Raw genomic sequence first — 118,945 nt, 5'->3', positions numbered from 1 at the left:
GCTATTGCAGCATTTACAAATGTTGTGGTTGCAGAAAAGAAAAAAATATGTTTTTTTTTAGTCTTTAGTTTTTCTTCTTCAGTTTATATACCTGTACTGAGATGCTTCACTTTGAGCAGAGCTAGTTCTCCAAACTGAGAATGTGTTGAATTACATCTCATATCTGGCTTGCAGGACCCGTGTTCAGCTGTCTGCTGAGGCTCCCACTCAGTGCTTTACTACTTCTGAGATTATAATCCGGGTTTAACCTGCAAATTGACCCCCGTAAGAAGTTCTCCCGATGGAAAAGAAAGGAATGACGTGTATTAAGGTGGTGTTTCTTTACCGAAAAATGTGTCAAATAACCTGCTAACTCGTAGCGCGTCTTTGTCAGGAGTGGCCGCTTCAATCGTTCAATTCCACGTCGATAAAAATAATGTCCCCGTGGAGTGATTATTTTAACCCCTCTGTCACAGAAGTAGAGCATTGGTCCAATGGGACAGTTGTGCATGTGCTGTATTTCTACCGTCCTCGCTATTCACTCCTCCTCACCCCCCGGGGCAGATGGGAAACGTCAGTGGCTTTTGATACGTAGCAGATGATGCCACTGCTCCACATGGGAGATTTGAAATGTAAACACAGAGTGATAGAATGATCATCTGCCGGTCACTTCTGCAGTTCACCGATGACTAGAAGTCACTGTGTGCCGTGGTGGTTTGACATGCAGCTTATTGAATTCAGTTGGTCTGCACAGAAGACCCTTTGTTCATGGAAGTATCTGATACAATTTGGAAAATCTCACTGCATTAGTTTCCAAGTTATGATGTCCCATTGTCTATTTTGATAATCAATTAATCGTTTAGTCATTTTCCAAGCAAAAAAACCCTTTGTTTGGTCATTTGATAATTTGCTGTTTTATCTTTGTGTGATAGTAAATCAATAATTTGTTTTTTGTTAGGCTGTCTATCAGAAAAATATGTTATTTGAAGACATCAACTTGGGCTTTAGGAAGCTGTAACAGGCATTGTTTTTACAATTTTTTATAGAACAAACACTCTGGTGTAATCAAGAAACGAATCAACGGATTGGTTCCTCTCAAAATCAAGTTTTATGTTAATCAGTTCAAGGTATCCTCATACAACAGTTCGTATCATATCTTACAAAAAGACATTTAAAATTGTTTGTGCGTTTTGTCCAGCAACATGTGACGCATGTGTCAATTTCCTGCTCCAGTCTTTTCAAAATAAACTCTCGTCTTCACAGGAAACAACTTGGCTAGGCTTAGGCAACAAAACTACTTAGTTAGGTTTAGGAAAAGATCAACTTGTCAGGTTGAGGCAATACAACTACTTAGGTTGAGGAAAAGATTGTCTTGTTAGTTTTAGGCAACAAAACTAAAATTGACTTGGTTAGATTTAGGCAACAAAACTTCTCAGTTAGGTTTAGGAAAAGATTGACTTGGTTAAGTTTAGTCAACAAAACTACTCAGTTAGGTTTAGGAAACGATTGACTTGTTAGTTTTAGGCAACAAAACTACTTAGGTTTAGAAAAAGATTGACTTGTTAGGTTTAGTTTTTATAGGTTAAGTTTTAGGTTTTTATACACTAAAGAAAACATACTTATTCATATTATATTCAATTCCTGCTAATAGATCCCCCTAAATCCTACACACTGGCCCTTTAAATGTTGAATTTTTCATACCATCTAAATGCAGCGCTGTATTGTACAGCAGCTGAATTGGGAAACCTACTGTACAGTGCACATCTTCCCTCACCAGCCTGTAATCTCCGGCGGCCATCCGTGCCATCCTACTCCTAACGCAGCGCCATTTGGACGGATACAAGTTGAACCAGTGACCTCGTGCATTAGACTGCAGCCATGCCACAATCCCAACGGAATGAGGCACTAAGTAGAGTGTAAAAAAAGCCTTTCTTGTTTTTCATTTCAGTTTCGCTGCCCCCCACACCGGATCATGCAAACATGTGCATGTACAATTTTACGTAACATGTACAGAGACACAAAAAATGTCCACATTGTACATTTAATAACTTATTACGACGATGACAACATCCCGCCGTAGATAATCTTAATATGCACTTCCTCCCGTTTTAATTTGGAGAAGAAGATGAGTGTGTCATAACTCTACAGCGACTTCAGCCTATATCTGCAAGCTCCACACTGTCTCATTGAAGTAATGGCGATGAGCGATCACACTGCACCTTCCCACTGCTTTGACAGACTGTCTCCTCCAGCTGAAATCTTGTCACCCACTGCCTCATTTCCTCCTCTTTTCTTTTCACGAGCTTCTATTCATCTCCCCCCTCTCTTTGCTTTTTTTCTCCCTCTCCCTCTAAAGCCTTGACTGTATTCTCCTTAGCAACAGCGAGAGAGAGAGAGAGAGGACTCATGCAGGGTATTAACACTTGCATGCGCACATCCGGGAGCTAACATCTGCACAGCGTGAGGCGTCGAAGAAGTCAAAAAGAGAAAGGGGTGGGGAGGTGGGGGGAAGGAAACACTTTTAATTTGTAGGAATACGAATGAAATGAAATGAGGTTTGGGGCTGTTATGTAATGCATGTTTGGCTCCCCTTTTTGACAGCTGTTTGGTGGATTTTCCTTTTATCCGCGCTCGCTCCCAAAAGCAGGACGGTATTAGGAAGAAGAAGTTTTTAAAATAAGGCCAGTAATCCAGAAGGTGCCTTCATGTACAGCACGCACACACATAAAGTAAGAGAAAGGTAGCTTTCTCATTATGCTGGTAATTATCACTTAGCAGGCTTACCCCTCACAAAAAGCCACCCTATTGCTAGCAAGCTGGCAGGGGATAATTACCAGGGTCTGATGTGGCTCCGAGGCCAATCTGAAGCTAGTGAAGTAAAACCGAGAGCTCCAATCCTTGTTTCTCTTTGTCAATCTGTCTCCCTCCATCTGTCAGTCCCCTTCTCCTCTTCCCTACTTTCTCCCTCATCTTCCTCCTTCTTCTCCCCCACCCCCCGCCTCCATCCAACTGAGATTGTACAGCATGTGGCATGTCTGGAAATCACTGGCTTTCCCCTACTCCTTCATGGAGGTATAATCCTTTTATTTCTGTCTATAAATACATTTCTGCTGAGCTTTTAGAGGCTTTCTGCAGCCTCTTTCTCCTCCCCCCCCCAACCCCCTTCTGACAGCAAGTGCAGCACTAAGCCCTGTGTGTGTATGGCTTAAGAAATGTACTGTATGTGTGTTTTCAAGATGAGCGGAGCTGAGAAAAAAGGGACCCGAGAAAAGGAGGTGTGTTTTTCTATTAAAAGGAAAGCTAAATATGTGCTGTCAGTCCCTGGGTTGTTAGTCACCAATTTTCCATCCCACCATCGCCACTCGTGCCCCCTCCTTTCGGTCTTCTACCCAATCACCTGCTTCCATTTCCCCAAGTGGGGTGAAGCTGTGAGTGTTTATCCGATATCAGACGCCGAAATGTGAATAGATGAATGTTTGACGACTGGGATGCATGCTTTGAATATCAATTGCGAATTACTTTGAAGATGTCAAAGCCACCGGTGAATTTGCTCTCCTTGTACCACAGCTGCACTTACTCCTCTGGAGAAGCACATCTTTTAAAATATGAAAATAAGTAGAAACATTCATCCATTCTCTGTAAACTGTAGGATCTTGGACCTACACTTCCTTTTTGATTCATCACTTAATCGTTTCGTCTAAAAAAAAATTGTGAAAAATGCCTGTCACAAGTTCGCAAAGCCCAAAGAGATGTCCTCAAATCGCTTATTCTGTCTCACCAAATGGTCCAAAAGATATGTTATTTCAACTTCATATCCCGCCAAAGCGCGTAACAGACCCGCCTGTCCACCATTATGTTACCCACTTGCTAGCTTGCTAAATGGTTAGTCTCTGTGGCTTCTAGATGCCGACAATAACGTTAAAATTGCCTTTTGCTTAGCAGTGGTGTTCTCACAACTTCCCATGATGTAAATACGAGCTCACTAGTTTCATTTGAAGGCACTAATAGACCATAAAGCAGGGTATGCTTTAGGGCGTGGCTACCTTGTGATTGACAGGTCGCTACCACGGCGTTGTCCGGTCTGGGAGTTGTCCGTGTTTTTGTCTCAAAACTTTAACCCTTTCACAGAGTGTTTTCAGTTCATGAAAGTGAATTGTAACATTTTGGTCGCCTAAAAATGTCTTATTCAGTGTTCGGCTGTACTTAGCTCCACCCTCTAGCGTCATATCTGGTTCCAAAAACCAAGATGGCGAAAGCCAAAGTGTCGAACTTGAGGCTTCGAAACGGCAGTCCACAAACCAATGGGTGATGTCACGGTGACTGGGTCCGCTTCTTATATACAGTCTATGGTAATAATCCAATCAAAAATAAAACGTAATATTATATACTGTAGGTTCTATAGATTCTGGTGCACTCTCTCGATGCTCTGTAATTATTCCTTATTCTATACCCGTCACACACAACACCAGCCATTCTCCCCATTAACCCCCCAGGAACCGGAGCTACTTCTGCATCGCTCTCTCACCACACAGACCCACAACCACGGACTTATATAAAGCCATTAACTGGCATTGTGCTATTTTTAGTGGGCAGGTACAGTGTGTTTTCAGCATGAGGAGATTGTTACGGCTCGAGAGCAGAAGCTGAGGGGAGCCGAGCTGCAGAATGTACCAGATGGAGGCAAAATAATAGTGGTCACAAAGTTAACACGGATGTGTAAACGTGATGATTAAATGCATCAAAAACCAAAGCTTGCATTAGTCATGATGTTGTTCAATTTATACTTGGATGATGTTGACTTTGAGGGACAGATTATACATACTGTATGTAAGAGGACCTGCAGTATAGGTTAAGCTCTTAAAATGGAGGTCGCCAAGCTTTGGAACCAAAAGCACATTCAATAATACAATACATCCATGATAAGAATAATCTTGTCATCATTATGGCTCTGTTCTGACTGGGTCTTATATGGCGCTTCTTCTAATCACATTAGAGCCTAAAGTTCATTAGATCCTACAGCCCATCAGTCTGTAAAGCAGCAGTTTGAATGACCAGAACCCTTATAGCTTAACAGCTCGGTCCACTTAATGTACTGTACAATAAGAACAGCTCTGAGCAGATGTTCAGGTCGTACAGTAGCACACACTCAGCACCGACGCACATCTGGCTACCCGGGCCAAACGCAGACCGGTAGCATGAGTGTCCTCAGAGGAGGCGGAGGAGGAGGAGGACAGCGTAGATGAGATGGAAACAACAACTGGGTGGGTGTAAAATTGAAGGGTCGAGAGCAGAAGAGGACAGAAGAGGAGATGAAAAAGAGAGAAGAGCATGAGTCCGCCCAGGCTAAAAAAGTGGAAAACTGTAAGGTGGATAAAAAAAGCCCCTGCAGTGGCATATGTTATGTAAGAAAAGAGGAAGAAAAAAGCACAAGAGATGGATAGTTGTAGACAAAGAAATCCCCCAACCTCCCTTTTTTCTTGAAAAAGAAAAAAACAAAACTCCCACGAATGACGCATCCTCCCTCTGGACCAATCAGTAATGAATCCAGTACGTCACCTTATTTTGACATGTAATTATTGCGTCCCCCACTGGGCTAGTTAGCACTTTTGTGGTACCCATTTATCTTTTAGGCCAGTTTCCCCAAGACAACGTTTTAATTTCATCATTATGTAGAGACTGAAATATTGTTTTCTCATGTATCTCATAATCTCTTTATTGTCCCGTTGATGTTGCATAAGAGTCTAGTTTTACATTCATCACGGAGGAATTACTCTTAGCAATTAAAAACTTCATTATGATTGACTAAAGTAATGTTGGACCGATTAGTCAACTGGCTGGCTTTCACAAACTTAAAGTGTCAGTAAAATTTGATTTCTCCTCCCTATGGGTGCAAGGAAATGTCAACTATAATGATACTGTTGCTATTTTGCATATTTTTCCACTTGAAAACCATATTTCCAGCATCTAAGCTGACATCTGATGGCCGACACTGCTCAGGGACGCGCTGTCAACTTCCTTAGTGCGTTACCGACCGGAGCATGTAATAACTGTATAGACTGTGAATGATACAAGACATTTTCCCCTTTTTTAACAAGCCCACAAAGTCACCTATTAGCCATGTAAGCCATCACACTGTTAAGTGGAAGCTAGTTAGCCTAGCTCGCTAGTACTGACTTGACATTACTTTTTGGGTGCCATGCCGTAGTTCCAACCTAATGAATCTCACTCCTCATCCCTAAACCTAACCAACCAACCAACCCATCCAACGATGGCATTCGAGGCAAAGACATGGAGGAGACAGGAAGGTCCGATGATGTCCTTCTGCACAATAATTTGCCATGGGCTTCTGTTTGTTGCATATAGAGTGTGTATTTTCGGAACAATGGGCTTTCGGAACAATGGGCAGTCTTCGCTTTTTGTTAATTTTTTATAAAAATTGGCTAAGTGCCATTGTCAAGCTCCAACACACTCACTTTTGTTAAAGGAGGGGGTATAGCTAGCCCCATTTGTGACCTCAGCACTTTGTATGTTACTCCGTAATTTGGTCACGTATACCGCAAAAACTTCAGTGGGGCAGTATTGTATCTCGACAATACCGTGACTTTGTTATGTACTGTATAGTTTAAAGATATAGTCACGACAAAACAGAGATATTTTAAGAGAACACTATTTTGTAGGGGTGTAGGAAAAAAATGATACAACACAGTATCGTGATATTTTGCGTGGCAATATAGAATTGATACACGGATATCAAGTATCAATTATTTATTATATAAACTATTAACGGCTTAACAATCCGACGGCCGCTATTCTGTCTTTCAGAGGTTGTAGCGGGCTCAGTCTTTAAACTTGAGTTAAGATACTGGTACCATTTGAAACTAGAAAACTCAAGAACGCTCCAAATTTACAATAAACCTCTGACCTCAAGATATGTGAATGAAAACTCTGAGATGAACAGCGTGAAAACTTTATCTCATTAGATATAACAGATATCAAACTGCATCATTTGCAGTTGAAAATAGGTAATAAATTGGAATACATCTTATTATAATACTCAACATATTGCAAAAATGTCTAAAATCGCAATAAGATCATATCATGACTTAAACCTGCAGTAGGCGGAATGTTTTTGACATCATTGGGCAAAAATCCCTTAATAACCTTTCAGCATATTGTAATTCAAGTCTCCTGAGAGAGAAAACTAGACTTCTGCACCTCCTCATGGCTCTGTTTTCAGGCTTTAAAAAAAAATCGTTGTTGTGATTTTAACCATCCCTGACAATTGCGAGCATCTCTCTAGGACCTTATATAACTCATTTAATATTTATTAGGTTTATTCCATGAAGACTTGGCTTTGAGATCAGAGAGGGGGGAGGGCTGGGAGAGGTTCCAGCTATAGGAACTGATAAAGAAATGTGACAGAAGTGTGAGGAAAGCGGCTCGGAGAGGTGTATTCCCCGAAGGAAAACCACGCTGTAAATGAAGTGCATCGCATTGTGTGAGAAGAGGAAAGAGAGAGGGGGGGGGGTGCATGTGTTTCTTGCCTCTGTATATGTGTGTACAGTACGTGCGCGCGCCTCCATCTGGACTCCATTTATGCCAGCCGAGTCTTTTCTGAATAGACCGTGTATGTTCCAATCTTCCTCACTGAGCCAGTTTTTTTTTTTCTTGCTACAATGCATGTCTCTTTCTCTCTATCTTGCCTCCCTCTTCCTCCATATGTGTCTTTCTCTCTCTCTATCACCTTCAGCAGCTCCCCAGGGCAGGCTGTTAAATGCTGCAATCTGTCTCTGTCTCCCGTCCTCACCCTCCCTCCCTCCCCTTCCTCCCTTTCTCTTCCTCTCAGCCTTTCTCCGAGGCTCGCCGCTCATGAATCACGGCGCTAACTACTACATGTAAAAGAGGGAAATCCCTGACTAAAAGCAGAGGGTGGAGGGGGTGGGGGGTGATAAGGACATATCTCAAGGGGGGGTTAAAGCTCGTCATTTGCGATTAAGAGGGAAAGAAGAAGAAAGGATGGGACAAAGGATGGATGGATGATAGGGGGGATTATTATATGAGGATATTGGGGTCGCGGGTCAGTTTTTAACTCCGTTTCAGCCACTTCAGAAAGCCATTTTCTGACACCATTAGCAGCAGAAAACGTCTTCGCGCGGAGAAAAGTGCTGAATTAGGAGCAAATAAGGTTGCACATTAATACAGTTACTTTCTTACGGGAAGCGCCGCCGCACAGTAACATTAATCTTCTGTCGATCACGGAGCGGCTTCGCTGGAGCAAAAGGGGGTTAAGTGCCCTTCAAAACTAATGGTGGTGGGAGGGGGGGAAGCGTTTCTGACAACGCTATTTTCAAGTAGGATTTCCCAGCAGGTCCAAGTCACAGACTGGCTATACCTTCCCTGTGACTGCAGGGAGGGTATAGTCCCAGGCTGTATTCCAAACTGCATACTATACTAGTAGTACGTACTGATTTGGCCAAAATGTAGCATTTAGTATGCAGTAATACCCGGATGTCGTACTGATTTGGAAAAAATCTCCAGTATGCATCAGACCAGTCTACGTCGCCTACTGTGTCCCACAATGCAAAGCACTGGAATGGTACAGGCTACGGTCCCAACAACAGCAGCCAAAAACGGCTCGTTTTTTATTTTTTTTGTAGCTATTTCATCACTAAATTCAAAACATTTTGAGGCGAGAAATCAACTCAGTAGAGTTTGAATATTGCCAGTTTGATGATCTTAGATAGCAAATTGAACATTTGCTCCAATGTTTTAGGAGTTTAGCCCCTGTCTTGTAGACAAGGGGCTTTTATTTCCTTGTTATACTCTCGCGACAACGTAGTCGGGGGTATATAGTGCTCCACGTGTCCGTCCTCGTTTCCGTAGCAGAACTTGGAAACTATTTAACTTAGGAACTTCAAATTTGGTGTGATGGTTTACAGTGTGGTCTTGTTGTGCCTTTTGGGGGTTAGAAGTCCAGGGTGCCCAAAGTTTTTGAAATTTTGGCCAAATCTGTGATTTTTTCTACTACAATTTCATTTCCAGAGTAGAACTCAGAAACTATTTAACTCAGGAACTTCAAATTTGGTATGATGGTTAACAGTATGTTGTAGTTGTGCCTTTTCATGGTTGGAAGTCCAGTATGCCCAACATTTTTTAAATTCTGGCCAAAACAAATAATTTTTTCGACTTCAATTTCGTTTCCGGAGTAGAACTCACAAAGTATTTCACTTAGGAACTTCAAATTTGGTATGATGGTTGACAGTGTGGTCTAGTTGTGCCTTTAGGGGGTTAGAAGTCCAGGGTGCCCACCATTTTTGATAATAACAAGCTAGATTGTGCTCAATAGATTAATGCCATTAGTTCCAAAAGGGCAAAACCTTTGGCCCTACTTTAGTAGGGGGTCAAGCAGTGAGCGGTGGCATGTGAGCCATGCTCACTTTTGCCTTGTTGACGGATAGTTTGTTTAAATATCACAACACAAATGTCCATTATAAATTAACGGGAATCTGTGTTTATCTGCAATTTTGGAGTTGAGAAGCTCGCTCGCCAGCCGACCAGTGACGCTCACAGAGCAGCAAAGTGGTGAGGGAAGAACTGCCTCTGACGGGGCAGAGAGATACCTGCTGAGACCACGTGACACTTTTTAACATTAGTCTAATATCTGTAAGGTTATCAGTCCACTGTTTTGTTGCTGTAACTGAAAAAGCATAGTAAGTTTAATTTTTATATTTCCCGTCTCCCCTCGTTGATGATCCAGTTTGTCTTCACCGTGATACATTTTTTAAGACGTGGTGGACCTAAACCAGTCAGTATCTTATAAAGAGTACAAACATTGGTCATAAATAAAAAAAAGTTGTATTTTTCAATAATATTGCAATAGTGGTACGAGTTCGCTTTTTTGTCCAGTGCTTTAAGAGCTTGTTTAAAGGCTAAAGCCTTGTCTAGCATACTGCAAAATACATAGCTTTTTACTGCTTCATACTGCATACAACTCAGGAACGCAGTATGTAATATGTACTGTATACTGTATACTGCATACTGCATTCGTCAGTAGTAAGCAGTCACAGACTGACTACCTTCCCTGCAGTCACATTGCGGGTTTCTTTAAACCCACAGGGGTTGTGTTTGGGTTTTAAAAAGGGAAGTGAAGCGACTGGCACCCTGAGTTGACCCCTAAGAGTAGGTGTGAAGACATGAAGGATGGGAAGGACAGTGAGGGAGGTGATAATGGAAGCAGACAGATCAATGTCATTTTGAGATCAACAGTTAACAAAAGCTGAATATTGAATCTCTGCTCCGATCACATGTCGACGTGTCCTTGAGCAAGACACTTAACCCCAAATTGCTCCCGGCATAGGCATAGCCATCGGTGTGTGAATGAGTGTTTAGATTAGGTCCTGATGGGCAAAGTTGGCACCTTGCATGCCATTTGAATGGGTGAATGCTGACATGTAATATAAAGCGCTTTGAGTGGTCGGAAGACTAGAAAAGCGTTATATAAATGCAAGTCCATTTACCATGTGAGCCTACAATTCTCGCGTGATCTCGAGACATCGCGAGAATCCAGCTGCCATGCAAGGTAATACAGATTCTACATTCATATGCAGATATCTGTTTAAAGAGATTATTTTAGGTCCAACTGACACAGTTTGACCATTGTACACCATGTACTCTCTCTCTCTCACTAGCACCATCCCCAATCCCCAATTGCCCCCCGGGGATCAATAAACGATTTCTGATTCATGGTTAAGGCTACACTTAAAAGGTCACTAAAGGTCAATTCATCTACATGTTTAAAAGTCAGTGAATATGGTAACTTCTCGTCTGCGTCAACTAAGAAGACAATGACTCAAACGGTTCAGTCCAGATATTTAGTGTCCCAAAGAGGAAATTCTTTTTGCAGCAAGGAGAGGATAAAACATAAAAAAGTAAAACACAATATATTGCAGGTATTAAAAGTGCTGGTGCAGTACCTGCAATACAAAGTACAATAAAAGTAAATACAAACTGCACCAAAAAGAGTAGGGAGGGATGCATTACTGCTGAATTGAAACACTATTTTAGTATAATATCTGAGTGCAAAAGTAACAAAAGAGTTCAGATTAAGTCAAGGTCAGTCTCAATTTGTGTGTTTTCCTCTACACTTTCAATGTCTCTTACTATTTCTTTCGTCTTGTTATCACCTTTCACTTTCTTAGTTGAAGTGTTTCTAAATTACCATCTCGCTGTCTCTTCCTGGTCTCTCTTTTCGCTCATCCAATCCCATCCCACTGCAGCTGCATGCCTGCATACCCGTTTATTCGCCAGTCATTAACACGTAATGGTGTTTGCCAGCCACCAACTGCACACATGCAGATATATCCAGTATACTGCATGAAAATTAAGCTCCTCACACTAAAAGAAAAAAGACTCCGGGAGGGAATTAGAGGGGAGGAAAAGGTGACGATGATAAAATTTGATTCTGACAGTCCCGAGGTTTAAGCTTTCATTCTGAGCCACAAAAATCATGGTTTTAACAATTTGAAGTCCCAGTTTCTCTTCAAAAGAGCTTTATTGACACCGTTTGTCAGCTGCTGCCAAAAACTAGACACAGAAAGGAAAAAAGGCACAAAAGAACTGGCTTAAATTAATTTAAAAAAGGTTCATTGTCAAACAATTCAGGGAGTCTTTGTACTCTGAATGTGAACAAATTGTCATCCGTCTGTTTTTGTGTACGTCTTTTTTACTCCAACACCTTCACCTATGATTCCTCCTCATGTTTGTCAAGGCCAAACTCTCTCTCTCTCTCTGTTTATCAGCTTCACTGTTGAGAGAGGATCCTTTCGGAGTAAAAAGCCTGTTTTAATGCCTCCCTGTCCGTGTGATGTGTGCTAATGCTGAACGTAAAGCCTCCCTCTTTCTCTCTGCAGTGCTGCAGACACACTCACTCATATCTCTGCAGTCTCTTTCTACCTCACCGTGTCTCACCGGCTTTTTTTTGTTTTATCCCCTTGTTCTCGCCGCCTCTCTTTCTGTTGCACCTTTGCTGCTCATTTTCTTGTTTGTAGTCTGGTGCCTTGATGTCTCAGTATGACTGCAGTGCTGCAGTAAGATGCTCTCCCTCGAACAGGGCCGAATCATTTGAGGAAAGAGGTCAAACTGCAATTTCTTCTATAAAATGTTTCCTTGGGCATATCAGCAGCTTTGGTTTTTAGGCTAATTTACTTTCCTTTAGTTCTAGCTGTCTCGTAGCTGACAAGCTTTTCGACAGTCTGGGCTGACTCTGCAGTGAAATGGCGTTGTGTGAATACTATTTCTCCTCAGTGGCAGCGAACACTGCACCCGGAGTTTATCTAGACACTTTATGACTGACTGCAGTCACTTAACCGCAATAAACAGCATGGACTTTAACTGTGGCTGCAGTGTTGGCTCTCATCACACACACTGGGGGAGGCTCACTCCCATAACAAATTCGCTAGGCCACTGCTTCCCAGCCTGGTGGTCCTGACCCCCACTAGGGGCCGCCAATTTTAAAAATATACATACAGTTGGCCTATATTTCAGCATTTCATTAATTTCAGTTTGGATTATTATTTTAAATTAGGGCTGTCGCAGTTAACGCGATAACGCAAATTCGTTTTGACGCCACTAATTTCTTTAACGCATTAATGCAACTTTACTCATTTTTTAAGCCAGCTTGAAGATACTAGCATCATATGAAACTATAAAACCTAAGGAATCTATTGGTACCAATCATGTTATGTTAGCTTGTCGAGAAAGAGACTAAAATAATGCTCCAAACTTACAATACATTTTGGCGAGGAAAAACTGTCATGGTCATTTACAAAGGGGTCCCTTGACCTCTGACCTCAAGATATGTGAATGAAAATGGGTTCTATGGGTACCCACGAGTCTCTCCTATACAGACATGCCCACTTTATGATAATCACATGCAGTTTGGGGCAAGTCATAGTCAAGTCAGCACACTGACACACTGACAGCTGTTGTTGCCTGTTGGGCTTGAGTTTGCCATGTTATGATTTGAGCATATTTTTTATGCTAAATGCAGTACCTGTGAGGGTTTCTGGACAATATTTGACATTATTTTGTGTTGTTAATGGATTTCCAATAATAAATATACACAAACATTTACATAAAGCATATTTGCCCACTCACATGTTGATAGGAGTTTTAAATACTTGACAGATCTCCCTTTTAGGTACATTTTCAACAGATAAAAAATGTCTGATTAATTTGTGATTACTCACGATTACTATGGAAAATCGTGCGATTAATAGTGATTAAATATTTTAATCAATTGACATCCCTATTTAAATTATAAACTTAAAAATTATAACGTATGCAACCAACCAAAGAGCTAATAGAATAATGGCCAAGCATCAGCGAGAAGAAAACGAAAAAAAAGGAGCCTATTAAAGGAACAGTGCGTAGGATCTGGTGGTATCTAGTGGAAGAGGTTGCAGATTACAACTTCTCCCATGTGCCAAGCGTGTAACTACGGTGGCCGACGCAAAAATGTGAATAACTCTGTCTAGAGCCAGTTGTTGTAAGAGTAGAGTGTGTGTGTTCCTGGGAAGTGAGTGGTGAAGCAAGAGAGAGAGAGAGAGAGAGTGGCGGCGACGGCAGCGAGTAACGCTGCAGACTCCTGGCCAAGCAGGAAAAGATAACAGTGTTTGGTTTGTTCGTTCTGGGCTACTGTAGAAACACGGTGGTGCAACATGGCGGACTCAATGAAGAGGACCCGCTCCCTATGTAGATATAAACAGCTCATTCTAAGCTAACGAAAACACAACAATTCTTATTATCGGGTGATTATACACCAATGAAAACATACTTTATATTCCTAATATCCCTAATTGTTAAAAACCGGTCCCTTAAGTATGTATGATTGATAGAGAATTGTATCAAAAGTTCCTAAAATAACAGGTAAACTCATCTCTGATGCAATATTTACAAGAAATGATCTGCTATAAATGCTAAATGCTGATCCCACTGTTCTAATTGAAATCGCAATATATCGCGACATATTGAATCGTAAACCCTGTATCATGATAAGTATCGTATCACCAGATTATTGCGAATACACAGCACCAACCTGCCTGAATGCACACAATCATACAATCCTTGACTGAACCGAGGCGAACATTAACAGCATCTCATAGTCTGGTGCGGCGGTCACATATTCACACAGCTGACAGACGCAGCAGCATCAGGCGTCAATCAACATGCCGAGTAACGTTAAAAGAAATGACACTTTAACATAGCCTGGCACGGCGGCCACATAAACCACATGCACGCACACACAGCTGACAGACACAGCAGCATCAGCATTAAATTCAGTTGTACACCCAACAAAAACTATACCCAATAAACAATGATTTAAAAATAGTAAATTAGCTTACTTTTGATGATCACAGCAGCAGACGACGGGGCTTGGTGTCGAACACTGAAATGGAGAGCAGAGACAAAGAGTTCAGTCTGTATGATGACCTGATGCCAGGTTTCTATCCGACAGCTGACAGTGATAATAGTCTTACAACAGAAGGCCTACGTGATCTTAACCTACATTAAAAGCAGGCTTCTGTTCCTCTGTGCAATGCGCCGGAGTTTCGGTTTAACAAGTGACCGTGTTATCTGGTGCCTTTCAACCATATGCATCTGTGTGCTTGGTGTAACTTATATAGATGGTCGGCGTAGATAATAAACACATATATAAGCCTCGCCCATTTGCGTCTACATTCATTTTCTGACGTTTTGAATTGTGTCCAAATCAGTTTTTTCGCTGCTTCTCCTACAATTTTGAGCAATCGGCAACAAATTTGGTTGAGAACATGTCCGGACCAAGCCGGAAAAAAAGTTATTTTTTGGGATTTTTGATGTTCCATACATGTTTTGCTATAGTTATTCATCACTTGTATTATCTTATAATACACCCATGGGCTGTATAATGTAAGCCTGTACCGTGGTGGATGCATTAACGTCTCTGTTCCCAAACAACCGGCTATCGGCCAGTAGCTAGTAGTGCTAGTTGCATGACATAAACAGAATTTAATGGAGTTGTATGGTATTTACTAAAAATCTGTGTGCTGGATTTTTCTAACTTCCATTTATGTCCACCGCTCACTTTATGCTCCTCTGGGAAGCGGCTGGGCAAAAAAGTGAAATAAATAAATAAGTAAGTAAGTAAATACTATGCATATTTATAATATTTTTTTATTTTTCAACACAGGCCATTTTGGTAGGGACATTAAAATTATGACAATATAATATACATAATTTTGTTTTACTTTTGTATGGCACTTTTGTAGGTGGACGTTTAACTGGCATCATTATGGTAGTCCACTCGATTACAGTCCAAAATGGCAGAGGCGTAGGTTTGCTGCTGGGTGCTGGCATTGTAATGGAACATATAATTGACTTTCACTTCTTAGCAATGTACGTTCTTTGACCGCGGTCCTCAACAACGCTGCAAGCAGCACTTCTAGGGGCCAAGCAATCGGTCTGTTACGGAACGGGCACTCGCTCTTTGAAATTGTAGTTTGGATACGGAAAGTTGTTCAGACATTGTTTTCTTTCCAACGTAACACCCTGTCTCTACCTCTTCCTCCTTGGCTGTCATTTGAATTTCGTCTCTCTGTCCTTTGCCTCGCCCTCGCTCTCTCTTTCTCCTACCAGACACATACTGTATACACTCGCAGTCACTGAACATTAGTTTTCTTGCCATGTCTGGCTTTGAACGTGGGCCCCCCGGATTGGCTGTTGACCCGACGGGTTTCTTTTGCACGTGTGCACACACACACACACACACACACACACATAAATCACACACATCATGCTCACACACTGTATGAGCGCAGAGAAAACTCCCACGCAAAATCAGTACACGCATGATGCGCTCATGCATGCTTGGCGACATCACACACACACTTACATAGACTCTTGCTGAGTTATTGGCAGGGCTGGAATGACAGGCCTCTCTTCGCCAACTCATTCACGCTCCGTTGGAGATTATGTTATGCATGGGCCATTTGCTACGTGGATCATAAAGTGCAATAAGGACAGAGTTAAGCAGGGGGGGACACACATACACACCCTTAAACTCACACACACGCATAGATATGCATGCAGACACATTTATTCTCTCCGTCTGACACGATATTGCGTAATCACAGAATCTGTCTAAATCTCTCCCCTCCTCTCAGTCGCTATCTGTCAGATTCCTCTCTCTCTCTCTCTCCTGTATCACTGACTCACATGTCCGCCAGAGTAACACTAATAGTATGGTGGCAGAAAGGCAAGTAGAGCTTAAAGGACAGAGGGAGAAAGTTAAAATGCAAAGAGAAGCAAGAGGAACGGGGAGCCGTTAGAAGTGTGACAGCTAATGGATGTCTGAGGAAAAAATAACATTTTTAACAAGGCGAACGAGTGAAGTGTAGGAGACAAAGTTTTCAAGTAAAAAAAAAAAAAAAAAGGACAGCTTAGAGGAGAGTTATCATTTTCTACTCGAAAAAAAAATTCATAAGCAATGGGAAGTTATTCCTTGTTGCACCTCGTGATGTAAAAGCAACACATATAGTGAGGTGACAATCGGTGTTTCTCAAAGTCAAGGATGCTTGACAGTAGGATTACAATTTTTAGTAGGAGTGTTACAATACATACCCTGTTACGAATTTCCCAGTAAAATAACAGTAAAGAACTGGCAGCAGGGTTTGCCTTTATGTTACTGTAAAATTAACATTATTATACTGTCGCTGAAATGTACAGCTTTGTACTGTTAATGAAAAATACAGTTTGAACTGTTTTTTTTTATTAATTTCACAGTATTTTACTGTTTAAAGATACATTATGTAGCTGTTTTTCCACCTTTCTTTTACATTATCTTACTGATTTGTTTTAATGCACTATTTATTTTTTACATACATTTTAATAAACATTATTTTTTGCCTAGATGAATAGACTTAGCAGGTTACAGACATAGGAATAGTCACACTAAATACAATTAAAGGCACTTGTTAGGAATAAGGCTATGTTGCCACTTTTCCCAAAATGTCTGTCTATAGCTGGCTACAAGCACAGAATGCAAACCATAACAACATGTGAGTGAAGACCAATAAAGCTAATTCACTGATTTTACAATCATATACAATGTACAAGCCTCACATGAGCAGATCAGGTCCCAGAATTAAAAAAAGTACTGCATGAAACTGTTACTGATGATGCTTCAGACAGTTGATCAGCAGTAAAGGGCTGTTTTTTAAGAATGCATTATAGTTCAGTTAAAAAACGGCCTATGAGCTCCTTTAATTTAACAGGGTTTATTTTGTATTAACAGTAAAGCACTGTTTTTAGCAATAACAGGTTAATACTAATGAAATCCTGCTGTAAATTAACAGCAATTGTTTACAGTGTACAGTGGGGTTTATCAAAGCTTTTTCTCTGAAATTATAGCTTCTATGAACAAGGTTGATGAGACTGAACCGAAAACAGTAGGATTTTATCGAGACAGAAAAACAAAAAAAAGAGATACAGAGATGAAAGATCACAGAGCCGTTAGCCACAGCTCTCCGCTGCCTTGTTCTGTTTTTCCTCCGACTGTAAGCTCGTGGCAAATTTGGCACACGGCAAAGATGTAGGAGAACCTGGCGTACGCTCACACTCATTCAGCTACCGCTCATTCAGCTCTCTCTCTGCACACTGAATGTGTCATTTTCAGTCCATCACAGTCATTCGAACGGTTCCAAGAAGACACCATACAGTCTTCTGCTTCTCATCTGCAGTCTGCCAGGAAGAATTTCTGAGCAAAAAAAAATAGTCTATTTCGGGCTGTACTGTTTGGCAGCAACAGAACGGAGTACAGATTTATCCACAGTGTGTGTGTGTGTGTGTGTGTGTGTGTGTGTGTGGGATGTGTGCAATGTTTATTAATACAATCATGGACCATTCAGTTATAACTGAAAATGTTAATTTGGCAATCAGGAATTGGCTTTATTGTGCAATAGATATGCATATGTTGTATCACACAACATGCTTTTTGTATGTGTTGCCTGTGACTCCCGAAGTGTGTGGAACAGAAGTCGACGCAGTAATGTGACAGTATGATGTATACGGTTACAGTATGCGTTGCTCAAAGTGTTGTTCTTCCTTCTCTTACAGCTGGCATCCACTAACTCTGCTAAATGCAGCCAGACGACTGCAGCTGACAACAAAGGTATGTCTGAGTTTTGTTTACCCTCTTTATAATGATGTCCAACTTCCTTTGGTGAGAATCGTTGCTCTTCTGCAAACACAATTTTTCAGCCAGATTGAAGCAAAAAAGCAGAATTTGCACATTATGATGTGAATTATATACATGTAGGAAGGTAGCTTTTGGTTGCTTAAAGCACTGATGGATGTAGGAAGATGTCATTTGATCCTTTGGTGTCTTTGGAAAACAATGACTTTGTTTACATGCACAACATATTCATTTTTTTGCTTTTTTTAATATAGAATAAATAAAAACATAAATGCTACAATACATTTTATAATTTATAAAAAAATATATAAATTTATATAATAATTAAAATAATATAAATAATTTATATAAAAGTTATAATTTATAAAAAAAATATAAATGTAATTTGTTAAAAATTAATACAAAATTAATATATAAATAAATAAAAGGGAAAATTAAACAAGAGTAAGTAAATAAGGGAATTAATGCGAAGATTAGTAAATTAAAAAGCAAATTAAAAGAGAAATATCAATTTATGTCACATTGTATCAATGAAATTAATGTCTACATTTATTTTTTATGTTATTTTTCGCTGCATTTAATGACATATTTATTTATCGAGTCATTTATTTATTTATTTATTCATTTATTTCTGTAGGTTCCATCCTTCATATCAGACGACCCTTTTAACAGCTTTATTCGTTAGGAGCTGAGCAAAGACAGTAACGACTTTCCTTGGAAGAGTTCCCATTGTGGTTCTGAGAGTCTTAAGGCTTATTTGTACTCATTTATTCTCTCAAACTCACATTACGCCTGCAGTTGAGTCATTGGTATAAGCAAAGAATAAAGTTTGTAGGAAAGCCCCAAGTAGTTTTTTTAAATTACTGGTTTTATAACCACTTTCATTAAATAATGCAAAAAGGAGATAAAGGAGGCTACGTCTAGCTTTTGATGGTTAGTACATTACACACAAAATCAAAGCTATAGATAGTTCCATGTGTTGTCAGTCACTGGAGATATAGTATAAACTTGTCAGGGGACTCAGAAACATCACCAACTCTTCCTCAACCTTTCTTCTCCTGTTTATCTCCGTCTTTCTCTTTCCTCTCCCTCTCTGAGCCTCATCAACACTAGAAACTTGACATTCTGTTTTATGGAGGTCAGACCTCTGATTTTCCATGAGCTAAGCAACCAAGACAAGGCAGGCCTTTTTGGCAGGAATCACCAGTGTGTCAGCCAGGAAAAGTTGGCCGCAGCTTAACTTTTTGTGCAACGTTGCTCATCAATAACCAATTCCAGCACTGCAGAATTTATCATCTATCAATGCACCATCAGTAAGAGGGATGAGGTTGCTTGTCATCTCTCTCTCTCTCTCTCTCTTCCTTTGGGGCTTCTTTTTTATAATATTGTTCTGTGTTTTGTGAAAGATTTCATGCAGCAACATCAAAAGTCTTTCCTTTTGTGTCTCAGTGCTTTTTCTCTCTATAACCCAGACTACATCATCTTTCCCTCATCTGTCTCATCTCTACCTTCCATCTCGTCACCTCTAAAAGGAAGATGCCATAATCTGCAAACGTAGCTGACAAGTTATATGCATCTTATTTTAAAAAAAGGAATATTTATGGTTTAAACAAATTTTATAAAGCAATGGATTGAGTGACGTAGGTATTAACTAGGGCTGTCAAAGTTAATGTGATAATAACGTGTCGATGCAAATTCATTTTAACGCCACTAATTTCTTTAACGCATTAACACCGTTGATCTTTGTTGAGGTTGTAGCGGGCTCAGTTTTAAAGCTAGAGTGAAGATACTGGTATCATATGAAACTAGAAACCTTAAGGAATCCATTGGTACGCGGAATAGGTTAAATAATGCTCCAAACTTGAGCTACATTTTTGGTGAGGAAAAATTGTCATGGCCATTTTCAAAGGGGTCCCTTGACCTCTGACCTCCAGATATGTGAATGAAAATGGGTTCTATGGGTACCCACGAGTCTCCACTTTACAGACATGCCTACTTTATGATAATCACATGCAGTTTGGGGCAAGTCATAGTCAAGTCAGCACACTGACACACTGACAGCTGTTGTTGCCTGTTGGGCTGCAGTTTGCCATGTTATGATTTGAGCATATTTCTTATGCTAAATGCAGTACCTGTGAGGGTTTCTGGACAATATTTGTCATTATTTTGTGTTGTTAATTGATTTCCAATAATAAATATATACATACATTTGCATAAAGCAAGCATATTTGCCCACTCCGGTGTTGATAACAGTATTATAGACTTGACAAATCTCCATTTAAGGTACATTTTGAACAGATAAAAAATATGCTATCAATTTGGAATTAATCATGCAACCCAGTCACAAGAATAAAATGTTGGCATTGTATGTTTCTGCAAACCACGGATACGTTATATCTTGACTTTTCTGAACCAAAAATATGTTCAACGTTATAGTGTTTTGACCGCCCGTGTCACTTTTGGCTTTTCGACAGTGGTTTAGGCAATAAAACTGCCTGGTTAGGTTTAGTAAAAGATCATGGTTTGGGTCAGAGCTGCCCTCTCTTAGTTGATTAGTCGACTAATCAGTCGTTTTGGTCTTAGTCGACTAAGATTTCCTTAATCGACTAGTTGTTTTTTTCATGCTGAATGACTTATTTCTAAGAAACTTATGAGCACATCTCTGGTAAACACAAGATTTAAAGTGGTGCTTTTGTGTGATTCTTTGTGGAGAAACTCAGTTTTACAGATATAGTATGTTGATTAAATCAACTAATCAATTAGTCAACAAAATTGTTAGTTTCTCTGGTCGAGGACAGCCCTAGTCAGGGTTAAAATAAGTAAGTTACTTTTGGATTCACATGGGACACCAACACCAGTCTCCTCGGTGAAAGTCCTGTGTTTGGGAGAAAATACATTCCCTCGAAACATAATTGACAATGCTTTGTTTATATAAAAGTGTTATTTTGTATAGAAAATTCAGATCTAGATTATCTATTATATATATACTATTCATGTTACTATTCATGTTACAACTTAATACATGAACTAAGTGCAGTTATGTGAGTACCTTGGAAGAGAAGTTTGAATACCGACTGAATTTTATTCTTAAAACTAATCAATTAATAGTCCATACTGTAACTTTTTCTACGTTTGCATAGCAGGGCTGTTTTATTCCATTACTTCTTGTTGATAACCAATCCAGTCCCTTTATAATCCTGATCCTCCTTACTTGTTAATCATTCTCTATCATGAAGCATTTACCATTTAAATAACATGTTGCAATATGAGTTTAATTTCAGTCAAATTGCCAAGTCTTCCAGCACTCCGAACATGGTGGCTGCTGACTCAGTCTGTTAGTTGACTGAACATTTTTTTTTATTTTTTTTTTTATGAAGAATGAGCTGTTCCTCAAAACTGAAAAATAATAGTGACATCTTTGGTTTAAGAGATCCTTCTGCATGACTGGACTCATTGACAGGATGTGCTGTTTGTTCATCCACACGACTCTTTTTCATGAGTCAGATAAGACCGACGCTTCTTAAAGCACCATCAAACACTGACTTGTTAATGTCAGTTAGGTACATTTATAGTCTCTAGCTTTTATCGCCTCTATTTTTCTCTGTCTTTGTTGTCATTTTTACTTCTCAAATTGGAGATGGGATGTTGAGCAGGTCCAAACTACCTCTTGTGCTATAACAGGCACTTTATTTTTGCATCTAAAGCCCTTTATACACTGGGTGGGTGCGACGAATAAACAACACAAAAATGTAAAAATACTCACTCGCCTGCGAATATTATATGTCTTGGGCTTTTATTGTGAAAGGTAAGAACGAAGGGAGCGGATCTGGTATGCTCCGCCTTTGTCATGGTTGAAAGTAGGGATGTCACAATACCAGAAATTTTGTAGTCGATACCAATATCAGTGAAATTCCACGACCTATAAACAACTGGATTTATTAAAGTTTCTCACCAAAAACTACATTGTAGATTACATTTGAACACATCATGATAACGTTACAATTTACCTTCACTCAGTCTCACTCGCCTCAATGCATCATAATGTAACCTCCCACTAATGTTAGCTGTAAGCTCCGTGCAGGACTGTGCTGCCCACCAGCTGCTAACAGTTAACGTTAACTAGCGCTCATTTGTTGTCCGCCATGCAGCATTATCGGGGAAAAAATAGGGTGTATCCCCTGGACACGTCGATAGTGAGTTTACTGCGTCCCAAACACATTTTCTATCGTCCCCGGAACGACGGGACACAGTTCAGTTAGTCTCGAGCCCTTGCGGTATTTGCGGTACTTTAGAAAAGTTAGTACCGTCACGTTTTCAGAATTTTGGTACCGAATAATTGGTTATCGTGACATCCTTAGTTGAAAAGAGTAATAAAGTTTGCAGTCTTGGTTCGGACTACGGAGCCTATGTGTTTTTGTCTTTTAATCCTTATAATAAATATAGCCGCAATTTGACCCGTTCCGCACAAAGAGATTGGTTGATGCCTTTATTCGTGGTGCGAAAGCTCAGGAAAACCAACATTGCTCCGTCGCCTTTTTGACACGTAGTATTCACATTTTGTGTGAAAGTATTCATGATGGCAAAAATATATTGAAGTGCAAATTAATCGCACAAAAAAAGCGCCAAAGGTGTGTAAAAGCCTTTAAAGTCGTTAGACACCAGGGGCGTAAAACGCGAAAATGTGAAATACTTGCCTGCAAATATTATATGTCAAGGGCTTTTATTGCGAAAGATAAGAACGGAAGGAGCGGATCTGGTATGCGTTGCCTTTGTCAAGGTTGAAAAGAGTGGTTGTTTCAACTCAACGCGTTCTGCACAACGTGATTGGTTGATGCCTTTATTCACGGTGCGAAAGCTCAGAAAAAAAAGTATGGTGTGTAAAGGCCTTTATTCTGAAATCACTCCCTGAACTTGCCATATAGCATTTATTTTTCCATACCTGGAACAATCCTAAGTTTAGTAAAGAAGAAAATTGATTGCAATACTGCTGATAAGTTGAAATATTGATCGATTCACTGACACTTCCTGTTGACTCCTCTGCTGTGTATTAACCTCCGCCCTCTGCCCCTCCAGAGAAGGCATCAGCAGTGAAGCCTCAGGAACAGGAGGAGGAGGAAGTCGACATCGACCTGGAAGCGCCGGAGACGGAGAAGGCAGCGCTCGCCATCCAGAACCAGTTCAGACGTTTCCAGAAGAAAAAGAAGTAGAGTGACGAAATGAAATGAGAAAAAAAGAAAAGAAAAAAGAACAAAAAAAAACTTTCCGCAGATGTACAGAAATACAGTAAATGATTTGAGATGAGTTGTTTGGGGGTTTGGGGGGCGACGGAGCAGGGATTTTAATTGTTCAGGATTTATTGTCATATTATGCAAAGTGTCATGAAACGCCTTTTTGCATGAGAGATCGACTGATATCAAGGATCGGGAAGTTGGAAACGGGGGGAAAGATGAGAAAAAGAGGTGGAATTTATAATCTAGCATGATGAAAATACTGTAACCTCCCATCACCAAATTAACCTTTTCAAATGTCCCTACATATCACCCGTGTGTCCCTCGATGCTCCCGAACATGCGACCCCTGTCCCTCGTCCTCGCTAGTCCTGCAGATGCAACACAAGCCCAGCACACAAGACGACAGAAGCTGTGCTTAAAAAACACACTTATCTCTGCCGACTGACAGAACAAGCACACGTCCTTCAACGTCGATGAAACAGGAACGCACAACAACAAAGAAAAAAAAAAAAACAGAAGCACACTCTCTAGTTTCTTTCCTTTGCGCCTCCTTCGCCATCACATGCTTTCTTTCATTCTCCGTCTCTCTCTGCAAGGATGAAAATAACACCGAGTGACTGTCTCGGGTGTAAAATCACCTCTGTATCGCCTCCCGTGTAGGCCACATATTGGATTGCCTCTGCCAGTCTGATCTCATAGGTGACGGAGGTGGTGGTCATGGAAACTGGTTGCCAACTCGCACAGTCAGAGGCAATTTGCTGCAGGCGAGATCAATATGTGATGGAAAGTAGGCACGCGGCGCGCTCACACGAGTCGTTAGCGCCTCTCTCACGCGTTACGGCCAATGATTCGACACATTAGTGATCATCAAGTGTTTATGTGTCTCCATCTTCCAACGGCACCCTCAGTGATACCTGATGCTGTTTGATATCAACGAGTGGCCTGCTGGAAAGCCATTCAAATATTCATACCTACTCATTTTAAAGCAACTATTCGAGTTAATGAAGTATGTGTTATTAGATCTGAAGAGGTTTCAGTGGCGGCACACTGCCTCTGTCACCGATAGTCCAAGGACAGGAAGTAACAATAAATAATTCCCACTGTTTGTTTTAATTTGATTAAACTAACAATGGGGTTTTGGCACAGGAGGGAGACGTCTGGCAATGCGAGATGATGTTTTTCTCTCACACATCTCGGTTGTAAATTGACTTTTCTCTGTGCCAGACAGAGTTGGACTAAAAGCAGGCTTCTCAGTTCTGGCCATGTGAGGGTTTATGTTAGCTCCTTCAGCTGTAGCTAGCTAGCTAAATAAGATAAGGTTAGCTCCATGAGCCAGTCCTGGTTGATTTTTGCCAAAGGGGGTTACTCTCCCCCACAGAAACACTGCTCCTGAACTGTCTGAAACGCCTCGCTTGAAGTCCCGCCTTTTCTTACGTGACGTGGTGATGTCACCGAGTAACACATTTGCATAATACCCTCAAATGCCCTCAAACAAAGCTAGCTAGAGCGGAGCTGGAGCGGAGACTGAAGAGTTTGGTTCGGTTGACCAATCACAACAGAGTGGGCCAGCTTACCAATCAGAGGGGCTTTCGGGAGGGGGCGGGACAGGAGCTCAAACAGAGCATTTCAGACAGAGGGTGAAAAGAGATGCTGCAGCACAGCCGGTATGAGGAAAAATAAAGTGTTTTTTGAACATTAAATCATGTAAACATGTTCTAGTAAAAACCCCAAAGACAAGTATGCACCTAAAAACGAGCATAATAGGTCCTCTTTAACTCTTCACATTGCTCAGTTGTCACTGACTTGACATGACATAATGTGAGAATTGAGCTATCTCCATAACAACTGAGCAAACTGAGACTGAGATACTGTTTAAAGCTTTGGAAAAAGCTAGTCAGGGGATCTTGAGTAAAGCTTTTTCTGGGATAGAGTAAACGGTTTGGTCCGTCCCCTCTCAAAAAAAAAAAAAATGAGACAGACTCTAAACATAACACAAGTGACGAATAGATAACAAAATAGAAACAGTGTGCATTGTTAACATGCCACAGCTTATGACCCCCGTATGTTTCTACTATCTTTACACAACCAAGAATAGTTTTGACCAACCAAGAATAGTTTTGACCTCTAGCAGGCCAGAAAACCAGGCCACAAGATATTTGCTTGTCTATACAACCGGCATCATATTGCTTCTCCGCCGAACGCTACACTTACGACATCTAAACGGGTGTCTGTCTCTCAACCATGCTCCGTGTTGGGTTACTCTGGGTAACTAAAACCTCCGCATCCTTAAATAAACACTTGATAATGATTGGGAGCAGATGCCAGCAGCGAACCTGAGCCCTGTCACCTTTAGATCATACGGGACAGAAAGACAGAGAGACATTGCAGCTGTCGGACCGAGACGGAAAGAAAGACACTGAATGAGGCTGCAGCGGTAAATATGAAGCACACTGTATAAATGAATGATTCCTGACAACACACACACACACATACACTCCTGCTTCATCCACGCCTCCTCCCCTCTCCCCCCCATCGATGTATGTAGCACACTGAACTGCTTCTGAAAAAGCCAGACTCTATCGCTTTAATAATACTCTCACTAATTACTAGAATTATTATTGGAATGTAACCTCTTTTCTATTTCGAGGACAGGAAGCGGTTGCAAAAGAAAAAGAAAAAAACGTCGCTCTTCTCTGTCACAGTCCGGCCGCTTCCTCCTTCCCTCGCAGTTGCTGATGACATCACCTGAGTTTGATATCAAACCCCTTTTTCTCCCCTAACCGGATTTGACATGGTTTTCAAATAATCACTTAGTAACACGGATTTAGGTGGATTTGACAGGGCAGGCATTTTTCCGATAAAACACCTCATGTAAAAAGCATTGCGTGTATATAAATGTTTAAATCTGTGTGGGCCTGTCCAGCGTTGATACATTTGTGCTCGAGCTGATCGGATTAACAAGTTAGAAAACAGCTCATATAAGCTTACTGGACACCGCTGAGATTTGACCTGCCTGCACCTGCCTCCTTTCTTTCCAGCTGTTCAACATCTCTCACACTGTACGCTTAGGCAGTGTTTGCAGACAGGCGTATAACACTCATTCTGAATTTTAAAGGCCCTACATGAACACACTATTTTCAGCCAAAGTTTGAAGTGGTCACAGGGACCGTAGAAGGCTGCTTTTTCCTTAGCTATCTTGCGTACTTGTACTCCAAAACCAGCTTTGGAAAATAAGGAAAACTGTGTAGAGCAAAGGGCAAAAAAACGCAGTTAAGCTCGTTAATCAACCTGCGTAGTTTATTTTAGTTTTCACAAATTGTGAATCAATCAATGCAAAAACAATTCAGAGTGAAAAAGCAATAACATTGTGAGACAATTAGATTTAGGAAAATCTCATTTAAAGACCCCTTCAAAATAAAAGGACTTTACTTTGAAGTTTTTCAGGGACTTTAAGGGCATTTTCATATTAAGTGCGATTGATTCTTACCGTGCCCGAGTACGATTACCCCCCTTTTCCACTCCCCCCCGCCGCTCAGCTTTCACATTAGTAACGTTGTTCCGTACCCGAGTATCGCGATTATGATTTATTGTGATTTTTGTTAATTTTGTTTAACACTAGACCATGGGAAAACGTTGATTCATACACTTCTAAGGACTTTTAATTTGAAAAATACATTAAAAATGTTTGATTGAATGTCCTGAAGTCAAATATATCATTAATTGTCAGGTATTACTTATTTAATTTTTTCCCAGCAACCCAAAAAATCAAAGACATTTCCCTCACAAATAAGTGGTATTTTATTTTTTACTTCATAAGGGACATGTAATGTTTTATACTACTGGTGAATACAATCCAATCAAATCCAATCTTATTTCCATATATGTATTTGTTAACACCTTATTTTAGTCACATGTATCCTTACGCTAACTTCGCCAAGTCCGTCGTTAGCTTTCCCGCTAGCTCCATTCTCTTTATACGTCCATGGCCTCTCCATGAGCTCACATTACTCAGACTGCAACAATAAAAGCGGTAGCTTCCTTCTACCTCCGCATAGATTCAAATGAAGCAAATATATCGATTCTGGCGTTAAAAAAATCTATTTAAAAATCGCGATACATAGGTGAATCGATTTTTTTTTTTCCCACCCCTAGTATCGGGAAGGAAAAAATGGTATCGGAACATCTCTATTAGAGAGCAGTTGATGTGAGGATCAAATTAAGACCAAGTCAGACTGTAATGCTATTAATCCGGTTTATTTGAAACTATGTGTGGAAAAAAATCCACATTTAACAATAACAACGTGTAACACCTTTGATAATAAATGTACCGCGTGGAAAGATTCTGTCATCGCAGGATTTGTTCAGGAGCCACATCCATGTAATTGAAAACAGAGCCTCTGTCTGGAGGCCGTAAATAGCTACCTGTCACAATCTAAAGAAGCTTAATGTTGCTTGGCAACAGACATAACTTTAGGAAGTAACGGCAAGCTGGTCATTTCAATGTGAAATAAGACTTGTGATAAGCCTCGCGGATTCGAGGCTGTGAGATCATTGGTAGCGGTTTAGATAAAAGGTGACCCTGAAAAGGTATGCGGACATGTTTCCATATGGCATCGGACGTTTTCCTCTTTTACTTGTAGGATTATTGTGAGCTAAATGTCGTAGCTTTAAATATCACTTTTGTTAAAGGGGAGAAAGGAGTTTGATACAAATTCAGCATACAATGGAAAGCTGATAAAGCCATCAAAGTTCCCTATGGTCAGTTTGCATGCAAACTAAAAATATCTTTTTACTACTATCAAGCAGGGATATCACTTTTTTTCTTTGCCAATACCTTTTACCCGATCCAATAACCTACCCCTTAACTGTTAATAAGCCATTTGTGTGGATGCACTTTGCTAACATAGTTGTTATCACGATGACAGATGCTGCTAGCTCAGATTAGATTTGTCAAGGCATCATGTATTTTTTCCAATATCTGACTCAGAGTTTAGCTAATTTTAAACTTTTAGCTCCCTTATACTGCACCCTTTTACAGCATATAACTTTATTTCTTTATTTCTTTGTCAATGCTGTGTTTTCTCTTTGCTTTATTAGCCTGACCTCATTTTACTTCCCCCCCCCTAAAGGCAAGCAAACGATGGGTTCGGCGAGCACAGCATGGTCGCCGTGAAATGAGAGGAGAGGAATAAAAACTCATGAATGGAGCGTATAGTTTGTCCAAGATGGCTTAACTAAAGTCCCCACATCCTCCTTAAAAAACCCTCTTGACGTCAGAGCTTGGCGAACAGCAGCCAGGGCTTTTTGTACGTACCATTTATACACTTCAGCGTCTGTACAGTGTCTCCCCAAATCCACGCTTGCCGACTTAATATCCTCCCCTGCTTGTATGTGTTTATCTACATCCACTTCTTATTATGCTTGACGAAGAATATACTTGATAGGGAAAAGTAATTGGTGCGGTATGCCAACGGCGGATATTTGGGCGCAGCTTTACAGCCTAGAAATGACATTAAAGCCATACTTTAGAGAACAAAAAACATGTATATTTAGATAATCCGTTCTTGTGCATCCCTTCTGTTACGTTGTCTGTAGTGCCGCGAAGCAACAGTCGAGCAACCCAGGAGAATAAACGTAGTGCATCCCAATGAAATGACCATGCTACAAAAAGAAGTAGGATTTTAGTTTGTGTTGGAGATGATTGTACGTTCACCAGTGTGGCGTTGCGGCGTGCCCTTCACAGCGTGGCCAATCAGTGGCCGCCGTCCTTTCAGGGAGGCATCTGCCAATCAGGAAGCTCTACAGGGCCCCATCCCACAACCCACCAGATCTCCTTATTGCCTCTTCTACCACGACGATTGATGCTTTTATTTATTGCTGGTTATATTAAATTATGTTTCTATAATTCATGTGGATACCTGCGTTGTTGTTGTTGTTGTGAACTCCTTCCGACTTGTTTTTGTTGTGTTCCTGATGTGTGAAGGCATGTGAAATCCATATTTGTATGTTTTAGGCTATAAATTCCCTCTGTGTATTTTGACATTTCAATCTATGATGTGTTGTTGGACTTTCAGAAAATGGTGGCTAAAGGTGAGAACGCACAAGAACACTCCCTGTACTGTGTTTTCTGCACTAAATAAAATTTGCTGCATATTGCTTTGAAATCTATACACTTTGCTTTTGTCAATTTTGTCATTTACTTGCATTAAACATCAAAAACAGACAGTAATAATGAAGGGCTCTTCTTCTCTTTGTCCATTTCAACTCTAGCTAGATTAAAAAAAAATCAACCTGATCTCATGGAAAAGTGTATAAATAGCACAAAATTACAAGGACAATGCATTGTAGCCTTTTCCCGTGTCATTTTATATCTCTTTTGCATGTGATTTTTACGCCACGCAACAAAACTACGGTAATGGCTGCAATTAGGTTTAGGCAACAAAACTACTTAGTTAGTTTAAGGCAACAAAACCACTTAGTTAGTTTAAGGCAACAAAACCACTTAGTTAGGTTAAGGCAACAAAACCACTTAGTTAGGTTAAGGCAACAAAACCACTCAGTTAGTTTTAGGCAACAGAACCACTTAGGTTTAGGCAACAGAACCACTTAGGTTTAGGCAACAGAACCACTCACTTAGGTTTAGGCAACAAAACTACTCACTTAGATCTAGGCAACAAAACTACTTAGTTAGTTTAAGGCAACAAAACCACTCAGTTAGGTTTAGGCAACAAAACTGCGGTAATGGCTTCAGTTAGGTTTAGGTAACAAAACTGGTAATGGCTTCAGTTAAGTTTAGGCAACAAAAAAAAACGCTTATTTAGGTTTAGGCAACAAAACCTCTTAGTTAAGTTTGGGCAACAAAACCCTTTAGTTAAATTTAAGCAACAAAACCTCTTAGGTTTAGGCAAAAAAACACTTAGTTAGATTTAGGATAAACATCATGGTTGGGCTTAAAAATAAGTACGTAAACTAAGTAAAATATATACGGAAACAACGTAACATAAGTACGGAGAACATGTCATAAACATTACTAAAAAACGTATAAAACACTAAAACACTAATATATAAAGGAAATTTTATTTTTATTAATCACATATGTTCCATTTTTGCAGCTGTATTACATGTGTTGAATGTAGAGCTCCTAAAGTAAACCCTTCTGACCCGGACCCTTCAGGGGACGCCAGTATTGCTTTGAGGGTCCCTTCAGGAGCTGGTTTCAATCTCGTCCCCTCTGGGTGCTGTTCCAGTTCAAACAGGCTCGTGGATGACACTACAGAACATGGCTTCTTCATTACACTGCTGGAATTTAGGAATTTGGAGCACTCAAGGGTAAATAGGACGCGTCGTCTTTGCATATCCCCTTGACACACATGAATGCGTGTACATGTGTGTCATACCACGGGGGTCAGAGAGGTCTGGCATGCGTCAGTGGTTCGGGCCACAAATAGATTTGTGTGTGAGAAAAATGAATGAATGACACATGTCGAGATAAACATGATACTTTTTCAAATATGAAGGAATTAAATTTAAAAAAAATCATTGATGGTCATATAAAAATGAAGGATCATCTTCTTGTGGTTTCTTACAAACATTCCTACAACATTACTAACCATAAAAACACAATAAAACTGAGTATTTCTTATACACTTCCATCCGGACACACCCTTTGGACAGTGCCAGCTGCTCCGGTGATCAGAGTGATCACTGTTCAATGTCCACAAGTGTTACTGTGCTGGAATTTGGTTTTATTGAATAATTATTACCAGTATTAGCAGTGACAACCTGGATTCACCTTATTACAGTCATTACAATGGAATAACATTAGATTTATAGTAAAAAAATATATTAATTCCACACTACACTGCTGTCCTAATTCCAAGTTTTTGTAAAGAAAACAATCAAACATAAAAAATAAGAGCAAAACCGAGTAAGTAGGTACATCAGTCTGTTCAGTGAGCCTTCTGAAAGTCAATTCAGTCTGCTCTGATTGGCTTACGAGAAAAACATGGCGCACCTTTGCAAAGGTAGTTCTGAACCGCCCGATGGACGACTCTTTTGGTTCTGTATTTTTTTAATACCAGCCCCCAAGCTATATAGTTTAGAGAATATTATAGATCCGAGATGAAACTGACAGAAGAGTGCGACTCAGACAAAAGGCGCAATTACAAATCCGCTACTTCAGCACCACGGACAGCGCCATGGATTTATCAATACACAGCACAGTTAGGCTGCTGATATTTGAGAGCCGTGGTCGGGACCAGAGATTCTAACTTGCATCCAATATATAATTTCCCTCTCTTGAAAAAACACTTCCTTTTGAGGATAATTTTTCAGTCTTGAAAATCAATTCCCCTTTTCGTCAATTTCCCAGTAAAAGATCGATACATTTTCGCCGGAAGCAATGCTGTGAAGACATAGGAGGTCAGAGGTCATCCTGCTTTTGTTCCTGGAGCTAAAAAGATCATTTTACAAATAAATAAATAAATAAATAAATAGACACTGAATATTTTCTTAAAGCCTGTATTTATGGTTGGATATGTTGCTCAGATGGGTAATAATGAAAAGAAAACAGTTTTTCCAATAGCTTTTGGCTGCCCTCAGCATGAACTCCTCTATGATCTTCATCATCTCATCTTAAAAAACAAAAGAAAAAATCCTGCAGCTATACAAAGAATCATTGTTCCGAAGTCTGTAATTTTAAGGATGGGGATTTCACATGTTTATTGAACCACATGAGCTTTAGCCTCAAAACGTCTCATGTGATCACATGACGATAAGACATGCTGCGTGCCTTTTTGTCCTCCGTGGCTTTTCAGTGTCTTTTTTATTAAGACAAATGTGGGGAATATTTCAAGACGAGGAGAGACGAGATCAGATGAGACGGCATCAGATTAGATCAGATCACATCTGGAGGGAGAAGGGGTTAATGTCAGCGCCGTGCTCAGGCTGTTTAAGCTGTTTAAAGCAGAATTCGGTTTGCAGAAAATCCCACATTGGCCCCGAATGCACACGCTTTCATGTCTCAATTACATTCAGGAGACACATATGAGTCATCCGGGCAACAAAAGCCATGTGATGCATGAAACAGTATTACCTGATAGGATGGGATACAGATATTACAGTGAAAGAATTCCCTGGAGGAAGATTCACTACCCCCATCCCATCAAACACACACACACAACATGCAGCAACAGGCAGGAGCTGGTACATGTGAATGAAGCACATGCGGTCACACATTTCTTTTTTGAATGACGAGGAAGAAAATAAAGATTATTCGGCTAAATATAAAATTCTTTCTGAAGCAGCGTTAAATTGCTGCTCTGTTAGGATGCTTTTGGCTTCCTCAGCAACGATTTGTTTCACATTCATGCAGCTGAATAGATTGACACATGCAGTAACAGTCTTTAGAGACTGTTGATGTGTATGGGTAAAATCCTCTCCTGCACAAGAGGCGATGAATCTCCACATTTAAAGGAGCAGTGTTTGGAATGAAAATAAGAAGCTACAGTGTTATTTATTACTTTTTTCTGGAGCGGTGTGATGACTAACACCAGAGTCAACAGAAGCAGGAGTCTTGTAGATGATTCAACGGTAGGTGCTGTTGAATTATAGGTGAGCTTCACACTTTCATTACTCTGCTTCCGACCTCCAAGGGCGTACACACAACTGAACTCTCAGCAGTGCAGCCTGCACATTTTTGTTGCATTTTTAACTTTTGTGCAGAGAAGATAACTTTAAGAGATTGTTCACCATAACCGGCTACCTAATAACATGGCACAATAACATCTTTTGACATCAATTCACATGCAGAACAGGTTTTTACTATATGACAGTATGTATTGTTTAACGAAATACAGGCAAATATACTTTATTTAATATCTATACGTTGCCTTTTAGTCGATGGTTTATTATTTGTGGCGTTCCATCGTACTTTTTCTAGTAGGAGGTTGGACATTTTTTCGAGTTCTGAAACGCAGCATTAAGCACAGCAACGCTTTGAGCTAAATGCTAGATGACCCCAAATGCACACGTGTGTGACAAAGATAAATACTACTACTACTACTACTACTACTACTACTACTACTACTACTACTAAGACTACTAGTACTACTACTATTATTAGCTATGAAGCTGAAAGTGCAACTTGGGTATATATGGGAGGTCTAACTGAACTGAATTCATGAACTTATGCATTCACTCATGAGCTGAATGAGCGAATCAATCGGCGTGAGCCAATGAAGCACTTGGTAGTTAATGGTATTGGTGCTGATTGATGTAATTCACATGTTATGTCACTGTTGATTGATCACTCATGCAGCCTGCACCAATACTCTTACATAAGCATGCAGCGGGGTCAGTAGGGTTAGTTACAGGAAGAGTTCAGAAAACACCTTTCAAGTTGCAGCCATGTGCGCATGCTCTGCTTTAGTGCCCTTGAGCAAGACGCTCACTATCAGCTCCTGATCCCTATCCCAACTGGGATTAATATACAGTCTCACAGCGTTAATATTAGGGTTGGGAAAAAAAATTTATTCACCTACTGTATGTATCGCAATTTTTTTCCGATTTTGAAATCAATTTTTTAATGCCAGAATCAATATATTTGCTTCATTTGAGTCTATGTGGAGGTAGAAGGAAGTTACCGCTTTTATTGTTATAGTCTGAGTAACGTGACGTCATATCCGTTCTGTAACCGTCACTCAAAACAAACAGTAGCCGGCCGGCCGGTCATAGCTAGCAGAAACCGGCAGATATGACGGAGCAGAAAACGTTGGAGGGTCGGCGCGGATACAACCTGCACCCTCACAAGGCATTACACGTTATCGTATTGCGGTAACGTGCGGTCAAGCCAGCCGTCACTCGCATCTCCGTGGTCGAATCGGCCGACGCTACAACTGTAGAGCACCCATATACTGACATTTATGTTTAATACATTTAAACGGCCCCGATGGAGCTGACCATGGATGTATAAAAAGAACGGAGCTGACGGGAGAGCTAGAGATGGACTTGGCGAAGTGAGCGGAAGTATACACAAATTACTACGTCCGTTTTTCAAAATAAGATGTTAACAAATACATATATGGAAATACGATTGATTAGATTGGAAAACATGACATGTCCCTTCTGAATTTGAAAGAAAATACCACTAATTTGTGAGGGAGATGTCTTTATTCTTTGATTTTTAGGTTGCTGGAAAAAAATATAAAATAAATAATGCCTGACAATGACTGATATATTTGACTTCAGGACATCTCTCACTACATACATGCTGAAAATCAAACATTTTGTACTGGATTCATTTAGAGATTTTCCAAATTAAAAGTCCCCAGAAGTGTATGATTCAACCTTTTCCCATGGTCGAAAAAAATTAACCCAACAAATCGCAATATTTGTAGAATCGCAATACTTGTAGAATCGCAATACATATCGAATCGGCACCCAAGTATCACGATAGTATCGAATCGGGAGTTGGGTGTATCGTCCCAGCCCTAGTTAATTTAAGTGCCAATGCAACACAATTGCCTGTTAACCTCATTGACAAATGCCACATGATCAGATCCAGGAGGCTGTGGGTTTTTGTCCTCCGGTTGCCGGGGGCACCGCGAGGTTATCGGTAACATAGAGAGTGTGACACTATCCGCACTCACTATCAATAATGCTCGCTAGCGCTACCATATCCCCCGAAGGAGGTGAGAGCACCGATACCCTCTCTGAGAAACCAGAGAGCGTACATCGGGAGAGGAAGGCGGAGGATGACACAGAAGAGTGAGCTGGAGGGGTGGTTGGGGAGGTGGAGGGGGGGGGACGCAACATGCTGAGATGTGAGAAAACTATATGGAGAGCTTAGAGGGGAAGCTGCAGAAGAGAGAAGTGGGTATACATTTTCTTAAGAAAAGGGCTTCTATCAGTTCTTGAAATTATACCATGAAAGAAAGAGATGGAGTTTAGAGTGTGAAAAAAGAAAGACAGGAAATACAGTGCAGTGTAGCTTGCCAGCAGCAGAGACTCTGCCTAGTGCTGGATTGCAGCGAAGGAGAGAAAAACCAGGAAGCGATGGAGAGAATAAGAGAAGGGGTATAGCTTCTATTTATAAGCCCTGAAAGAGAAGCTTTGGATTGGGTTATGGAAAATAAAACAGAAAGAACAAAGAAAAAGAAAACGAGTGAGAAAAAGATGGAAAAAAAGAGCTGGAGAGAGGAACAGAAAGGGGGGAGGAAGAGGAAGAGGGAGGGGGGAGGAGGAATACATTTACCTTGACTGACACTGCGACAGGGAGAGAAAGCAGAATCCCCCCACTCCAAGAAATTGAAGCTCCACAACATCATGCGACACAATCTCTGCAGTGGGGTTTTTGCTGTATAGGGCTACACTGAATATCACAGCATGCACACACAGATGCATGCCCACGTGTTAATGCAAGGTTGTTGTTGCATTTGTGCAGGTATAAGATGGACAGTTCCAACACAGATTTAATAAAAAATAGTAATAAAAACTTCTTTTTTTAGGGGGCAAGTTGTCAGAAAACAAATTTTAAGCGGCTACATGATTTCAACTATTAGCTGATGAAAAAAAGAGAAAGACAAACTGAGGAAAATGAAGACATGTAAGACAATCAATACTATACAACAGATGAATAGAGATGCAGTGACATTTGCAGGAAGTGAGGAGGATCAATAGCATCTCAAAGACCCGGACATACAGAACCCTCCACCCCCTCTTTAATGTCTCATTGAATGAGGATGATCAATGCTGTCAATACGCTGCGGCTGCAGAGAAATCAATCTTTGTGAGGGCTCGGCGGGTGGCGCGTTTGAGGGTCATAATTCAAAGTTGTGGACTGGAAATAGAAGGAAATGACATGGCAGTCTTCACCCCAACATTGATTTACTTTTGGAGAATTTTTAGCATGTTCTGTTTCTGAGCTCGCACGTTGCCACGGACGACAGCATCAGCTACGGTATAGGGTAAAAATGCAACATGAATGTAAAGTGGTAGAAGCTGGTGTTCCCTCACTGCCAGCCCAACGTCGCCCACCAGTGGGGGAAATAAAGGATTGCAGCTTCTATTAACACATTTAACTGCTATGTGCATTACACTGAAAACGTATAAGAGTACATTTAAAGGGGAATAAAATAACATTTTATATTATCATTCAGTGTGCAGGCTATTTAGAACACCTTTAGAAAATGTTGAATAAAACAATGCTGCATGGCTCCGACTATTGGGTGGATTGATATTAAAATTTTATGCAGACATTCATGTCCCGCTTAGGATGAATTGTAATAACTTTGGTTATGCTATTGGCTTAAACTACAAATGGTTTAGTCCTGTGATAGTTTGGTGACCTGTCCCGTTTTGGATCTGTGTTTTTGACCATAAAATGACTTGCTTGTTTAGTAATATTGTCTTCTCAATATATTTAAAACCCCACCAAATGTTGACAAACGTTGACCAAATTTCATCTACCAGCCCAACACTATTTTCCCCCATCCTGTTTAGCCCAACTGAGAGGAAACCAATCCAATCTGGCAACAATTTTATGTGTTATTATTATTTAATTGTTGTATTTTATCAGATACAAACAACATGATATCGGCATTATATATTGACCATCGGCCGCCCTGCTCTCTAAACATCGGTATCAGCCATTGGAAAACTCATATTGGACGACCACTACATAGAATACTGTTTAAACAGTTAGTATACCGCAACATACTTAAACTGCTTTATACTAAAACTGCTAAAAAAAATTATAAATATGGCAGTATGTTCTTTATACTATGACTAAAATGAGGTTTAAAAAAATCGCAACTTTGCTTACAGTACCGCGATATATTTAATCGTAATCCCTGTATCATGTCATGCATTGCCAGATTCTTGCCAATACACAGCCCATTATTATGTCTGTTTTGAGCGTATTTAATTTGGGATTTCGGACACGCCGTTAGTCTCATTTCCCATTAAAAAAAATGTTTACGTGTTTTTTTTTTACCCAAATCAAGGGTCTAAGAAAGATGTCATATCTTGTCCATTATGTAAATCCCTCTGAGACAAATTTGTACGAATAACACTAACACGGCTTCACGCAGAGCAGCTTTTGAGGTTACGTCATTCTAAAACAGACGAGGAAGTGACATACAGTCTCAAGCACTGGTTAACCTCAGCGACTGTAGAGTACAAACTCTCCCAACGAAACTATTTCGAAGCCTCAAGAGGAGGTAGAAGATGTGCGATTAAGAAAACACACCAATCACAGATCAAGTTTAAGCGGTTACACCCAGTGGTCCAAACAGGAAAACAGATTGTAGCTGATACCTGACATACTTGAGCTGACAGCCAAGAGACGAGCAGGTATGTCTGATATCTCATAATGTGTATAGTGAGCAAGAAGGGGACTTTACATTTACATTATCTATAGAAAGGCTTTACATACATTAAAAATATATGGCTATTGTGTTGAATTTGTCGGACGTTCTTGCATAGGATAATTCAGACACTATACTGTATGTTAGGCTTTGGTAGAATACTGCAGGTTACATTTTTATTGCTCTGTATAAAAAACAAAACGTCAGACTCAAAACTTGGTTAATGACAATTTTAGGCTCAAACTGCATAGCATGTTTGTGATGAGATTGATTTAAAACCTAAAAATGACTGAATTAATAGCTTTTATATGGATAACCTGTACTGTAACACACTCTTTTGTTCCTTCCCCAAAGATATTTCCTCCTACTGAGCTGTTCCTCGTGCTTTTATGTATACCCTAAGTGTGGATAAGTCTATTTTTAACCATTCACATTCCATTAAACCTGTTGAAGACATTTATTTCCGCCAACTAAAGTGATTGCGTGGGACTTTCTCTGGTAGCGCCATAATGTATAGAATTTGCGAGTTTGATTTAATAGAAAAGTCTCAGTCTGCTTTACACTAAAGACTGAAGAGAGCAGAAGCTTTTAACTAGGGATGCACTGATACTGACTTACTCTGATAGCCGGATCGGGTATCGGTGACAATGGGGCCGATCTATTCAATTCAATTCTATGTTTATGTACTAAATACATTATATACTGGAATTTTAATTCCTGTTCAAGTTTTGACCAATTTGTTGCTGCATTTAAAAGGTTTATATTGAATTGTAATTCCTGTTAATTTTGAAGATTTTTTACCAAGTTGTTGGTGTACGATTTATTATTTTAATAATAAATAACGATTCACTAAATTTATATCTATGTATTTATTTGTTACATTTTGTTTTACAAAGTTAGGAAAAGTGATGCTTAAGTCAAAATTGATGTTGCACATAAAAAAAATAAAAAAATGATCCCAGTCACTTCCACACAGTGAGGCATACAGCTTATTAATTTATCACTGGTATCCGATCAGTACTTGGTATCGGCCGATACCCAAAGCCCAGGTATTGCTATCGTTATCGGAACTGAAAAAGTTGCATCGGTGCATTCCTAACCTGAACATACAATGAGTTATATTCACAGAGCCTTCCCTCTCTGCTAAACAGACTCGTCCTGCTTTAGAAAAGTAACGCAGTTAAACCAACCAAAGAGCTTATAGAACAATTTTCAAGCGAAGAAAATTATAATTTTGTCAAAAAAGAAGCCTATTAAGTATTTATGATTGTTAAAAAAACAAAAAAAACATAATACAGACAGAGAATTGTAGTAAACGTCCCTAAAAATAACAGGAATATTCATCTCTGCTGATGATTCACAGGAAATAATCTGCTCAAAAATCATCCAACTCAATCGTTTTACACAAACTTCCTGCAGTTATTGCATTCACAATTTGGGTTAATTGTACAGCTTATCAGTTGTTCTGTACCTTTATTGTCATGCATTGAATATAATGTGAAAAATCCATAAAATATGTCACTTAGTCAGGGGTCGTCAGTTTACTCGATTTTCCCTTAAGGAAAAAGTTTGGGAACCACTGCTATAAAGAGCCTACTGGCCTTCAAAAGTACAATAATTCAGTTCATGTTTTTTTCTGTTCGATTTTAAGAGTCAGGTTCACTTTAGTTTCAGACATGGCATACACCATGGACGACAGCCGCTTCCATTGCTCCGTGTGTCTGGATCTTTACACCGACCCAGTCTCCACTCCGTGTGGACACAACTTCTGCCAGCTCTGCATTGAGAGGTACTGGGACAGCACCGAAGAGTCCCGCTGTCCCCTGTGCAAGGAGATGTTTCACATGAGACCCGAGCTGAAGATCAACATCGCCTTCAAAGAGGTCGTCGACCACTTTAAAATCACAAGCGAAGGCCCGGTCACGGGCGGAGAAGCCCGCGAGGCCAAAGCCGGTGAAGTGGCGTGTGATGCGTGCACAGGAGTGAAACTAAAGGCCGTGAAGTCCTGCCTGGTGTGCGTGGGGTCTTACTGCGAGAGTCACCTGGAGCCTCACAAGACAGCAGCCGCCCTGAGCACACATAAACTGATTGAACCAGTGAGGAACCTGGAGGACAGGATATGCAAGAAGCACAAGAAGATCCTGGAGCTGTTCTGTAAGAAGGACGATACGTTCATATGTCAGATATGTGCCGAGACCGACCACAGCCGGCACCGAGTTGTGATGGCGGAGGCCGCGTCACAGCACAAAATGGTAAAAAGTTGTGTTCGTATTTTGATAATCTGAGTTTAATTTGGTTACTATTGTTTTACAAAACACCTTTTTGTGCAGAAAAATCTTACAGGTCATACAGAAATATTATTGTTAAATGCAGATCTACTGCCTAAAAATAGACAGAAGTGGAAAGAGTATTAAAAGTACTCAAGGAAAAGTTACATTTCGCGGTGTGTTTTCAGTTCATGAAAGTAAATATTAACATTTTGGTCACATAAAAATGTTTTATTCAGCGTTCGGTTGCTCCACCCTTTCATGTCACTGCTTGTTGCAAAAAAACAAGATGGCCAAAATACCAAAATCAAGGCTTCAAAACCGTAGTCATCAAACCAATGAGTGACATCATGGTAACGACGTCCACTTCTTATATACAGTCTATGGATACTATTGTTAAATTCAAAATAAATTCCATGTCAGCGTATACACTAGTGGAACATCATCAAGCCACCAGCCCTAATGTCCAATAAACAGTAAACTCCTTTACTATAGACAGCACTTAACAGCCTGTGCATACAACTGATTATCAATTATAAATACACAACCACGTTCTTCGCTGAATCCTAGAATTACCCAGAAAGAGACAACACTCAGACAAATAAAGGTGCTCAATTGTGCCGTGTGGAGGCAATCTCTCAATCATAGATATGCTCTGAAATTGGACCTCACAATTGGATTCCACCTACAGTATGTCCTGTTGTTCATTAAGCAACCTGTTACATTAATCATGCAATAGCCTATTTACTACTGTATATTTGCACACTGCACTATTGTAATATTGTTAAGAATTTACAGAAACGCCCTGACCTATATAGACATCTTGTTTTTATTAGCTGCATTTCTATTTCTGTATGTACAATGAGAGCAAAATAACCAGAGTCAAACTCCTGGTTTGTGTTCTCAATAAAGCTGATTCTGATTCTGATCTAACAAGACTAATATTAACAGCATGGCATAGCCTGGCACGGCAGCCACATATTCTCAAACACACAGCAAAAATGGCACTTTAACATAAGTCACAACGGTCCAAAATCATAAATTAGCTTACTGTTTGATGATAAGACGATGGGACTTGGTGTTGAACACTAAAATGGAGAGCAGAGGCAAAGAGTTCAGTCTGTATGATGCCCTGATGCCAGGTTTTATCTGACTGAAAGTTAAAAAGGAGTCAGAGTCTTTTAACAGTACAGCTTGTTACGGTAGGATGATGATAAATACATGTGCTTTTTCCAGATAGAAGTGTTTCCACTACAGCTAATGTTTTCATTTCCCTCCCAGATTCAGATTAAGAGGAGAGGGAGAGAAGTGGAGCTGATGATTCAAGATCGGCAAAAGAGGATTGAAGAAATCAACCACTCAAGGAGTCAAACCAAGGTGAGTTCAAACCCAACACAAGACACTGGTGGATGGTGTTTCACTTTTTTTTACCACATGGTACATGGACAATGTGACAGCTGGACTAAGTTTATATATTGTATCAAGTGCAAATTAATAATGCATCCAAAATTCCTTTCTAAAATGCTATTTAGTACACTAAAACAGTATGTGGGATTTTTTAGCATGTCCAAAACCTTAGTATGAAACGATAGTAAGCAAATTGCATACTATTTCCGGTGAAATTTTGCAGTATGCAACTCTGGACACTATGGCTGCATACATATCCAACAATGCAATGGACATTCGCAAAATTCTTAAAAAACATTGACGGACAGCTCTGTAACATCAATAAGGCTTCAATTTAACGCTAAGTATAATATTTTACTTTGCTAGGCGTAATATATATTTTAAATTAATTCAGACATTGACTCTTACAAACCGTTGTTTTGGTCATATGAGGTTGGCACAGGTTACCATGGTTATCTCCAACCGGCAAGGAGGCTCTCAGGAAGTGAAGACATAAATTGCTACTAAGTGCATACTAAAGAAATACATACTACTGTTTATTTACACAAAAGTATGTTGAGCGATAGTACAGACGAAGCCATAGCTTGTCCAGTATATGACCATACATGTCCGTTGTTGATATACAAGTTACACAGCTTTAATTATGATATGTTTTGACCTTTAGGTGAATGCACAGAAAGAAATGGAGGCGAGTGTTCAGGTGTTCACGTCTGTGATGCAGTCGATCAAGGAGACCCACACGGGGCTCATGGAAAAGATAGAGGCGAGACACGATGCTGAACAGAAGAGGCTCGAAGAGCTCATCAAAGAGCTGAGGCAAGAAATCGACGAACTGGAGAGGAAAAGTGATGAGCTACAGCAGCTCTCACGCATTGAAGACCATATCACGCTCGTGGAGGTCAGTGTGGGAATTATCTTCTATAATAATCTTGTCTTTTATGTGAATGTATCAATGGATCAACAACAATACAACAATTTTCCGTTTTTCCGTTCAACAGGCATTCAATCAAACCTACCCACTACCATCGACTCAGAACTGGCCACGCATTCCCGTTAATGGAGTGGATTTCTTGGGTTATATACGGACATCTTTGATTAATGCAAGAGAGTTCATCGACCTTGAGATTAGACAACAGTCAGCTGCTGGTAAGTTTGAAGCAAAGACATATTAGAAATAAGAGCTCTTCATCAGGCATTGTTCAACAACCATCAGATCAAACCGTTGTATAACACATCACATCATTCAGGTGGTTGTGATGTGCATGATTGAGAGTCAATCTACAGACTCTACTCTGTTTTTATAGAGTTTAATATGAATATGTTTTGCTCGTTTCTCTCAAGAGATAACATCTGTTGTTGTATCTTTCTTTTTTATTGTTTGTGTTGATTTTCCTGTCGTAGGTACCAATACAAATTCTGGCCCATTACTATAGGTAACTTATTTAGATTTAAGCAACAAAACTACAACTTCATTAGGTTTAGGCAACAAAATTACAACTTCTTTAGGTTTAGGCAACAAAACTACAACTTCGTTGGGTTTACGCAGCAAAACTACAACTTTGCTAGTTTTAGTCAACAAAACTACAACTTCATTAGGTTTAGGCAACAAAACTACAACTTTGTTGTTTTAGGCAACAAAACTATAACTTCTTTAGGTTTAGGCAACAACACCACTTAGTTAAGTTTAGGGAAAAACATGTCATAATTACTACGGTCACTAGAGGTCGCTGTCGTGTTCTTTTATAGCTTCTTTCAGTGATCGCCCATGTGAATAGATAATAAAACCTATTAGTGGGTGTAGCCGCCCCCTACTGACCCACATTTATGGTGCTTGTAGTGACTGATAACGCTTATTTAATAGCGTGACAACAGACTAATCGAATGTAATACAGATCACAACCACCTGAGTGGTGAATGTGTGATCTTTGGTCTGACTTTTGCCTTCAGTTAGTTTTTTGATCCAGCACCTGTAGACGCTTTTCAACATTAGAAATTAATAAAAATGTGATCCCACCATTTGTTCAATATTTCAGAATTTGTGTCACTGACCGTCTGATGAGTGGAAGGTTGTTTGATGAAAACTCACATTTAAAAAAAATTGAATGATAAACTATGCTGTCACCAAGGATGATTTGAACACTGAAGGTGATTTGATGAATTGAGCGGTCATGTATCATTGAACACATCAAAAGCATAATTTATCACATTGCTAATTGTGGTCTGTCTTCCCTGCAGAGCTTAAGAAAGTGCAGAAATGTGCAGGTTTGTCACACTTAACTTTTAAACTGGATGTTTTTTATTCATATTTAACTTCAAAAGCAGTATATCTGAATGTAACATGTCATTATAACATTGTCTATCCTAACAGAGGACATCACCATTGACCCTGACACCGCAGGGCCCTGGCTTATTGTCTCTGAAGATGGGAAAGAAGTCAAGCAGTCTCCAAAGAAGCAGAAAGTTCCAGCAAGCCCAGCGAGGTTCACAGAAAACACTTTTGCCGTTGCGACACAAGGTCTAACCTCAGGCAGACACTACTGGGAGGTCGGGGTGAAGGGGAAATCCAACTGGACGCTGGGAGTAGCTTTTGGCACATTGACGAGGAGAGGAAACGTGACTTCCTCTCCGGAGAACGGCTTGTGGACTGTAGGTCACAGGGACGGGCAGTATCTTGTGTACACGCAAAATCCAATCCCTTTAAAGTTGTCCCCCCTTCCCCAGAGAGTGGGGGTGTTTGTGGATTACGAAGAGAGCCAGGTATCGTTCTTCGATGTGGGGGCCGAGGCTCACATCTTCACCTTCACTAAGTGCAACTTCACAGACAGGGTTTACCCCGTATTTGATCCGTGTGTGGCAATAGAAAAGAAGGAGGTAGCTCCTCTGAAAATTATGATGGTAGAGATCACAAAATGAAAAAGTGATCTAGATTTATCATCCTGAGCAACAGTCTCACGACAGTTGGTGAAATAGTCACGAAATTCAATCTATTTGATTTGTGTACAAATTTCCCTTTTTTTTGTGACGTTCAACATAACTTTCAACAATTTATTTTTTGTGCGTTTTCCTACGAATGTCCAGCAACATGTGATGCACGTATCAATTAGAACTTCAGTCTTTTGAAAATAAAACTATTTAGGTTTAGGAAAAGATCGACTTGGTTAGGCTTAGGCAACAAAACTACTTAGTTAGGTTTAGGAAAAGGATGTGGTTTGTGTTAAAATAACACCGGAAGTGGCGCTATTAAGTACGGAAGTTACATGACAAATAAATCAACGTTGACTTTTGGTTTCACACAGGGTACAAACACCGGTCTCCTGGACAAAAGTCTAGCGTTTTTTGTTTTTTAAACTACTTAGTTAGGTTTAGAAAAAGATCGTGGTTTGGATTAAAATAACACAGGAAGTAACGTAACTTAAGTACAGAAGTTACGCAACAAATAAATCAAGGTTGACCTCACACGGGACACAAACAGTGGTATCCTAGACAAAAGTCATGTGTTTTTTGACTCCAGTCTTTTCAAAATAAAATTACTTAGGTTTAGGAAAAGATCGTTGTTTGGGTACCGGAAGTGATGTTACTTAAGAACAGAAGTTACGTGACAAAGAAATCCATGTTGGCTTCTGGTTTCACATGGGACACGAGCAGCGGTCTCCTAGACAAACGTTCAGTGTTTTTTGACCTTCCCATCCACCCCAACCTTCTCCCTACATAGCGTTTGCTGCTCTTTATATTTTTTGTATTTTTTCGAAAAGTGAAAAGTGATAAGGATGTTGTGACTATTTCACAAACTACTGTGAGACTGGGATGTCAAATCACAGTTATCAATATATAATCAGAAACAGACTTTATCCATGAGCATTAATTGTGCATTATGATACAGTATATATAGCATCATAATCTACCAATTAAGGCTTGTGACACCTTATATATCTAGGGCGATCGTTGTTTGCTGGTGTTTATGTTCTTATTTCCATATTTTGATTTTGGTCACATTGATATATTACTAGCTATAATGAGGTGTAATAGTAAGTATTTACGGTATGTAACTCACATTTCTATACAGCATAGCACTTCTAGTATGCTTGTACATTTTATACAGCACAAGTTAATAATCGCCCAAGGTGTAATTAAGAGGCATTATGCCAAATGTAGATTTTTGTATTTTTGCATTTGTGTAGAAGGGACATATCGTGCTCATTTCCAGGTTCATACTTGTATTTTGGTTTCTACTAGAACATGTTTACATGCTTTTATGTTAAAAAAAAATGCTTTATTTTTCTCATACAGTCTGTCTGAATATACCTGTATTCACCCTCTGTCTGAAACGCTCCGTTTTAGCACTTGTCTCTTTAAGAAAGAAAAAAAAAAAGCTTTTCATGTCCCCTTTAAACAAAAACTGAAATCTCCCATAAATTTATTTTGTTTTAATTATTGTTGAATTTTTGTGTCATATTTTGTATGGTCTTTATGTATGTTTCCTTGTATAGCTTTTTTCTTTTCTGGTGTTTGTTAAGCCTTTTAGTTGTTCCATTGATCCGTTCCATTGATTATATTTTTTGTTCATCCAACATTTTTAAAACAAACAATTTTTGTCTTAAATTTGATGTGCTTTAGAACTCATTAATATTAACAGATGAAGGGTTAGGGATGGAAACTTCATAAATAAAGTGAGTAAAGGTGATCAACCGGGTGCTGTTTTTTCATTCTAAAATAAAAAATTAACCTTCAGATAATCACACTTTACCCAACAAGAATAGGTGATAAAAAGATTGTCAAGACGCTGATATAAGTGTGACACTAAGAGTCATAAAGAAGGCGAGTAAAGGGAATTTATGATCCCATACACCTGTCTATAAGACCTTCTGGCGTGCCATTATTTTGCAGTAATTGATATCTTTTAGAATGATAGAACAGCAGAAACTACATAAAATTCATTTAGCTGTTTGAGTGCCCCACTGATATCAGTCTTTTCAGAGAACGACCTGGAGAAAACAGCACAGCACAGTCCTAGGGTTTTAGGGTTTTGCATATCTACAGCGCAGAGCCATAGAAATCAGAGTGTGATAACAAAGGGAGGGCATGTGTGAACGTTTGGGTGTGTCGCAACGAGAGTGGGAGGGCCACTTCAAGTTTCAGGAAGAGTGCAGCACCTGTCGGTGTTTGCTTTAAAACAAGGCACACAAAGTGAAGGACTACACTGCTCCACGTCAGAGGAAAACATGCAGAGTAAGTTACATGTTTTTATCAGTGATTCTTTTGACTGTATGACATGGCGTGTTTTGTGAATCGTTTATTAAGAACAGTTTTCTGTATGTCTATATTCTGTGTCCCATACAGTACGTACAGTAGAAGATGATAATGATGCTACATTAGCCGATATGTTAAAATCGTAAACAAAATGTTCTTTTTACATTTACAAATACTGATGTAAAATCTAGTCCATTTGCCTTAAACGTAAAACAAGTTATTTAAGCTCAGTTAAATGGCAACAGCAGTGGTTGTTTGGTGTACATTTCCAGTAAGAGCTGTGTTTTCTTTTAAACCTGACGCACTGAGCTGACGAGAGGTAGAAGATCCTGAGTTTCTGCATTCCTCAGATAGTTTCTCACCTACCGCCGAACACGGTGACACTCTTAAATCCACTTCCTGCTTGTGTGAAAAGACTTTGTGTTCTCTGGTGCTGAATATTTGAGACTCTTTATGACCTAATTCAAGTGCCAAAGGGACAATACAACACTGACCTTTGAGTTTTACTTTAACCACATCGGCTGTTTGTCAGTGTCACCGTTGTGGTTTGCCTCAAAGGGTTTCTTTCCAATATCAGCAACCTGACTTACTGTCAGATTGCGCACACAAAAAAACAACAAATACTCTCATTTTAGTCAAATATTAAAGGTAGGGTTGGTAAAGATTTTAGAGACATTTTTTTGTGTTTGTAGAAATTCTCCTTACATCCTGACAGCAATCAATAAATCAAAAGCTCTGACAATAAAAAAAAATGTTTTTCTGTTGGATCATTTCTAAAAATCTAGTGCTAGTACTCTTGCTAGTTTTTTAACATCACGACCCTACCACCTTTAAATTGTGTTTTTTCTAAATCTGCAAGTGCAACGGCTACACTGCTGTCCTGAAATCCCTTCTCAGGCAGCAATTCACTCTGATCATGACTGCCCTGTGATCTTAGTTGGGCTGTCCTCGACCAAAGAAAGTCAACTAACATTCATATGATTTTGTCGACCAATCGATAAGTTGATTTAAGCGGAACGGGAGATGGACCGGCGGATGGACCGGCGGATGGTGCGGCGTCAGCGTGCATTGTACTGGATGGATGATTTAAATCGACAGATCTGTGAAACTGAGTTTCTCCACAAAGAATCACACAAAAGCACCACTTTAAATGTTGTGTTTACCAGAGATGTACTCATAACTATCTTGGAAATAAGTCATTCAGTATGCCCTAAGAGGGGGCAGCCTTAGATCTTAGTAACAAAGACTTGTGCATCTAATCTATATTGTGTCTCTCCTTCCTCTTTCTTCCAGGCGTCAGCTCTCCAGGAGGCCGCGTCCTCTCTGAGGATCAGTTCAGCTGCTCCATCTGTCTGGAGGTGTTCGTGGAGCCCGTCTCTACACCCTGTGGCCACAGCTTCTGCAAGGCCTGCCTGCAGGGCTACTGGACCCACAGCAAGAAGTTCATCTGCCCCATGTGCAAGAAGAACTACTCCAGAAAGCCCGAGATGAGCGTCAACAGGGTCCTGGCTGAAATCTCCTCCCAGTTCCAGGGGCTGATGCTACCCGGTGGAGCCGGAGGGGCAGTGGGAGCTGTGGGGGCCACGCGGGGATCCACGATGAATCTGAGCTCAGATGTGCGCCACGGGGGCTCGCCGACACCCGACACCGGGGAGTTTGCGAGGCCCGGGGAGGTCCCCTGTGATGCCTGCATCGGAAGGAAGGTCAAGGCGCTCAAGTCTTGTGTGAACTGTCCTGGATCATACTGCGAGGTCCACCTCAGACATCATAAAAAGGTCTGTTTTTTTTCTTCTTTAGGGTTATTGCAAGATAATAAATATCTGTTTTCTTTCTTGACTTCGTGGAATCTTAAAGGTGCCATATTGTAGAAAGTGAGATTTCCATGTCTTTTTTGATTATAAAGCAGGTCTAGGTGCTATATAAATACTGTGAAAGTATCAAAACGCTCAATCTACGGAAGAATGCGCAAAACCTGTATTCAGAAACTGTTCCTTTAAACGAGCCGTCAGGATTTCTGTAACGTTGTGATGTCACAACTCTACAGTCACTGGTAGAAGTGGCACTAAACTCTGTGTAGTTGATGCACACAATAAGTCCCCAGCTGTTGTGGCGCTGTAATCATGCTACGAAAAACAGCACCGATGCGGAAGACCAAAAAAGCGCTGACCAATCAGAGCACACTGGGCTTTTTTGGGAGGGGGTCTTAAAGAGACAGGCGCTAAAATGGAGCGTTTCAGACAGAGGGTGGATATAGGTATAGTCAGACAGACAGTATGAGGAAAATAATGTTTTTTTTTTACTTTACAGCATGTAAACATGTTCTAGTAGAAACCCAAAACACAGGTATGAACCTGAAAATTTGCACGATATGTCCCCTTTAAGTAACGTTTTGTGGGAATGAAAAAATGCTTTTGTGCACAACATGAGTTTACAGTGATGAAAGATAAAGCTTATGCCCCAAATTAAATACCTTTTTTTTACTATGCAATCCCCAGGTGAAGTCTCTGACGTCTCACCGTCTGATCGAGCCTACTTTCCACCTGGAGGAGAAGATCTGTAAGAAACACGAGCGTCTGCTGGAGGTCTACTGCCGCTCGGACCACACCTGCATCTGCACGGCCTGCGCCGATGCCTCGCACAAGTCCCACGACATCGTCTCCACCGACCACGAGTGGAAGAAGAAGATGGTGAGCTGTGGACACACATTGTTAAGTAATATTAGGGTATAGAGCAATGGAAAAAAAACGAATTATTATCAGTATTAATAAAAAAAAGGCCTGTAAAAAAGAGAATTAACCTTTTTATCATAATACAAAACAATAAAAATGACACATTTAAGTCATAATTTGATAGAATTTTTAATGATGGCTAATTTGTGTTTTGCAGGCAATATGCAAAAATGTGTTCACAACTAACTTTTTGATTGACTGAAGGGCTCAATGTGAATGGGTTTTGATTCTATATCCTGCCTTAAAAGCACCTGATAAAGCCTCACTGCTAGTTTCAAACACCGTCACGCGAGTTTCATGGTATAAAGCTGTGTCGATTTTGGTTTTCCCCTTGCAGAGTAATCTGGGTAAGAAGAGGTCGGAGCTCAAACATTTGATCAAGGAGAGAGCCAAGAAACTGGACGAGATCAAACAATCCATCAAGGTCATCAAGGTGAGTCGGCTGAAGGCCACAGTAGCACTGTAGAAGACAGTAGATAAGAACCAGCATCTGAATCATTGTGTGTTATGAGAAAACACAGCATGTTTGAAAGTTCCGGTGTCAAATTTCAGCTCTTTAAAGTACAAGACCAGTGGGAGCCACTGCTATTTTGACAATGCCTTTATACAGTTGTAGCTTCTATTTGATCAAATCCACATATATCCTTTGAAGGAGTTAAAAATGTATTGTCTACAGGATAAGCCTCTAGACATGTATCATCTAGTTTTATATAAATAAAACAATAACAAAAATGTGTTGTGTCATTTCAGGCTATTGTTGATTAATTCTAAATTTAAATTTTTAATGTTAATTATTCCAGTAAATGTGAGCCTCTCAATAAATACACAGCGGCTGTAAACATTGAACATGAACCAATAAATTTGTCTTCATACATTTAAAGACAGCAAATTAAAAGCCTCATGCATTTCAACATATTATAAAAAAAAAAAAAAAAAGATGGGACCTGGTGGTATAATGAAGCAGAATAACAACTCCAGGTAGCATTACAAGATAATTAATCTATTAAACTTAAGCTATACGTCTTCATGGCAAGTCAAATTGAAAAAGCTAAAACTGGCATCAAGTTGTATTATATCTGGGGCTTTCAAATTTAACGTGATAACGCATCAACGGAACTTTGTTTTAACGCCACTAATAACGCTCCAAACATACGCTAAATTTTTAGGAAAAACTGTCATGGCCATATTCAAAGAGGTCCCTTGACCTCTGGCCTCAAGATATGTGAATGAAAATGGTTTCTATGGGTACCCACGAGTCTCCCCTTTACAGACATGCCCATTTTATGATAATCACATGCAGTTTGGGGGCACGTTTGCCATGTTATGATTTGAGCATATTTTAAGGTAAATGCAGTACCTGTGAGGGTTTCTGAACAATATCTGTCATTGTTTTGTGTTGTTAAATGATTTCCAATAATAAATATATACATACATTTGCATAAATCAGCATATTTTCCCACTCCCATATTGATAAGAGTATTAAATACTTGACAAATCTCCCTTTAAGGTACATTTTTAACAGATAAAGAATGTGCGATTAAATTGTGGACAGTCATGCGATTAATCATGATTCAATATTTTTGATTGATTGACAGCCCTGGTTATTTTACAGTAGAAACATTTTAGGTTCCTTTCGTCAACCAGTGTGCCAAATTGCAAAGTAGTTTATTTCATTAGAACTGGTTCTTAACCAGCATGTCATGTGTCTGTTGTACTTTCCTTCATGTACTGCATGTTAAATATTTTCCGTCTGCTTTAATGTAGCGCCGTAAAGTGTTACGCAACGTGGTGGGTGAGGACGTTGGCCACGTGTTTTTCATACCTCTCGTGCTCTGTGGTATGAACGTATGCAGTTTGTTTTTCTCTTGCGTCTACGTTTGAGGCCGTCTAACCGGTGCGACCAGCCTAATCATTTACCTTTAGTTTACCACACCCTGTTTTTTACCTACAGTCATTACAGCAAAACTTATACCTAGAGGATAAGAGATGAAAACATGGAGGATTACTCTGCTTTTCCTCATATAAATGAAAGGATTGGAATTAAAATGAGTGAAATGTCAATGAGGTTTTGAATGGTTTTCCATAACAATAATTCCCCAGGTTCAGTGATACTCTTGGTTTCCTGCTTGGTGACATTTGTTATCTACTTTCACAATTACAGTGAGGATTAAGTTACCAGAGGATTGGGTATCAGGATGTCCACATCTCTCTCTCTGTGTGTGTGTGTGTGTGTGTGTGTGTGTGTGTGTGCGTGTGTGTGTACACTGTACAATCACACACTGCATGCTACTGATAGACTTGGAGATACAGACAATGATGCATCTCTGGATTTTTTTAAAATTTGGAGAGTAAGCAAAATAAACTTATTATATTATATATTACAGTGTAATTTTGCTTATAAAACATATACAATATAAACATAACTGCAGATTGGAGCATAACATTGAAACCTACAGTTTCCAGGTTCAGTTTGAGATTAAAAGATTGGTAGTTTCCTACGCCTGGCTGGGGGATTACGTAAACCTGTTAGACCAGTTGAACAAGCGGCAGACAGACGCATGAGAAAGAGCTGCGGTTACTGAAACTGCAGCATTTCACACGTTCATTTGTTAGACTGTAATTGGTTTTAATGATTTTATTTTAGGCTTAACCCCGTCAGTCAGAGATATGTAAACAATGTAGACAACAGACACTTTAAGGCGAGGCAGGTTTATCTCCATCACACCCTCAACAACAAGGCAATTTAAGGTGATTTATACAGGACATAAAAAAGAAACATTAGGGGGTATAAAAGGCACATAAGTAGGATTTTAAAAGAACAATATAATACAATTGAAAAGCTGCATGTGATTATCATCAAGTGGGCATGTCTGTAAAGAGGAGACTCGTGGGTACCCATAGAACACATTTTCATTCACATATCTTGAGGTCAGAGGTTAAGGGACCTCTTTGAAAATGGCCATGTCGCGGGTGGGTTTACATTGCAGTTAGTTAAAAGCCCGGTTCGTCACAAACTGTCTCTAAAGGGTGCTTCCGTGCGATGGTTTCCAATGTCGAGGGGCACTGCCCTAACGGCGGTATTTGACGAATTGCGAGTGAGAACAGGTTGCCCACACCACTAGATGCCACCAAATCCTACGCACTGCACCTTTAAGTAATCAGGCAAATTTGTTTGATTTGATTCAAGGATTTGATTTATCTGGACTCCCTTTTTGAGTTGATCTTAACTTAAATTTGCTTGAACTTGCACTCGACGAAACCCTACGTATTCACATTTCTCTCTACACCATGTCCCTTCCTCTGCATGCAGGCCAGCTCTCAGAAGGAGCTGGAGGAAAGCTGGCAGGTGTACGCAGAGCTGCAGCGCATGGTGGAGCAGAGTCAGGCGGAGCTGGTGGAGCTGATCGCCATGAGGCAACGCGAAGCCGAACGTCACGCTCAGGAGCTGGCCCGAGGTCTGGAGAACGAACTCAGCCAGCTGAGGAGGAGGAGCAACGAGCTGGAGGCCTACGCACAGACGCAGGACAAAGTGATCTTCCTGCAGGTAGTACAGCCATGATGGAAGTTTTTTTTTTTTTAGATCAAATATGTTTTTATGTTCAGATAGCTGTGATTAAAGAACACATTTCAAATATGTACAAAATATATACATTTTGTAAAAACAGGAAATGATGCAAGATGATTTACAAATTTCGAAATAATACATTTTTTATGGCCCATTTTTCTCTTTCTTACTTTTGGTGTAGCTTGATGATCAATATTTGATATATTTCAAGATCACTCCAACTGTAATTTTAAAAATGCATGCTGGCATATTAAGTATCCCTTCATTAGTCATTTTTTCCAGCGCGAAGCCTACATACAGAAAACACTTAATATGCATTTAGGACACAGCAAGGGAGCTAATTAGTTAAAATCCTAAAGACAGTAAGCTGCTGCTGATGTTCCACTTTAAAATATATCCACCTTAACAGTCTTTATATTGCTATTAATAATGTTACCAACTAATCTGGAACACTATATATTTTTAAAATATCCGTTTCTCTATCATTATTATTCATCCACATACACAGCCAATTATCCAGAGGACCTCCATGGTTGCACCAGCGGCAGTTGCTAGGAGATTTGTAACGCAACATCAAACGAACAGAGCCAGCTGTTATGGAAGCCCCCCCTCGTGCATTTACCCCGGACTGTTTATGGAGATAAAATGTTGATTTTTCACTCATGAAAGGCGTCTTTGAAGTTTTCCCAGATAGTATGAGAGGAAGCACAGCCACACATACCCAAACACAGAACAAAGTTAAGAGCATACAGACCAATACATTCACTGTTCTGTATCTGTAACTCTTCTGATGCTTCTTTACTTAGATTTATAGAGAGAAATCTGCGCTCTGTTTAGACAGTTTACCCCATAAAGCTGATTAAATCATATTAAGTGTGTTTTTTATTCACTGCAAAGACTTTATTTCCCCTGAGGGATCATTCAATTTTAATTTCACCTTACCTTATCTAAAGGAACATTGAGTAACATTTCGGGGCATCTATTAGCAGAAATGGAAAATAATATTCATAACTATGTTTTCATGAGTGTATAATCACCTGACACTAAGAATCGTGTTTTCGTTAGGGTGCGGGTCCTCTTCACGGAGTCCTCCATGTTGCACCGTCTTTCACGTTTTTTACGTTACCTAAAGGACACGCTTGTGAAACTGCGGTAACATGAGCCGCTTAGTGCAAAAATGTGTTGCCGCCAGCCGCCGTCTGACTTCCGTTGATCCTAAAGTAGTGTTATTATGGTAAAGATGGCCTCTGAGCAAGGCCTACGGCGTTACCACGGTTTTGCACTCGGCGGCTCATGTTACCGCAGTCTTGGAAAGGGAGGAGTGAGCGGAGGGGTACTCAGTTGGTTGCAATCTGCAACCACAACACTAGATGTCACCAGATCCTACACACTGTCCCTTTAAGTAATCAAGCAAATTTTGTTAATATTAGGGCTATCAAAGTTAACGCAATAATAACGCGTTGATGCTAATTTGCATTAACGCAACTTGCATTTTTTAGGTTGTAGCGGGTTCAGTTTTAAAGCTAGAGTGAAGATACCAGCATCATATGAAACTAGTAAACCTAAAGAATCCTTTAGTACTAACCATGTCATACTAGCTTCCGCGAAGGAGGCTAAATAACGCTCCAAAACTTACACTAAATCCTACACACTGCACCTTTAACCTCGCTCTCCCATTTCCTGTAGAACCTGTCGACGCTGTCGTCCCCACCCGAGCCCACCGATTGGTCGGCGGTCAGCATCAACACTGACCTCTACCTGGGAACCATCAGCTCCTCCGTCAGCGGCCTCATGGACAAGTTCCAGGAGGAGCTCAAGAGGCTGTACGGGAAAGGTAATTCCTCGCTCTGTTATGATAAAACACCGTGATTTTTGAAAGATCTGTCACTGTGTCAAGAAATAAAGAAAGTACATAAACAGGAATTTATCTGTAATATGTATCTGCAATAATGACAATGTGCAGGTTTCGGTAATACTTTGTAATAACCATTATTTGGTGGGATTTGTCTTTTAGCTTGTTCCTATATGAAGGGATTAGCTCTGAAGAGGCTTCTGGAGCTAAAATGGATTTAATTGTCCTCCTTAAAAGGACCAGTGTGTAATATTTAAGGGGATCTATCAGCAGAAATGGAATACAATATGAATCGGTATGTTATCTTTAGTGTATAATCACCTGAAAATAAGAATCATTGTGTTTTTATTACCTTAAAATGAGGTCAGAGGTCGAGGATTCCCTTTGAAAATGGCCAAGCCAGTTTTCCTCACCAAAATTTAGCGCAATTTTTTTTTGTTATTTGACCTCCTTTGTGACAAGTTAGTACGACATGGTTGGTACAAAAGGATTCCTTAGGTTTTCTAGTTTCATATGATGCCAGTATCTTCACTCTAGCTTTAAAACCTGACCACTATTCTGAAAAGGCTGGATTTTATGAGATTAATTAATAATTTATAGTGTTTTTGAGAATCGATACAGCATCACAACACATGATATCGCGATACTCCTATGTATCGATATCATCTTACGACCCCTTAATTGTGATATACAGTATGTAACCTACTGTATATTTTCAAAATAAGAGTAAGCAAGAAACTAAACAATATTCCAACAAGTTATCTGTGCAAAGTAACAATCAAACCCATCCTCCCTTGTCTAATACCAGACACACTTCCTGTGCAACATCCAAATGTAGGTCACTGTATGAGCACTTTGAAATAGAAGAGTGACTCATCATTGCAACACACTCACATATGCAAGACGGTCGGACAGATTGAGACAGTGTTGATGCCACAGATCACCACCACTTGGAATCAGCGGAGAGCTGACTGACAGCAGCACATGTCTTGAACATTTACAGCTCTGAATTAGACCTTCATGTTTACCACCCACACGTGCCATCTGCTTTGACTTTGACTCTTTAGCTGAATGACTTGCTGACTCTGTGTCTCTCTCTTTCTCTCTCTCAGAGCTCCGGAAGGTACAGAACTATTCAAGTAAGTAAGACTTTAAACTGTTAAGCTTGCTGATCAGTAGTTTCCACTTATGCTTTGTTTGGGGGCAGGGAGTCTTTTCTTTTGGACAATCTTGAGCAGTGCACCAAAACTTAATGTTCAGTTCTCCAAATTGTCCACAAGATGACGCCACTTCTGCACAGCACAGACCAGCTCAATACAGGGCCATGCAATGCTTTGTGTTGCCATGAATGTGTTTGTTGATGATGGTAGAAGGTATTAGTCACCGACATGCTTCAGTAGGGTTTCCAGTGTCACAGAAGTGAGTAAAGCAATTGGCACAATTTGGCCACTTGGGAGACATTTTGGAGACGTTTGGGACATCACAAACTAAAAACTCACTAGTTCCCATAAGGTTAGGCCTAGAGGTCTGGGATTTTATACAGAGGTGTGCGGTGATTTGCATAGTTATGGCATAAAGCAAGTTATCGTTATTCAAACTCATTGTAGACAAAGACCAAGAACACTTTTTGAGACGTATCTGAACTGATTTGGTTTAGGTTGTGTTTTAGCCAAGGATTCAGGCCCTTTGTTTATGTCAAAAGCCAACTTTAGAAGGAACTCGTTCTTATGCAGATGATGTGTTTTTCTCTGTTGCATCAAGCAGACATGTTCAGGCATATACAACCCAGTATTGTGATATGTAATCAGCCTCTTATTCTGTCCAGGTGAGGTGATTTTGGACCCTGCCACGGCCCAGAGGCACCTGGTCGTGTCCGACGACGGTCGCCAGGTGAGATATGAAGAGCGTAAGACCGCCCACTCTGAGAGTGTTAAACGCTTCAGCCCCGCCCTCTTCGTCATGGGCCGAGAAGGCCTCAGCTCCGGGCGACACTACTGGGAGGTGGACGTGGCGCGCAAGACGGCTTGGACGCTCGGCATGGCCAGCGCCTCGGCCCGCCGCAAGGGTGAGATCAAGCTGAGTCCCGAGGGGGGGTACTGGTGCCTGTGGTTGAAGAGCGCCGAGGTGAAGGCTTTGGCGTCGTCCCGCCTGCCTCTAACGCTGCCGTCCCAGCCGAGTAAAGTGGGAATCTACCTGGATTATGAAGGAGGCCAGATCTCGTTCTATGACGTGAAAGCACGCCTACATCTCTACACCTTTGTCGATAACTTTAACGATAGTCTGTACCCGATCTTCAGCCCCTGTCTCCACCAGGATGGGAAGAACTCATCTCCTCTCGTTATAACCCCCGTTAAACACGCCTGAGACTGACAGACGATCAAAAGTCAGTCAGCATTACGTTTAACTTTTTTGACATCTTTAGGTCAAAAAAAGTTTGGTGCAAAGTGCAGATACTTTTAAAAATTTTGAACAGATGAATTTGTCATTTTATTTGGTCTTAAAATAGGAAATTGTTCTTCTCAATGAGACAACTTTATGACAGTTTTATTAGTTTGCAAAGGCACTTTACCTCAAATAACTTTCAATATTATGAAATAAAAACAAAGCAAGTTATATTGCATATCACAACTACCCACTAAAATGGATGGATTACTGAACGAGCCCATCGGGCACAGGCCCAGGGGGCCCCCTGGCTTTCACCTACAAAATATCATTAAAAAATACACGTACCAACCAGGAAGAGACTCAAAAACACTACAAACAGACACAAAACAACTACAAAGAGATGCAAAACAGCTGCAGAGACTCACATTGACTAATAAAAGGGGCAAAACAATCACAAAGGGACTCAAAATAATCACAAAAAGACGCTTAACAACTACAAGGAGATTCAAATCGACCAAAGAGACACAAAATAACCACATAGAGACGCTAAACAACTACAAAGAGATGCTAAACAACTACAAAGAGACCCAAACAACCACAAAGAGACTCTAAACAACCATAGAGACTCAAAACGACCACAGAGACGCTAAACAACTACAAAGAAATGCAAACAACTACAAAGAGACTCAAAACGACCACAAAGAAATGCAACACAACTACAAAAAGACACAACACAACCACACAAAGACGCAACACAATTACAAAAAGACGCAACACAACTACAAAGAAACACAAAACAACTACAAAGAAATGCAAACAAGTACAAAGAGACTCAAAACGACCACACAGAGATGCAACACAACTACAAAAAGACACAACACAACCACACAAAGACGCAACACAACTACAAAAAGACGCAACACAACTACAAAGAAACACAAAACAACTACAAAGAGACACAAAACAACTACAAAGAGACACAAAACGACTACAAACAGACAGAAAACAACGGAGAGAAGCATAACGACAACCAAGAGACACAAAACAACAACAAAAAGAGGCTAAACTTCTATAAAGTCTGTGTGTCTTGGCATGCTTTTTGCATGTCTGTGCCCAAGGCCCCATTATCTCATAATCTGCCCATGACCACTACTCATCACATGCACACGTTATTTCATTTGCTTAAGTAACGTCAGGCTCAATACAGATCCTATGAAGGCCGCTGAGGAAACCAAAATGTATGGTACTTTATTGACTGACATATTACAGAGAAATATTAACAATTTGGTTACTTAAAAGTAGTCAATAGTTCCTTCATATATGTACATTTTTATGTCAAATTGTATATAAAATAAACAGATATCTTGGTGTAAAAACGTGAAGGACTAGAGGGGATTATTCCAAATCTGACCGGTGGTTGTTACGTTTCGCAGCCCTGGTTCAGTTGAACGTGTCAAGGAGAAAGTTGAGTTTGAGTAAGACTGTACTCTTGGCACTTTCCGTCTTTGTTATAAGGCTTTTGGAGAATTTACATAGAAAAGAAATGAAGTTAAATAGATGTACATTTACTGTCTAGAGGTTTAGGCTTGCCTGGGGTATCAAATGAGAGATTTTGTACTATAAGACTTTGACATTGTTTGCAATGGCCAGTTTTTAAAACTTTGTATATCCAGGACCATGAAGCCATCTTCTGTATTTTTTTTTATCAAATGTTTGATTTTGTACCTTCTATCTGATCTTGTTCAATAAAGATGATGACTCACAAACAAATACAGAATTTAAGATACTTTCATTTCAGCTAATGTTGGTGTGAGGAGGGATTTGTCTTTAAGCTTGTTCCTATCTGAAGGGTTTAGCTCTGAAGAGGCTTCTGGAGCTAAAAATGGATTTGATTGTCCTCCTTAAAGGACCAGTGTGTAACATTTAGGGGGATCTATCAGCAGAAATGGAATACAATATTAATCGGTATTTTTTCTTTAGTGTATAATCACCTGAAAATAAGAATCGTTGTGTTTTCATTAAGTATACTATCGTGGTGCCATTCTGATAATCAAACATCATCAAAATACTCATATTGCACATCAAACTTAGTAATAATAATCAACAGAGATGTAAGAACAATAAGAACGTACCGGGGACGCTACCAAAGGCACAGAACGTAGATGATTGAAGCAAATTGAAAAAGGTGGAGTGAAGACAAAAAACCATGACCTGCTCTCAATTAACTTCCTGACTGACTCACATGGTACAAAAGGTCACAAGGTTAAATGAATACACTGATGTTATACAAACTTCTGCCAGCAGGGGGAGACAAACCAAACTAAAGGAAAATAATATCCTGATGGAGACAGAACAATGCTCAAAAACTCACCCAACTTGGCACATGTATCACCTACATGTCTGAAGTTTGGTAGACAGATATAACATGTGGATATGTACAAAATAGCCTCTTGGAGGTAAACTGTAACCCCAACAGGAAGTCAGACATTTTTAATTTCATGTCTCATTTTAGGCCATTTTTAGCCTTTCACAGACGCTGTACTTTAACAAACTCCTCCTTGAAATTTAATCAGATCGACTACAAATTTGGGCAGTACTATGTCAACACCTTTATGATGAAACGTTATCAAAAACTTTAGTTTTCATGAAACAATGTTGAAAAAAAATGCTTTTTGCCATAAAAAAAGGAAGGAAGTTATTGTAACTTGAGCGTACATTCTCCAGTGTCCTCCATATTTCACATGCTGGATAAGAGTCCAGATCTGAAGACATCTAAATGCCAATATTGACCCTTTTGGCCCCTGTTCAGACCTGGCATTAACATGCGTCCTGAGTGATCCGATCACAAGTTGACAGCTTTAAATACGTCTGTTCACACCTGCGTCTCGAGTGACCACTTGTGATCGGATCTCACTTCCCTCGCTTTATATGCAAATAAACACGTAATAAACACGTGGCTACTACAGCAGATGTTGTGACGTAATATTACAGGAATGATTCGTGAATTCGGGTACATTTTATTAACATCAAAATAAAAGGTTATTGTACTGCCAGGAATGTGGTCTGAGTGATCAGATCTCAATGCGGCCTTGAGTGCGTTCACCTGTTTTTAGAACTGTCCACTTTGTGATCCGATCACTCAGGACGCATGTTAATACCAGGTCTGAACAGGGCCAGAGTCATAGCGCCACCTACTGGCCATAAAAGATTCACTTCACCTTAACAGAAGTCAAACATAATGAGCTTTATCGAACTGGAACTTCTTCTTTTGTTGTTGGACTGCTGGTATTGTCCAAAGGGTTAAAGCCACTCCTCCAGTGAGGGCCATGGCCAGGGGGTATAAATTTGTATCTGGGGTAAAAAGAGAGGGAGGGAGGGGGTATATTTTGGGTCTTAGGTGTGTGTGTGTGTGTGTTAGTGGGGGGGTTTGAGGTGGCGGTAGTCACAGCCTGTCTCATGTATCAGTGTACAGCAGAGCCTTGATGCAGCTGCTCTCTGGTGAGTGTCCCCATGTCACTGCTTTTCTGTCCTCTCCTGCGTTTTCATGTCTTTAAAACTGTCACATCTGCTTCTCTGTGCACCAGTAGGTCTCTTAGGGGAGTGTTGTTTTGTATTTTTTAATATTACTGTTTTAAGAGCTGTGACCTGACCTTTTTTTTTTAAGTTGCACTGCAGTTCAGGAAAAGACTTCAATCGTAGCTACACATTTGGATTTTTTGAGGTGTCATGAAGTATTTCCATGTCAAAATAGATCTAGATTATTGTTTAGAGCAGGGTCAGCACTGCAGCATAGGTCACTGGCTGCACCAATATTTTTGGAAAGCCGTTAATCTCCTGTGCTGTTAATACCTACATGTAGGCCTCAAGCAGAGAGCTGCTCATGTTTTAAGTCAAACTCACTTACAGCTTGTAAACTAATTAAACAAGCATGATGTATTTAGCCAGATTATCAGCAGATATTAGCTTATCACAAATATATTGTCTGCCGCTGAGTACGAATATTGGCAGTAAATGCCAAAAATATGTTTGAGATATAAAAACAGTGCTGCCATTACACAGTGTGTCCACCAGAGGGCGCTGACAAGTTTATTTTTTAATTGTTAAATATCGCCCCCAGTATATATCTTGGTCTAAATTCAAGTACCTTAATCTTTATAAAAAATGTTTCTTTATGTCATGTGTTTGTATTAAAATTGAATGTCAGTTGATATTATTATTATTATTATTATTATTATTATTATTATTATTGTTATTATTATACTTGAACCTGATCGATACCTGATTTTTGAGTCCGATTGATAATTGAGAGTTTAATAAATAAAACACATATAATATATATATATACATTTATGAAATAATAATAATAATAATAATAATAATAATGATATCAACTGACATTACATTTTAATACAAACACATGACATAAGCAAACATTTTTATAATGATTAAGGTATATATTTTATATATATATATATATATATATATATATATGGCCGCCACTGGGATCATAATAATAATATTAATAATAATAATATTAATAATAATAGTAATAATAATAATAATAATAATACATTTTAATTATAAGTGCCTTTCAATAAAATATTAAAAGATGACAGTAGAAAGAAAATGTAATAAGTCAAAGTTTTTTACATAAGCATAGACATAAAAAAGCATAGACATAAAAAACAAAAAAATATTTATATGAAAAAATAAAAATAAATGTAAAAACACAGTAGATTTACTGTAACATCTTTAAATGACCTCGGGAAAGGCAGTGGCAAACAGGAAAGTTTGAAGTAGACAAGAATAAAACAAACAAAAATAAACACAGTCTGACAACACTCTCCTAAGTCTCACAAGGGCTCATTTATTACAAAAAGAAAGACTACATTGTGACATATTTGGCTTGAATTTGTAACAATAAATGAGTCCTGTCATACTCTGCTTATTAAATTTGCATGAAAATGACCCCGAATGAAGTCCCGCCATCTAACCCCAGCGACCTCAATATCACAGCAGGTTTGATGCCCCGCTCAGAGCCCGGTTGCTTGCGCTGAAAAAATGACCCTGCCTCTCCGCCGTGCAGGAATGGCCACCACAGGGAACCTTTCTGAAGAGCAGGTGCACTGCTCCATCTGTCTCGACGTCTTCACCAACCCCGTGTCCATCCCCTGCGGACACAACTTCTGCCAGAACTGCATCCTGGGATACTGGAAAACCAGCCCTTTGTACCAATGTCCTATGTGTAAGAAGTCTTTCTACAAAAAGCCTGACATTAGCATCAACACGGTCCTGAGGGAAATCGCACAGCAGTTCAAGGAGATCAGGGTTAGAGGTGCAGAAGAAAAGGTGGAAGACGAAAAAGAGAAGAAGTGGACGATGGAGAGAAGGAAAAAGGAGGATGAGGAGAGGCTGTTGGAGAAAGATCAGAAGGAGCAGCTTCTGGTGGAGCTGAAGGAGCAGCAAGAAGAGGTGAGGAGGAAGAGAGAGAAAAAGGCGCTACCAGAGGAGTTACCACCGCTGATCCCCCCGGTGGCAGCACCCCAAACCTCTCCTCCACCGTCACCCCAAGCCACCGCTCAGGGGCCGCCACCGCCGCCCCAAACATCACCCCCACCTTCACCTCAAATCCCTTCTTCATCTCTTCAAACCTCACCTCCACTCATACCTACTTCCTGGGAGGAGGTCCTCTGCGATGTTTGCCTCGGGGACGGGAGGCCAAAAGCGGTCAAATCCTGCCTCGTGTGTCTCACCTCCTACTGCGAAGAGCACCTGAGATCTCATTCCGCCAGGTTCACCAAGCACAAGCTGATAGAGCCGGTCGCCAACATGGAGGACAGGATGTGTCCGAAGCACGAACGGCTCCTGGAGCTGTTCTGTAAGAAGGATCAGACGTGTGTGTGCGTGCTGTGCACGGAGACGGACCACAGGTCGCACTACACCGTCCCCGTGGAGAGAGAATGGATGGAGAAAAAGGTGAGACGGATTTGTTGTTATCCTAAATCAAAGATATAGTTTTAGTTAGACAAATACATGCAGACGTTTCAATCCCAATGGAGCGTGGAAGTGGACGTAGTCACCGTGACGTCACCCATTGGTTTGTGGACTGCCGTTTTGAAGCGTTGAGTTCGACAATTTGGCTGTCGCCATCTTTTTTTTTTGGAACCAGAAGTGACAAGAGAGGGTGGAGCTAAGCACAACTGAATGCTGAATAAGACATTTTTACTAGGGCTGTCAAAGTTGACGTGATAATAATCGTCAACGCAAATTTGTTTTAACGCCATTAATTTCTTTAACACGTTAACGCAAACGATATTTCGGAGGTTGTAACGGGCTCGGTTTTAAAGCTAGAGTAAAGATGAAACTAGAAAACCTAAAGAATCCATTGGTACCAACCATGTCATACTAGATTGTCTCAAAGGAGGCGAAATAACGCTCCAAAGTTACACTAAATTATGGTGAGGAAACAATGTTCAAAGGGGTCACTTGACCTCTGACCTCAAGATATGTGAATGAAACTTGGTTCTGTGGGTACCCACGAGTCTCCCCTTTACAGACATGCCCACTTTATGATAATCACATGCAGTTCTGGGCAAGTCATACTCAAGTCAGCACACTGACACACTGACAGCTGTTGTTGCCTGTTGGGCTGCAGTTTGCCATGTTATATTTTGAGCATATTTTTTATGCTAAATGCAGTACCTGTGAGGGTTTCTGGACAATATCTGTCATTGTTATGTGTTGTTAATTGATTTCCAATAATGTATACATACATACATTTGCATAAAGCGAGCATATTTGTCCACTCATATGTTGATAAGAGTATTAAATAATTGATAAATCTCCCGATATGCGATTAATCGCAATTAGCTATGGACAATCAAGCAATTAATTGTGATTCAATATTTTAATTGATTGACAGCCTCAGTTTTTAGGCGACCACAATTAACTTCCATGAACTTAAAACACACTGTGAAAGGGTTAAAGTTCTAAGACGAAAACACGGACAACTCCCAGACCGGACAACGGCGAGGTAGCGACCTGGCCATTAGAAAGAATGCATGTTCAAGGCACTTCCGCATTGGCTTCACTTTTCAGACAAAACAATAGAGCAAAAAAAACTTGAATGTAGGGTTGGTTAAGATTAGCAACATTTTTTGTTATATTAGTTGGAATTCTCATTATATTCCGACAGCAATCAACAAATCAAATGCTCTGAAAATAAAAAAAGAGAAAAGAAATCCGGCATCTGCGGCTGTCTAAGGACTGTAATAAACCCGAGTTAAAGACTTTTGGAGCTAGTCCTGCTAGCTACTTTCATTGGAAAGGAATTGGCAACACATGGCTGGGTTTTATGTTTGGATCATTTTTAAAAATCTGGTTTACTTTTGCAAATTTCTCAAGATCACGACCCTGCCTTTAAAGGCATAAACACAGATTCGACCCAGATGACAACAACTACCTGACACTTTTTCTCTGTAGTAGAAGAAAGAACCTTTAAACTGAATCTAATTGCACTCTTCCCAACATGTTTTAGGTTTAAGCCTGATTAGTTATGCTTCCATAGAGCAGCTTCACCACTTTCTAGTGGTTGTACATAACAGGACTTACGCCTGTCATCGTGAAAATCATTTCCTGATGGGGCGCACATGGCAGTTGTTGTGTATTCATATCAGCAACATATGCTTTTGCCTACCAAAACCAGGACAACAATTACAACTGTAAAAGTGAAAATGGAGATATGTGTGTGCCTGTCATCAGCCTTGTTTGTGTCATGTCATGTTGTGCAGGCGCAGCTGAAGAGGACAGAAATAGACGTCCAGCAGATGATCCAGGACAGAGTCAAAAAGGTGCAGGACATCAAACACTCTGTGGAACAAAACAAAGTGAGTAATCCTGTAATATAAATCACAGAGTTGCTGGTACATTAAAAGTCTAATACCACCAGTAAATGCATTTACACAAAGATTATTATTCAACATATTGTCTGTATATTCAAGGGCAGCGCTCAGAGAGAGGTGGAGGAAAGCATGCAGGTTGCCTCCGAGCTGGTGCGCTCCATCCAGAAGACTCAGGCCGAGCTGGTTTTGGCCATCGAGGAGAAGCAGAGGCAGACGGAGAGTTGGGCTGAAGGCCTCATCGCTGAACTGGAAATAGAAATCGCTGAGCTGAAGAGGAGGAACACGGACTTGGAAAACGTGGCTCGGACCGACCACATTCACTTCTTAAAGGTGAGAGAGCATTTTCGTTTTAAAGAGAACCTATTGTGCTTATTTTCGGGTGCATACTTGCATTTTGGGTTTCTACTAGAACATATTTACATGCTTTAATGTTCAAAAAAACTTTATTTTTCTCATACCGGCTGTGTTGCAGCACCTCTTTCCAACCTCTGTCTGAAACGCTCTGTTTGAGCTTCTGCCTTGCCTCCAGTCTGCTCTGATTGGTCAGCTGGCCCACTCTGTTGTGATTGGTCAACCGAACCAAACTCTTCGGACTCCGCTCCAGCTCTGCTCTATCTAGCTTTGTTTGAGGGCCTGCCATACTAGCCGCTAGGCAGGTATTATGCAAATGTGTTACTTGGTGACATCACAACGTTACGGGAGAAAAGGCGGGACTTCAAGCGAGGCGTTTCAGGCAGTTCAGGAGCAGTGTTTCTCCCTTTTACATGCACAATAAACTATATAACACACTAAAGGAAAGGGAAAAAGTACAAAAGTATAATAGGTCCCCTTTAAAGAGCAAAGTCGGGGATCATTTTAAGGATAAATACAATTGTTTTTAAGGTGTAGATCTTAATTTGAAATTCCAATCCATTGAGATGTTTGGCATCTGTATTTCATGCTGAAACATTTTTGAAAGTGCATCTCTAAGACCAGAGTTTCCATTCTTGCATTTCATTGTAAAGAAGAGAGCTTTTTGTTGTTTTTTTCCTCCGCTGTCTGACTAAAAGGTATAATTATGGTAAAATCAACTATTCCATTGGCTTTTCTTCCATCATCTGCTTTGTGCTGGAGCAACAGTGCCATCTTCCTGTTCTGAACTGCAATGCACATAATTTAAAAATAGAAGAGGCTGCCAATCATTTTGGAAATCATCTCTACGATCTTGTTTGTTTATAAAGTAGGTGAATATCATTTGAAGAGGACTAAATCCAAAAGAAAAACAAGCTTCCTGATAATTATTACTTGAAATTTCGTAAACAAAGATGAATACAGTTTTACAGAATGTGCTATTTTTCATTGAAATTGTGGATATGCTTTTGTGTTTACTAACTTGTTTTTTTATGTCTTGTCTTGTGCTCCATCTCTCCGTAGAGCTTCCCAGCCCTGATCACCCCTCCTTCTGTCAAAGACTGGTCTGAGACCAGTGTTCCCACTGACATATGTGTAGGTATGATCAGGAGATCCGTGTCCAAACTGGAGGCGACGTTAAACGAAATGATCGGCAAATTGGCTGAAAGTGGTAGGATTTCCTTTAACATGTATATCTTTCTACGTGTTTCAGTTTGATTTTTAAATTGAGAGCATCACCACAATAACCTGGATCTAAAAATCTTCTTTTTTTTTACAGAGATCAAGAAGATTCTGAAATATACAGGTAAAGTTCTTTTTTTTGCATTTGATCTTTTCAATATCTTGAAACTCTAAAACAAAATAAATCCTTCTTTATGTCTCGTGTTTCTGCAGTGGACGTCACTCTGGACCCGGACTCAGCCAACCCGTGGTTGCAGCTCTCTCAGGACAGACGTCAGGTGAGACACCTGGGTGCGTGGCAGGACCTCCCGGACAACCCTGATCGCTTCGACACGGTGGTCATCGTCCTGGGCCGCGAGGGCTTCACCTCGGGGAGACATTACTGGGAGGTCCAGGTGGGGGACAAGGACGACTGGTACATGGGCGTGGCAAGGTCTTCTGTCAACAGAAAGGGCAGGATCTCTATAAGCCAAACCCAGGGCTACTGGGCTCTGGCCATGAAGAAAGGCCACGGGTACCGGGTGTCAACATCCCCGCCAACGCCACTCCCCCTCGACTCCAAGCCCAAGCGAGTGGGTGTGTACGTGGACTACGAGGAGGGGCAACTGTCCTTTTATGATGTGAGGGCCTGGACCCATATTTACACATTCAAAGATACGTTCAAAGAGAAGATCATGCCCTTTTTCTACCTGTACTGCTGCGACAAAGCCTCCGATACCATCGCGATCTGTCCCGTGAATGAGAAAAGTCTGATCAAGCAAAGTTAAGGACAAATTTGACAGTAAAAACAGCACTCAGTGAGAACTGACTTATTTTGTTGTAGCCTGAACTTGTTTTGATGAAATCTTGTATTTTATGTTTTATGTATGTTCATTATGTATAGTGTAGCTCAACAAATATAGTTCCACAAAGCCTTAAAGGGATAGTTCGGCATTTCAGCAAATATGCATATTCACTTTCTTGCCGATGTCTGTACACTGAATATAAAGGTAGAACTAGCAGACGGTTAGCTTAGCTTAGCATAAATGGGAAGGGTGTTATGTTCAAGAATATTTCTTTGTGTTTTGTATGGATTAAAGGGACAGTGTGTAGGATTTGACAGCATCTAGTGGTGTGGTTGCAGATTGCAACCAACTGAGAACCCCTCCGCTCACGCCTCCCTTTACAAGGCTGCGGTAACGTGAGCCGCCGGGCGCAAAACCGTGGTAACGCCGTTCGCCTCTCTCAGAGGCGAACGGCGTTACCATAATATAACTACTTTAGGAGCAATGGAAGTCAGACGGCGGCTGGCGGTACCACGGTTTTACACTCTGCGGCTCACATTACCACAGTTTCGCAACTGTGTTGGAGAACTACGGTGGCCTTCAGGTAGCGTAAAAGCACGCAAGGCTCCCGCCAGAGCCAGTGTTTGGTTTGTCCGTACTGTAGAAATCTGGCGGAGCAACATGACGGACTCCGTGAAGATGTAGGATATGAAGGGCTCATTCTAAGCTAACGAAAACACAACAATTCTTAGTTTAAGGTGATTATACACTAATAAAAACATAGTTATGAATTTTATATTCCATTTCTGCTAAATGCCCTGGTTTCCTACAAAATTACGTTCCCATACAACTGAACTGCAATTATGTTTCAAGGGAAACATATTTTCTCCCGTTTTAAACATTTGGTTAACGTTGCAAATCGAAACAAAACACGCATCAAAACTACTTAGTTAGGTCTAGGCAACAAAACTACTTGGTTAGTTTTGGAAAGAAAACATCCTGGTTTGGCTTAAAATGACTACATTTGTAACGTTATTTAAGTTACGGACGTAGATTAAAATAAGAAGACGTGGAATTTTGGTTTCACACAGTACACGAACAGCAGTCTCCTGGGTGAAAGTCCTGTGTTTGTTGGACCCATCCACCATGCACATCATTAGAAATATATTTGTGATATGTCAAAACAAATGTAATCCGCAACAAAATATGTTTCCCTCGAAACATATTAAAATGAATGTGAACACAATTTTTAGGAGGCGGGGCTAAGCTGTTTCCCCCTGTTTCCAGTCTTTATGCTAAGCTAACCATATTTACCATGCAGACATCAATGGTTTTGATCTGCTCATATAACTCTGAGCAAGAATGCGAACACACATATTTCCTGAAACAAACTATTCCTCTAAATGCATGACATTTTCAAAAACATCAAAAGAAAATATAGTTTCTAGATCTCTGATTTCATGATTGCATGTTGATTTTTAATTCAGTGGGATTGATGCTGCAGGTTGTATGCTGAGTAGAAGTGTGTTCATGATTCATAACAATAAATGTTCTCTCAAATAATCCCAAATTATTTCTGGCTTTATGAACTTTTGGACTGTTAAGTTTCATTTCAGTGAAGTTATGTCACTTGACCACTCCCAGTACAGTAAGTGGAGCTGCCTCAGTTTCTCAGGGCTCGTCTCGAGGAGATGAGTATTGAACTGTTTGTGGTGCCATAATTTCAGCGTACGGTCTTGCTTGTGAGAGACGGTTAATGGATCTGGAATATACAGAAGAACTGCGAGAAGTCAGGTGAGTCATATCTAATTTATTTCAAGTAATTTAGCTGTTGTTTTTGATTTTGAAATACAGAACTGTAAGTATGTGATGCAGGATGTGCAAGCTGATTCACACGTGAAAATGACTCATTGGGCGGGTCAGTATTCACATTGTCAACAGCCTAAAAATAGACTTGACTCCAAAGACTTATCTAACTTTTGGGCTCTTTTTTCCTCAAATTTTTGTGTCTGTATTCAGTACAAGGCAAAAAAAGCCGGAAAGAACCAACACATTCTCACTGCCAACTCATCAAATACCAATGCTTAGTCACTAGCCAAAGTACGCTTCTGACTATGACGCTCTAGGTAGCCCTCTGGAGTCAGTTTTGAACACTTTTATCAAGCTGAGAGTTTGGTGGTCCTCCTCCAAGAAATTTTGAGTGTGTCAAGCACTTCATTTCCTGCATTCTGGTGAATTTTTCTGCACTAATTTCTGCCTTTTCTGCATCAAGTTATGGTGGAAATGTATTTATGTCTTGAGGTCATGCCAGTTTGCATGCCAGTTTTCTCTTGCCAATATTTGGCCTAACTTTGGAGTGTTATTTAGCCTCCTTTCCAACAAGCTAACATGACATGGTTGATACTAATGGATTCCGACGAATAGGTTTTTCTAGTTTCATATGATACCAATATCTTCACTCTAGCGTTAAGCCTCTTAAAGACAGTAATGTAAGACAGACAATTAAAGACAGTAATGTGCGATTATTTTTTAAGGGGTGCTGAGATGAAATTTGATTTGAGTGATTTGAGCACCCCTAAAAAGAGTCTTAAATCGCCAATGGCAGTGACCAAGCTACGGTATTTGACGAGTTGGGAGTGTTAAAAGAACAGATATATAAAGCATTTTAATCACATTTCTCTCACACAGAGATTCCATAATGTCATCATTCAATGTCCCGGAGGATCATTTCCAGTGTCCGATCTGTCTGAAGGTCTTCAGCGACCCGGTCACCACACCTTGTGGTCACAACTTCTGCAAGATGTGCCTCAGCGAGCACTGGGACAAGAGTGACTTGTGCAGCTGCCCGACGTGTCACAAAAGATTCTACGTGAGGCCTGAGATCTCCACGAACATGGTCATCGAGGAGATTTCAGTCCAAATAAAGAAGAGGAAAGTCGAGACGCCAGAAAGCGCTGATGCACCGTGGCAGGTGAGGTGCGATGTGTGCGCAGAAATGAAGTTCAAGGCCCTGAAATCCTGCCTAGTGTGTCTGACGTCATACTGCGAGACCCACCTTGAGCCGCACCAGAGAGTTCCCTCCCTGATGAGACACAAGCTTGTCGACCCGCTGGAGAACCTGGAGGAGAGGATGTGCGAGAAGCACGAGAGGATCCTGGAGCTTTTCTGCAGGGATGAACGGGTGTGCATCTGTCTGCTGTGCAGCGAGACGGACCACAAGTACCACGAGATGGTGCCCATTGAAGAAGAAGGGGCTCAACAGAAAGTAAGTTGTTAAATGCCTCAGAAACTTACATAAAAGGACTGCTTAGCTCAATCACTTTTTTTTTGTCTTGAAATTGTATATTTTAGGAAAATATTGAGTCCAAGAAAGCAAATATCAAGTTGATGATTGAGGACAGAATGGAAAAGATGAAGGAATTCACAGACTCTTCTGAAATGAGCAGAGTGAGTACTTGGGAAAATGTTGTATTTTACACTTTAATATAAATCGCTTCTAATGACATGATTTTATTCTTTTTATAGGAAAAAGCAAATCAAGAGATTGATGACAGTGAAACACTTTTCAATACTCTGATGGATCATGTACGAGTGGCACACACTAAGCTCAAATCAAATATTGATAAGAAGCTCAGAAAATCCCAAGAGAAAGACGAAGCGATGATCGAAGAGCTGCAGGAGGAGATCGCCCGACTAGAGAGAAAGCACTCTGAGCTGGAGGAGCTTTCACAAACTGACGACCACCTTCTTCTTCTGCAGGTCAGTCAACGCTCACGTTATTTGTCCCCGTCTTTCCCTCCTTCTGCATCATTTCCTCGCTCCTATGCATTTTCACATTTGACGTAGTAAATGATGGGAGACCCAAACAATTTAAGGGTCATAAGGACAGAAAATAAAACAATAAGAGAAATGACATTCGCCTACTGAATTAAAATTTACACAATGGCCAAAAATGCTGTCAGTAGTCAACTTTCCATCCAAATGTAGTGCAAATTGTAACTGAATGTCCAGAAAATCTGCAAAACTCAATGCAAAATAATGCGTTTTTTTTTTCTTTTTCCAGCTCAGCTGAGCGTAAAAGCTTCTTTGAAATATATTTAAAATCAGGTGGCTGGAAACACACTTTGCAAGTTGACCAAAAAGCGAGAAATATGATATATTCATTCAAGGAATTGTTTGACATGTTTGGGAAATAGTCTAATTATTAATTTAAGAAGACAGCGATTACTTAAAAGTAAGTGTTTTTCTCCTTCTGACCAGAAATGTGGGCTTTCTTTTGGGCATGAATCTCTTTGGCAGTTTATGGTTCCACATGCTGCTGCTGTCCTTTTCTCCATTAGGATCAATATTGAGATGAATATTCTGAATGCACTGTATATATGTCCAAAGAATGCTTCAAAAACCTGAATAATATCGGCATATCCCACATGTCTTAATCGTAAAATGTTCCATTCGGAATAAGACCTAACTCAGAATATGCAAACGGAATATGCAATTTACATGATCTGTATCAAATTCGAAATATTGTCATATTCGTGATAACAGTTGAATATTAGTGTGCAAGTAAACATAGTCTGTTTTTCCCTGCGTCAGTATTGGTTTACTCCGGGTGTTCAGGTTACCTCCCCCATTTCCAATTTGGACAATAAACATGTTGAATTGTAGTTTTGGTGGGTCTTAAATTAGAGTTGTAAGACAATATTCAGAATAAAAGTGGAATATCAGTGTGTCTGTAAACATAGTCAGTGAGACAGTGTGAGACAGGACTACAAAAAAATGTCTGGCTTTAATGGTTGGCTTTAAAAAAAAAAGATTAAATATAGGCCCGTGCCACTCATGATCATGTGTTTGTGAATCATTTCAGACTTTGCAGGCCCTGCGCACCATATCAGACACCAAGGACTGGTCAAAGATCAGGGTTTACTCAGACATGTGCGTGCAGACGCTGAGGAGAGCCATGACTCATCTCGTTCACACGTTCCAATCAGAACTGAAAACTCTGACAGACACGGGTAAATATCTTTTTGCTTCATAGACTGTTTATATATACACTTTATGCTTTAGACTGACATGTCAAAACATAAATCCACAACCAGAAATATATGTTTACTGTAAATACTTTTACTGTATGTACTTCTGACCAATGTAGCTGTCAACTGGCCATCCTGAATTGTGATTGGCCAGAGGGATGTGCAATATTTTGAAATTGCTACATGGCTCTGACGTAGTATCCTCACCACTCTTCTGAATCGATGCCAGTCTATGATTAATACTCATAGCTGGAAGGTTATTCATTTGACGTGTATTTCACATAGGTTTGTACTTGTTGAAGGAACATTTTCCCACCAAGAATGGACAAGCAATACTTATGCTGTGTATCAGGGCCCAAAATGAAACACAGGAAATTAATTAATATAGAATATCATACATTTTCTATAGTCATTGATTTCTTTGTATATCTATTTCTGTGTACCCGTCCTCCCTTCGGTTAAGGCCTGCTTGCGTGTGCGTGTGTGTCAAGGTCAGCTAATCAGAATCGTCTATCTTAAACCTCTAATTTAAGAAGTTCCTCAGACACCAAAAATACAGACAGGGGTAAATATCTTTTTGCTTCATCAGTGATCTCCGTTTTATTGAGTTTAACATAACTGAAGTGTGTTTTCACATCTGACAGAACTGACCAGGATGAGACAATATAAAGGTGAGATCATAAATACATTTAATTTGCTCTTTCTCGTTGATTAAATTAACTTATTATTAGTAAAAATGAGAGTTTTAACTAAACTTTATTTTCTCAGAGTCGGTCACCTTCGACCCCGACACGGCTGGTCAGTTCCTTGTGGTGTATGAATTTGGGGCACGTTTGAAGTACAACAAAATGGCAAATCTCTCATCGCCTGATGATAACTTAGAGAGGTTCGACGGTCCCATGGCTCTAGGGACGAAGGGCTTCACCTCTGGGCGACACTACTGGGAAGTCGAAGTGGGCATGAGAACCGACTGGGACGTCGGTGTTGCCAAGGAAACAGTAGACAGAACAGGGAGCATCACAGTGAAAAAAGAAAATGGCTTCTTCGCCATAGGAAAGAGGCGTTCTGATTATAGAATTCATTCTACACCTTACACGGTCCTTCACCTGTATCCCAGGCCAAATAATGTAGGTGTGTATGTGGACTATAATGAAGGCAGAGTCTCTTTCTACGATGTGGATAGGAAGGTGCACATTCACTCTTTCACGGGAGAGTCTTTCACGGAGAAGCTGTTCCCGTACTTCTATCTGTACAGCTGGGCCAAGAAGTCAAAGTCTTTGCTTATTACCTAAATGTAAGATGAAGTGTTTCTTCTTTCTCATATTCGCTCCTGCCAAAAAGCTAAAGAATAATTAACCAGTATAATAAATGTGAGGTCAAAACTCACAACTCCCATGACGTCGTCCAAGATTAAACCATTCGAAACCCAGCACATCTTCTAAAATACTCATTGTTGAGTAATCTGATCAAAAACAGAAATTAGTAACTGACCGGTCACTTAAGCCTTGCCCCTCTTAAGTGTGATTTATGCTTGCTGCACACATGTCCGCACGGACAAAGTGACGACACGGTCCTTCGCGGGGGTTTGGTGTGGCAGGTTTTTTGCCTATCCATGCACAGATTTTTCTTACTGTGCGGAGACGTAGATGTTCGTTTAAAAAGAATTTAAAAGATCCAAATGTTTCCTCGTTACAATTCCACGTCAGCTCATGTCCGTACGAACATCCTTGCGGAAAGTATAACTAAGGCTTTAGTTACTAACCTTTCCATTCTTGCATGCAGTGTTGACAATTTAGCAACTTTCTGGCAAGATTTGGCGAATTTTAAGACCCTTTAGTGACTTTGGATAGACCATAACTTTTCCCCCCTGTGACTACCTAACGACCAATCACTAACGGCCATTGTTTGTTCGGGGAGCTCCCTTTCCTTTGTTTTAATTGTAAATTATTTAAACTGACAATGTAGGTTTCAGTTTTTGTTCTCAAAGTACAGTACACAGAGTTTAACAGCGTTTACAAGAGTGAGCTTATTCCAGTGTCTCTCTTATTCATGATATTGAAGTTCCACAGTCTGTACAACTGCCTACATTTAAAAAATGTTAAATTAGAGGTACATTAAATGCATATTGATATCATGATAATGATAAAGCTAGTTAGAGTCAGTTAATTCATTTTTTAAAATGTATTTATTTAAAATATTAAACACAGTCAGCGGAGGTATGAATTGTGATGCGTTCACTTACTGATATGGATAGAAGTATTTATTGAGTTCATGTTTGCCGTGGGTCCAAATTCAAAGTATCACACACTATCAGAGGGGGGTAGGGGCACTCAGTCATTTTGAGGTAGACAGACAGATATCCTTGTGTGCTATTTTTGTTTTACAAAATATGCAAATCAACTGTACCTTTCCTAAAATGATAATCATATGTTTTTTCTTCAGATGGCATTAATTACATAACTAATATGAGATGAAATAAGTTAACATTTTGCTATGATGGTTGTTTAGTAGTTTATTGGGTCGGTAGTTAAATATATAGGATGATGATGTCATTAAAATAATGCAAAAGACTCCTTATCAGGTAAAGGTATAATCAACTACAGTATTTTATAACTGATTTTACAATGCTGTCATGACACAACAAAATTCATTTTAATATCATTCTATGAACATGTATTGAATTCTATATTAGAATAAAGGTGGAATAAGGTATTAACATGTGTATTTGCATTATTACTAAAATAAAACATATTTAGTGAGGTTTTGTTGCCCATTTTTGGAGCTGCATCTAAAATGTTATGAGGTAACTTCACCTGCTTTATCAGGTGTACTTGAGTTCATAAGCATCCAGGAAATGACAGAGTCCACCAGGGCGGCCTTCTTTCCCAGCAGTGATAGGTGTGTCTGAACCTACAGTATATAGTACAGAGGAGGAACCAACCCATAAGAGCAACACAACATGGTAGGATCCTCGGGAAAGACAAGCTGGGAGCTGCACAAGAGAGGTATGTGAGTTTTTAGATTTTGATTTTAATGTTCCAGTATTTATAAGTCAATTTTAGATTTTTGTTAAATGGAAGTGACAAGCTGTGTGCTGATCAATAGACTAGAATGTTATTACATTATATTTCATGTGAGTCAGTTTCACTTTTAGACACTTTAGACCATAGACTGTTTATATATGCTTTAGACTGACATGTCAAAACATAAATCCACAACCAGAAATATATGTTTACTGTAAATACTTTTACTGTATGTACTTCTGACCAATGTAGCTGTCAACGGGCCATCCTGAATTAATCTTTTACCAGAATCTCAATTGCGATTGGCCAAGGGGATGTGCAATATTTTGAAATTACTACATGGCTCTGACGTAGTGTCCTCACCACTCTTCTGAATGTATGCCAGTCTATGATTAATACTCATAGCCGGAAGCTTATTCATTTGACGTGTATTTCATGTGTATTTCACACAGGTTTGTACTTGTTGAAGGAATATTTTCCCACCAACAATAGACAAGCAATACTTATGCTGTGTATCAGGGCCCAAAATGAAACACAGGAAATTAATTAATATAGAATATCATACATTTTCTATAGTCATTGATTTCTTTGTATATCTATTTCTGTGTACCCGTCCTCCCTCCGGTTAAGGCCTGCTTGCGTGTGCGTCAAGGTCAGCTAATCAGCATCGTCTGTCTTAAACCTTTAATGGGTGGCACCAACCAGTAAACCTAGTGTTTATAGAAATTAACAAAACTACGTGAAATGGTGTACAGGGTACCCCCAACTTACGTATGTCCTCTACCTCCTCATTACAAACCTTAACTTTTAATCTCCCAACTAAATCAGAGTGCCACACAGGTCAAAATGCTTCAGAAGAATGAGTCAGAGAGAGAGAGAGAGAGAGAGAGAGAGAGAGAGAGAGAGAGAGATTGGCTAGATAGCAGGAGAGTGAGCCAATCAGCAGCTGAGCAACTCTCCACAGGTGGACTCCAATCACCTCCATTATAACTTAGACCTGGCAGCACCTGCAAGACAAGGGGGAGGGGCAGAACAGGAGAAAGAACAGAACAGGAGAAAGGCTCTGCAGGCACGTAACAGTCATGTAAACAGCATTTTCCGTTTGGATATTCCAAATTAGGCCTTATTCCAAATGTAGCATTTTCCAATTAAAGGTCCCATATTGTAAAAAGTGAGATTTTCAGGTATTTAATATTATAAAGCAGGTTTAAGTGATATAGAAATACTGTTAAACTATCAAAACACTCAATACACGGAGAAATACACACAGCCCGTATTCAGAAATTGTGCGTTTGAAACAAGCCGTTAGGATTTCTGTCCATTTGTGATGTCACAAATACACAATATATAGATCATCACACGGTTTTGGATGTAAACATTCTAAATGTGTCCTAGTTTATTTCCTGTTGCAGTGTATGTGAATGACATCAGCTGACAGGAAGTAAACATGGATACACACGTAATTCCGTTGCAATTCCGTTGAAATGCACTAAAACGGAGCGTTTCAGACAGAGGGTAAATACAGGCATATTCAGGCAGACAGTATGAGGAAAATAAAGTTTTTTTTTAACATTACAGCATGTAAACATGTTCTAGTGAAAACATAAAATACAAGTATGAACCTGAAAATGAGCACGATATGGGACCTTTAAGACATTCCATTAAGATATGCTGATATTATTCAGCGTATTTGGAATATGGGTATTTACCGCAGTTGGCGACACACGGCCTCTTGCCTGTTAGGTCTGCCGCCTGCTGCATAAGTTGTATGTGTTTGTTCTCATTCATAGCCTTAAAAGGAATATAGCTTGAAGAACACAGTTTTGCGAACCGGTGACAACAAGGGTACACCACGGGAGCAACATGACTGCACCTACCATCAAAGTCAAATTGATAAAGAAGAACTGTAATTCATATGTGTGCTAATTCAAGTCTTTGTTTTCTGCGCAGATATACTGGAATCAACAACCAATGGAATGCACCGTCATCTGTGCTTGCTGATACTACACCAAATCAGACCACAGGTGTGATGCACACATGCAAAGATCAAATGTCGGAGCCTCCTAAGTGCTGCATCTGTCTGGATGAGATCACCAGCCCTGCTTCCCTCCCCTGTGGACACTGCTTCTGCCTGGGCTGCATAGGCGAATACTGGAGGATCCATGGGGCCTGTCAGTGCCCACTCTGCAAGGCCTTTTTCCCCACCAGGCCACAGCTCAAAACAGACCAAACGCTACATGCTGGCGCCCCCACCGAGGAGGCAGCTGTGCCTTTAAAAGCCGGAGAGGTTCCCTGTGATTTCTGCCCAGCGATGCACAGAGCAGTCAAGTCCTGCCTGGTGTGCCTGGCCTCATACTGTGCCACTCATCTAGAGCCACATTACCTGACGGAAGATCTTGGGCGCCATCTTCTGATCGGTGTGGTGAAGAACCTGGAGGACTCTATGTGTACACTGCATGGGAAGCAGTTAAACAGGTTCTGTAGGAGTGATCGAACGTGCATCTGTGCCTTGTGTGCCCAGACAGAACACAGGGGCCATCACATTATTTCTATCAACAACGAAGCTACAAAGAAGAAGGTAATAAAAGCACCACACAAACATTAGAGAGTTCAGCTATTTTTGTGTAACATACATTCGCATATTGCCTTCAATTGATTTTTGGACGTTACAACTCATTTAAAGTTGCAGAGACATTTGAGAGAAGAGATAACACAATGTTCCTCCTACAAATTTATTTATGTATTATTATTTAACATTATCCCGTAACTGTGTTTGTTAGCAACCCGATCTCATGGGAAGGTGTATAAATAGCGCGTCATTTTAAGTACATTCCGTGTGCGATGATAACGCATTTTAGGCCTTTTGCGTAGACTTTTACGTTGTATTTTTTTCTCTTTAAATCACTCCGGCACAAGTTGCCTTTCAGGAAACAAATCAAATCAATACAGAATACGTGAAGCCTGTACACTGCTTTTTTTACAAAGCTGATGTGAAATCTGCTTGCATATGTGTTCACTGTTTCATGTTTATGAGGGTACTCAAAAACTTGACAGCAAAAACAAAAGTTTTCAGCGATTTCTCGTAATGGTATATTATGTTTGACCACTTCAGTGAAGTTACAGAGAGAAAAAAAGGAATGTGGAGCGGGAAGCATAAACATAATTTCTATGACAGTAAGTTACAATTTTTAGAGAACATCTGGTCTTAATTGTGAGAAACAAAAGGGAAAACACCACAGGCATGTGATAATTATTTCAATCATGTTCTCATTTCATCACTTATTTATACAAAAATACCGCAGTTCATTTGATAATCATCCCGATTACAAAACAAACACATAGTATCTTTAAAGAGGAAATACACATTTGAGGAAAAACATCCAAGTATCTCGAAATCTCAGACATAAAAGCAGGTATGTTTTGCATCAGCTGTCAAAGGAATAGAAGACCAAATGGAGTTCAGTGATGGGGGTGGGTCAGGATTGAAACATGCTGAGAAAACAATGCAACAATAACATTGAGCATTGGTTTCACTTTAGATTACACTGTGTCCGCAGCTTGTCACATGCCACAGCAGTTCTGATGATGTCATGTTTTATCCACAGGGTAAGATAAAATGGAGAATGATGAAACTTCAGCACACCATTCAAGAGAGACTAAGTAAAGTTGAGAAAATGAAGCTCTCTGTAGACCGCAGTGGAGGAAATCCAAAAGAGGCACGGGCGCAAAATAAAGAGCTCATCAGACAACTGGAGGGAGAAATCTCGGAGCTGCAGAGCAGAAACATCGAACTGGAGCAGCTCTCACGGATCGAAGACGACCTCCACTTCCTGCAGGTCTGCATCATGGTCGAAAGTCAACAGGTCACAAATCATTCAATGAAACCACATATTTTGTTTTAATAAGCAATATTTGTGACATTAAAAAAACGCACAACTACTGATCCTTTAATGCACTCTATCTAGTTTCTACACACTGCTTAATGTTAAGTATTGGACAAACATGCTGACAATTCGCCTTCAAGAGCGAAGTGAAGAGAAGTTTCTTCAGCAGAATATGTGGTTGGACGGTTTGTTTGCTACAAAGGTATAATTTTCCATTTTGGAACATATTCATTTTCTGGTGGAGGGTTAAATGAGAAGATCAATACCACTCCCAGTGAGGTATGACAGTGTGTTCTTCTCATCTAACTCTCTGCCAGAGAGCAAATAAGTGTGTTTCCCAATATCAAAAGTCCAACTTTTGCTTTAACAGACTAATTTGAACGCATTCCTTGTTGAGCTGTTTAGCATATTTTTTTTTAATTTTAAGCAATTATTCTATGCAAATAAAATAATGATGATTTATACAGATTTAATGAATCCTCAAAAACTACAATAATTGCTTGAATCAAGTTATACAAAAATAAAAATCAACTTGATCCAGGTTATGGTGAATAGCTCATTAAGAATATATTGTATGGATGTAACTTATGCCTGAGTGGCTGATGTGATTTATTTTTAGAATAATGTGAGCTTACAAGTATTTCAGTGTTTAAATGTTTTAAGGTTTTTGTATTCTCTTTTCTTTGGACAAACAAATAAAACACAGTTTTTATGCTTTTATTGGAGTTATTCTTTTGCCTCAAAAACTGAACCTCATGGAATATCTAATCACTTTCAGTCTAGCGGTCCAACATTGAGCAGTAGACAGAGTTTTATAAACACAAAACATCAGTAGAGTCCCAGCAAAACCTTTTGGCAAGTCAATATTTGCTCTGTGTGAACTTGCTCAACATGTAACACGCCCTGCAGCCGACAAACAGATGATCTGTTTTCTCATTTACATGCCGACATGCCTCTTTGAGGAAAAGGAAAGCAACTGGCAGAGCTTTTGCACTGAAATGAAACTTAACAAAGGGAGGACGGCCCAGAGGAAGGCTACACACACACACACACACACACGCTCACACTAGGTGGAAGTGGAAAGAGAAAGAGACAGACGCCTGTGATCTACGGAGCATTTCAATAGCTGAAAGGTAATATTACACCCCATCATAATACATTTTGTTTAAATATGTTTCTTTAAAAGGGAATAACAACAAAGTTAGATTATTACATGAATGTTCTGTTTAACCTTTTCTTTTTTTTTACCTCACCTGACTACTAGTATAATTCTATGTACAATGTAAAGCCCTTAGTTTTAAAAAATATGCTAAATTAAACTTCAGTAATATCATCTGTGGTGTTTTAGACAGGGTTATTACCTCACTAATGGTTGCTTTCGTAATTTTCTGCTATTGTGATTTAACACAAACACACCCACACACACAAGGCTGAGTTATCCAGTGGGTGTCTTAGAGCTACAACATGATCAGAGAGGGGTTTTATTGATGTATCCTTGTTGTTCAGAAAGAAATATGCTTTGTCATCTTGACTTTTGAATTCTGTCCAGTAAAAACCTAAATAAGTAATGAGAAATAAATCTATAATTTGTATTACCTGCAAGCAAACCTGTGAGCTGTGACCCGGCTGCAGTCTCTTTTCATAGACAAGGAACTAGATACAACAGAGATACCACTGTAATCTCTCTGAATATGCACCAGGGGTTAAACTGCCAGCCAATTAGACTGTTGTCAGGCTATTAAATGAGCATTATCATATATATGTGGGTCAGTAGGGGCCTACTACACCCACTAGTAGGTTTTATCATCTGTATCACATGGTAGATCACGAAAAGAAGGTAAAAAAAAATACAACAGCGACCTCTAGCGACCGTAGTAATGAGAGGAGCAGAAGTGGACGTCAGGCATAGATAGTGTAAATCTCCAAAATGGATGGAGGTCGTGGGCAATGAATGCGACACAAAACACAAGGTTTTCACCCAGGATACTGGACTTCTCTTGTGAAACCAACAATGTGTAGTTGTCTTTGTGTTCATAGTTATTTTAACCCAAAACACGATGTTTTTCCCGAAAAAGTGCCAATTTTGCCTAAACCTGAAGAAGAATAGTTTTGTTGCCTAAACCTAAAGAAGTTGTGTTTTTGTTTGCCTAAACCTAAAGAAGTTGTAGTTTTGTTGCCTAAACCTAAAGACGTTGTAGTTTTGTTGCGTAACTCACTAACTCACGTTTACAATGTAGTAGGCGTTGTATGCTCCTACTGACCTACATTATGGTGCTTATAGCGACTGATAACATCTATTTAATGGCAGTCAAATCATAAATCAGAATTGAAATAATTTAGTTTTACTTTTGTAAGGCACTTTGTAGGCGGATGCTTTACTGCCGTCTGCTAGTCGTTTTCAGTCCAAAATGGCGGAAGCGTAGCTTTGCTGCTGCTGACGTTGACTTTCATTTGTAGCAATATACGTTCCTTTCTGTAACTATACAAGGAACTTGTTTACAGTGTTGTGCTATTGTTACACTCCATTACTCTGTAATTGCCACCTGTATCAACAATGTCCAGTGTTTGACAAAACTTACATTGTCTCTTTGCTTTATCAGTTATTCATTGAACATTTTGACGAATATTTGAGGACAAAGCATTTGTCTTTTCTAAGTGTAATCTCATGATGCTCTCTTTTAGCAGATATGGCCTCAGCTCAAGCATCACCCAGCGAGACCCTCTCACTGGAGAAGCATCTAACATGCTCCATCTGCATGGATTCATTTGTGGATCCTGTCACTACAGCTTGTGGCCACTCCTTTTGTAAGAAATGTCTGGACCGCAACTTTGCCATCAATGACCTAGTGTGCCCCCTATGCAAGCAGCATGTAAAGAAAGCCCCAGAGGTGAACATCGTCCTTAGAAGCATTGTCGAACAGCTGAAAAAGACCCCAAAGGAAGACGATGATAAGTACACTGGGGCGCCCGGCGAAGTGGCCTGTGACATTTGCACAGAGCGAAAGCTGAAGGCTAACAAGTCCTGCCTTGTGTGTCTTACCTCGTATTGTTCGACCCACCTGGAGAATCATTCTTCAACTACAAGGTTTAAGGGCCACAAGTTGGTGGAACCTGTGGAGAACCTGGATGAGAGGGCCTGTCTGGAGCATGGACGCCCATTGGAGCTGTACAACAGGAAGAGGGAGAGTTGCATTTGTGTACTCTGTATGGAAGAAGGTCAGGAGGAGGTCGTTTCTACTGAAGACGAATGGAACAAGAAGAAGGTGAATTAACATATGGAAGGTCCTATACGTTTTTGATTTGAGTATGCAAACACGAAGTTGGGATATTGACTTGCTTTTTTGTTTGCTACAGGCCAAGCTTGAAAGCACAAAGACAGAGTTTCAAGAGAAAATTAAGAAGAGAAAAACACGGGTGGATGAGATTAATACATCTCTAAAGAGCTGCAAGGTAAAGTATCCTGGGTTGACCTGGATTAACTAGACAATCAGAACAGTCTGTCAAAGTCAAAACCGGCCGAGCAAGTTTCCAGATCAAACAACTGGATAGTACGGTATGTCCCATAGAAATGATGATGCTGCTTCTTGGGCCAGTTGGTAATAAAATGGACTATCCCTCAAAGTCTCAGACCAGTGGTGTAGCAGTAATGGAAATGTTGACCCTTAGTTACAGCTCTTCAGATTTAGTCAAATTGTGACTGGTGTTGCATGGCAGCTGAATTCTCGCAATGTCACGAGATCACGTGAGAATAACTAAAATCCATCTTGTCAGGCTTCAAGTAGGACAATGCCTACCCTAACTCTATCCCATTTTCAGGACCAACTGGATAATGAGTGGTGGGATATTGAGGCGGTGTTCACAGCGGTGATTGCCATTGCGGAGGAAGCCCAAGCGACAGCTCTAAAGCCACTAAAAGACAGGAGGGAGGTTTTGGAGAAAGAGGCAAAATACATCAAAGAGGAGTTGGAAGCTGAAATCGACAGGCTTGAGAAAACCATCTCTGAGCTGGACGATATATCTGCGCTTGAGGATCACATCCTGTTCCTCCAGGTGAGAGGAATTGACCATTTTTGGCTGATAAGGTATAGCGTTTAACAGATGGAGAGAACTCTTGCATCCCATGTGAAATCAACAATGTGTAGTTGTCTTTGTGTTTGTAGTTATTTTAACCCAAAACACTGTTTTTGTATGATTGCAGTCTGTTGGTTAATCTCCTCTGTCTTTCTCGTTTTCTCCGTCTCAGAGTTACCCATCTCTTCGAGACATGGACAACCTCAAAGACTCAACAGAGGTAGAGCTCGACACATCACTATCTTTCGGCACTATGAGAAAAACCACAACAACCATGTTGGAACAAATTCATCAGAAACTGGAGAAGCTGACCTCCATTGGTAAGAGTTGAATCATGGTGGTAAATGTTAAAAGCTGAAATGTTGACATACTTGATCTAAAACTATTTCTTCACTTCACAGAACTTCAGAGAGTTCCAAAGTTCACAGGTACGACATTTAATCTGTTTCTCCCTTTTAAAAAAAATAGACTTCTGTGTTCGGATCTTTTAATTATTTCCAACTTGTAATTAACAGTGGATGTAAAGCTGGATCAAACCACCGCGCACAGATGCCTTGTTATTTCTGATGATGGGAAGGAAGTGAAAGATGAAGGGGAGGACCAGGAAGTAGATGATGCTCCGGAGAGGTTTGACATGTTCGGCAGCATCCTGGGCATCAACAGGTTGACCTCTGGGAAGTCTTACTGGGAGGTGGAGGTCAGCAACAAGTCGGGGTGGGATCTGGGTGTGGCGAGCTGCGACGCAAACCGCAAGGGGAAACTCTCTCTGAACCCAGATAACGGTTACTGGGTGACTGTGCATTATGAAGGTGAAAAGTATGCAGCCCTGACAGCACCACTAGTTGCTCTTCCTCTGAAAGAGAAACCTCAGAAGGTTGGGGTGTTCGTGGACTACGATGAAGGTCTCGTGTCCTTCTATGATGTGACGGCTCAATCTCACATCTACTCATTTACTGAGTGTTCGTTCAGTGGCAAGCTCTTCCCATATTTCAGTCCACATGTAAAACAAGATGAGACAAACTCTGATCCTTTGATTATTTCTGCTGTGAAACATTGTGAGCAGGACAAGGATATGTCATAAAAAGTGTGTGGGTTTAGCAGACAAAACAATGGGCTTTATGCAAGGACCACTTGTACAAACAGATTCGTTCTTAATTGATTTATGAGAAATTGCCGCATTCACCAATTTTCTCATATTTTGAATTTTCTCTTAAGCACGAACACAATTTACAAGTGGTCCAGACCAGTCCTAACAGTCGAGTGTAGTTAGTCTGCTGTTATCCAAACCGAAGTTTTTCACTATTGGATTGTATGTTTCATTACTTTGAAGCAATTTTGTCTTTCAAAATCCCATATAAATTACACTTCATAATTATGCTGACATTATCCTGTTTGACTTTGCAATTCGAATTATAATGCAATTCTAAATGTATTCATTTAGCCTAATGATATAATTAATTTAAATTGGCCATTGATACTATTGTATAACACTACAATATCAATATGAAAATCTCAAACTGCAAAACAACTTAAATTATTACTCTGTTTATAATAAGGTCAACATCATGGCTGACTTATATGATATCATTGGGGCGTTAATTATGCTAATTTACAATTCTCATGAATGCGTGGTCATTTACGCACAGGTGACATTCATCATGTCATTTACACAGCTATCTGACGTTAGGAGCGTTTCCTGAATCTGACGTGGCACACTCGTACGAGCCCACATTATGAAATAAAGTATGAAAAAGTTAAGACAAGAATACGAAAATGCTCTTGCATGAGGCCCAATGTGTTTCGAAGAATGCGGAGGGGGAATTTGAGGTGAATCCTGCCCTTTGAGGCTTAATGGATTTGACAGAGATAATCAATAGTGAGTTGTGGAGAATTTATAGATTTGATTGTTATTTTTTGGAAAGGTCTGGGTGGAACTATAAATGATGCAGCATAATGTGCTGATATATGAAAACAACAAGCCTTTGGGGGAAAACAATGCTACAAGTAACAACAGCACATGTAAGGACGCTACTAGTTTAACTACATTCCCCAGTAGAATTGGGGCAGCGTAGCTACACCCAAGCCAAAGGCGTCAGTGTAATAAAATACAAATAATAATGACTTTGTTTATTATATTACTCGCTACTTTCTACCAAAGTGTAGTAATGCTGTAGCTCACTTTCATCTAATGAGATTGGCTTCACCAGCTACCTTAACAAAGCAAGTAAATCAAAGCAGTGGTGATATTTCCTCCATAGAGTGCATTATTTACTATATCAGGACACCTGAGAGTGCATTATCACTCTTATATCATTGCCACTTCAACAGGATGAAAGAGAAGCTGTGTCAGTTCATGTTTTGGTCCATTTAATTAGTGAGAGGTGAGCTAACCAGTATCGTAGCACAAAGAAATGTTGTTACAATATACCTTGTGTACTGATTTAGACTTGAGGTTAAAATGTGGACCAATATTATGCCAACAACTGTTATAAACGTCTATAATGTATGCAATGTGTAAAGTTATAAATGTGTAGTTATTCTTTCTTCCAGAGGTTGTAGGGGTTATACCTGTGAGGGTAACTGGACAATATTTCTCATTGTTTTGTGTTGTTAATTGATTTCCAATAACAAATATATACATTTGCATAAAACAAGCATGTTTGCCCACTCCCATGTTGATAAGAGTATCATTGTTACATAATACATGACCAAATAGAACTTCTTAGAATGTGATACAAGACTTATTAGACAAAAAAAAAGTGTAATTGACCTATAGGCCTGTAGGGTTTCATCAATGTTGGTATTATGAAGGTGATGGGGGGGCGTGGCGGGGGGATCAACTTATTCTATGTGCATGAAATGTTAAGTGTGTCTGTGTATCTGTGCAGTCTACATACAATTAAGCCTGCTTATTTACACAATGTGCTGTAATTACTTTTTTATTTTTTTATCTCAAAATTTTAATAAAAAATCAAAACTTTCAAATTGAATCAAGTTTCTTTTTTTCTTTCTCCCCCCACTCTTTGAAACTTTTGGATCCACCATTTGAACAGTTTCATTGTGCAACAGTTTGGCTGAATTATGGCTGGGCTGAGTGAAAAAAAAGCAGGTTTTGTTTTCCCCAGAAATGAAACTGAAAGCAGAAAAAAGTGAACTGCTGCACATGCGCACAGTTGTGGAAAGGAAATTAATTTTGGCGGCATCAGAACACAGAAGAAGACCACAAGGTAAAACCTGAATACATTTTCTTATTTCTTTCTACTCAAACTGTTTATCGTGCATTGCTGTAGACCATGTAATCTACTCTAATTAAAAATGTGAAGAGTTGCATGAAGTTATTTTTATTATAGGTTTGCTACAAATAGAGACACATATCTCTGAGGAGTGATACATTATAAATGCTGACTGTCTGATTAAATTTTGTTTACATTAGAAAGTTGTTATTCCAATTTAATAGTTTTAATTGAAAAAACAAATAGGTCAGTTTCCTGGATGAAGCAGAGGAACAGGGGCAGCTGCCATCACTACAAAACGAAATAGAAGTCTAAAAAGAACAGTACTGTATAAGGAAATGCATTATGACTTTTAACAGTAAATCAGGATGACTCAGTTATTGCTGGATAATCATCAAATTTGCTCTTCCATATAAAACTTACAGATCAGGATATATTTCTCTTCCTCACAAGAGAATCTATAGAAAAGTCATTTTGGGTAACACTTCATTTTACAGGTCTGCAAATTTCATGGTAAAATGAAGTGTTACCTAATTTTCTTGTGAAATTGACTGAAGTTTTTAAGTAGCTCTGCATCCAACGCCAGTAAATTGTACAAATAAAAAAGGCCTGTTTGTCCAATTGTTCTAATATTTGCTCTGCTCAGAGGGAAGTGATACCTTGAGTATGAAAGGGAGTGGAGAGGAAGAACCTGCAGCTGTTGCAACTTGTTCCTCTAAGCCTCTTGTGGATGCTTATTATGAGCCTTTTCTTCATCCACATGCCTTTTTGTCAGGGAATAGAAACGATACAGTTCAAAACTCTAAGGTATCCAGTTTTATCCAGTAATTTTATGTATAAGTATTTAATAATAATGTATAAATCCCAGAATACCCCATGAGATAAGGAATAATCTCACAACATTATTAATTATTATTACTTATGGTATTCTCAGACAGATATCGATTTGTTGTGTGTAGAGTAGGGATGCACCGATCCACCTTTTTCAGTCCTGATACCGAAACCGATACCTGAGCTACCGAGTACCGATCCGATACCAGTGTTTAATCAATAAGCTGTATGCCTCATTGTATGGAAGTGACTGGGATCATTCTTTTATGTTTAAGGCAACAACAAGCTTGACTTAAACATTGCTTACCTAAATTTGTAAAACAAAATGTGACAAATAAATACATAGATAAACATTTATTTAATTGTTCTTTATTATTAAAATAATAAATCGTACACCAGAAACTTGCTAAAACAAATGTCCAAAATTAGAAGCGAAAAATTGGTCAAAACTTAAACAGGAATTCAAATTCCAGTATATAATGTATACAGTATAGTATATAAACATAGAGCTGAATTGAATAGATCGGCCCCATTGCCACCGATATCCAATCCAGCTATTTGAGTCAGTATCGGCCCGATATCCGATCCGGTATCGGTATCTAGCCCTAATTCTCCATATTAACAGTAACATGTGTTGTTATATGTTTTATACAGACACATACCAGACATGAATCTCCAGGTTGTTTCTTGGCACAACAGATTGATAATGTTCCTGAAAGCTTAACATACTGAGAAGTACTTGTTGCTTCTACAATGTTGACGCTTCTACTTCTAAATCTGGTCCATAATAGCAGAATGCAGGAAAAAAAAACAATCTTTGATGGATAAAAATGTGCGTTTAACTTTTTTCAGATACTCAACACATCAGACATGAGCCTCCAGGTTTGTCACTGCGGCTGGTCCAAATGTACGACCTACCATGGCCTGAGAACCCACCAGGGGAAGATGGGATGCACTCAGAGGGGTGTGGCGGTTAAAGAGAGTGAACAGCAGCAGTACACGTGGGATCATGTGGGACTCACAAACAATCAAAAGTACTTTGGGCTGGATGTCTACGCCCCTATCAAGACTGGTGAGTTTTGCACAAAGATTCATGAGTACATGTTGTGTTGTATTCCAGTGCACCCTAAACTAACATTATTTTCATGTAAAATCTTCCAAAAATGGATGTGATCAAAATCCACTCTTCAATTATGTCTGAAATATCTAGACTACTATTCAGACCCGAGCCTCCAGGAGTGTCACTGTGGCTGGTCCAAAGTTACGACCTATCACGGTCTGAGAACCCACCAGGGGATGATGGGATGCACGCTGAAGAGAATGAGGATCCCAAAGAGTGAGCCGTGGAACTGGGATAATCAGTGGGAAGAAGTGGATCAAATGAAACATCAGCCAGCGAAGAAAGTGACTCTCAAGAAGGAGGTATAAGTTATACTTACTTAAAAGAACAATATGTAGCACTGACAGCTAGCGTTTTGAAGTGGGTACTGCAGTCTCGGATTACAACACACACAGCGGGAGAGCCACTTCATTCTCTGCTCAGGTAGACATTACTTCTCTATATCTTTAACTCTATTAATGCTCTGAATACCATATAACATTTAATTAGGTGTGTTTTGGGCGTAACATGAAATAAATCAATCATTGTCAACTCCTGTTCCACTTTAAAAGCCAGGTGCGGCTTCACCTGGTGCATTGCTATTTAAACTTGGATTCTGCAAGTTGGAGAAGCAAGCGGTTTCCTGCATTGAAAATGTTGTTTTTGAAAGGCTAAACGGCAACAAAAATGGATAGAAGCAGAATATTTTGTTCAATAAAAACATTTGGAAATTATTCCATATAAAACGCTGCTGCATGGCCCTGTATGTGTAACAAGCAGAGTGTACTTGCATTGTGAACACGCCATCTTACTATCTGAATAATGTGCCGTTTGAATAGCAGAAAAATACGGCGCCATTGACTTTAGACTAGGTTTTTGTTGGTTAATGGCGCAATCGCTTTCAGCCTCCTCAAGATAGCAATGCGCCAACAATGTGCCTGACCACACCTCATTTTAAGACCAACACGCACATGGGCACACAGTGGGGCGCAAGTACATTTGCTACTTACACGACGTGGGCACTGGGCGTGAAAATGACAACAGCATCGGTCTGAAACTAGCAATGACAGTTGCGCTGCGCTGTGCGCCGCTTTGCGCCGGGTGTAAGATAGGGCACTTCATCTTATTTTGAAATACATCACAACAGTTCACTGCGAGCCTTCGTTAAGTGGATTAATCCCATTTTATTCAGCAGTAAAAGTGAACAGTTGCCATCATTATTGTGATCTTGATGCAAGTAATATCAACTTACTTTAAACTTTCCAACTCAACCTGACAGAAACAGCCGTTGCCGCCAATCCCCAACAGCCACACCATCTCTGCAGATATAACAGGCACAATCAAAGTGGAATACAAATGTATGTAAAGGATTATTGTTCAGTCAATACAATATTTTATCATAACAATCTGAAAAATAAAGCAGCTGAGATAGAGAATGATTATATTCTTTCATTACAGCTCTTGCAACTCCACAAAGCTTTTCCCAAAGAGCCACAAAGTCAGAGTGGAGGGATTTCTCCAACCATCCACAGGTAAAACAGCATCATGAATGGTTCACATTCTCTGACTATGAAATGTATGAACAGTAACATGTAAATGGATCTTTCAGGTGAATAGGTCGGACAGGGAGCACCCAACACTAACGTACCCTGTAAAAGTAGATCGACCTCAAAAGAAAGACTGGGAGGACCAAACATTATCACAGGTACTGAACTGTTTGTATGAGACCCATTTATTTTTTGAATATAGTTGTAATGCACTTTTAATTCTTTCTAAGATATCAGACCGTGAAGAGATGACAAGAAATTGGAACAGCGACTTCCGTAGACACTCTGCAACAAGATACAAATTCGGGGGGGTTGCCCCCGGTGAATAACAGCTCATTCAAGACAATACTTTAACAAAACAATCTGAAAAATAAAAAGACTGATCATCTCTTTTCATTACAGCAATAGCAATTCCACAGCAGTCTTCCCAAATAGCCTCCAAGTCAGGCCGTCAGCTGCAGGATTTCTCCACTGGTGTGCAGGTAAGGCAGATTTATTGGAACTCTCTGACTATGAAAACAATAGTTTGCTTTCAGCTATTTCATTCTTATATTTACCTTGTTCCAGCTGGTGACAGACACGTCTTTAGTGTATTGTTTAAATGCTGAGTGTTTTAACATCTCAGGTGAATAGATCGGTCAGGGAGCATCCAACTATTCCACCCTGGGAAACAGTAGTCCGACCTAAGGAGAAAGACAGGAAGGATCAAACACCATCACAGGTACTTTTTTGCACACTAGGCTTGCCGCGGTAGTCGGTGTTGCACGGTGCTCATGCACACACCGATTACATAACGTACCCAAATCATAGTCAAATCAGCACACTGACACACTGACAGCTGTTGTTGCCTGTTGGGCTGCAGTTTGTCATGTTATGATTTGGGCATATTTATTTATGCTAAATGCAGTACCTGTGAGGGTTTCTGGACAATATCTGTCATTGTTTCGTGTTGTTAATTGATTTCCAATAATAAATATATACATACATTTGCATAAAGCGAGCATATTTGTCCACTCCCATGTTGATAAGAGTATGAAATACTTGACAAATCTCCCTTTAAGGTACATTTTGAACAGATAAAAAAAGAGCGATTAATCATGATTAACTTTCGACAATCATGCGATTAATCGCATATATTTTAATCGATTGAAGCCCTTAATTTTATCCTTATTTTTTTTCTTTACTTAACATTTAACTGATTGTGATATGCATCACTGTTTTAATAGGTGAATGAATTTAATAAATATTGTATTATCTTTTAGGTGAAGAGTTTGGTCAAGGAGCGTCCAACAACGACATACCCAGCAACAGTAGTCCGACCTCAGGTACAACACAGGGAGGATCAAACATCAACTCAGGTACTGAACTCTTCAGTGTTTGCAATCAGAATGTTTGTACCAAATGATCAAGAGAAAAATCCAGAGATTAATCTTTAACCAGAATTTTTTTTTCACTTAATTACAAATGTCATAAATTGCATCACTAAACAATTAAGAACCCAAAACTGATTTAATTCATATGAAATTAAAAAATAACTTTTAAATAAGTAACACCCAATCTTTGACATGTTTCAGGGAAAGAGGCTGCTCTCGATGATGTCAGCTACCACAGCCCAGGATATAGCAGTCTATAATAAACTATTACAGGTACAGAACCAGTGCTTCAAGTTTTAATTTTTACACATTTAGGCAATTTTGGACAAGCTAAACCTGCATGTCTATAAACTCTATTGTTACACGGCTTAATTGAATACTCGATTCTGATTGGTCAATTACGGAGTTCTACAGTCTGTTATTTCTTTATAGCAGACCGTTGTTATGTATAACAGACCGTTGCTATGGACGCAGAAATGATCTCGGACTCTGGCCGACTGTTTTTGTGTGAAATTATTGATTTCTGAAGTAAGTAGCCGTGTAATAACTGGAATAATGTACAGCTAGCAGGTTATTGTTGTGAAATAATCCCAGACAGGGCGATGCAGGACGCGATGCAGGACTGCAGGACGCGAAGCAGAGGGGTTCACGGAGGGGTCTTGCATCGCCCTGAAGTACATTACCCCTTACTTAACACCTTTTAACTTTCCACCTTTACATGTCAGAATGTGCCAGTGTCACCGAACATCAACTCTGCAACCAGAGCCACGATCAAGAAGGAGCCCAAATCACGTATGTACAGGATTATAATTCAGTCAAAACAAGATTTTGGGTAATAATCTATAAAATAAATCAGCTAAGGCTCAGACTGATCATCTCCTTTCACTGCAGCTTCTGCTACTCCACAACGATCTTTCCAAAAAGCCACAAGCTCAAAATCAAACCACCAGCTGCAGGATTTCTCCACTGGTGTGCAGGTAAGGCAGATTTATTGGAACTCTCTGACTATGAAACCAACAGTTTGTTTTCAGCTATTTCATTCTTATATGTACCTTGTTCCAGCTGGTGACAGACACCTCTTTAGTGTATTGTTTAATTGCTGAGTGTTTTAACATCTCAGGTGAATAGATCGGTCAGGGAGCATCCAACTATTCCACCCTGGGAAACAGTAGTCCGACCTAAGGAGAAAGACAGGAAGGATCAAACACCATCACAGGTACTTTTTTGCACAGTAGGCTTGCCGCGGTAGTCGGTGTTGCACGGTGCTCATGCACACACCGATTACATAACGTACCCAAATCATAGTCAAATCAGCACACTGACACACTGAAAGCTGTTGTTGCCTGTTGGACTGCAGTTTGTCATGTTATGATTTGAGCATATTTTTTTATGCTAAAAGCAGTACCTGTGAGGGTTTCTGGACAATATTTGTCATTGTTTTGGTTGTTAATTGATTTCCAATAATAAATATGTACATACATTTGCATAAAGCAAGCATATTTGTCCACTCCCATGTTGATAAGAGTATTAAATACTTGACAAATTTCCCTTTAAGTTACATTTTGAACAGATAAAAAATGAGCGATTAATCGCGATTAACTATAAACAATCATGCGATTAATCACTGCATCACTGTTTTAATAGGTGAATGAATTTAATTATCATTGTATTATCTTTTAGGTGAAGAGTTTGGTCAAGGAGCGTCCAACAACCAAATACCCAGCAACAGTAGTCCGACCTCAGGTACAAGACAGGGAGGATCAAACATCAACTCAGGTACTAAACTCTTCAGTGTTTGCAATCAGAATTTTTGTACCAAATGATCAAGAGAAAAAACAAGAGATTAATCTTTAACCAGAACGAAAATTTCACTTAATTACAAATGTCATAAATTACATCTCTAAAAAATTAAGAACCCAAAACTGATTTAATTCATGTTACATTAAAAATTAACTTTGAAATAAGTAACACCCAGTCTTTGACATGTTTCAGAGGAAGAATCTGCTCTGGATGATGACAGCTACCACAGCCCAGGATATAGCAGTCTATAATAAACTATTACAGGTACAGAACCAGTGCTTCAAATATTCATTTTTACACCTTCAGGCAATTTTGGACAACCTAAACCTGCATGTCTGTAAACTCTATTGTTACACGGCTTAATTGAATACTCGATTCTGATTGGTCAATTACGGAGTTCTACTGTCTGTTATTTCTTTATAGCAGACCGTTGTTATGTATAACAGACCGTTGCTATGGATGCAGATATGATCTCGGACTCTGGCGGACTGTTTTTATGTCAAATTATTGATTTCTTAAGTAAGTAGCCGTATAATAACCGGAATAATCTACAGCTAGCAGGTTATTGTTGTGAAATAATCCCAGACAGGACGATGCAGGACGCGATGCAGGACGCAATGCAGGACGCGATGCAGGACGCGAAGCGGAGGGGTTCACGGAGGGGTCTTGAATCGCCCTGAAGTACATTACCCCTTACTTAACACCTTTTAACTTTCCACCTTTACCCGTCAGAATGTGCCAGTGTCACCGAACATCAACTCTGCAACCAGAGCCACGATCAAGGAGGAGCCCAAATCACGTATGTACAGGATTATGATTCAGTCAAAACAAGATTTTGGGTAATAATCTAAAAAATAAATCAGCTAATGCTCAGACTGATCATCTCCTTTCACTGCAGCTTCTGCTACTCCACAACGATCTTTCCAAAAAGCCACAAGCTCAAAAGCAAGCCACCAACTGCAGAATTTCAACACTGGTGTGCAGGTAAGGCAGATTTATTGGAAGTCTTGAAGTTCTATGAACTTACACGAATGTTGTTTTGAAAAGTGCCACGTAAATTAAATTAAAGGGCGAGTCCATTATTTTTAGGTTTTTATATCATTCTTTCGCTTCCCAGTGGTGTTCCTTAAGTATACAAATCTGAACACTCAAATTTTGGTCGAAGTACTTATGTTTTAGCGTCCCATGTGTCCTGACGTAGGTTTCTGCATGATGATGTTCCTTATCCATAGTCAGTGTGTATTACAGTTATAGTTACAGTTATACGTATTACAGTCACTTAGATGGCGGTCGGCACGCTCCCAGTTTGAAGAAGCAGACAGGAGTATTGGCACGGAAGCTAAGCAGTGTACTGCTGTGTGGACGCCACGTTAGTACAGATCGGAAAGTCACACAATAACACAAACAAACTAACCTATCGATGCAGCGGTAGACCAGCAACGTGTTCTGTGAGGTAAAATTACTATTTTTGTCAATGGAGTCTGGTGGTTTTGAAGTCACCGATATAACGGCTTTAATCTGCCGTCGGAAAGGGCTGTCTGATGGCGAGGCAAAGCGCAGAAAATATAATATTCTAAATATAGCGTTAACTGATATTGAATTGTTTTTAGGTGGCTAAATTAGTTCTTCAAAGCCACCAGACTCCATTCACAAAAACGGTAATTTTACCTCGAAGAATGCGGGAGTATACATACAGCCCCACTTAAAAAACAAACTCTTTCATTTATAACGTTGTTATATAGGGTATAGGACATAAAGCATATTAAGAACAGCTAATGAGCATTTTTAGATCTAACCCTGAACAGTGCGAAACCACCTGGAAAAGATTTTTATCACACATACATTATACTTTGAAGTGAAATGACTCAAATTTGATCAACTTTCCACCTTTTTCTCTGACAGGGTGTCCCCGATTCAACAAGTTCCAACATCCAAACGTATTCTGCAGCAGCGGATGCCACAAGAAAGAAGGATCCTGAATCATGTATGCAGTAGTATGGTTTCCTCAATTCTTCATTGTTAAATTAACAAGAAACTGAAGCTTTCTTCTTTCTCTACAGTGTGTGAGTCTGCGCAGCCTGAATTCTCCTACGGCAGGAAGGTACCTGTAACTCTTGACTTGAATGTCCTGTGGAGCAAAACCAGTTTCGTCACAAGGGTTAGGATGTTATCATTTTGGGTTTAACATGTTTCAGGTGAAGGAACTGCTCCGGATGTTTTCAGCCACCACAACCCAGGAAACAGCAGTCCGACCAAAGAAGAAACCCAGAGAGGAACAAAAACTATTACAGGTAGTGAATCTTGTGTTTCACCTCACTGAGGTGCCAGCTGGGAGAAGCTTGCTAGAATACAGAATAAAATAAATACAAGTTAGTATCATCTTATTATTAATTGTTGGATACTTGAGTGCTAAATATCTTTCAGGTGAAGCATTTAGTCCCATACTTAACACCTTTTAACTTTCCACCTTTACCTGTCAGAATGTGCCAGTGTCACCGAGCATCAACTCTGCAACAACAGCCACGATCAAGGAGGAGCCCAAATCATGTATGTACAGGATTATAATTCAGTCAAAACAAGATTTTGTGTAACAATCTGAAAAATAAACCAGCTAAGGCTCAGACTGATCATCTCCTTTCACTGCAGCTTCTGCTACTCCACAACGATCTTACCAAAAAACCACAAGCTCAAAAGCAAGCCACCAGCTGCAGGATTTCAACACTGGTGTACAGGTAAGGCAGATTTATTGGAACTCTCTGACTATGAAACCAACAGTTTGCTTTCAGCTATTTCATTCTTATATGTACCTTGTTCCAGCTGGTGACAGACACGTCTTTAGTGTATTGTTTAATTGCTGAGTGTTTTAACATCTCAGGTGAATAGATCGGTCAGGGAGCATCCAACTATTCCACCCTGGGAAACAGTAGTCCGACTTAAGGAGAAAGACAGGAAGGATCAAACACCATCACAGGTACTTTTTTGCACAGTAGGCTTGCCGCGGTAGTCGGTGTTGCACGGTGCTCATGCACACACCGATTACATAATGTACCCAAATCATAGTCAAATCAGCACACTGACACACTGACAGCTGTTGTTGCCTGTTGGGCTGCAGTTTGTCATGTTATGATTTGAGCATATTTTTTATGCTAAATGCAGTACCTGTGAGGATTTCTGGACAATATTTGTCATTGTTTTGTGTTGTTAATTGATTTCCAATAATAAATATGTACATACATTTGCATAAAGCAAGCATATTTGTCCACTCCCATGTTGATAAGAGTATTAAATACTTGACAAATCTCCCTTTAAGGTACATTTTGAACAGATAATAAATGAGCGATTAATCGCAATTAACTATAAACAATCATGCGATTAATCACTGCATCACTGTTTTAATAGGTGAATGAATTTAATAAATATTGTATTATCTTTTAGGTGAAGAGTTTGGTCAAGGAGCGTCCAACAACCAAATACCCAGCAACAGTAGTCCGACCTCAGGTACAACACAGGGAGGATCAAACATCAACTCAGGTACTAAACTCTTCAGTGTTTGCAATCAGAATTGTTGTACCAAATGATCAAAAGGAAAAATCAAGAGATTAATCTTCAACCAGAATTAAATTTAATTTAATTACACTGCAGCTTTAATTGTATTTGACCCGCCCCCCGATATAATGTCTGTGCAGCTGAAATAGGAAATACACAAATTAATTTTTGCAGCATTTCGTAGCAAAGGCCTCAAAACTTATAAACCTTCCACCTTTCTCTGACAGAATGTACCAGATTCAACAAGTGGCACCACCCAAGTAAATCCTGCATCAGCAGAAGCCACAACTGAGGAGGATCCTAAAATAGATTACTCCACCGGTATGAAGGTACAGCTGAATTTTGACTTGCTGGAATGTTCTGCATGTAGATCAAAACTGCTTCTGAAAACACATTCAGCCTGATGCACTATTTTTTACACTCAGTTTTTTCCTGTTGTTTTCTGATAATTGTCCCTATTATTGTATTATAGCATGTAAAAGTGTTACATGCACACTTTGGTTTAATGTTTCTTTACTGCAGTTTTCTCTGTTTTCATTACTTATTTGTGTCCAGCTTGCATTGAGTGTTTGACATGTTTCAGGTGAAGGAACTGCTCCGGATGTTTTCAGCTACCACAGCCCAGGAAACAGCAGTCCGACCAAAGGGTAACCACAGGGAGGAAACAAAACTATCAAAGGTAGTAGACCATCTGTACCACTATGGTAACAGAAAGTACACTATATCGACCATAATGTGTAGTGCTTAATTTAGTATGAATTATGTAATTTACCACTAGAAGTCAATCACACACAGGCCAACTTTGCTCTGCGCTATATGTTTGCAAGAAAATTTAAAATTTGTGATAGCTAATGTGTTGCTACTTTATTATTATGATGTTTCCAGGAGGTTGCCGAGATGTTGGTAGGGGGTGGTGGCATAGGCGTTTGCGGTGGTTACTAGGCGGTTGCTAGGATCATTAGTTAGTTGGATACTTGAGTAATTATAGGGTGACCACTTTACGAGGGACTGCACAGCATGTTTATCCTTGGTCCCACAACCCACAGATTGAGACGATGTCCCACGTTTTCATTGGCTCTAGTTCTCAAAAGTCAAACCACTGCAGGAGAGACGCTTTTTTAAAAATCTGGCTTTTATCCAATGGCTGTGAAGAAAGCAGGGAAGCTGTCATCACAGCACTGTGTTTGCTGTCAAACTGTGCAGTTTAACATTTCACCGTGTTTGCTACGCTATGACCAACGGGGAAAATTGCGAGTCACAGCAAAGTCACAAGCAATGCAGATTTAGGCAGAATATGATGGAAACTACCACAAAGAAAAGGAAGAGCAGCTACAAGAAAGACTGTGAAACTACTTATAAGTATTTATAAGCCGGTGGAAGGCGATTCTCAGAGTTTTTTGTGAAATTTGACAAGGGGGGAATACGACATGAAGCGACACAGTTCATGTGAGTCTCACAAGAAACGTGCGGCTCAAAAAGACATTTGCCGATCTATTGATGCATTCGGGCAAAGCATAGAGATGTTACAAGATAAGGGGCAGAATAGAAATGTTATTATTTAAGGTAGATAGACATTATATCAAAATTGTAGACTACCTCTCAGCCGTGGTAACGTGTCCCAAATTGTCCCACACCAACATACTCTTTGTCCCACATTTGGTTTGTTGGGATCTGGTCATCCTAAGTACTTATTTTCACTTTCAGGTGAAGCTATTAGCCCAGAAACCTTCAGCTCCCACAGCCCAGGAAACAGCAGTCCATCCAAAAGAAAAAGACGAGGAGGATCCAAACCTAACACAGGTAACGTTATAGCACCGGGGCTTCTATTGTACTGTATATAGCAAGTCAATTTTATAATATTTGGGGTTATTTGGGGCCTGGTCCTACCTTAACTGTTGTTTCCTGACAATAACTTTAAAGGTCCTCGAGTCATGCTTGTGGTATTACTCAGATATTACATACCCCTAAAAACTGTAAAAACCATAGACAGAAATACTTCAGAAATGGGCGATTGGGCGATCAATTTTGTCAATGCTGCCATGTGCATGTGATTGAATGGGTGCCTGGACACACGTATTTTAAAGTTTTTTTTTTGTGTAAAATTGTTCAAGGTAAGACCAAACCGAATCCCAGCTGACGCAGCTGTAAAGCATAAAATCCAAATGAGAGAACAAAAGGTGGCTCAAGGCAGATCATCTGTGAAAGCCCGCCAGGTAAGCTGCTGCAGAGATTTGGGAATTTTGTAGTTTTCTATCTGATTTCATACCAACACCAACACACTACGTCAGCCTTTTCAGGGCAGCTCGGAAGCTGAGTGGCTGGAGATCAACGGTGTGTTCTCAGAGGTGGTGAGAGTTGCAGAGGATGCTAAGCAGAAGTCCCTCAACCTTTCACTGTCCACACTGAGGACTACAACATCCACCATGATGGAACAAATTCGCCAGAAACTGGAAAAACTCACTGCTATTGGTGAGTCCACCAGATAACCCATTGTTAGATTTTATTTGTTTTGTATCATGTTTAAATAGTTGTAATTTACAGTCACTAATTAACTAACACAATTATGTTGTTTTTGTTGTTTTTTTCAAAACAGAACTTAAATGGATTTCCAAGTTTGCAGGTGCGTTTTTAAAATAATAAAATAAAGCAAATCTAATGTATTCTTCTGGAGACAAGAAACAGATTTGGAGTGTTCTTAGCGCATAGCGAATGTTATATTTCTATAAATATTTATTGTAGTAGCTTTGCAAATTATCAGTCACATCATCATCAAAAGGGCTAAAAGTTACAAACCATACCATGTTTTAGTTTAGATAAATAACCCAACAATAATGTAAAAAATAACAGAACAACTGATTGTTTTTGACCCAATTTGGGGAAAAAAGTGTTTTTTAAAAGGTGCTATTGATAACATTCAGCCACTAGATGTCACATTCTCGCTCCTTCTGTTGCATTTACTTCACAACAAATGGTTGCCAGGCATTTACCATCAATCTCAGCCATTTATCTGTTTTTTTCCACACTAACTTACGACCCAGAGATACCACGAGATACCAACGTCGTTGTAGTATTGGATCTCAAGCCTTGTCAGAAGTGGGAACCAAACGTCAGATATCTTCCACAGAGATAAACAAAACAATTATTTTGGACCCACCAAAATCTTTTACATTATTATTCCCAATCAGAATTTTTTTCAGCAAAAACCATACTTTTATTTGGCACCTTTTTAAAGGCTTTATGGATGCATTATTTAAATAAAAAAAAAATTGTCTACATAAGAATTTTATCAATAAGACTTTTAATTAATTATAAAATATGCCTAACTGAATGTGGACAAAAGGAAAGGATCTGAAATACTTACATAGGCAACTATGTATGTGTACTGCAGCAAGCATCACTCATATCTTCTGATATTAGCACAGTTAATCTAAGTGTTGTGTTGTTGTTTCATCTTAACTGCAGTGGATGTAGAGCTGGATCCAACCACCGCACACAGATGCCTTGTTTATGCTTATGGGAAGAAAGTAAGTAACGGAGGAGAGAACCAGGAAACTCCAGGGAGGTTTGGCAGCGTCCTGGGTCTCAACAGGTTGACTTCTGGGAAGTCGTACTGGGAGGTTGTTGTCAGCAACAACACTGGATGGACTCTTGGTGTATCGAAAGGCAATGCAAACCGCAAGGCGAAACTCTCTCTGAACCCAGATAACGGTTACTGGGTTACTGAACATTATAAAAACGAGTACGCAGCCCTGACGGCTACACCAGTTCGTCTTTCCCTGAAAAAGAAACCACAGAAGGTTGGAGTGTTTGTGGACTACGAGGAAGGTCTGGTGTCCTTCTACGATGTGACGGCTCGATCTCACATCTACTCGTTTACTAAGTGTTGGTTCACTGGAGAGATCTACCCCTATTTCACTTTGCATCATAAAGGAGATGGTGAAATTAATGGCCCTCTGATTATCTCAACTGTGAAACCCCAGTAATCCCATACAACTAAATTGCATTCTCAATTACGTTAGGAAGGAAACATATTTTGTCGCGTTTGTCTTTTAACGTATCACAAATACCTTTTTGTAAGTCTGCGGGGGGATGCAGCGAGTGATGTAGTATTTGTATTTTGGTTTTGCAGTTTAGTTGTATGGGAACGTAATTTTGTGGGGGACTGGGTTGAGATAAGATATACTTTATTATTACACGCCTATGCTGAATACTCGATTCTGATTGGTCAATCACAGCGTTCTAAGCTCTGTTATTTCTTTATAGCAGACCGTTGCTATGTATAGCAGACCGTTGCTATGGCAGTTCTGATGTCGGACTCTGGCGGACCGTTTTTGTGTCAAATTATTGATTGCTTAAGTAAGCAGCCGTGTAATAAGTAGGATAATGTACAGCTAGCGGGTCATTGTATTAAAGAAACCCCTTTAGGGCGATGAGACGATTTCACAACAATGACCGGCTCGCTGTACATTATCTCTTACTTGTCTCAAGGGGGAAATTTGGCTTGAGCAATAGTGCTGCATACAGCTGCAATCAGCTTAAAACAACACATAGCCAACAAGTAGGGCTGTCAAAATTAACGTGATAATAACGTGTTAACACAAATTTGTTTTAATGCAATCCATATTTCGGAGGTTGTAGCGGGCTCAGTTTTACTTGAAACTAGAAAAACCTAAGGACTCCATTGGTACCAACCATGTCATACTAGCTTGTCGAGAAGGAGGTGAAATAACGCTCCAAAGTTACGCAAATTTTGGTGAGGAAAAACTGTCACGGCCATTTACAAAGGGGTCCCTTGACCTCTGACCTCAAGATATGTGAATGTAAATGTGTTCTATGGGTACCCACGAGTCTCCCCTTTACAGACATGTCCCTTTATGATAATCACATGCAGTTTGGGGCAAGTCATAGTCAAGTCAGCACACTGACACACTGACAGCTGTTGTTGCCTGTTGGGCTTGAGTTTGCCATGTTATTATTTTAGCATATTTTTTATGCTAAATGCAGTACCTGTGAGGGTTTCTGGACAATATTTGTCATTGTTCTGTGTTGTAAATTGATTTCCAATAATAAATATATACATACATTTGCATAAAGCAAGCATATTTGCCCACTCCCATGTTGATGAGAGTATTAAATACTTGACAGATCTCCCTTTAAGGTACATTTTAAACAGATAAAAAATGTGTGATTAATTGTCATTAATTATGGACAATCATGCAATTAATCACAATTAGATATTTTAATTGATTGACAGCCCTAGTCACAAGACTAGGTATGGCTCATTTAAAATGTTTTATTGGATTTGATTGTATTATTATTGTGTCATTCATCATAGTATGGTCAACACAAAAGAAAATATTATACATTTTTTATTCTTCTCCTAACTCGCATACTTCGCACAACATGTTTTCCTCCTGGATGTTTTTTAAATCTACCACCTTCCAGGTCCAGAGGAAGGATTCCTGTTCTTAACCGTGCAACTAAAGACCTCTGACTCCTTGATAGGTTTGCTAGAACATAAGATTCAGTGTCATAACTGTGCTTGATTTGAATATATGTTTATAATTTAGATTTTAACAATATATCTTTCGACCATTTTTTTCTTCAAATCTTGCAATTAACTTAATCTTCTAATTGTGTTCATGCTACATGAAAAATTGTTACTGTACATATATTGCAATTCAGCAAGTTCTGTAGCCCCATGGAGCATTATGTGATTTACTCCAAAGAAATAACTTCTTATTGATCCTGTATTGTGACATATTAAGCAAACGATTCCACAGTATAATCATTTCACATTTCCACATTATTGAAGCAGGAATCCATCCCATATCACCCTGAACAGCCAAAGTAGGAGCAACCATATGAACACCTGAAAAAACAGCTCTGTTATTGTACATTCTTTGAAGCCCCATATGCCTGAAGCATAATTTAATATAATATTTAATACCAGTGCACAGGGATCGAATGAACTCTCAATAAAAAAAACACCCAAGAGATTTCTTCCTTTTTTTTTTTTTTTTTGCACTTAACAAATATTTGTTTTTAAATCATGATGCAATACAAATAGATGTTGCTCAATGAACTTTGTACACTTCTGTGTTGCAAGTGGCGCGCGGGGCGATTAAAGGAAAAACTTCAGGATTGATTTGTCTGAAACGAAAGTGAAAGTGTTGAGGATGATATGTAAAGCCGAGAAACGAGACTCAGATCAGTCAGAGGAGCTTCGAGCTGAGACCAGAGAGCAAGGTAAGCTGCTGCTGCACATCTCACCTCAATCTGTTGTTCTTTTAACATGTTTACTAGAATTATGATGCAACATAACTGCAAAGGAAAAATCACAACACAGACTATATGCTCAGTGACTATGCTTTTGTTTGACAAAAAATATATAAAAAAGGAAATATTATTAAAAAACTCTTTACGCATTTAAGGAAAGGAATTTGACTTTTGTTTTGATATTAGAAGTCAGTTTGTTTTATAATTCAAACATAAATGTTTTAGTGATTTCAGCACCAGTGACCCATAAAGTCTACAGCTAACTAACACAACACTCTCCCTGACTGTAGAGACATTAAAACAGGCGAGGAGGTAATACAAACACATGCGGAAAACCACAGGTATCAGGGTGTGTAATACAGGAAACATTGTGGGGAGTGTGTGTGAAGTGTAAATGTTTTAATGGGTTTGTTGTTTAGCCACTGTCAGAGTGAGATTAATTAGGTTTCCTTTGATGAAAGTTACTTTTAAAACTGGTTCTAGTGCAGGATTTAATGGTTCTAGTCTAAAGTGACTTGGATGCATGCAGAATAATATGATAAGATTGGTTAATCTGATCTATTGCCAAACTTTTTGATCAAGATTGTATTGGTTATAAAAATATTTATTTAAAATTATTAATTAAATAATTCAAAACATTAATCGAAAAAAATAAAAATAATAAATATAAAAATAATTTATAAATAAATACCCGCCCCCCCCGCCCCCCAATAAATTAATAACAAAACAAATATTGCCAAACTTTTTGGTAATCAAAATTGTATTCGTTATAAAAATGTTTATTGGAAATTATTAATTAAATAATTAAAAAACATTAATCGAAAAAAATAAAAATAATAAATATAAAAATAATTTATAAATAAATACCCGCCCCCCCACCCCAATAAATTAATAACAAAACAAATATTGCCAAACTTTTTGGTAATCAAAATTGTATTCGTTATAAAAATGTTTATTGGAAATTATTAATTAAATAATTAAAAAACATTAATCGAAAAAAAAAAATACTAATACTAATAAATACTCCCCCCCCCAATAAATTAATGAATAAAATAAAAAAATAAATATTGCAAAAGTTTTTGGTAATCAAAATTGTATTGATTTTAAAAATGTTTATTGAAAATTATTAATTAAATAATTAAAAAACATTAATCGAAAAAAATAAAAATAATAAATATAAAAATAATTTATAAATAAATACCCGCCCCCCCACCCCAATAAATTAATAACAAAATAAATATTGCCAAACTTTTTGGTAATCAAAATTGTATTCGTTATAAAAATGTTTATTGGAAATTATTAATTAAATAATTAAAAAACATTAATCGAAAAAAAAAATACTAATACTAATAAATACTCCCCCCCCCCCAATAAATTAATGAATAAAATAAAAAAATAAATATTGCAAAAGTTTTTGGTAATCAAAATTGTATTGATTTTAAAAATGTTTATTGAAAATTATTAATTAAATAATTAAAAAACATTAATCGAAAAAAATTACAAATAAATAATAATAAATACTCCCCCCCTCAAAAAAAATAATAAATAAAATAAAAAAATAAATATTGCCAAACTTTTTGGTGATCAAAATTGTATTGTTTTAAAGATATGCATTGGAAATTATTAATTAAATAATCCAAAACATTAATACAAATAATAATAATAATAACAAATAGACTATAAACTAGTATTAGTAGTATTATTGCTATTATTTTTAACTGTTATGTTATACTATCTTTTTATATATCATGCCATATTCTTATACTATACTGTATTTTATTGTTGTATCCTTTATTCACATTAATTTATGTGATATATAAATATACACATGCTTGCGTCTTGTTTATTTTACAATTATTCACATAATGCTTGATCCAATTAATTATTTTAATCTATAAATAATAATCCCAAATACGCTGCATCTATACCACTGTGGTTTACCCTTTTCTTTATCTGTAATAATAAATTTCCCTCCATGGAATCAGTGAAGTTTGATCTAATCTCATATTTCAAGATGTACTCCACTAGTTAAAGTTGATTCAATCCCATTTCTAGAAAACCTCCTCACGACACTGACAAGCTTTTTATAGGTCATGCACTTTGACATCTAACTTTCTGCAGTCAAAATGAATTTCCATTCCTTTTTTATTTCCTGGTAATTTACAGCAGGAAGTAGTCGATACTGCTGCACAATATACTCTAGAGTACCACTAGAGGGCGACTAGTCACTGTCTAATCTCAGTCCTACACAGCCAGGTTGCAAATAGCACAGTCTCTCATCAAATAAGGAAACACTGAAATGAAAATATTAAAATGATTTCGACATTCTAACAAAAGAAAGGTGTGGGAGACTAAAATCTTCAAAGTTTCCCTCCCTGGAAATCAAGCTTTGAGACAGGTGTCAAAACAAAGTACTCAAAAATGTGTACTTTATTTCTTTCTAAGGACAAAAGGTTATCTGTTTAAAATGTAAATAAGCAATTTGAGATGATGCACCTAATTAATCACTGATGAAAATAATTTCTGCCACAAAATAAACTATGATTTCATGTCAGGTGACAGGTGAATAGGGTAAAAAAACATTTAGATATCACCATGATACTTCCCCAGTTGATTACTTGCATTAAGACAATTATGTTTTGTATTACAAGTTTTCTGAAAATGTACGTTTAAATATGCAAATTATTTTATTAAAAATGTGCTAATTTGGATGTTTTCTTTCCACTAGTCAGAAAGAAGACATGTTATGGGAGCATAATAGCTTAAAATCTCCAAAATCTTCCAGTGCATGAAAAAAAAGTTTTTGCCCGTAGTGTTTCCCCTTTAATAATTAACAAAAACAACACTTTTGGTCACTGTACGTATAAGCTCCAAGTCCTGAATCCTGAACCTATTGAGAAGCAATTGTTGCTTCTACAAATGTGGAGCAAGTGCTTTCAGTGTGTTTGTGTGTGTATGACTTCTGCAGATATTCAACACAGCAGACATGAGCGCCCAGGTTTGCCACTGCGGTTGGTCGACGACGACTTATAAGGGCCTGAGGATACACCAGGGGAAGATGGGATGCACACCGAAAGGAATGAAGATCGCTGAGTGTGAACAATTCCGATTTAACAGTTATCGTCCTACATTGACCTACGTGGGACCTCCAATCATGGTAGAAGAGCCTTCGATGTCTATCTTCAACCTTCCAGCAATCACAGTGCCGGAAACAACAGCCCGACCAAAGGAGAGAGAGAAGGAGAGAGAGAGGGAGGAACAGAGGAAGGCTCAAAAGGTACTAAATTGAACAACAATTTATATAAATATTGCAAACGTTTTTGGTAATCAAAATTGTATTGGTTACAAAAATGTTTATTGAAAATTATTAATTAAATAATTAAAAAACATTAATCGAAAAAAATTACAAATAAATAATAATAATAATAAATACTCCCCCCCTCAAAAAAATTAATAAATAAAATTAAAAAATTAATATTGCCAAACTTTTTGGTGATCAAAATTGTATTGTTTGAAAGATATGCATTGGCAATTATTAATTAAATAATCCAAAACATTAATACAAATAATAATAATAATAATAATAATAATAATAATAACAAATACCCCCCAATACAATACAATTATGTTTTGTATTACAAGTTTTCTGAAAATGTACGTTTAAATATGCAAATGACTTTATCAAAAATGGGCTAATTTGCACAAATTTCCAGAACAGAAATCTGAACATTGGATAAAGCCAGGCTCAAAAATCAATTTCTCACCATGTTTTAGGAATAAAGTGTTATATAAATCAGGCTATGAATGATATATGTACAAATCCCTCTTTAAAAACTTTCAGAATATAGATAGGAATGAAGCTGGAAAGTTTAGTGGATGTAAGTGCTACTGAAGTGGAGATTTCTGTCTCAGAATATCAGGGGGAAAAAAACAAATTTGTAAGATATGTATTGTAAATTTCCATACATTTTGAAGACACTACATGTGAATAGGTTAAAAATCTTTAGATATCAAGCTGCACCCAATTCAACTGTTATCAGGCCATTAAATAGGCGTTATCATCATATCATATCATAAGCACCATAGATGTGGGTCATTAGGGGCCTACTACACCTACTACATTGTAAAAGTGAAACTTAAAAGCAACATGTTCTAACATGTAAAACGGAATGAAACATTACGTTTTGAACAAAAACAAAAATGCGTCTTTAGGTTTAGGTGAAAAAAAGTTAGATTTAGGCAATAAAACTACAACTTATTTTGGTTTAGGCATCAAAACTACAACTTCCTTAGGTTTAGGCAATAAAACTACAAGTTCTTAAGGTTTAGGCAAAGAAAAAACTGTTAAGTTTAGAGAAAAACACCAAGTTTGGGGTTAAAATAACTACAAACACAAAGACTACTACACGTTGCTAGTTTCACATGCAAACTCCAGTCTCCTGTGTGAAAACCTTGTGTTTTGTGTCCCATCCATCATCCCGTCATAATTACTACAGTTGCTAGAGGTCGCTGTTGTCTTCTTTTACACCGCCTTTCGGTGAATAGATGATCAAACCTACTAGTGGGTGTAGTAGGCCCCTACTGATCCACATCTATGGGGCTTATAGCGACCAATAATGCCTAGCCTGACAACAGTCTAATTGGCTGCCCATGAAACGCCCCCAGTTGATTACCTACATTTTTTGTATGACACGTTTTCTGAAATGTTTACATATGCAAATGAGGCACTATGCTAACTTTTGGTGAATTTAGGAGAACTCTAATAGACAAAGTATTAAAGTAAACATCTAAATGATCTATTTTGGATGTTTTCTTTCCGCTAGTCAGAAAGAAGACACGTTATGTGAGCATAAAAGTCTAAAATCTCCAAAAATAGACCAGTGCATGAAAAACAATGTTTTTGCCCGTAATGTCTCCCCTTAAATAATGAACAAAAACAACACTTTTGGTCACTGTACGTATAAGCTCCAAGTCCTGAATCCTGAACCTATTGAGAAGCAATTGTTGCTTCTACAAATGTGGAGCAAGTGCTTTCAGTGTGTGTGTGTGTGTGACTTCTGCAGATATTCAACACAGCAGACATGAGCATCCAGGTTTGCCACTGCGGTTGGTCCAGTGTGACGACTTACCAGGGCCTGAGGATTCACCAGGGGAAGATGGGATGCACACTGAAAGGAATGAAGATCTCTGAGAGTGAACAATTCCTATTTAACAGTTATCGTCCTACATTGACCTACATGGGACCTCCAATCATGGTAGAAGAGCCTTCGTTGTCTATCTTCAACCTTCCAGCAATCACAGTGCCGGAAACAACAGCCCGACCAAAGGAGAGAGAGAGGGAGGAACAGAGGAAGGCTCAAAAGGTACTAAATTACTATTACTTTTAATAATAGTGTATTGTTTTTAGCCTAAACTAGCAGTGCGGCTCAAGGGATACAATGTCCCACTGTTGGTTAGTCAGTCGGTCCACTACTTGATGATGATGATGATGATGAGTATTCCCGTTATCTTCCAAATTTGACCTACAAGGGACCTCCAATCGAAGCAGCAGAGCCTTGGAAGTGTATCTTCACCCCTCCTCTCAACTATGGTGAGTGGTACACAGCTGATTCTTCTTTTTAAAAACAGCATTTACTTGAAATTTACTTTTTTTTCTTATTATTTTCAGAGAGAGACCAGAACACCTTTGGAAATCAGTGGAGAGATGCTCATCAAAAGGACAGCGGACCAGTTAGCGGGACCATTCCAGTCAGACAGGAGGTATATTCAAGCAAAAATTTAGATTATACATGCTAAACAAAAATTGCATAATCAATTCAGGACAAAACGTGTTGTTGTCCATTATACAAAAATCATTATGGATAATAAAGTTATAGGATTTAACGCAAGACAGCAAAACCAAAAGTGTCATGGAATTTTGAATGATGAGGTCCACTACTTGAAGATGTTGAGTATCCCCGAGAATGAACAATTCCAATTTAACAGTTATCTTCCTATATTTACCCACAAGGAACCTCCAATGAAAGCAGCAGAGCCTTTGAAGACTATCTTCAACCCTCCTCTCAACTCTGGTGAGTGGTACACAGCTGATTCTTCTTTTTAAAAACAGCATTTACTTGAAATTTACTCTCTTTTTTTCTTATTTTCAGAGAGAGACCAATACACCTTTGGAAATCAGTGGAGAGATGCTCATCAAAAGGACAGCGGACCAGTTAGCGGGACCATTCCAGTCAGACAGGAGGTATATTCAAGCAAAAATTTAGATTATACATGCTAAACAAAAATTGCATAATCAATTCAGGACAAAACGTGTTGCTGTCAATTATACAAAAATCATTATGGATAATAAAGTTATAGGATTTAATGCAAGACAGCAAAACCAAAAGTGTCGGAATTTTGAATGATGAGGTCCACTACTTGAAGATGTTGAGTATCCCCGAGAATGAACTATTCCAATTTAACAGTTATCTTCCTATATTTACCCACAAGGAACCTCCAATCAAAGCAGCAGAGCCTTTGAAGACTATCTTCAACCCTCCTCTCAACTCTGGTGAGTGGTACACAGCTGATTCTTCTTTTTAAAAACAGCATTTACTTGAAATTTACTTTTTTTATTATTATTTTCAGAGACAAACCAGTACACCTTTGGAAATCAGTGGAGAGATGCTCATCAAAAGAATAGCGGACCCTTTAACTGGACCACTCAGGTCAGGAAGGAGTTATATTCAATCAAAAATATAGATCATATGTGCTAAACATATCACTGATATAAAAAAAATTCAAAATAAATTCAGGACAAAACGTGTTGTTGTCCATTATACAGAAATCATTATGGATAATAAAATTATAGGATTTAACGCAAGACGGCAAAACCAAAAGTGTCATGGAATTTTGAATTATGAGGAAACGATAAGTTTGTTTTTTTTAAACAAATGAAGTTAGAGTGCAACCCAGGAAGGCGTATAGATAGAACGACATTCCGCGGACTTTCCGCGTGTCATGAGTATGCATTTTAGCCTTTTTCATGTATCATTTGTATGACGCTTTTCGCTATGCAAACACCCGCAGTCTAGGCAACAAAACCACCAAGGTTAAGGAAAAAACGTCATGGTTGGGCTTAAAATATGTATGTAAACTAAGTAAAATACGTACAGAAACAAGGTAAACAAAGTAACTTACAAAACAAAACACCGGTCTTCAGGATAAAAGTTCGGTGTTTGTTGGACCCATCAACCTCCCCACCCGCCCACCATAAGGCACCCACTTCGACTGTTATCAGGCCATTACATAGGTGTTATCAGTCGGGTCATTAGGGGCCTACTACGTTGTAAAAGTGAACTTAAAAGCAACATGTTCTAACATGTTGTAAAACTGAATGAAACATTACGTTTTGAACACAAACAAAAAGGCTTCTTTAGGTTTAGGCAACAAAACTACAACTTCACTTCTTTAGGTTTAGGCCAAAGGGTTAAAATAACTACGAACACAAAGATAACTACACACTCTGTTGGTTTCACACAGGTTGCAAACTCCAGTCTCTTGGGGGAAAGTTCTGTGTTTTGTGTCCCATCCATCATCCCCAACCTCCAGCACTTATGGAGTTTCATGCTGTGTAGCACCTGACTTCCGCTTCTGCTCCCGTCATGATTACTACGGTCGCTTGAGGTTGCTGTCGTGTTCTTTTATACCTTCTTTCGGTGATCTACCATGAAGATAAAACCTACTAGTCGGTGTCACCAACTCAGGATACATGGCGTACAAATGACACGCAGAAACCCAAAAAGGCGTTTTTATTACACGCTAAATGCCTTTTGCATTATCGTAGCATTCATACGTCTTTTCGCGCGAACAAGTTGTAGATTGATATAAGCTTGAAACAAACTGCACAATCATATCTTCCACCTCTCTCTGACAGAATGTGCCTGTGTCTCAAAACTTCCCCGCCCCAATGACCTCAACAGAAGCCGCAATAATAGGGATGTTCAAATCAGGTACGCATCATAATCATAGTTTATTCATAACTGGATGCAACACAAAGCAGCTGCATTTTACAGTGACCCATGCTCTTTCCCTACAGATATGGAAGCTCAACAGCACTCTCTGCAAATGTACACCATCTCAGACAAAAGTCATGGAGCGCTTAATATCACCGGTGGTGCACAGGTACATCAGATGTCTGTGGAAATATTAAGTGATCGGGAAAAGTTAGCAAATTTTTGTTGAGTGAAACCTTTTAAATCTCATCTTCTATTTTTCTCTGTCAAACTTCGCTGATGCCGATGTCGCAGATCTTCAGCACCCAAGTGAATCATGCAGGCGCAGAATTCCCAGTGAAGGAGACAACCAGATCAGGTATGCTCTATAACTGGAATTCATTCAGAACAGGAACAACATATCGAGACGATTCAAAGCAGCTTTGTTTGACGGTGACCAACTTGTTTCTCCACAGCGTTTGAAACTCCACCGCACTACAGCACAACACATCAAACCACCGGCAACGCTCGTCGAGTGCTTGATTTCTCCAGCGGTGCACAGCAGGTACAGCAGGTTTCGACTTATTTAAACGCCCTGCTGGAGAGCAAATCCAGTATCATCCTGTGAATAACTTCTTAAAGGGCCAGTGTGTAGCATTTCAGGGGATCTATTAGTAGAAATGATATTCATAACTATGTTTTTATTAGTGTATAACCACCTGAAACTAAGAATCGTAGCTCAGAATGAGTCCTTCATATCTTCATGGGGAGCGGGTCCTCTTCACGGAGTCCGCCATGTTGCTCCGCCATGTTACTACAGTAGAATAGAATGGACGAACCAAACACTGGCTCCAGTGAGAGAGAACCTTTCCGTTTACCTGAAGGCCACCGTAGTTCTCCGACGCGATGTGAACAGTAACGTGGTAAACTGTGGTAATCTGTGGTAACGCCAGCTGACGTCTGACTTGCATTCATAGGCGCAGTTTGAACAAAAAATAATCTAGAGGAAATGTAATGTGTACAAAAGAGGCTTTGTTTACACAAAAAATAATAATCAGGCACCAGCAGGTGCCTTTTTATATCCCGACTAATATGCCCAATGAGTGATGGAATATTGCAAGAATTACAATAGAAAATGAACTCAGAGAAAACAGCAAAACCCAACAGTAAACCAGAGATGAGCCTTGCAATAGGCTACTCGGTGGTGTAGGCTACATATTATTCCTAACTGAATGTGACGCGAGCGAACGTCAACGACAAAATCAGTTTGCATTGTATTCTATTGGGATGCGTAACTGGCCTTGAGTGACACTTGGAGCTGAACTTTTGTCGAACGCGGTTTCTATTTATTCCTGTCGCTCACGTTGAAAGCACTGCAACAGTTGAGGAACGGCTGATTGTGAAGTTGAAATGAGTTATCTAGAGCGATACCTCTTCGTTTAACTAAAAAGACCTAAATAAGAGGCAGCTGGCTGGAGGTAGATCACCTGAAAGCTACCTACTTACTGTTGGCTACATTGAAGCCAGTCATTTCCAGTAAATTTCACGATATAAAACGCGTGTTTTCTCTTTAAAAAGTAGGCAACAAACATAGGAAGACAGCAAGTATATCCCATCTTTTAAATGGTTACGTCTCCAGCTCCAGTCTGATCTCGAGAGCACAGCTGATAGGTACGTGGTTTGTTTGCATGACATGACAAAAGTTCATATTTAACGGATTCAGTGTGGACAGAGAGCTCAGATGTTATTAAAAAGAAGTAAATAAAAAGACCACAGAAAGTTGGTTTCTTATTCTGTTAATAAGAAGACACAACAAGGTTGATATTATTCATCATTACATCAAGTATTAGTTCTGTGTTATTATAAAAGATATAGATAATATTTAAACCCCTTCATGCATTTTTGGCTACGACACAAACTGCGCCTATACTTCCGTTGCTCCTAAAGTAGTGTTATTATGGTAAGGAAGGCCTCTGACTGAGGCGAATGGTGTTACCATTGCTTTGCACTATGCAGTGAGAGGAGGGTATTCAGTTGGTTGCATTCTGCAACCACAACATTAATGCCACCAAATCCTACACACTGTCCCTTTAAGTACAGATGCATTTGTATAGAACTTCATTTTTACCTGTTGGATAGAATTTGACAGACTTCTTTGTTATAGACCTTTTCAAAGTTGACAACATAGACATTCTCAATGGGCACCTTTTGATTTCCTGTTTGTTAATGCAGTAGCTGACAGGAAGTAAACTCAGACCAAAGCTGTTGCCCTTGCAACAGAATAGCAATGAAAAGGTCTATAACCACGCATAACTGAGAAGTTGCTTTCATCCTTTAGGTGGGTCAGCTGTTCTGGGATGTTCCAACAACCACGGCTCAGGAAACAGAAATGCGACAAAAGGAGAGTGAGAAGGAGAAGGAGAAGGAGAAGGAGAAGGAGAGAGAGAGGGAGGCTCAAAAGCTACAAAAGGTAGTAAACTTTTAACATCTCTATTGGTCAGTCACTCGGTCCACTACTTTGGTCCAACATGACATATCTCAACAAATATCACATGGATCCCAATGAAATTTGGTACAGGCATTCATGGCCCCCAGAGGATGAATCCTACTCACGTTTATGATCATCTGACTTTATGATTTAGCACCACTGTGAAATCAAAGTTTTCACTCAACCACTGAAATGTCTCAACATCTACACGATAGCCTGGCACAAAATGTTGTACAGATATTCATGGTTAGATGTTGTATCCTACTTTTTTCCTCTAGCGCCATCAGCAGGTTGACATTTGTTGTTTTAAAGATGACCTATTACACTTATTTTCAGGTGCACACTTGTATTTTGGGTTTCTACTAGAACATGTATACATGCTTTAATGTTCAAAAAACGCTTTACTTTTCTCACAGCGGCGGTGTCTCTTCCATCACAAAAATAGTTCACCGAAATGTGTTCTGAAAACATTTTATGCGAGCAAAAAGCCATACAGTTGTTAAATCTGTCTTTATTTTAGATTGACAATGGTTAGTTTAAAAGTTTCTCGGGAGTTTCCAGAGGCGGCGAGTTGTGCCGGCGTCCCTGATTTGCATAAAGTAGCCTCGACTACAACTTTATGCAAATAAGGAGAGGCCAATGCAAATGGTGCCGCCACGCTACCAGAATGCATTGCACGGCTGCTTACTTAGACAATGAGAGGAAAGCATGGAAAGGACGGAGCCTGTGGTACCATTATTCTTGTTAGACTCTATTGGGTGTTTATATTTAAAACCTCTAATTTAACATTTCAGCGTTTATTAGATTCAAACTTTTATCAGTGCACTTTTCATTCAGCAATGCAGTCATTGTACTTGTATCACTACAATTTTTGCATCCTAATAAAAAGCCCTTTTTGTCTTCATTCGAGGTGAAGCGAGACAGGATAGCAGCTGATTTACAGCAGAAAATTCTGACGAGAGAACAAAAGATGGCTGAAGTCAGATCATCTGTAACAGCCTGCAAGGTGAGCTGCGGCAGATTTTTTAACTGTTTGATTTTGGTTAATTAATGTTTCTTTAACATCCTCACTGTCCGTTTCTCTTTTCAGGGCGGCTTGGATGCTGAATGGCTGCAGATCAACAACGTGTTCTCAAAGGTGATGAAAGTGGTGGAGGACGCTCGGCAGAAAGCCCTCCAACCTCTGGAAGAGAGGTCAGTTATAAAACAGTGATGTATGACATGAACATCACAGTTGGGGTTAATCAATTAATAAAACTAGCTGCCTAATGGACTAATGTTATCGTATGTTATTTTTAGGAGACAGACAGTGAAGAGAGAAGCACAAGATCTGGTTCAGAAGCTGCAAAAGGAAATTGACAAACTCAAAAAGACCATTGATGAGTTGGACAAAAACCCAGACTTGCAGGTGAGACATCCAAGCTTTTGACCTTTTTAACATCATGTCATTTTGTTTCTATTTTGCTAGATGTCATCGTGCAGTGGTTAGCACTGCCACCTCACAGTAAGAGGTGTCTGTGTGGAGTTTGCATGTTCTCCCCGTGTCAACTATTCTGTGTTTTTCCACCTGTTTCTGATCATTAAAATAATTTTATGTGACACACAGGATTCTTCTCTAATGGGCTTGGTGGAATCTCGAGATTGGAAAAATGTCACTCTTGATACTTCATTCTCCTTCGGGTCACTAAGAACTACAACATCAAACATGATGGAACAAATTCACCAGAAACTGGAAAAACTCTCTTCTGTTGGTGAGCACTCCTTAAACTGATCAAGTTATGTATTTAAATCATAGTCACTTGTTTTAATATAATTTCTCTTTCCACAGAACTCAAGAGGATTCCCACATTTGCAGGTGCGTGACTCAGAACATTTAAAGAAAAATGTGATGTTTTAAACAGGAAAACATGGTGGTTAGGGAACGATTGTGGTCGTGGTTTTAAAAGAAATCAGCTTCAGGCACTAACTAAAGGAGTGAGAGCATTTAGAGTTTTAATTAAAAAGCCTTTCACGGCAATTTAAAAGAGCAACCTTGACATGTGTTCTTCAGGGTAACAAATGAAGAGACACCACCTGAGCCTGACTCTTTTATACATTCACTCAGGGTGTGTCCTAATTGGGGAATTGGGACAACAGGTGGGAGGTAATGAGTGTGATTCAGGGAGAACCTCACACTCATTACCTCCCACCTGTTGCCCCAATTATATCCAATTAGGACACACCCCTGAGTGAATGTATAAAAGAGTCAGGCTCAGACAGTGTCTCTGTTACCCTGAACAATGCCTGTCAAGGTGAACAGTTTTTGTTTTTTTCCCCCAATACTCACAAACAAGCCTTGTAACCAATAACGCTTTTTATCAAAGTTTTTCTCTTTTGCACACATTTGAAGAACTCAGCTTTTTCTTCAACAGCATTAGTATTTGTTTGTTGAGTGCATCTCATGTTTTACCCACTGAGCGCACACTATCTTTTTGGACTTAAAAAAACCCACTCCACATATTGTAAACAGGAAACAAAACTTCATGCAGTCTGTGTTGACCCAACCATCTACTTTGTCACATGAAGCTTTTGCTGAAACAACTGATTCTGTGTTTTTTCTTGGGAGGACAGTCTCCACTTAGTGGTATGACCAAACTGTGACATTGTTTCACAAAATGATACGTTCCGTCATGTAGAACATCAACATTGTGTGTGTTTTGTTTGTCCTATGGAAATGATAGTTTAAGGGAACAATGTGTAGTATTTAGGGGGATCTATTGGCAGAAATTGGAATATAATATTAATGTTTTTTTATATCTACAAACGGAGCGGATCCTCTTCACAGAGAGGGCCCTTTGCGTTTTCAGGTTTTTGCGTCAGCCACCATAGGTCTCCTACACGCTTGGCACACGGAAAAGTATCAGTTGGTTGCAGTCTGCAACCTCACACCAAATCCTACACACTGTACCTTTAAAGAAAGTAATATACCTTATTTTAAGACTAAAATAACACGAAATTATCAATATCTCACCCTCAATACTTCACCAAAACTAAATTCTTCTGTGGACACATTTATTTTCTGCATTAGTTGAGCCTTAAGGCCTTTACACACTGGACTTTTTTTCTTAAAAAAAATATATATATACTGTGTATATATATATATATATATATATATATATATATATATATTTTTTTTTTTTTTTAAGAAAAATATATATATTATATATATATATATTGACATTTTGAACTGTTATTTTTGTCATGAGTACTTCCACACAGAGCACGAATATTACATGCATTAATACATTATATTTTTGGAACGAGGTTGATTTTTTCGGAGCATTCGCACAAATAAAGGCATCAACCGATCACGTTGTGCGGAATGGGTTGAGTTGCACCTATATTTATGAAACAACAACACGGAGGTTCTGTAGTCCGAACCAGGACGGCAAATTGTATTACTCCTTTCAACCTTAACAAAGGCAGCGCATCCGTTCTTACAATTCACAATAAAAACACTACACATGTTAATATTCGTAGGGGACTATTTCACATTTTCCTGTTGTTTATTTGGCACGCTCCCAGTGTGTAAAGGCCCCATAGTCTGAACCAAGACAGCAAACTTTATTACTCCTTTCAACCTTGACAAAGGCCTTCCATTCTTTCCTTTCACAATAAAAGCCCTAGATATATAATATTCGCAGGCGAGTATTTTGCATCTTTGTGTCGTTTATTCGTCACACCCCTGGTGTGTAACGGCCTTTAGTTGAACCTAAATGAAGTTCTTTATATGCTAGTTTATAGTATATAGTTTATAGTTAATAGTTTAATAATTAAATTCAGGAGCATCAACATACAGTGTTTGTGTGTGTCACCCATATGAAGTGCATCATGCATTCTATTTCCATTATTCTACTCAACTACAGTGGATGTAAAGCTGGATCCAGCCTCTGCACACCGATGCCTTGTTCTTTCTGATGATGGGAAGATGGTGAAAGATGGAGGAATGAGATACCAGAGAGTTCCAGATGCTCCGCAGATGTTCGACATGTTCGGCAGCATCGTGGGGCTCAACAGAATGACCTGTGGGAAGTTCTACTGGGAGGTGGAGGTCACCAAAAAGACGGGGTGGGATCTGGGTGTGGCGGGATGCGACGCAAACCGCAGGGGGAAACTCTCGCTGAACCCAGATAACGGTTACTGGGTCATCGTACATTATAAAGGCGAAAAGTACGCAGCCCTGACAGAACCACCAGTTCCTCTCCCCCTGAAAGAGAAAGCTCAGAAGGTTGGGGTGTTCGTAGACTACGAGGAAGGTCTCGTGTCCTTCTACGATGTGACGGCTCAATCTCACATCTACTCATTTACCGAGTGTTCGTTCAGTAAAACGATTTTCCCATATTTCAGTCCACATCCTCCACATAATGGGAAAAACTCTCATCCCCTGATCATCTCTACTGTGGAAAGACAGTAGTAGTTATATGAAGTGCAGGTGTTACTGGTGCACTGGAAGTTATAATGCACCACTTGATATGAAATGAGTGAGTTCAGGTGAACACCATCAAAGGGTATAAATTGGGACTTGGTTATCTTGGGTGATGGAGATTATTTACCTTCCTAAATAGGACATTTTATTCATACATTGATAAAGACATAATTTTTCCAGTTTAGTTTTATGTGCTATATATTTTTCATTTAGTCCCAGTGAAAGTTAGAAGCTAGTGGAGTCAGAGCGTCTTTATCTTCTGTACTGTGACGTATAAAGGGAATATATATACGGTATATTTAAATCAAATTCTTTGCATTTGATTGGACCGCTAAAAAAAAGGCGGGCTTAGAATTTGAACGTAACGCTATATACGGAGCTACAGAAACCAGACACCTCCCTTGTTGGAATCATGAAATGTTTTTACTTGGGCTGTCAATCGATTAAGATATTTAATAAGACTAATAGGACATGGTTGGTAGCAACCCTCTGACAAATCCTCATTCAAATACCATCTAAGAATACATTGCTTAAGAAGCTGATCGATAGTCCAGTGTTGGTCATGTATGGTTTTTCTTTTCTTGCTTTTCCCTGATGATGGGCCTTGAGGCTAAATGGTTGTGGAAGATGTGTATGAATGTGAAATTTATATATGTTTGGAAAATTTGAACGTTATTAGTGTAACACAAATATGATGTTGTATATAGTATGTATGTGAAAAAATGTAATGTACTTGATTTCGGACCCCGGGAGACTAGCTGGTACCATTGGCATAAGCAAATGGGGATCCTTTTTAAATAAATAAAT

At 39.4% G+C, this 118,945-nt stretch overlaps 10 protein-coding genes across 17 annotated transcripts in view; all 10 read left to right on the top strand.

Annotated features, from left to right (window-relative positions):
- LOC119481386 (RNA-binding protein 25-like) overlaps positions 1 to 18,187 on the top strand; it is a gene marked incomplete at its 5' end in the record, with an annotated part of 21,194 nt that extends 3,007 nt beyond the window's left edge. Inside the window, one exon of the mRNA XM_037758253.1 lies at positions 18,133 to 18,187. The remainder of the gene's footprint in view (positions 1 to 18,132) is intronic.
- A 19,552-nt stretch (positions 18,188 to 37,739) lies between these two features.
- LOC119481357 (E3 ubiquitin-protein ligase TRIM41-like) lies at positions 37,740 to 44,507 on the top strand. The gene is made up of 7 exons (XM_037758196.1): positions 37,740 to 37,793; positions 39,476 to 40,059; positions 41,356 to 41,451; positions 42,146 to 42,379; positions 42,480 to 42,627; positions 43,717 to 43,743; positions 43,850 to 44,507. Exons 2-7 carry the CDS (start codon positions 39,484 to 39,486, stop codon positions 44,392 to 44,394), a joined length of 1,626 nt encoding a protein of 541 aa, XP_037614124.1. The 5' UTR covers positions 37,740 to 37,793; positions 39,476 to 39,483; the 3' UTR covers positions 44,395 to 44,507.
- A 2,099-nt stretch (positions 44,508 to 46,606) lies between these two features.
- btr12 (bloodthirsty-related gene family, member 12) lies at positions 46,607 to 57,876 on the top strand. Its single transcript, XM_037758191.1, has 8 exons — positions 46,607 to 46,707; positions 48,022 to 48,503; positions 49,224 to 49,415; positions 49,795 to 49,890; positions 52,768 to 53,001; positions 54,709 to 54,856; positions 55,987 to 56,013; positions 56,700 to 57,876. Exons 1-8 carry the CDS (start codon positions 46,701 to 46,703, stop codon positions 57,236 to 57,238), a joined length of 1,725 nt encoding a protein of 574 aa, XP_037614119.1. The 5' UTR covers positions 46,607 to 46,700; the 3' UTR covers positions 57,239 to 57,876.
- A 2,787-nt stretch (positions 57,877 to 60,663) lies between these two features.
- Positions 60,664 to 67,965, top strand: si:dkey-46i9.6 (E3 ubiquitin-protein ligase TRIM58). 2 transcript variants are annotated; one of them, XM_037758186.1, is made up of 7 exons: positions 60,664 to 60,757; positions 62,276 to 63,235; positions 65,050 to 65,145; positions 65,260 to 65,490; positions 66,574 to 66,721; positions 66,830 to 66,856; positions 66,946 to 67,964. In XM_037758186.1, the coding sequence occupies exons 2-7, from the start codon at positions 62,321 to 62,323 to the stop codon at positions 67,497 to 67,499; spliced, it is 1,971 nt and encodes a 656-aa protein (XP_037614114.1). In that variant the 5' UTR covers positions 60,664 to 60,757; positions 62,276 to 62,320; the 3' UTR covers positions 67,500 to 67,964. The 2 variants fall into 2 exon arrangements, with proteins under 2 accessions (XP_037614114.1, XP_037614115.1); XM_037758187.1 differs by having other exon boundaries at positions 60,668 to 60,757; positions 62,346 to 63,235; positions 66,946 to 67,965.
- A 1,173-nt stretch (positions 67,966 to 69,138) lies between these two features.
- On the top strand, positions 69,139 to 73,946 carry LOC119481356 (E3 ubiquitin-protein ligase TRIM39-like). Its single transcript, XM_037758195.1, has 7 exons — positions 69,139 to 69,290; positions 70,185 to 70,761; positions 70,848 to 70,943; positions 71,022 to 71,255; positions 72,361 to 72,508; positions 73,171 to 73,197; positions 73,295 to 73,946. The coding sequence occupies exons 1-7, from the start codon at positions 69,253 to 69,255 to the stop codon at positions 73,816 to 73,818; spliced, it is 1,644 nt and encodes a 547-aa protein (XP_037614123.1). The 5' UTR covers positions 69,139 to 69,252; the 3' UTR covers positions 73,819 to 73,946.
- A 1,523-nt stretch (positions 73,947 to 75,469) lies between these two features.
- Positions 75,470 to 80,153, top strand: LOC119481381 (E3 ubiquitin-protein ligase TRIM47-like). Of its 2 annotated transcripts, none has more exons than XM_037758242.1 (3): positions 75,470 to 75,531; positions 77,500 to 78,127; positions 79,155 to 80,153. In XM_037758242.1, exons 2-3 carry the CDS (start codon positions 77,579 to 77,581, stop codon positions 79,449 to 79,451), a joined length of 846 nt encoding a protein of 281 aa, XP_037614170.1. In that variant the 5' UTR covers positions 75,470 to 75,531; positions 77,500 to 77,578; the 3' UTR covers positions 79,452 to 80,153. The 2 variants fall into 2 exon arrangements, with proteins under 2 accessions (XP_037614170.1, XP_037614171.1); XM_037758243.1 differs by lacking the exon at positions 75,470 to 75,531 and adding an exon at positions 76,242 to 76,618.
- Positions 80,154 to 80,460: 307 nt separating this feature from the next.
- On the top strand, positions 80,461 to 86,489 carry LOC119481355 (E3 ubiquitin-protein ligase TRIM21-like). Of its 2 annotated transcripts, none has more exons than XM_037758192.1 (7): positions 80,461 to 80,566; positions 82,119 to 82,696; positions 82,788 to 82,883; positions 83,250 to 83,483; positions 83,677 to 83,824; positions 83,906 to 83,932; positions 84,020 to 86,489. In XM_037758192.1, exons 2-7 carry the CDS (start codon positions 82,121 to 82,123, stop codon positions 84,583 to 84,585), a joined length of 1,647 nt encoding a protein of 548 aa, XP_037614120.1. In that variant the 5' UTR covers positions 80,461 to 80,566; positions 82,119 to 82,120; the 3' UTR covers positions 84,586 to 86,489. The 2 variants fall into 2 exon arrangements, with proteins under 2 accessions (XP_037614120.1, XP_037614122.1); XM_037758194.1 differs by having other exon boundaries at positions 80,496 to 80,566; positions 82,116 to 82,696.
- Positions 86,490 to 86,592: 103 nt separating this feature from the next.
- Positions 86,593 to 90,567, top strand: LOC119481383. Of its 2 annotated transcripts, XM_037758248.1 has the most exons (7): positions 86,593 to 86,731; positions 88,421 to 88,640; positions 88,779 to 88,990; positions 89,947 to 90,025; positions 90,126 to 90,199; positions 90,277 to 90,372; positions 90,445 to 90,567. In XM_037758248.1, exons 2-7 carry the CDS (start codon positions 88,439 to 88,441, stop codon positions 90,541 to 90,543), a joined length of 762 nt encoding a protein of 253 aa, XP_037614176.1. In that variant the 5' UTR covers positions 86,593 to 86,731; positions 88,421 to 88,438; the 3' UTR covers positions 90,544 to 90,567. The 2 variants fall into 2 exon arrangements, with proteins under 2 accessions (XP_037614176.1, XP_037614177.1); XM_037758249.1 differs by lacking the exon at positions 86,593 to 86,731 and having other exon boundaries at positions 88,260 to 88,640.
- Positions 90,568 to 90,619: 52 nt separating this feature from the next.
- On the top strand, positions 90,620 to 101,157 carry LOC119482158. The gene is made up of 25 exons (XM_037759578.1): positions 90,620 to 90,696; positions 90,840 to 90,935; positions 91,477 to 91,572; positions 91,789 to 91,860; positions 92,313 to 92,379; positions 92,479 to 92,564; positions 92,708 to 92,803; positions 93,268 to 93,363; positions 93,580 to 93,651; positions 94,120 to 94,186; positions 94,286 to 94,371; positions 95,290 to 95,371; positions 95,448 to 95,488; positions 95,583 to 95,678; positions 95,868 to 95,934; positions 96,034 to 96,161; positions 96,263 to 96,358; positions 96,823 to 96,918; positions 97,161 to 97,262; positions 97,517 to 97,612; positions 98,638 to 98,733; positions 99,045 to 99,146; positions 99,222 to 99,402; positions 99,527 to 99,553; positions 100,396 to 101,157. Exons 4-25 carry the CDS (start codon positions 91,807 to 91,809, stop codon positions 100,914 to 100,916), a joined length of 2,355 nt encoding a protein of 784 aa, XP_037615506.1. The 5' UTR covers positions 90,620 to 90,696; positions 90,840 to 90,935; positions 91,477 to 91,572; positions 91,789 to 91,806; the 3' UTR covers positions 100,917 to 101,157.
- A 1,886-nt stretch (positions 101,158 to 103,043) lies between these two features.
- LOC119481348 (E3 ubiquitin-protein ligase TRIM39-like) lies at positions 103,044 to 118,700 on the top strand. Of its 4 annotated transcripts, XM_037758179.1 has the most exons (22): positions 103,044 to 103,182; positions 106,181 to 106,332; positions 106,402 to 106,489; positions 108,276 to 108,430; positions 108,500 to 108,575; positions 108,742 to 108,802; positions 108,881 to 108,972; positions 109,223 to 109,283; positions 109,362 to 109,453; positions 109,702 to 109,762; positions 109,840 to 109,919; positions 111,128 to 111,203; positions 111,290 to 111,375; positions 111,477 to 111,564; positions 111,662 to 111,750; positions 113,524 to 113,655; positions 114,584 to 114,679; positions 114,764 to 114,867; positions 114,973 to 115,081; positions 115,280 to 115,424; positions 115,502 to 115,528; positions 117,579 to 118,700. In XM_037758179.1, the coding sequence occupies exons 2-22, from the start codon at positions 106,199 to 106,201 to the stop codon at positions 118,124 to 118,126; spliced, it is 2,400 nt and encodes a 799-aa protein (XP_037614107.1). In that variant the 5' UTR covers positions 103,044 to 103,182; positions 106,181 to 106,198; the 3' UTR covers positions 118,127 to 118,700. The 4 variants fall into 4 exon arrangements, with proteins under 4 accessions (XP_037614107.1, XP_037614108.1, XP_037614109.1 ...); XM_037758180.1 differs by lacking the exon at positions 106,402 to 106,489 and having other exon boundaries at positions 103,045 to 103,182; positions 106,181 to 106,369; XM_037758181.1 differs by lacking the exons at positions 108,276 to 108,430; positions 108,500 to 108,575 and having other exon boundaries at positions 103,045 to 103,182.
- The last annotated feature ends 245 nt before the right edge of the window (positions 118,701 to 118,945 follow it).

Source organism: Sebastes umbrosus, chromosome 22 (assembly GCF_015220745.1).
Source record: "Sebastes umbrosus isolate fSebUmb1 chromosome 22, fSebUmb1.pri, whole genome shotgun sequence".
Classification (NCBI taxonomy): Eukaryota; Metazoa; Chordata; class Actinopteri; order Perciformes; family Sebastidae; genus Sebastes; species Sebastes umbrosus.
Note: the sequence above shows the minus strand (reverse complement) of the source record. Positions and strands in the feature narration are given on the sequence as shown.

Excerpts from the sequence above, each read along its gene's own strand:
- LOC119481357 (XM_037758196.1), top strand. The coding sequence starts at position 39,484 with ATGGCATACACCATGGACGACAGCCGCTTCCATTGCTCCGTGTGTCTG. Across the intron at positions 41,452-42,145 it reads ACTCAAGGAGTCAAACCAAG|GTGAATGCACAGAAAGAAAT; the intron begins GTGAGTTCAAAC and ends TTTGACCTTTAG. Across the intron at positions 42,380-42,479 it reads ACCATATCACGCTCGTGGAG|GCATTCAATCAAACCTACCC; the intron begins GTCAGTGTGGGA and ends TCCGTTCAACAG.
- btr12 (XM_037758191.1), top strand. Across the intron at positions 48,504-49,223 it reads ACCTCAGACATCATAAAAAG|GTGAAGTCTCTGACGTCTCA; the intron begins GTCTGTTTTTTT and ends TGCAATCCCCAG. Across the intron at positions 56,014-56,699 it reads GAAGGTACAGAACTATTCAA|GTGAGGTGATTTTGGACCCT; the intron begins GTAAGTAAGACT and ends TATTCTGTCCAG.
- si:dkey-46i9.6 (XM_037758186.1), top strand. The coding sequence starts at position 62,321 with ATGACCCTGCCTCTCCGCCGTGCAGGAATGGCCACCACAGGGAACCTT. Across the intron at positions 63,236-65,049 it reads GAGAATGGATGGAGAAAAAG|GCGCAGCTGAAGAGGACAGA; the intron begins GTGAGACGGATT and ends CATGTTGTGCAG. Across the intron at positions 65,491-66,573 it reads ACCACATTCACTTCTTAAAG|AGCTTCCCAGCCCTGATCAC; the intron begins GTGAGAGAGCAT and ends ATCTCTCCGTAG.
- LOC119481356 (XM_037758195.1), top strand. The coding sequence starts at position 69,253 with ATGGATCTGGAATATACAGAAGAACTGCGAGAAGTCAG. Across the intron at positions 69,291-70,184 it reads GAAGAACTGCGAGAAGTCAG|AGATTCCATAATGTCATCAT; the intron begins GTGAGTCATATC and ends TCTCTCACACAG. Across the intron at positions 72,509-73,170 it reads GAAAACTCTGACAGACACGG|AACTGACCAGGATGAGACAA; the intron begins GTAAATATCTTT and ends CACATCTGACAG.
- LOC119481381 (XM_037758242.1), top strand. The coding sequence starts at position 77,579 with ATGCACACATGCAAAGATCAAATGTCGGAGCCTCCTAAGTGCTGCATC. Across the intron at positions 78,128-79,154 it reads ACGAAGCTACAAAGAAGAAG|GGTAAGATAAAATGGAGAAT; the intron begins GTAATAAAAGCA and ends TTTTATCCACAG.
- LOC119481355 (XM_037758192.1), top strand. The coding sequence starts at position 82,121 with ATGGCCTCAGCTCAAGCATCACCCAGCGAGACCCTCTCACTGGAGAAG. Across the intron at positions 82,697-82,787 it reads ACGAATGGAACAAGAAGAAG|GCCAAGCTTGAAAGCACAAA; the intron begins GTGAATTAACAT and ends TGTTTGCTACAG. Across the intron at positions 83,484-83,676 it reads ATCACATCCTGTTCCTCCAG|AGTTACCCATCTCTTCGAGA; the intron begins GTGAGAGGAATT and ends TCTCCGTCTCAG.
- LOC119481383 (XM_037758248.1), top strand. The coding sequence starts at position 88,439 with ATGAGCCTCCAGGTTTGTCACTGCGGCTGGTCCAAATGTACGACCTAC. Across the intron at positions 90,026-90,125 it reads AATCAAAGTGGAATACAAAT|CTCTTGCAACTCCACAAAGC; the intron begins GTATGTAAAGGA and ends CTTTCATTACAG. Across the intron at positions 90,373-90,444 it reads AGGACCAAACATTATCACAG|ATATCAGACCGTGAAGAGAT; the intron begins GTACTGAACTGT and ends ATTCTTTCTAAG.
- LOC119482158 (XM_037759578.1), top strand. The coding sequence starts at position 91,807 with ATGATGTCAGCTACCACAGCCCAGGATATAGCAGTCTATAATAAACTA. Across the intron at positions 91,861-92,312 it reads TCTATAATAAACTATTACAG|AATGTGCCAGTGTCACCGAA; the intron begins GTACAGAACCAG and ends TTTACATGTCAG. Across the intron at positions 96,162-96,262 it reads CTCTGACTATGAAACCAACA|GTGAATAGATCGGTCAGGGA; the intron begins GTTTGCTTTCAG and ends TTAACATCTCAG.
- LOC119481348 (XM_037758179.1), top strand. The coding sequence starts at position 106,199 with ATGAGCGCCCAGGTTTGCCACTGCGGTTGGTCGACGACGACTTATAAG. Across the intron at positions 108,973-109,222 it reads CCATTCCAGTCAGACAGGAG|GAACCTCCAATGAAAGCAGC; the intron begins GTATATTCAAGC and ends TTTACCCACAAG. Across the intron at positions 111,376-111,476 it reads ATATCACCGGTGGTGCACAG|ACTTCGCTGATGCCGATGTC; the intron begins GTACATCAGATG and ends TTTCTCTGTCAA.